Source organism: Gymnoscopelus braueri (assembly GCF_963280865.1).
Source record: "Gymnoscopelus braueri genome assembly, chromosome: 11".
NCBI classification, from domain to species: Eukaryota; Metazoa; Chordata; class Actinopteri; order Myctophiformes; family Myctophidae; genus Gymnoscopelus; species Gymnoscopelus braueri.
In genome coordinates, this window is record NC_137613.1 from 32,129,383 (window position 1) to 32,240,976 (window position 111,594).

A 111,594-nucleotide genomic window follows, 5' to 3' on the forward strand; every position below is an offset into this window, starting at 1 on the left:
TGATACAATAAGCACACACACACACACACACACACACACACACACACACACACACACACACACACACACACGCACGCACACACACACACACGCACGCACACACACACACACACACACTGAAGTGATTCATGTAGCCTATAATTTGTAATAATCAAAATCTACAAAGTAACTAGTAACTAAAGTTGTCAAATAATTGTAGTGGAGTAAAAGTACAGTACTTAAGTAAAGGTACTTCGTTACTTTACACCACTGCAGTGCCACAATCTAAAAATGCTGAAAGTTAGGTCACTTTCAGTCTACACTCTGCAATCGTCGCAGTGCTACTCCAAATTATCCAGCAGGTGGCAGCAAAACCGTAAAAATAAGATGTCTGAGCATTTGTCTGTCCAACTGTTAAAATGCAAGTTGGTTCAGGTTGAGCTGCTGAGCAGGTGCTACATGATTTACAGTTAACCACTTTACCACATATGGTTGAGCGGAGTCCCTAGGGGCTCTAAGCTAGTGTCTTTTCAGTTTTCTGTTATTGTGGAGAAAGCTTTCAAGAAAATGCATAAAGGTCATGCAAAGTGCATTCTCTGCCACAAATAAATAAGCAAGGGCGGACATGCTTTGCTGGCATATTGCAAAACCAACACGGCCAGGAAGAAAGTCTAAGATACTATAATGTCACAGTGCAGGTAGCAGGGGGGACGGGGGACGGGGACTGAGTTTGATTGTTTGACAAATTTGTAGTTATAGCAGAGACAGTATTTGAAATGGAATTATTCTATTTTCAAATGGTTAATTGGAGCTCCTTAAACAAAAATAGCATGTTTTTTCACCTCTCATACCAAATTTCTTGTAGCCTACAACTATAATGCCAATAATTAAATTCAATAATTTAAATTACTATTCTTCTTAATAATAAACAAAATGTTTAAAGTGATATAGGCTACTGTTGTTATAGCAGTGACTGAGACAACAGGCTGAAAAAAAAACCCAAGTGACAGCTGTGTAAGTGAACGCACACAAGTGCGCATGCACGAAAACTGGTCGGGCCCTCATCAAGTCAGCATTCAGCCCTTACTCCGAAATGAGTTTCACACTCCTGATATAAACCCTTTCACCTCTAACCGGTTTGCATGCCTGTTTTTAGCCAAGGTTTCAGGGAAAGGAATTATTTCCGTACATCAACCTGATAGAATAATGGAAATGCTAACCAATTCCTGCAATTACAAGTAAGAAATGTATCAAGAAGTATAGCTACCAATACAGTTATTTTATACAGAGAGAATGATGCAATCTGCTGGCTCCATGTGAGCACAGACATAAATAAAAACAGAGTGCACATTGCCTCTACATAATAAATTAGTTGAACCAGTTGGCAGTGAACTTGTGACCTGTAGTTTCCTTTGACCGTCCCTGTCTATTTTCTCCCAAGGACCAGAGGCGTGCGCACACACGCTCTCACACACACACACACACACGCACACACGCACACACACCCACGTCACAGTTTCCATTCTAAACATAAATAAACCGTCTACTTCTGTGACCATATAACCATACACAGTCAGCTGTAGTGTGTTATGACCACGTGCTCTTGTCCATGGGTAGTGAGGCATCTGTAAGTCACGCTGAGAAAGTGGATCACAGCACAAGAGCACATGCCATTGATTTCCTACCTTTTCGATCATCACATTTTCCTCCGCCTATGGGTGCTTGGACTGACATGCACTAGGACACTTTTGGCACCTTTGGGTGCGTGGACCTAGGTGCAATTACACACCTATACATCAAATCATGCAACACAACATAATTTGCACATACATATGGAGGACCGGAATGGAAATAAGCCGCTGGCTTTTTTTGCATCTATCCTTTTGATAATGGAGTGACAATGTATGTCATTTTACATATATTTTACATATCAATGTAACACCGCCAAGGCTGTCCCACATTACAAAAACAAGCTCATTCACTGACCTATGGCAAAGAAACAGGTTTATAGGTTTATTAGTTTTATTAGGTTTAGACTGTGTACTGTCATGTCATTGCATTTTAAAATGTGTTTATGGTTATTGTTTTATGTGATGACTGATGATGAAAACGCATAATAAACATAACCATAATAAACATAAGCGTAATAGCGTAAACATAAAACAAGGTTTGGAAGCCAAAGTGGAACTCTCCATCCAACAGCCACCTAGCTGGACTTTAACCTACTCTGTGTGCACGTGTGCGTGTGTGTGTGTGTGTGTGTGTGTGTGTGTGTGTGTGTGTGTGTGTGTGTGTGTGTGTGTGTGTGTGTGTGTGTGTGTGTGTGTGTGTATGAGTGTGTACACGTGTTCGTCTGTACGTGGGCTATATTTATGTGCTATATTATGTATACTGTAGTTGCCCTTTCCCCTCCTTTCTGCGTCCACAGTGTACGGTGTTTTCCCAGAGGTTCAAAGAGGAGAGTTTGTCTGGCACATAGACAGAAATATTGATTTGGACCGTCTATCTCTGTGTACATCATGTACCTGCACCCACCAGTGTGTGGTTCATGACGTAGTAGCAACCGTGACAATCTCAAATTATGAACAAAGTTATTCAAAATCAGGCAGCGTCTATATGACGTGTTTAACTTAACGGTTGAGCTGATAGCTACTATGACAGCACGTTCTTGTACAGTGAGTATGTTATGTCTGACCACAGATGATTACACAGAGTAGGCCTAGTATTCTAAATATCTGCAAAGACAAGTTATAGTCTCATTGATTTGAGCAAACACTAGTTTGGTTCAGCATGCATTCCAGTTCAGGGCCAGCCACATTCTATGAGTTCATAGATGATGTGCGTGATTCATGAATGTGTCGGGGCTGGTGCAGATGTCCTACAGAAACAAGCCTTCTTATGATGCGTTACTTTGAGACATTGATGCCACAGGACAGGACCTAATGTGTCCACAGTCAGCACAAAGACTACATTTAAATCAATGTGCCATACGCAGACAGAAAAAAACACATACTGGGCTTGCTAGCTGACTTAAGACTGACTGAGGGTGTGGTATGACAAAATGGCAAGGGAACTAGAAAAATGGGCTCCTCTGAGCATAGGTCTCCGCTAGGCCAGGTAGTAGAAGTCAATCTTAGCCAATCAGCATACGTTCATGATTTGAGGCATTTTGTTCAAAACGGACGACTCCTGCAAACTTTAGATGCCAATCTTAGCCACTCAGGATGGAATATGAAAAATCTGATCCTTCTTGATCATGACTATAGAGATAAAACGTCGTCCTCCTGGTGACGCAATAAAAGGCAGACGTGTAAAAATGCAGGGCAAACGTTTTTCCTTGGCCTCTAGGGAGTGTGCGTGCAAAATCTCACACCAATCGGTCCAGTTTTAGGTAAAAACGTGAATCAGCATGTTATAGCGCCACCATGAGGCCGATTTGAAAGATGTAGGGTGGCATTTCATCCTTGGCCTAGTGGAAATGTGCGTGCAAAGTTTCACGGCAATTGGGCGCATCGTTCATGATTTGAGGAATTTTGTTCAAAACGGGCCCCTCTTGCAAACTTTGGAAGCCAATCTTAGCCAATCAGGATGGAATATGAAAAATCGGAAAGATCCGTCTTAATCACATGATTATAGAGATAATGTGTACCAATTTGCGTGATGTTTGGAACATTTTTGAAGGAGTAATAGCCAAAAATGTGTGTCCAGGGAGCGTACATGCACAGTTTCACACTGATCGGTCCAACGGTGGCGGAGATTAGCTGTCCACAGACGGACGGACAAACACACACACACACACACACACACACACACACACACACACACACACACACACACACACACACACACACACACACACACACACACACACACACACACACACACACACACACACACACACACACTGAGGCCTGAATTGAGAGGGGAAATTGGAGCGTTGCAAAAACACATGTGCAGGATGCAGGATGCTTATATGGTGTTGACACTGCCTCGTCGTCTCCTGTGGCTGCGGTACACCTGCGGAGTGTGTGTGTGTGTGTGTGTGTGTGTGTGTGTGTGTGTGTGTGTGTGTGTGTGTGTGTGTGTGTGTGTGTGTGTGTGTGTGTGGGGGTAATATTTACATTGTCTTCCTTTCTCTCTCATCCATCTACAGTTCTCTTTCCCCGTGGAGAGAACCCTGCACCTCCCTAGAGCTTCTTAGATTTCTGCACTCTGCATCTCGTCACGATAGTCCCTGCATGCGGCCTGGACCTGAGATGACATTACAAACACACCTCGTGATGTGTTTGATACTGTATATCGCTACGGCTCCAGGTGATGTCTCCTCTTTTATCAGTATTGTTCTATCTACTTTTATGACACCAAAGCTTGCCTGATGCTTTCTCATTCAGCTGTGTGGCTTATCACTGTACCTCGCCCCTTCCTGTAGAGAAAATGTCTCCCTGCTGCTGCAGTATACTGACATTTTGGCATTTCTTGACCTTTTCAAGTCACTTCTGGCTCAGTGTTGAACCTTGCTCTTACATCTCGTTAGATGGTAACAGATGAACGTTGTTCTTTTTTTAAATGTCCTCACTGGACCTCCCAGTAGCTCTACCACTTGCCAGCCACATCACATAATATCTTGGCTCCTACATGTTGACTGTACATGTATATTGACTGTATACTGTGTACATTAAGTGAATATTGCATTTATCATGAATTTGTTCCGTATAGATAGATTTTCTATATTATTGTGTACCGGTAGTTATTTTCTCCGCCAGGCCGAAGGCGTGGCCATGACTATGTTTTGCCAAATGTCCGTCCCTCCGTGTGTCCGTGTGTCCGTCCGTCCGTCCGTCTGTGGACGGCTAATCTCCGATCGATGTGAAACTGTGCACCCACACTCCCTGAAATTTTCACATCGGCAAGTTATAGCGCCACCAGGAGGCAGATTTTTGCAAAACACATGGTTTGATATTACTCCAGCAGAGTTTGACCAAAAATAACACAAATCGGTACACACTAGCCATGGTTCACATGACGCTTGTATACAAGCGTCATGGTGCCGAGTCCCCCTGGTCTAAAGTTGTGTTCGATTTTTTCACATTGCCATCTCTCACATAAACATAAACGTTCAGATTTCAAATATAAAGTGCTTACCACCGAGCCACGGATGTTACAAGGCGATGCGGACCGCGATGAGTACCCGTATCTCCCGTATTGTTCAATAAAAAGCATTTTAATCCCATCGCCGGCCATTTTCTCCAAATTGTTTCCGATACTTTCAACCATGCGACACTAATGGTTGGGAGGTGTATTGCACTCTGATACATTACAAAACAAAAAAAAACAAAAAAAGAAAATGGCCGGCGATGGGATTAAAATGCTTTTTATTGAACAATACGGGAGATACGGGTACTCATCGCGGTCCGCATCGCCTTGTAACATCCGTGGCTCGGTGGTAAGCACTTTATATTTGAAATCTGAACGTTTATGTTTATGTGAGAGATGGCAATGTGAAAAAATCGAACACAACTTTAGACCAGGGGGACTCGGCACCATGACTGTCATGGTATGACAGTCATGTTTCAGGGCTAGGTACACACTATCTATATAGTCATGTGATCAAGACAGATCGGTCCGATTTTTCATATTCCATCCTGATTGGCTAAGATTGGCTTCCAAAGTTTGCAAGAGTGGTCCATTTTGAACAAAATGCCTCAAATCATGAACGCAGCATGGGATTGCCGTGAAACTTTGCACGCACATTCCCACTAGGCCAAGGGAGTAATGCCACACTACATCTTTCAAATCAGCCTCATGGTGGCGCTATAACAGTCCGACTCGCGTTTTACCTATAACTGGACCGATCTGCGCAGGTGAGACTTTACACCCAAACTCCCTAGAAGCCAAAGAAAAACCTCTGCCTTGCATTTTCACAGCCTTTTATAGTGCCACCAGGAGGCAGATCTTTGCAAAAAAAAAATTTATATTACTCCTACAGATTTTGTCCAAACATCACGCAAATCGGTACACATTATATCTAGTCATGTGATCAAGTCAAATGTCTCCGATTTTTCACATCCTGATTGGCTAAGATTGGCATCTAAAGTTTGAGAGAGTGGCTCGTTTTGAACAAAATGCCTCAAATCATGAACGCAGTGTCCGATTGCCGTGAAACTTTGCACGCACACAGTTCCTTTTCTTTTCCTTCTCTCTCTCCCTCCATTGTCCCTAATCTTTAATCAGGGAGTCTCTGTGGCTCACGCTGTTGTCTCTGCCTGGGAAAATGCCGGACTAAGTGGCTGTCATCTGCTGAGGCCTATATTCATACTCGACGTAAGACCCTTAAGTAAGCGTAAGGAACGGAGGGGGAGACCAAAAAGGGGAGGGGGGATGGGGGGTTTGTCCGTCGATTATGTCATCCGTCAGGTTGAGCTCTGAGCTCAACCTGACGTATGTTCACTGCTTCCCTCTGGAGGATGAATAGCCTCTTGGCCCTAATCACGCATAAGAAACGTCTCAAACTATGAATGCACTGAATGCACTGACGTAAAGAACGTACCAGTTCCTCACCTCCGACGCACGTCAATCCCCATCTCCGTCTAGTATGTACGCCACTTGAGGCACCGACCTCAAGGACTCGGAGGGGGTGCTGTTGGAGTCCTGTGTGCCAGCCATGGGTCTCCCGGGTGGCTGACACACACAATAGGAGCACCCCCAAATATGGATGTACGCCTTACATAACAGCCCAACAACTTCCTCTGTGTAGGCTTTTGTGAGCAGGCTCTGATGAATAAATCACAGTGCCATCCTAATCATAGGCGAGAGTCGCAACCGGTCATAAAACATAAGCGGCACTTAAGCAGCATCAAAACCGCCACGCCATCAAGACAAGATGGCATTGCAGAAGAGTAGATTCTCCACCTCGTATTATTTCCTCACCCCCATTAGCTGCAGTGTAATCACATGGCATGGCACTGAAAGGTCAGTGGAGGGAGATTTTCTCATCTTTCTACCACGTCATGGTCACAGTGCATGGCAGCATGAAGAGTCACAGAGAGTGCCTGCTCCAGTCCCCCTCAATTCCAGTACTGTTACACGACGACAACGACACCACAATGGCCGCCCTGAGAGTGCCTGCTCCACTCCCCTAAATTCCAGCACTCTCACACGACAGGGACACCACAATGGCTGCCCTGAGAGTGCCTGCTCCACACCCACCAGATGTCTGCTCCTGCCCCAGAAGAATCAGCTAGACCACAGCCTATGCTTGATCTGTATTGCCAACCGAAATATTCTTAGTCTCATAACCAGTTCTAGACCACATAATTGGCACTTTTTGGGGGGTCTTCTGGCAGGACGCCTACTTGTTGCAAAGTAGCCCCAAAATGCTGATACCCACGCGGAGGCCCTCCATCCAAGGCATAGCCAACCCCACCGTTTTGTCCTACTGGACAGCATGGAGACCATTCCACCTCAATACAACCATCCCTTCTCCAGACCTTATTACCCTTTCCGCCAGCATTAGCCACTGTCACCCCAGCTATTTCCATCCGTTCATCCACCATCCACCACCAAGTTAACCTCAGTGGAATACATTTTCACTAAACTCATGTTCACCCCATCCATACGTCAACACCATCAATTTCTGGCTACGACAGCCAATTGATCAATTTCCACCCTCGTATCCATTTCTACTAGCCAACTCCACATTCAACCACTTTTCTCACCCCTGGCTGCGACAGCCAAATGGTTCATTTCTACCCTCGAATCTCTTCCACCGCAGCAACTCCACTTTCAACCCCCCAAAACATTGACACGCTTGCTCCCTTTCGTCCTACAGACATAATCCTAGTCTAGTAGTTGCTCTAATGTTATCTTTTCGGGGGTCACCGTCCACGAAGCTGTGCCGACGATGGAAACGACCTCTTCGCCAAAGACTGCTGGGTCAGCAACCCTCCTGGAACCTACGCCGCTTCCCCTCGTCCATTCTTATTAATTCAAATACCTTCTCAAAGGTATAGTTCTTGACTCGTGAACTCATTGTCTGCCTGTACCTTTAAAAAGTGGTCAATAAAGTATTCAATCAATCAAAGAATGTTAGATCTCACGTTCTTGTCCTTACAACCTGTTCTGTCTCATTGAAGCAGAAATTCCTAAAACCAGAGAGGTTCATCTGCTCAGTGGAGCTGGAGCACATACTGTATCTCTGCCAGGGAGCGTGATAGTATGACTCCATATCTGGGCAAGGCTTCAGCCCGATTCAACTACTTTGTATTGACTTGCATTTGAAATTATTGTTAAATATTTCAAAAAATAGAAAACAAGTAAGGATAGAAAAATGCATGGAGGTAGTTGGCCTCTGGCAGCATGCACAAGACATTTGGTGCTCCCGCGATTTGCTAGATTAGTCACAGACAAACAAACAGGATGGGTAAATGCAGAGAACTAACTTGTACAGTGACAAATACCCCAACAACAACAAGCAAACAAACAGAGGCGAAGACATACTCTCCCTTTTGCCTTCGGCCTGTCAGAGATGAAAATGTTCCTTACTATTCAGTCAGGAGACTATTGTAAATACAATCATCTAATGTTAAAAACACAGTGACTCTTTCTCTATGAATTGAATACCCAGAAGGACCACAATGGAAATAAGCCCTCAGGGCTTTTTGTGTTATCCTTTTAGCACCATTGTATAATCGTACCACTGTTCTATTTGCAAACTGTTTATAAAGTATTCAATCAGAATCAATCAATGACATAATCAGTCTGGGTCAAATGGATGAGGATCACCAGGATCAGTTTATCCTGACCATGGGTCAATTTCCCTCTCCAATGAATCATCACCTTACCGTGGTGGAGAGGTTTGTGTGCCCCAATGAACCTGGGAGCTGTGTTGTCGGGAGCCTAGTGCTCCTGGTAGGGTCTCCCATGGCAAAGTGGTCTCGGGGGAGGGGCCAGACTAAGAATGGTTCACCAAACACTTCATGGACAATTCAAGACGAAGTGATGCGACCCGGCCCGGAGGAAGCCCGGGGCCCTCCTCTGGAGCCAGGCCCGGAGGAAGGGCTCGTCAGCGAGCGCCTGGTGGCCGGGCTAACCACGGAGCCCGGCCGGGCACAGCCCGAAGAAGGAACGTGGGCAGATCTTCGCCGCCACGTGGGCCCACCACCCGCGATCGGAACCAGTGGGGTCGGGTGCACTGTCAGATGGGTGGCAGTGACAGCAGAGGTTCCAGACGGACCAATCAGGGGCAGCAGAGGCTGACTTTTGGGACGTGGAACGTAACTACGCTGGTGGGGAAGGAGCCTGAGCTGGTGCGGGAGGCAGAGCGCTACCGGTTAGACCTGGTGGGGCTTGCCTCCACACATAGCAAGGACTCTGGAACCAAACTCCTGGACAAGGGGTGGACCTTGTTTTATTCTGGAGTTGCTCAGGGTGTGAGGTCTCAGGCGGGTGTGGGGATACTCACAAGCCCCCGGTTGAGTGCCATCACGTTGGGGTTCACCCCGGTGGACAAGAGAGTCGCCTCCCTCCGCCTAAGGGTTGATGGGGGGAAAACTCTGACTGTTGTCTGTGCGTACGCGCCAAACAAGAGTTCAGAGTATTCGGCCTTTTTGGATACCCTGCATGGGGTCCTGCATGGGGCTCCGGTGGGGGATTCCATAGTCTTGCTGGGGGACTTCAACGCACACGTGGGCAATGACGGGGATACTTGGACTGGCGTGATTGGGAGGAACGGTCTCCCTGATCTGAACCTGAGTGGTGGCTTGTTATTGGATTTCTGTGCTAGTCATGGACTGACAATAACAAACACCATGTTCAAACATAAGGATGCTCATAAGTGTACTTGGTACCAGAGTACCCTAGGCCAAAGATCAATGATCGATTTTGTAATCGTATCAGCTGATCTGAGGCCGCATGTTCTGGACACTCGGGTGAAGAGAGGGGCGGAACTGTCAACTGATCACCATCTGGTGGTGAGTTGGTTCAGATGGCGGGGGAAGCCTCTGGACAGACCTGGCAAACCCAAGCGTGTAGTGCGGGTGAACTGGGAACGTTTGGAGGAGACCTCTGTTCGGAAGGAATTTAACTCCCACCTCCGGCGGGACTTCTCTGGCATCCCTGTGGAGGTTGGGGGCATTGAACAGGAATGGGCAATGTTCAAAGCCTCTATTGCTAAAGCTGCGGCTGTGAGCTGTGGTCAGAAGGTCTTAGGTGCCTCAAGGGGCGGTAACCCTCGAACACCCTGGTGGACAGCGGTGGTCAGGGAAGCCGTCCGACTGAAGAAGGAGGCCTATCGGGGTATGATATCCCAGGGGACTCCAGAGGCAGTTGCAAGGTACCGACAGGCCCGAAGGGCGGCAGCCACAGCTGTGACGGAGGCTAAGCAGCGGGTGTGGGAGGAGTTCGGGGAATCCATGGAGAAGGACTTTCGGGCGGCACCAAAGTTGTTCTGGACGACCATACGGCACCTCAGGAGGGGAAAGCGGGGAACCATCCAAGCTGTATACAGCAAGGATGGGGCTCTGCTGACTTCAAGTGAGGAAGTCGTAGGGAGGTGGAAGGAACACTTTGAGGAACTCCTAAACCCAATGACATCAGACCCACCCTCCCTGACAGGAGCAGAGCCTGAGGATGATGGGGGATCGGCGTCAATCTCCCGGAAGGAAGTCACTGAGGTAGTTAAACAACTCCACAGTGGCAAAGCTCCGGGGGTTGATGAGATTCGTCCAGAAATGCTGAAGGCTCTGGGTGTTGAGGGGCTGTCTTGGTTGATACGTCTTTGCAACATCGCGTGGAAGTCTGGGACAGTACCGAGGGAGTGGCAGACTGGGGTGGTGGTCCCACTTTTCAAAAAGGGGGACCAGAGGTTGTGTGCCAATTACAGAGGTATCACATTACTCAGCCTCCCTGGGAAAGTTTATGCCAAGGTACTGGAAAGGAGGGTCCGGCCGATAGTCGAACCTCAGATTCAAGAGGAGCAATGTGGTTTCCGTCCTGGTCGTGGAACAACTGACCAACTCTTTACTCTGGCAGGGATCCTGGAGAGGGCCTGGGAGTATGCATATCCGGTCTACATGTGTTTTGTGGATTTGGAGAAGGCATATGACCGGGTCCCCCGGGAGTTTCTGTGGGAGGTGCTGCGGGAATATGGGGTGAGGGGGACCTTGTTGAGGGCCATCCAATCTCTGTACGCCCAAAGCGAGAGCTGTGTCCGTGTGCTCGGCAGTAAGTCGGATTATTTTCCAGTGGGGGTTGGTCTCAGACAGGGCTGCGCCTTGTCACCTATCCTGTTTGTGATTTTCATGGACAGGATCTCGAGGCGAAGTCGTGGCGGAGAGGGTATACGGTTCGGTGAGCTAAGGGTTGCGTCACTGCTTTTTGCGGATGATGTGGTCCTGATGGCACCATCGGTCCGGGACCTTCAGCTCTCACTGGATCGGTTCGCAGTCGAGTGTGCGTCGGCTGGGATGAAAATCAGCATCTCCAAATCTGAGGCCATGGTTCTCAGCAGGAAACCGGTGGATTGTGCAGTCCGGGTAGGGAATGAGGCTTTGCCCCAGGTGAAGGAGTTTAAGTATCTCGGGGTCTTGTTCACGAGTGAGGGGAGGACGGAGCAGGAGATCAGCCGGAGAATCGGAGCAGCAGGAGCGGTATTGCAGTCGCTGTACCGCACTGTGGTGACGAAAAGAGAGCTGAGCCAGAAGGCAAAGCTCTCGGTCTTCCGAGCAATCTTCGTTCCTACTCTCACCTATGGTCATGAAGTGTGGGTCATGACCGAAAGAATAAGGTCGCGGGTACAAGCGGCCGAAATGAGTTTTCTCAGACGGGTGGCTGGCATCTCCCTTAGAGATAGGGTGAGAAGTTCGGTCACCCGGGAGAGACTCGGAGTAGAGTCGCTGCTCCTTCGCTTGGAAAGGAGCCAGCTTAGGTGGTTCGGGCATCTAGTACGGATGCCTCCCGAGCGTCTCCCTAGGGAGGTCCTCGCTGCACGTCCCACTGGGAGGAGACCCCGGGGCAGACCAAGGACCAGATGGGCGGATTACATCTCCACACTGGCCTGGGAACGCCTCGGGATCCCCCAGGAGGAAGTTGCTAATGTTGCTCAGGAGAGGAAGGTCTGGAGCTCTCTGCTGGAACTGTTGCCCCCGCGACCCGACTCCGGATAAGCGGTTGAAGATGGATGGATGGATGGATGGGTCAATTTCAACAGTGTGCCACATTGACAAGAAGACATGGACTTTGAAGCTGAGCTGAGCGGTCTCAATGTATCCAAATGCCAAACTCTCTCTCTCTCTCTCTCTCCCCCTCCCTTCTTCTTCCTCTCCCTCCCCCCTCTCTCTCTCTCCCCCACCCTCCATCTCCCTTTCCCTCCCTCTCTCCCTCTCTCTTTCTCTTCCCTCACCCCCCCCACACACCATTTTCTATGTGTTTGATTGGGGGTGCATGATGTGTACGTAAAAGTGTGTATGAATGTTTTTATGCCTGTCTGTATGCATACTGTACCTGTGCCTGTATCTCTCTCTCTCTCTCTCTCTCTCTATATATATATATATATATATATATATATATATATATATATATATATATATATATATATATATATATATATATATATATATATATATATATATATATATATATATATATATATATATATATATGTATGTGTGTGTGTGTTTATGTGTGTGTATGAGTCAGACATAACAGAGATAAGCAGTAAGACTGAATCTAGGGCATTGTGTCTGATGTTTTAAACAGGTGCAGGGTCAAGTTACGTTGACAGATGACAGGGAAGGGACTTTCCTTTAACCAGTTATATTGCTGATATGTCTCGATATCCTATCAGTAGGCTAAGTGTTTGATGACTTCAGTGAGGTCACTGAGGACAAAGACAAATTATACAGTACGGGTATGTAAAGTACAGGGTAAGCCAAGAGCCATTGTAAGCCAAGAGCACATTGATGCAATTTGGTGGGTTATGTTCAAACAAAACAATAACAATAATAAACTTTATATCACTGTTCTAAACAAGGTCACAAAGTGAAGTAGCCATAAGATATAGAGTATGTAAAATGGTGTGGTGCATTTTATATAGTGAATTTCTTCAAAGGGCTTTGCAACGTGCATCGACAGCAGAAGAAACCATACAAGGCACCAACATAGTCATCAGGAGCAGTTAGGGGTTACGTGTCTTGCTCAAGGACACTTTGACGCGCAGCCAAGAGGAGCCGGGGATCAAATCGGGAGCCTCATAATTCCAAGATGGACGCTCTACCTCCTGAGACACTGCCGCCCAACGTGAATGTATCATTTCAATGTTCAATCAAACATTCAGTGACCACTTCACCTCCCTGTGATTGACAGTGCAGCGCAGTCATCCAGAAGGCACCCATTCAGAATAGAAATGCTCCATCATGGGATGGTCATGCGGCTTTGCACAGCATTTGTTCATGCTTTCATCTGCCTTCCCTGGTGTGTGTTTATAAACCATGCCATGGAAAAAGTACCCCAGCTGCTTTTACTCTAGTCCAACCAACTTAACTACATAATTAGCCTTATCTACAAGTCTACTTAAGCCCTATCTAAGGCCAATCTACAAGCTACAAGCAACAACACGTGACGCGTAAATGTTAAATTTGCCAACATCACTTAATAAGATTAATACAAAATTCTAAATGATCAGTTTACATGTCAAGTCAGGGGTCAGCAACATGTCCGTACATGGACAAACAAGTCTGTGGCAAGACTTGTCTATGTCCGTGGCACTCTTTTTTTCCTTTAAAAAAAATATATATATATATATATATATATACATATTTTTTGTTATAATGTAAAAACATATTCTAAAATACACAATTGAATCTTAAAAAATGTGTTTGAATAATTTTGGTGACTCATAAAGTGTCAGGATGACATGCTCATTAATATGATGCAGGAGATTTGTGGTATTGTATGTTGTACCCGTACATGATATGATTGCATCATGTGAGGACAACAAGACAACAAGATTCCCTGAAAATGTCAAAACATCCGTTCAATCCTTTGCCTCTTGTCTCTCAAGTTTCCTCATTCCAGTGTTCCATTGGCATTCTATCCTTGACGTTTCCGTGAGAAGCATTTAACATGTAATTATTACGTCTAATACATCAAATCAAATTAAGTGCACATGTAGCTTGTAGGGTGTGTCTTTTTCTATTGTTACATGTGCATGCCTCTCATCAACAGAGAATACCCAAAACCCATACACCTTAATGGAATCCACCTTGCCAAACCAAACCAATGGTTTAGCTGGTAGAACTTGATCTAGCTCTGTCCTCAAGTAACACTGTCTTTTGAAAAGCCAGCAATCTCTATATTAGTCATATGATGTATAATACACACCCACTCACCTTTGCAGCTAAGTGGCCCTTTTGCGATGGAAGCACGATGAGACTCAATTATTATTATCCAAAATAATTAGGATTTTATTTTTTGGTCGTTAAGAGGCTCAGTAGTTAATGCATACATGCTATTGTTTTAAAATGTGCAGCACTTTGGAATAGACCCTATGACACATTAGGAGTCCATTAGTATACATTTGTGTGTTTTTGGTAAGATGATTATTTTGTCCGTGGCAAAAAATGAAATATTAATGAAAATGTCCATCACAAGCTGCCACGGTGATGACCGCTGTGTCAAGTACAAAGACAAACTTGATATTCTATCAAGTTGTCCTAGCAACATATCTATACACAAAAAAATTATATGCATATCCCCTGAACGAATAGTAAAAGATTCCATAAATATAAGGTGGTAGAGTGAAAAGTTACAATTTAGTGGTGTCGTGAACACATTATGTATAGGGGTGCACTGAGCCCAAAAGTTTGAGAACCTCTGGTGTAGACATACATACTGTAGCCTACATACACACCCACAAGCAATGAAGTCGTTTTCAAATTCGATGTGGGAGAAGCTTTCTATGTTGCAGGTTACAACTAGTTGAGTTATGTTGCCTGCAGGTTGGCATTGCCCAGTAACATCTGTATTCATACAACAGGTGCTGCTGTTCTTGTATGTGTGTGTGTGGATTAGACCGTGTATGTGTGTGAGAGAGAAAGATAAACAGAGATAAAGAAAGAAAACAAGAAGGAAAATATAAGAACGAAAGAACGAAAGAAAGAAAGGAAGAAAGAAACGATCAAACAACCAAAGGTTACTGTATCCTGAAAGGATTACATCAATGCACACCAGCTCATCTATATGCCACCTTCTCATTATCCAAACATCATGACAACGCCCCTTTCCCCTCCAGCTGATCCAAATATCGTGACAACACCCCTTTCCCCTCCAGCTGATATTAGTATTGTATTGGCACACACACACACATCACATAATTAAGTAGTTTTCAAAGAATGAGAAGCTTTCTATGCTGCAGGTTACAACGGGCTGAGGAATGTTGATGGTAGAGTTGGCATTGCCAACATAGGTGCGTGAGAGAGTGAGAAAGACAAGAGTGAAAGAAAGAAAGAAACAAACAAACAAACGATGCTTAGCTTGTTCTTGAAAGGAGTGCACCTTGCACACCAGCTCATCTAATGACCTTCTCTGAATCTCATGCAGTTCAGGATAGAATATCCAAACATCTACACAATTCAAAACACATGACAACTCCCCTTCCCCATCCAACTGTTCACATTCACTTGTGTGTGTGTATGTGTGTGTGTGTGTGTGTGTGTGTGTGTGTGTGTGTGTGTGTGTGTGTGTGTGTGTGTGTGTGTGTGTGTGTGTGTGTGTGTGTGTGTGTGTGTGTGCGTGTGCGTGTGTGTGTGTGTGTGCGCGCGTGTTTCCCTCCCTCATGAGTTTCCACCCCACCTGTGGCTATTTCTCTGTTGTCATGACGCACATAAGACTTGACCTACTGGACAGTGTCCGCATTCAGCACATAGCATTCTGCCTTGACACGCTGACACATGATCTGTTTAGCAACAAACACACAAAGTCAGGAGGTTTGGCACTTCAGTGCACACACACTCGCGCGCGAGCGTGCACGAGTACATTGTCGCATAGTATATGTGGCAATATAATTTATAATATGACTTCAGCAAAGGGGCTTAAAGCTGCACTATGTAACTTTTCTCTTCTGCCTCGGATTTGAACCCGGCTCTCCTGCGCAAGTGCTGACATTTTTACCATTGAGCTAATAGAGCCTGCCTGCTTGCTCAGGGGATAATTGAATATGACCTTCAGGTCAAAATTTGTGTCAAACCAGAAACACGATCGTGTCAAATGTCATGAAACAGGAATCTAAATGTCTCAATAGAAGAGCAGGGAGACAAAATACAACCACCCCAATTGTATAAGTTATATTGTATTAACATATTCTACCATACAGATTGGACATAATTACATTTCATTTATTTAAAAAAAGGGGGAAATATTGCAAAAGTAGATTTGCACTCACAAACAACACAGAGGCCAGTGTTTGTTGTGGGTTCATTTTATGATAAAGCTTTGCCCATGTGTATTTATCCTGAAGTGAACTTAGTTTTCCTTCACATTAGACAAATATCATACCCATACTAGACAAACATTACAAATATTACCTCAGCATGACAATCTGCAGGGCATCTGGGTGGCACAGTGGTACAGTAGTGCAACGTTCCCACCACCGTGGAGAGTGGAGACTGGGTTTGATTGCTCCATGGTGCCTCCAGCTTCCAACAAACGCAACTGGCCGTGTTCGTGGTTGGGAAGCCAGCAGGGATTTGTGTTCTTTGTCTCAGCACTAAAAACTCCTACAGGTTGTTCCCTGTTCAGCAAGGATCGGAACTGGGAGGGATAGCATGTTCCTCTGCAGGTGTTACGCCCTCCCTGTGAAACCACTCACTGGCAGGTGAAAACAAAGTTGCTGGTGACTCGATCCATGTTGTCCATAACCTTCCCTGAGCAACAGTTGGGGTTGGCAGTGACAGGGACTGTACACATGAGGTGAATTAGCATAATGATTCAATTGTGGAGAAAAAGGAAAGACATCCTATATAAAAATTGGCTTAAGGGAGGATGGGCCAGTTGGCGGGCGGACGGGCGGACGGACGGGCAGTCGGGCGGACGGGCAGATGGGCGGAGCTCTGACACTACCCTCATGTCACTACGTCATCACACTCATGTCACCATGACTCAGCTATAACCATATAAGGAGTTCCCAATGCAGCTACTCCCAAATATGGAGTGTGTTGTCTAACCTCAATGTGTCGTCATGGCATCAGTCACAGTCACATCAGTCAGCTCCGTATATGGGCACAAAGGGGGCATGCCCATATATGGGCCTATACTGATGACATCAGGGATCTCCATATATGGGCATAAAAGGGACAAGGACTGACAGATACAGAGATCTCCATATATGGGCATATCAGTCGTATCGGCGTAGGTGTGAGGGCCGCATAGCAGCCCGAACCTCTAGAATTAAGAAATAACATTATCTGCCTTAAATTATAGTATCACACCAACTATAAGGAAGCATCCCTGTGGTGCGTTTTCAATGGGTTAGAATAGAATGAGGCTGAACAAGATGGGAGGGGTAAGATGAGCCATGGGAAAGTGTTGGGTTGGATTAGGTTAGGTCTCTCAGGATGACAATTACAGTATGTGGTCTTTGTCTTGTTGAAATCACGTGCACAGGAGTTGGGTTTCTATTCATCGAATGAGGCCAGCTCTGAGTGGTCAGATTTTAGTAGATAACTTCAAGCACCCACTTAGTTTAGATGTTCACCAAACAAAAAACAATGGATGTTCTGGTGCTGGGTGCTGTGCTGGCATCCACCCAAACCCACCCGCAACTCTATTCTTTTACGCCTTCGCCGGTGGACATAATGTTTTTGGATTATACTGTCCGGCCGTCCATCCGTCCCAACCTCGTGAACGTGTGCCAACCTTGTGATCTCAGAAACGCCTCAAGACATTTGGCACAAACATTCACTCGGACTCAAGGATGAACGGATTAGACATGCAGTAGGTGGTCAAGGGTCACAGTCCCTGTGACTTCATTTCCATCCCATTCTCATGAATGCAATATCTCAGGAACGCCTTGAGGAAACGTCATTATATTTGGCACAAATGTCCACTGGGACTCAAGGATGAACTTTTTTGAGGTAGGTGGTCAAAGGTCAAGGCCACTGACCTCACAGAACCAGTTAATTAAACTCCTTCAAAGTCTTCCACTACATTATGCTTTATGAGTCTGGACAGACAGGGATGTCAACTGCAACTGGTTGGCTGAGACAGTGCCGGCTTAATGGAAGGGCTTTAGGTGCCGCAGGACAGGGCACCAATCTTAATAATAATAATATTGAACCTTTGACTCAACTGAGGTTGTGTAATGAATACTGGACATTGTATTGGCTAGTAATAAGGCAGACAGCTGCATACTTTCACTTTCATTTGTGTCGGGAATCTTTTCTGAGAAATTGCCTGATGATCTGCACTTTGGGATGGGCGTTATGGCCCCTAGGCACAGGCCCATCGCATGCACACACACACAAACACAAACACAAACACACACACACACACACACACACACACACACACACACACAAACACACACACACACACACACACACACACACACACACACACGCACACGCACACGCACACGCACACGCACACGCACACGCACACGCACACGCACACGCACACGCACACATGCATACTTTCACTTTCATTTGTGTCGGGAATCTTTTCTGAGAAATGGCCTGACGATCTGCACTTTAGGATGGGCGTTATGGCCCCTAGGCACACGGCCATCGCACGCACGCACGCACGCACGCACGCACGCACGCACGCACGCACGCACGCACGCACGCACACACACATACATACACAATTTCACACCTTTATGTGAAATTGGCAAAGCAACCTTTGGGACATAAGATGTGTATGCACCTTATGCTGGCGTGTGTGTGCAACACACACACACACACACACACACACACACACACACACACACACAAAGACAGACACACACACACACTAGTCTTTCAGTTGTCCATTGTGCCTTTTCACCCTTGGCAGGTTGCCCCCAGGATTTCACTCAGCCAGCCTGTTCTGGGGGCTTGTGGGTGCATGTTTGTCGGCATGGGTGTGTTTTTCCACAACACCAACAAAACTGTCTTGCCCCCTGGCAAAGATTCTCCACCAAAATCAGCATTTATTTGTAATGCAACATACTTAGGATAATTCCTTTAACAGGTCCGTTCATGAAAGTCCTTGCGGTCTTGTTTCCAATGAGGGCCTGTGAGCAATTAGGGGTTAAGAGTCTTGCTCAGGGACAAATTTCATTTCATCGACACATATGCTGGCGGGGAATCGTACCTGGGGCAACCAGGGCCTCTGGCTCCGTAGGCGGGCTCACTAACCACTCAGCTATGGCCGCCCCACCCATCTGTGACAGGTTGTGGGCTTGTAGATCTCTGATTTTCAGTGTGCTACACCGTTGTATAACAAAGTATAAATCAGGCTCTACTAGTGTTAATTTTGTCTAAAACTATGATAACGATGATGTTCGTCGACTACCTTTTTTCACAGACGAAAACGAAATAAAAACTAAAAACTAAGCTATGATGACTAAAGCTAAAACTAACTAATATACTAAAATGTTAGGGAGGGACTAGTGGAGAAGAGATCCAGTAGAACTAAGACAAGTCATTCCCAATTTCAAAGGTAAGCACACAAGTTCGTTATTTTATCAGGTAAGCTGGTGTGTTTACGCTAAACTTGAAATACAATGCAAGCTTAAGATAAAGAACCCAGAGTTGTTTATCTTAGTTTGTGAATCAAGATTGATTGGCATGCTGAATGAGTGTAGTTTAACTGTCCTCAAAGTGAAACTGTCCTCAAAGTGAAACAAATATGTCCTCAAAGTGAAACAAATATGTCCTCAAATTTAAACAACATGTCCTCAAATTTAAACAAATATGTACTAAAAAGAAAAACTCAAATTGAAACTGTCCTGAAATTGAAACTGTCCTGAAATTGAAACTGTCCATAAATTGAAACAAATATGTACTAAAAAGAAGAATGCATGTTGGAGAAAATTTAAAACAATGCATTACACTCAAACTAAACCTGTTACATTTTAGTTGACTAAAAAATATATTTAATCAACTAAAACTAGACTAAAACTAAAACATTTCGGACTAAAATATCACTAAAACGTAAAGAAGGTTTATTCAAAGGACTACGGCTAAAACTAAATCAAAATTTGACGTCAAACTAAACACTGGGCTCTTCTTGACACTATCAGGTCTTTACTGTAACAGATGCATCTGAACTTTTGTACACGTCCATGTACAGACATGACATTGGACAACAGCACGAGCCCCGTTTGGCAAACCTTATCTAATCTACTGTTGACATACATCGATCTGCGTGTGTATGATCACAGCTACACACCACGTGTGTGTGGTCAGATTACTAAATGACACTATTGTATTGGCAGGGTGAGGGTTCAAATATCGGATGTTGAATAAGGTGATGAGGACAGTCCCACTCCAAGAAATTATCTACATTGTTATGGTAGACCATTAATGATCCCACTGGGGAAATTCAGTTTCAGCTTCACCCCGCTGATGGCTGCTCAGATGGTCATGATGCATGGGGGGTTAAGAGATTGCAAATGTGTGAGGGGTGTGTGTTTGTATACAAGTGTGTGTGTGTTTGTATAATTATGCATGTATGTGTATTTCCATATATACGTACATGTGTGAGCATGTGTGTTTGTATATATAGTAAATATTATGGGAAAATTACAAATGTATGTGTGTATCCATAAGCCTCTGGGAATCTGTGGGACCCTCACTGTAACACACAGATGAGTATTCAGACTGCCGATGGTGTACCTCAGGATGTATGTCTACTGTAGGCTTCATGGTATGTGTGCTCAGCTAAAAAGGGAACGTACATTAGCCTCTCACGCTTAGCAAATAAAGAAGTAAATGGCTAAACTTCAGCCACAAAAAAAACATAAAGCATGCACACAGACTCCAGAAACCTGCTTGAAAAGAGTTACTGTTTTCTCTATATCATACACAAGAAACTGACCAATCTTTGCATATTTGACATTTATCTCTATAAAAGGTTTCAAATTTAAAAGTCCTAAAATAGTGACTTTGAAGCATATTGGAGTATCATCACATAGTAGGGTGGCCATTTTCAATTGGAGCCCCATTAGCCCAAACTTGTAAGATTAAATGGGCATGTGTGTGTAAATAGAAAATGCAAGATTTGACTCCACATATTGAGGCAAATCTAGGTGGAGAAGTGAATCAAGGGCATATTAAATTCACATCCCTTTTTAAGTTGGCTCTTCAGCAAGGCAGCAAACCACCCACCTCAAGCAATGGCTAACAGTAGCCTAGGCCTAGAAGATCAGGGAGCAATGTAATAGAATATATAATCAAAATAAGAACAATTTGTAGTAAGGATGTGAAAACAGACATTCAACATCGAATGGGGCTATAAATGGGAAAACAAACGTTTCTGCAGAAGGCCATAATGTTGTCAGACTAAACTTCATTAACAAGACCCCCTTAAATAAACAAACAAACACACACACACGCACGCACGCACGCATGCACGCACGCACGCACGCACGCACACACGCACACACACACACACACACACACACACACACACACACATACACACATACATACATACATACATACATACATACATAAACAAGTAAGACGCGCGAACGCGGGAAGCGAACGCAGCCCTATTTTTTTGTCTTTTTAAAATTGTTATGTTGTGTATTTACGGACTTGTAATCCGTGTTATTTCACCGTGATGGGGAGAGCGTAGAGAGAAAGTCACGTGACTGGCTCCGCCTCGTATTGAAGTTAATGGGGGGGATATGGTTCTCCTATGCACAGAGTTTCGGAGTTCCTAGTCATCTATGCACGGAATTGCCGTTTGTCAATCCGTGCTATTTCACCGTGTTTGGGGGGGCGATCGGGTTGGTTTCATAGTAAGCTCCACTCTGAGATCTGTCAGCAGCCAATGAGAGCGTGAGTCACATGGGGGCGCGGCTGCACACAGGCAGTGCACACAGAGCCACACACAACCCGAACACGGTTTCATAGTAAGCTCCACTTGGGCGGAGGTGCGCTTCGCGCGTCTCCTTCCGCGTTCGCAATAAATACATAAATATGATAAAAGGCCTACGATAACAAAATAATAATAATAATAACAACAACAACAAAAAAGAAGTCTGCCACTATTAATATTGGGTGGACAATAAATTATAAAAGATATTAAATAAAAAATGGGGAGCTCGTGCTGTGATTGGCTAGTATGTTGTCAGACAACAGCAAGGGCTGACAACTATGAGTTGTGGAACATTTATGACATTTAAGAAAAAAATCAACACCAATTTTAACACATGATTATGCATGTTTGTGTAAACTTATATAGATGTAGCCTATTGACTAAAACTTGAAGTCTCATAACAAGCAATCATTGGGGTTCTAGTCAGTCTTTTTGATTGACTGATTGAGTACTTTATTAGAAGTTTGCTGAAAAAAGCACATGAAAGTACAGTTCAATACAAGGTCAGCTGATAGGATTAAAACCCAAGAAAGCCTATGGCTTGTTTCCAGTCTATGGTTCTAGACTACATTTTCTAAATCTCACAGAGAAAATATTATATATAATATTGTATTTATAAGAAATAGGCAACCGACTGTCAAACATAGTTTTATGTATTTATTTATTTTCAGAGTAGATTTATTTATATTACCCCCACCGGGGGTTTCCCGGACAACCATCTAGCCAATCATAGCACCACACACAGTCCATCCAGGCTATGGCATGTACAGTAGTTTTAAATCCAGTGGTGGAAAAAGTACTCAAATTTTTCACTTAAGTAAAAGTATCAATACTGCAATGTAGAAATACTCTGCTACAAGTAAAAGTCCGGAATTAAAAATGTACTTGAATAAAAGTACAAAAGTACTGTTATCAAAATGTACTTAAAGTACCGAAAGTAGAAAGTAGCCTACTCATTATGCAGAATGTCCCATTGCTCAACTTTTCAAATGTATAAATCTTTTGAAAATAGATCTACAAGCTCACAATACGTCTCGACGCATTGTGAGCTTGTAGATCAGCTATTTTCAAATGGCCAAAGTGTGAATAAGGCTGAAGTGGTTAATGTATGTTTTGTAGCCTAATCAAAATAATAAATAAATACAGTAACTAGTAACTAAAGTTTTCAAATAAGTTATTTGAAAATGTAGTCAAACACTTTAGGCAAACATTATACTTTTACTCCACAACAGTTATTTGAAATAACTGTTATGGCATAAAAGTGTTTGCCTCTGAGGTGTAGTGAAGTAGAAGTAAAAGTACTGAAAATTAGAAATACCCCAGTAAAGTAAAAAAAAATACCTCAAAATTAGTACTTGAGTAAATGTACTTAGTTACTTCACACCACTGTTTAATCCCCTGCCTGGTGGGGGTGTGGGCGTGGTGAAGTAGGGGGTGAATGGTTCGTTGAAAAAAGGGGGCGGGGACCACGAGTACTAAATTACTACATCCTCCCCGGCACACACTGGCATCATCATTCAATTCAAATTGATCCTAGACCGTAAAATATCTGTGAAAGTGCAGATCTTCGTATATTTCGTGAATAAGAAAACCTTGAAGTCAAACGTGGTTATTATTAGCCTATTATTATTATTATGGCCAAAGGAGAAGGAGCCGAGCAATATTCTAACACGAGTTTATTGAATAAACCGGCGGAGAGCTCAGATGGCATCAAGCTGGCTGGGAAGGTAAGTTCATTCATTGGTTTCTTACAATAATTATAGTTTGTTGAAGGTGGCTTTATTATAGGCCAAGCAAATCAACAGCAGCTTTAGAGAGGTTGTTTCATAAAATTATGATTTCATCCTGTAAATGTGTGTATGAAAGAACACGTTTATTCATTGTGCGCGACTCACTCGACACGCGACCTCCTTGATAATGCATTCATAAATCGCCACCACCCGCGCCTTTCTTTGTTTAAAGGGAATTAAACATAACCGGCCAATTAATCAGAGCATTCAAAAGCACGCCCGTCCCTGACTGACCTGCCCCTAGCAACTACCCTGTAGTTTGAATTTTATATAGGCTATATTATTATCAGTTAATAAGTATATGACTTGAACTGCAATCAATGTACCTTTTTTGTAGTTTTTTAAAAATATATTTTTGGAAAATATTTTTGGTTTTTGATCATTATGATGTTGGAGAGAGATAGTCAGTCACCAATGCTGCCAATTCTAGGCTTGTCTCTGTCTTGAGGCTGTGTCTGTTATATTATACCTCTATGGCTGTGTCTGAGCAGCTGCAGCAGACAGACAAGTCAGCCACCAGCAGCAAGGCTACGTGTCCTTCAGCCACTAGTGGAGGGTCTCCTATTAATTCATATCACATCTCATTTGAGTTACATGAAACTTGCTTTTTGAGATTTCACTTTAAGTGAAAATGCTCACTGTCTATTCTGGAGTAATCTAATCAGTCCAATGTATTCCAAGCATTTACTATCTAATCTTTAATCTGTTAAAACGTCACCTGAGGAGTGAGGACCCAATTCTAAAAATGTCATCTAAATCCTAACGGTTTTCTGAAAACCCTATGTTGCTATATCAGTGGTTCTCAAACTTTTCCATGTCAACGGACCCCCCCATCTCAAAATATTTTGTAGCAGTGACCCCCAGAAGCAAAGATTTGAGTTAAACTGTTTGCTTTAAAACACATATATTCAAAGATTTGCACACATTTTCTAGATAAAAAAATAAATAGCAGATCTACAAGCTAATAGCGTGTTTGTGACGTGCTATGAGCTTGTATATCTGCCAAGTATAAAATAATGGTTAAAGTGGTTAAAATCTCAAATGACACAGATACTTTCCCAGTTTTAATACCACCCCAATAAGTCATTTCTAATATCAAGAGGATGTGATAAAGCTGCCCACACTGTATATGCATGTGATTTGTTTCTTAATTTCTTTAGTGCCTGTATACAGAAAGCTCCCTGTGTTTTGAAGAGGAGCATCTTAGTTTTGGAAGTGAACATGCAACTAGTGTCCAAAGTGTCCTGATCTACTAGCATTGAAGGAATGTCTTAGGCCTATGTAAGAACGTGTATTTTCAGCTTATCGCATGAAGGAAAGGTGTTGACAAGTCTTAGGTGGCATTCATGACACATGTTCCCACATGGCATGGTCACACCATCTTGACTTGCGGGGGTTGGTTGCATCATGAGTGACACTTGATGCTACATTGAAATTTTGCACGTAGGAGATCCATTTATTTAGGGATTAATTGCAATTTATGGGTTATACTTGTCCAACTGCTCACGACTCACTTTGCACTCCTATTTTAGCTTTAGGTTAAATATGCCTGCTGCTTTGGATAGTCTGTATAGGGGGAATACTATGCATGATTGGGATCAAGTTTATATACAGTACACTTGTAATGTAAAGCCATTTTCACATATAAACTCAGAACAATGTCCATTCTGTTTGTTTCTGTTTGATTCTGTTGTGTTGAATACCATTGACACTTGGTTTGAATCACCAGATTGTGTGGCCATAGGCTCTTGTGTATTGTTTCTGCAATTTGAAACTTTCACTGTAGTGACCAGTTGTCAAGGTCCCCTATCGGTCAGAGCGTTTTTGTCACCTAAACAGAAGTGCAGTGTTTATCAACAAGACATAAGACATAACTCAGGAGGTTCATTCACATGTGTGGTCACAAGGGTGTTTTTATGCTCAGCCAATCTAAGAAAAGGTGGTGTCAAATTATGGCTCTAGCCCACTGTGCCTAGAGTAGGTGTTCATGACCTTCACAAGAATGTCAATATGTGACTAGCGGACAAGGGCATCATACAGTGTACAATACATAGCAGGCTCAGTTATCTAAAGTTTTAATGGTCACATAGCAGCCCCACCTTTCTCTGAGACTTGATTACAGTTGCCAGTCCGTCATTCAACTGCAGCAATCTATTGATGTTCATTCCAGTCGGCATGGGCACAGATTAGACGGCACCAAACACGGGGAGGTCTTTTGATTGGACGGAGTAGAGGGTGTGTTTACATGGCCCTGGACTGGCTGTTGGCCACAGAGCCAGTGGTTGGAGTCCTGGTTTACACTGGCAGGCATCCCTCTAGGTGGTGAGCCAGTTAAAGTAAGAGCCAAGCGGCTGTCATCCTTCCTTCAGAGGTGTGTGTATCCCTGGTGAGAGGGCATCCTCATTCCTCACCCATCCCAGGCTCTCTTGAGGATTTGTTTTTATTTTGTGTGTGTGTTGTAACCTAGGCTTTGCACAAACGGTTCGGAGATTGGCACTGCTGTTGCAAAACGTCTCATCTTAGGGGAGAAATTAGGTTTGCAGTGTTAAACAGGTCACTGATTTCAAAATGCGAAATCATGCGAGGCTGTCTGGTTTGCTACTGTTGGTTTCCCAGTAGTAGCCTCTTGTTTGTGCTGAAAAAAATACACAATGCCTTGTTGCCAACTAGACTACTCAGTCACTGTTTCCAGGGATTTAGGTCATATTGTGCATAAAGAATATCCAAAGAAAAAAGCGGAAGTGGAAATGCTTAAGTGAGAATTAATTGTTTGAAGAAGAGGGGAAGTGGTTTTGAATTCAAACTGAACATGTGAAGCAGGATATCAAACCTGAAACAACCAGGGACAAATAATTAGATAATGTATTGCAATTACAGCTTGTTTTGGATGAGCTTGCAACAGTCAACTGTGCTGATTAAGCTACTCCAAGGATCATTATAGCAAAGTCTAAGCCTTAAAATGCCTCTAAACCGCTAGAAATACTTGGGGCATTTCAAACATTCCATATTAACCTACATTTGGATAAAGCTGCCTTATGACTTCCAAGTCAAGCCCATTTATTAGGCATCTATAGGTTATTATACAAGCTAAGCAGTCACATACAGTATAATGTCTAGCTTTTTAGCTGTGACCTTGCAGTTACTAGTATAAGCCACTCTGTTGGTCGGTTAGCTTGTCTGTCCAAAGTTTTCAACTAGCACAAGTGCAAACCGAGGGCTCATTGCGGCTCATCACAGCTTACGTGCTTGTTCTTTAATACATTTCTGTTTTCTAGTTTCTTCTAGCCCTAGCTTCCAGAAGGCTCACCTGTATGATTCTCATTCATTTATTTTCCATTTTTCATTCTTTCTCAGCAGGAGACGAGGAACAGATTGTCAATCTGCAATAAACTGTGCTATGCCATTGGTGGAGCGCCTTACCAGATCACCGGATGTGCCCTGGGCTTCTTCCTGCAGATCTACCTACTGGATGTGGCTCAGGTGAGTCGGTATACTCCAACCATTTGTGCACTTCTGTAACCATAACTTGCCATGTTAGTTCTTTCATAATGGGAACCAGAATTTTAGATAACAAGGACTTTGCATTTATCACTTGAAAATCTGCAATTTATCGGCGAACGACAAAGGTGTGTAGCAAAATAAAACAAAATAAAACTTTGGTGGCTTTGGCCACCCTTTTGCCCTCAATGGCCCTCAATATGTATGGCATTCGGATAGGCACAAGGCCGGACATGGAACTTTTTGCCTCCCTACACACACACGCACTCTCTGTAGCACCTCTATACAATAAGGCCATTGTCGTTGAAAAAACGATGAGGCAGAACAGGTTCCTTTTTATTGTGTCGCTCATTAACTCCATGACAGGGCTCAACTGTAACACGCAGCAGGCTTACAGGAGCTTATGCTGAAAAAGTCTGCAGGGATAGGAGGGTGGGGGGGGGGTGTTTAGTAGGATGATTTGGTGGGTCTGCCTTTAATGGGCTTTGGCGCTGATCTGGCGGTCAACACTAAGACGCCGTTGTAAGTTGACGGCTTCCCAGGGGTTAGCTTTGTCTGGCCGCTCAGATCGGTGATTAAGAGTCAATTGGGTGACACAGCATGGAGCAGACTGTACAGTGCAGAGGTCTCGCATTCATCGCTGCACAGGCTTTCACTGGGTCTGTTCATCACAGTAGGCAGAGGACATGCAGAACACAAGCAGCAGAGACTGCTGAGTCTCTAGTTACAGAGTGTGCAAATTGGATATTGAATATATGCGTACATTCTGAATGTTACCAAAATACAGAATTATAAATGGGCCTAATATTAAGGCATGATTTGATTTATCAGACGTCATAAAAGAAAAACATGCTACATGTTTATCAGAGAAATGTCAAGGATATAAAACACCACACATCCAACACCAACATGGCTTTGAGCTCTCCCAGATATAGGTTGTGGAAGGCATGCAAGCATGAGTTGTCGGTCAGTAATTATTTTTAAATGAGATGTCAGGAGTGGCTAGATGTTTTATATAGCAACAGGTTTGACTGGTTTCGTTTCAGGAATTTTCCTATACAGGAAGTTGGGTGTACCTCCATGCAGTTATGACGATCTATTACTCGGAGAGAACGCATCAGAAGAATAACTTAAATTCCTAAACCACTGACATTACAATCGGACACTATTTAAGGAGTGCCAGTCAATAAATGTAAATGAAAATAAGCAGACAAGTGGTAAATGGATAACATATATATTGCACTTTATCTAATCTTTCCGACTACTCAAATGCGCTTTACAATGTTCAGATTCACCCATTCACGTGACAAATGCACACACACACACACAGGGAAAAAGATCATTTTCACTAAAATACAATGTTCTTTCCATCTTCTGCTATCACAGTTGGAACCCTTCTATGCTTCCATTATCCTGTTCGTGGGCCGAGCGTGGGATGCAATAACAGATCCCACAGTGGGCTTCCTGGTCTCCCGCACCCCATGGACGCGGTTCGGACGCATGCTGCCCTGGTAGGTACACAACAAACCCCAACTGGGTGCCCTATTACAGGGGTTTGGAAACTTGTGTCACGGACCCCCAAATAGCTTCAAGTGAATATGCTTTGGTTTAAATGAATTTTTTTAAATTGGGATATACTCACTGTATATGTTAGTCATACATTTTTGTATTGTAGTAATTTCTATTGAATTAAGGTGCAATGTATCCATTACTCATTTAGCTGGGGAACCCCGTCAAGGACCCATGGGGATCCCCAGACCCTGCTTTGAAAGGGTTTCATTGATGGGAAGGTAAAATTGTATCTAAACATAGTGAGGAGATGCTCATTATTCACTCTTCCCTCTGTAAATCCCTGAGGGGACTGCATATGGTTGAGCTTGGTGAGTCAGAGCTCATATGGGGTGTTCTCAGCTGATGTGCCAGTGTCCACTGAATGTGTGGGGGTGGGGTCTCGTGCCGTGACTGCATTTGAAATTCCAACGTCAGCCCCTGATGGGTTACTATAGTTCATACTGATGCTTTCATTGTCATACCACTTCCTCATTGCCCACACATCCATAATACCCTACCTCACTCTTTATCTTCCTCACTCAACCACTTTCTCTCTCTCTCTCACACACACACACACACACACACACCATAAAGACTTTACTGCAGCTCTGCAAACCATAAAATATCCTAATGAAAATATGCTTTCCGTACGCTGGTCCAAGATTTAACACTAAAACCTGAATGTGAAGAAAATCCCTTTACAATTGGCTAGTTGTGCGTCTTAACTTTTTAATATAGAAAACATGCATGAGTGGTTGGAGGTCTTGCACATTCCCACAGCATGGCCTCTTGACGTGGTGTTGATAAATATAACCCCAGCCTGCTAGAAGGTCTAGTTTTCACAGCAAGCATACACACCACTTTTCTGCCCTTCGTTTTTTGAGAAAGAATATTTTGCAAAGGAGTGTGACTTTTTCTCTGTATATGGGAAGACGCCGTTTTAAATAGACTAAATATATGAAAAAGATAACCCTCATTGTTCGGCCTGGATAATTACTGAATGCATAATGGTTAGGTTTAAATGGACTAAATACATGAAAAGGATAACCCTCATTGTTTGGTCTGGATAATTACTGAATGCATAATTGTTAGGTTTTATCTTATTTGACCTTTTTCTTTTTTAAACTTAGTCAGTTCAGTTTGAGCCCTTTCTACAAAATCCATTGTTTCAGGGTTACATTGCCTGGAGCGATGTCCCTTTCTTTTCCTGCAACTGTGTAGTGATTGTGTCTCTGTGGTGGAGAGAGAGTGGGGTGATTATATATAACGCTGCCACAGCCATTTCAGGCCACTGCTAGTGACCTTAGTGGGATGGCATGTCGCCATGTCTGTGCCTGTCAGTACTGACTATGGATTTATCCTTTGGACTGTAGTGGCATGCATATTCTATATCCCTGAGTCCTGAATCGTCAAACATGTTCGCTAAACTTCTCTTGGTCCATGTTTAGGGTGTCAATGACCCTCTATGTGAGAACGGTTAGGCACAGGGTGGGAGTGAGGGCTGTTGATTATGTAAGTGGCTAGTAGTGTTCCCTATACACTGAAGCCTTTAGAAGCTGCTTGATCTAATTGGAAATCTGAGGTAGGAAAGCTAGAGGGACAGGGAAAGGGGCAGTTGAAGAATGTTCTGGGGAAAGTAAAACTCTAGGCCTATATCTATGCTTTTCTATACTATCTACTATGTTTGTTTGCGTTGATGTTGGTTACAGATGCCAAGCCCCCCAAATTGAGATAAGGTATCTGCTGTTAAGTAATCGGTTACCAGGAGAGCAGGTCCTCCAAAGATCAAAATGTTCAGTGGAGGCATCCGTTTACTCGCAGGGGGTGTGACAGCCTTCCTGTTAATATCCCAAGACACTTGTGGAATGTTCCCTTCAGAGTCACCTTGATTGGGGTGCAGAGGGACCCGACCCAGGTCCCAGCAGGTCGGCTTCTGCCACAATCTGTTGTCTGTTTGTGTTGTCTCCCCGGGGGGGGCATTTAGCACACACTGGATTATTAATGCAGGTCACACGGGAACGCAAGATCTTCCCGTGAAGTCATTGTGTTCATTTGCACATAAATACCCACGCTTTTGCTCCCTTTTAGACCTGTTGTATGAAGTACTATAGGCCATTTTTAATTACAGGACTTGCAGGTTTTGTCAAATAAATAATAATTAATATGATGCATGTTACGCATAACTGCGTCTGCAACAAGTAGCAACGTGGGAGAGTGTTAAGTAGAAGAGATGTCATCACTATCTTAAGACCACATCAAGATATGAAAGTGGGTCTTGCAGACAAAATTTCTTGAATACAATCTGGCTGTTTTTCTTTAGAAAGAGAGTAGGAGTTGGTGGAGGAGGAAATGATGAGAGAGCCAGCGGTGAGTTCAGTCCCTTCGTGGATTTGATCAGTCCCACTGGAGAAACGAACAGATGACATTTCCCGTATGTTGAGAATTGCATGTGAGTTTGTGCTGTTGACGTTTATGTTGAGAAATGCATGCGTGTTTGAGCTCAGAGCTGCGCCTTGGGCAGGGAGGAGTAGGATAGAATGCAGTTAGGAGTTTCTCTGTCTTCCCAAGCTGTGTGTGGTGGGCGGACGGGGGGAGGGGTGATGAGACCGCTCGGGTTGGCTTATCATTGGTCCAACCCACAACACACCACCTGGCTCAGCCAATGGTGTTGCAGCTTTCAGCAGCAAGGGCCCTTGTAGACTTAATAGAATGTGTGAGGAATCCAAGAGGTTACTACAGTTCAAGTAGTGAGAGGGAGCAAGTGAATGAAATGTACTATTGCAGTCGATTTTACCGGCATAGACTGAAATGATGGGTTGCAGGTTTCCTGTTGGTAGTTTTTGGCTAGAATTAGGCAGTTTTTGCATGTAAATGCCTATAAAATGTGTTTAACATAGTTTAATATGATTTCTTAAACAAATATTTTGATGAAATGGCCAAATACCCACCCTTTTCTATTCACCATGCATCAAGACTATTTATCCAATTAATTTTTTTTTATTTTTTTTATTATTTTCTCTCTGTCTGAACTGTAATATAATATACAGCCATTACCACAAAAGGTGACCTGGCTATAGCAATTTTCCAAATTGATTATGTGTGCTCACATGTCTATATACATACACAGTGCAACTAGGTCAACGCCAATCTGGGAACCCATCGGCAAAATAATAATAATAATTTAAAAAAATAATATATATATATATATATATATATATATATATATATATATATATATATATATATATATATATATATATATATATATATATATATATATATATATATATATATAGTGTCGTGGAACTCTGAATCTGTCTTGAGAGATTAGGTCAACGCAGACATGAGACAAACTGTCTGTGACGTTATCAGAATTGGCCCATAAAATAGATAATCAGTGTTTAATTACACCATTTAATTCCTCTAACACTCATAATCTCATATTTGAACTGGCTGTCACTTGAGGGGTTTACTGACTAGGAGAAAATTAAACCAAACTCCTTGTCAGCACTGCTATTTTAGAACAGAAATGTGATGCTAGGAATGACATTATGGTGTCTGACACTGGTTATATAGTCTAAAGCATAACGTCCCAAGTCCCATAATGCACTTGGCCTAGCAGCCTGCTTTAGATCGTCTGGAGCAGATGGCAATTTGTTCCAATTTAGGACGGGATCATAATTTTTATGAAATGTGGATACAGGAACTAAGCTGCCTGTATCAAATATAAATGATCTCTAGATCCATTTCACAACATGATGTTATATGCTCTTAATCCCTATATACTTCTTTGACTGGTGTCCCCCAGGGTTTTATAATAGGCCCTCTCCTTTTTTCCTTCTACACAAAATGTATTTGCACATGGTGGCACAGAGAGGAATAATTTTAGCTACTGGTCACCGCTCTCTTGATAAGGGTTGGCTTTGAAGCTCTTACCCCCAGGGCACTCCCTCACCTGCGTCAGTTTCACATGCATTACGGAGCTTTGACTCAGACCATGCCTCCCATTGTACTCACTCGAACCTGTAATCTTACTCACAGGTGAAAGTAAAGTATACATCTAAAGGCTGCCAAAAATAGATATCGTAGCTCAGCTTGTTGATTAGCTATTTTCAGCACATGGCACTGTCGTATGATGAAGTTCAAGGCTTTATGATTGGTTGATTTAATCCACATTAACCCTGGCGTCTCCATTTTAGGCACATCTTCAAAAATGGTCAAATTCTTTCAATCAACCTTTTTTATTTTATTGTTATACAATTTTTCAAAAAATGTAAAAGCGCTGCATGGTTTTAATGATGGTTTTCTGAAAGTATCCTAAAGCTCAAATTTGCAGATGTGCTGAACATTCCCCCCATTAAATTTTTTCCCGTATGCAACTGGTATTAGAATGTGGTCTAAAGGGATGGGATACTTGGGAGAATCAGGAAAACCAATATTTTATTGGTAAAATCATGCAGCACAGCCAAGATTGTCTGTTCTACCATGTAGAGTGTTACCCACGCACTGGTCTGGCTATCCTTGTTTATTATTAGTACATTATTCATAACATACCAGAGCCATGACTGTTCATCTACGTCATGAGGGATCAAGGTACAGTGTCCCGTGTCTTTATTTCCTTATCTGAACAGGATATGATTAGGCCTCTCACAATTATGACATCATCGCCTAATCGCAATTATTTGAGATAATCGCAATTATTTTTGCATAATCGTCATAATCGTTTCCATGTTGAAAAATGTTCATACATTTTCAAAAGTTTTCCAAAAATAGCATCAATGGCAATACAACGCGTCAATTCATGACGCATTGTAAACTTTTATGTCAGCTGTTTCTGCAAATGTTTTATTTAATTTTTTGAAAGTATAAAATAATTAAATGTGTCTGTAATTATTTTGTATATTTCAGTTATTTGTCATATCTGCCCTGTGCAACTTTTGATTACAAAGCCTAAAAGGCAAACAGAAATTACGTTTTTATTCATATGTTCAATGCCAAAAACACGATTAAATCGCTAATCGCAATCAATCGTCAACTTAAATTTGTGATTGCGACAGCCCTAGACATGATACTGTATGTAATGGCAATTTTGTCATATCCTCTTGACAAATGGGTTATAACCCATGCAACTTCTGTTTGAGGAATTGCACTGTACTTCCCGCATGTGTGGTACCAATTACACACCCAGTGACCCACATGCATGCTTTCATCTGATTGGCTCGTACAGCTCAGGCCACAGGAAGAGTCTTTGTAAGGAAGGAAGTGACTGCTGTGATTTTAGTTAAAGTAGGTGGAGAGAGAGTGATGAAATGATTAGAACGGTAGAACAGCATGCTCTGACTCATATCAACATTGTGTATCCTTTTGAGTTCTTACTACATACAGTACACTGAACTTAACTGCCTCTCCTCAACCAATTTAAGGCGTAGCATCTAGCCATCAATCACGTATTACCTCAGGGAAGAAAGCTAAGTGATATGCTTATAGGCAAGTTCTTGCTTGGCACGATTACACTTTGGTAATCCTTAACTACCGGCAAAACAGGTTTTAAAGTCATACTTATACACAAATTAATGTGAAGCAGATTCTGCCAATGAATAAAATTACAAAACTCAGTCCCCAGTCAAATCAACACAAAGTTGACTTTTATTATCAAAAAGCACTACAAATATTACTAAGTGTAACTTTGAGACATGTTTCTCCTCCATGCAATGTAAGTCAATGGGCGCATACAGATATCTAATATCTCACAAATATTTGGTTTTAGATCATGGCAAGGTATCTACAAAACTCCAATCTCTACCAAAATGTAATTGTGCTTTAAGGTGAAAGACCAGGATGTCTTCATGTGATCCTGACACTAAGGCACACCAACTTCAACCTCAATCTAACACATAATCATGCATGTTTGTAACATTTCCAAGAATAATGTTTGTATCCCCTTTTCTCTCTTACCAATTATAACAACAACAACATGACATAACTGTGCCACTACAAGCTGGTTCACTCAAGTGTGGCATGGCTGCAGTGAGCATTGCAGAGTTGAGGCCATTTGGCTCAAAGTGAATGACGGAGAGGAACACAAGAGTTAATTACGGGGACAACATCATTATGTAATGATGATCGGCCTCTCTCTTCACACAGTGTGGTCACTGTGTGCTGGCATTACGCGCTTGAGTAGCGTCACGTTCTTGATCACTCACTGCGTTGTTGTGTCTCTTATAGGATTGTGCTGTCCACGCCACTCGCTGTGCTGACATATTTCCTCATATGGTATGTTCCCCCTTTTGAGAACGGCAAGGTCATCTGGTACCTGGTGTTCTACTGCCTCTTCCAGACCCTACAAACTGTGAGTAAGACACACACACACACACACACACACACACACACACACACACACACACACACACACACACACACACACACACACACACACACACACACACACACACACACACACACACACACACACACACACACACACACACACACACTCCACCTCACACACAAACACCCTTGCGTGCATGCAGTTACACCTTCACTTATCCTGTGCAAAATCAATGTTGACTCATGTTGCACACTGTTGACTCTGCAGGAGTCAAAAAGCTAATTTTCAAATCTTTTAATTTTTTTTATCTCAATCTTCTCCTTTGTTCTCCAGTGCTTCCATGTGCCTTACTCCGCCCTCACCATGTTCATCAGCTCAGATCAGAAGGAGAGGGACTCGGCCACTGCTTACAGTAAGTGTGATGATGAAACTAACCCACAACACAGGAAACCTTTCCGCACGGGTAAAGCGATAAAGGATGTCCAAACGTCAAATGGCGATTGTTTAAAGTTCGAAGTAACTTCCTGTCATGTGTCGTGTGAGGTCACTGTATGAATCACATCCACCAGCATAACCCCCCCCCCTTTTTTCCTTCCTTCTCTCTCCTCGCATCAGGGATGACTGTGGAGGTTCTGGGCACTGTGATTGGTACAGCCGTCCAGGGGCAGATAGTGGGCATGGCCAATGCACCGTGTCTCCCTGTACCTGGTGATGTCATGGAAGAATTTGACAACAATTCTACCTCCCTGCTCCCCGTCAATACTACCCACTCTCCCATCTCCCTGGAACACACGGTACACACACGCACGCACACACGCACTTCATCCAAATATAAACCAAATCCAAATTCCACTGGTGACTCACTTGTGTTTCTAGTAATCATGAAACATGAGAATGACACCAGCACACGGTGATGAAAGGGGCAGCCATAGCTGAGTACTGTAGGTAGAGAGAGGCCATTTAGTAATCAAAAGGTCGCCGGTTTCCCCCACAGCCTGCCCAGTCTATGTGTCATCTCCACAGTGTCCTTGAGCAAGACACTTAACCCCTAAATGCTCCCTGGGTGCTGTATTAAAGGCACTTCCCCACTGCTCCTAATTGTTAGGATGGTTTAAATGCAGAGGACACATTTCACATAAAAGGAGGCTAAAGTCTATAAAGTAGGTGTCTAATGTATAAACGATCAATTAACTCTGGACTCTGACCTTGCTTCTCCTTGTAGAAAATTGCCTACATGATCTCCTCGGGTGCCATCTGTGCCATCTACGTTCTGTGTGCCATCATTCTCTTCTTCGGAGTGAGAGAGAAAAAAGGTAAGACACTCATCCCTTAACTTACACTTTAGTCTAGAAGCATAGCAGCTTCACAGTCAAAATAAAGTCCCATAACGAGCGAAGGGACTTCGAGACAAACAGGCCTCATTTGTTCATCATAGGATGACTGTATTGCACCTGCATACAATGTGAAATTTACTGAATGCCTTCAGGGATAGATTATAAGTATATATGAATGAGTGAAAGAAAACACAATGCATTGCGACACAGTGTGAGCTTTGTAGATCTGCTATTCTTAAAGATTTTTAAAAGAAACTGAAACATTTTGAAAAAGAAATTCATATAATTGATCATTTTCCTTTTTCTCTTTCCTTCCCTCTCCTCCCAGAATCCCAGAGTCGTCCCCGGTCAGAGCCCATGGGTTTCTTCCAGGGAATAAGGATGGTGATGGGACATGGACCGTATGCCAAACTGGTTATGGGCTTCCTCTTCACATCATTAGCTTTCATGGTGAGCGCACGCACACACACACACACACACACACACACACACACACACACACACACACACACACACACACACACACAGAGGTAACTGATGCATTCATTCTTACTGTTTGATAGCACAGCTTCACTGCGACCACACTCAAAACAAAGTAATATTGGTCCACTTTCACAAGTTCAGGGTTAAATGAGCACTGAGGATTTTACAGTGTATGTCTTTCGCTGGCCGTACCTGGTCCTTTGGGCCTCTACTCAAAAGAGTTTCATATAGCTTCGTGAGGCTCTGTTGATATGGAAACGGCTGCTGAGTATGTGTGTGTATATGTAAAGTATGTTTGTTTTTATGGTTTATGGGCTAAGCCACTTCTCGTGTAAAATGTTTGGAGCGTATTGACAGTTTCTGCTCTCTCAGCCGCAGCATGTTTGGCGCCTGCAAGTTGAGATGTGTGTGTGTGTGTGTGTGTGTGTTGTACAATTTACTGAACACATCTTTGTGCTTCTTCTATACAGCTCCTAGAGGGGAACTTCGCCCTGTTCTGCAGCTATACACTAGGCTTCAGAAATGACTTCCAGAACATTCTACTGTGCATCATGGTGAGCACACACACTCACACACAGTCTCTCTCTCTCTCTCTCTCTCTCTCACACACACACACACACACACACACCAATGACATTTTCAGTGCAGACAAAATGGATAAGTGCGCGGTTTCCCACAGTACTGACCAAGTCTGTGTCAGCATACAGTATGTAACCTTCATCGACCCGAGGAAAAACAGAAGCATTATCTTTGCGTACACAAAGGAAAACATAAATTCTCTCAGGCCAGTCACTGCCCAGTGAGAGCCAGTGGCTCCTGGCTACTGTGATGTGTGACCACTCTGACTGGCAGGTCTAAATGCCAGCCCATTCCCACCGACACCAGAGACACAGCAGAGCTGTTGTGCTGCTCAGCTGTGGGAATTAGCATTTTACATTCTCTGTCCTTTTGTTCTATTTGATATACTTTCATTGTCCCTCTTTTTATATGTGGACAAGTAGGGGGGAGAGAAGGCCTTAATATCAAAAGATCAATCGATCTTAAGCGTTCAGGTTCCTGGAAGGTATTAAGTTCAATTAACGGTCAGCTGCGAGCTACCAAACTGAACTTTACAGGGTGAGAAACTGTCTTCGGGTCAGCGAGGTTGAACAGATTTGAAGCACTGATCCTTTACTTTATGGAAAGGATTACACAGCCAAAGAGGGTGACTTTTCAGACATGGAAGTTTTAATTTATTTAATGATTTGACTGTTTTTTCCTTTTCCTGAGATCTCTCGATCTCATGCCAGTGACGCTAATCCACATCTTAAACGTTAAAGAGAGACATCAAGCTGACTTCTGAACAGCCCTCATGGTGTTTATTGTTATGTATACCATGGGAAAAGTCTGATTAAACCAGAGGCACGGTAGGCGTTGTTTTTCCAGCACATTAGATAATCGCAAGATACTGTAACTCAATAGGTAGTCCACAGGAACTGCAGCGGGTGGATAAATACCAGGCCTCAGGAACGGCACAGGGTGTACACCCTGTGACAATGAAACATTGTCCAAGGGGCGGTAAGGGAGCTCATCAGATGCAAACAAACAAAAGGACCATGTGTTTCTGTTTGTTGCTTTGAGGCACTTTGGGAAGACGACGTTCCACGGCACAACGTTCCAGGGCACAACGTTCCAGGGAACGTTGCTAGCCAGGGGGTGACCTTTTCTTGGGGCTTGCTGAATTGTGTGTGACTGTCGGAAGATTAGTGAGGTGTTTGCTTTAACATTGTGCACGTCGTGAGCTTGTGGATCGGCTATTTCAGTGAAGAAAGTTGGCGTTGTAGAGGGAAAAAAGTGGCCAACTATGGACCCCCTGGGGGACCCTGGTCAACGAAGTATATAAGGTTAAGTGGTTAATTTCCCTAGAATATGCTGTGAGCTGTGTTTTTTTAATAATGCTCATCTCAGAGATATTGATTAGGCAAAAAATGTAAACGGCACAATTACATTTATAATACTTTGTCTAGAAGGTCCGTCCAAAAAAGTCCTTGCGGTCTTGTTTCCATTGGGGTCCTTGGTATTCAATTCATAGATACTGTAGGTTTCACCATAAGAGGGGTTGATTTTCAGAGGAGAAGCCTGGCAAGGTTGCTGATGGTAATGACAACGATGGTAATTATTCAAAAGCGCAAGAAATGTAACGGATACTCTTATCTAGTGTGAAATCAGTCTAAATGGCATGAACCCTTGTCAACAAACAACATAGTACTGTAAGTAGACTGCAAAGGAAACAATTTAGTGCTTCAGAGAAACTAGAATACTAGGTAAACGACAAACCTAGCATCTGTCTAAACAACATGCTAAATAAATGGCATACAACATAACCTTCTTAGCATTTGTGCTAAGGCAAAAACAAATCTAAACTAGAAAAAGTGCTCCTCGGAGCACAGGTCTCCGCCAGGTCAGGTAGGTTATTGTGGGCCAACAATGTTCGGAATTCGCCAATCAGGGTGGAATATGAAAAATCGGACAGAACCATCTTGATCACTTGACTATAGAGATAATGGGTACCGATTTGCATGATGATTGTAGGAGTAATACAAAAAAGAAAAGTGTTGAAAAAATCAGCCTCCTGGTGGCGCTATAATAGGGCAATGTTAAAGGGTGGCATTTGTTCTTCAACATAGTGCGAATGTGCGTGCAAAGTGTCACCTCAATCGTTCATGATTTGTGGCATTTTGTTCAAAGCAGGCCACGTCGGCAAACTTTAGATGTCAATGTTAGCCAATCAGGATGAAATATGAAAAATCAAACAGTTCCATCTTGATCACGTGACTATAGAGATCATGTGTACCGATTTGTGTGAAATTTGGATAAAATCTGAAGGCTTAATATCCAAAAATGTGTTGTACATAAGTGGGCCTCCTGGTGGCGCTATAAAAGGCAAATGTGAAAAATGCAGGGCAGATGTTTTTCCTTGGCCTCTAGGGAGTGTGCTTGCAAAGTTTCATGCAGATCGGTACAGTTAGTTAAAAACACAAATCAGCCTTTTATAGCGCCACCATGAGGCTGATTGGAAAAATGTCAAGTGCCATTTGTTCCTCGGCGTAGTGGGAATGTGTTTGTGAAATTTCACAGAAATCGCAAGCTGCGTTCATGATTTGAGGCATTTTGTTCAAAACGGACCAATCCTGCAAATTTTGGAAGCCAACCTTAGCCAATGAGGATGGAATATGGGAAATCGGACAGATCCGTGTTGATCACATGACTAAAGAGATATTGTGTACCGATTTGCATGACGTTTGGATTAAATCTGTAGGAGTAATATTAAAAAAATTGGTTTTGCACAAATCGGCCTCCAGGTGGCGCTATAACAGGCCCATGTGAAAAAGTTGAGGCAGAGGTTCTGAATTGGCATCCAGGGAGTGTGTGTGCACAGTTTGGCAGCGACCGGGCCAACGGTGCCGGAGATTAGCAAGGACACACACACACACACACACACACGGACACGGACACACACACGGACACACACACGGACATACTCTCTCGCCATGCCTTTCGGCCTGGCGGAGACAATAACGTATGAGAACACGTAAACAACATATCTGCAGCATTTACTATATGCTCCACAGTTCACCGTGAAATGTGGAAAGCTAGTGTGGCACCAGAGGACTGTTATCATTAGCTGGGCCATCAGGGGGGTCAAAGGGCACCTGACTCCTAACTAAGGTCATTGAGAGGATGATCTCTGTGGAACTTTGCATTGTATTGAACCAGGATTTGTTTTGGGAAGGGCTATACACCTCTATATTGTCTGCCGTCTGTTCTGTTGTGATTGGCCCTTGAGAGGTCACATATTCTTCATTCCATCAACACAATTAGAAGTAATTTTTGGAAGTGTTAAGCCCCAAATGACAGCTAATCCCTTTGAGGGATACTTGTGTTATTGCTTTTCTTGACTTGGTTGGTTGCATAATTCCTGTATTTATTGGTGCTATACGGCTTTTCGTTCAAATTTTCATTGTTGGTAGACGTATGAAATAAAACATTGTATAACAATGTTTTTTGATTGATTGGATTGTACGTAATGGGTCCCGAGTCCTGTTGCTCCTGTGACACCTGAATTTCCCTCCGTGATTTTTTTTTTTGTAGTATCTTACCATATAACAATAACCTGGAGCATTGCGTTCACTTGCAAAAAAATAAAACCTTCCGTGAAACCCTTGCCACAGCCACTAAGTGCTGTTCTGTCACTGTCTTTGCCAACAAGATGGTTGGATAACCAGTTAAACAATTATATATTTTTATTTCCCCTCCAGCTCTCGGCTACCCTGACCATCCCCTTCTGGCAGTGGTTCCTGACTCGGTTTGGGAAGAAGACAGCTGTTTATATTGGAACTACGGTAAGGCTGCAGTGATGTTATTACCCCGCCAGACCACTCGGTGTGTGTTAACATAGTACTGAAACTTGGTTTCAATGACTGACATGTTTCTCTCTCTCTCTCTCCCTCTAGTCTGTTATCCCCTTCATGATTCTGGTGGTGTGTGTTAAGAGCAACTTGTACGTCACGTACCTCGTCTCCTTTGCTGCTGGAGTGAGCGTGGCCGCAGCCTTCCTGTTGCCATGGTCAGTGACACACACGCATGCACACACACTGACGCCACTTGTTCAAGCTCTAGATTTGGTTATGGTGTTACTGGTCTTACTGATCGCGTCTCTCTGTACTTGTAGGTCGATGCTTCCCGATGTGGTCGATGACTTCAAGGTGGCCAACCCTGACTCCACCGGCCATGAGGCCATCTTCTACTCATTCTACGTCTTCTTTACCAAATTTGCATCTGGAGTTTCGTTGGGCGTTTCTACACTGAGCTTAGAGTAAGTCGGGCCGAAACCTTGTAACTCCATATGTCCATATTTTATGTTTTTTTCATAAATTAATGCCCTATTTCATACTTCGTATGACAGTGTTGCGCAAAAATGGCAGATCTACAAGCTCAATGTGTTGCATCACATTGTGAGCTTGTAGATCTGCAATTTTGGCCACTTTTGTGACTTATTTTTACTTTTTGCTACTTTTCACGATTACGCACGCACGCACAGTCACCCAAAATCTACTCCATTAATCCTTCAAAACAAGTCGGGAGGTCTTGTCATTAACCAACTGAAGTCTGACACTCGGCACTAAGCCAAATCCCACTTCAAAGTTGTTAATTTACCCATTCATCTCATTGAGTACAGTAAAGTAATAGGATAGTGTGTGTGCATCACATGTTTAGAGTTACTGTGTAGAATGATGGCCTTTTGATCTGTCATGTGATGGTCTGCTATCAGGACAGGAGACTCCTGTTGTACACTATTTTTGGATAATGTTTTGATCATTTTCATTCAACCCCTCCTCTGGATGCTTTGTTAAAATTATGATGATGTAATATAATTTCCCCCCCAATTTATAGCTTGTGTATTAACAGGTTTCCTATCATATCTGTAGTTTTGCAGGCTACATTACTCGAGGCTGTTCACAACCAGAGGCGGTCGATATAACCCTAAAAGTGCTTGTCTCTGCCGCGCCCATCGTCCTCATTCTGATTGGCTTGGGTATATTCTACTCTTATCCAATTGATGAGGAAAGGAGGCAAGGCAACCGCAAACTGCTCCAGGAACTGCGGTAAGGCTAATGTCAATGTCTGCTTGATTTGTTATATGTATTTGCCCGCCAGTGTCGCCTATTAAAAAAAGAAAGTTTAATTAAAAAATGTTTAAAAGAAAATTGGCATATGCAACCAAGTGTGAATGAGGCTTTACAGTTTGTTGCTTCTTGCATGTGTTTACTTGTCTGTTTAGAGGAACCCAGAGTAAAGAAACGTTTGTGTTCTTGCAGGGACAGCGAAGCAGATTCTGAAACGGACTCGACAGAGCTGGCCAACATGGCCTAGAACCTTTTAGTAAACCCATGGACCAATCGGGTGACTCACTGCCATTTGCACTGGGCGGGACCAATGGACATGGGCCTGTCGAATCGTAGTGACACTGCCTTGTCCAATTACATTGCTGCTCCTAAATGTCTTCAAATCTTTCTTTAATGACGCAATGTCATGGCAAAGGCCTGGCCATCGCCTTCCTGGAATAAGTATCTGACCCTCTTCAACTGTGACAAGGTCTAACGCCACCGTATCTACGTTTATTGCCAATTAGGCCAACTTTCAAAAAACATGTTTTTGTACATTGAACTTGTACTAGTTGGTAGTTCTACAAATGTTTTTGAAATTGGCCTTTTTTTTATGTTTTGTTAAAGTTGCACAAGATCTTGAAATGTGATGCATGGATGCATTTTGTGGGCACTGCCAACGTTGGTTCTATTTAGAACTCATGAGTTTCTATCCCAATAGACATATATATATATATACACACCATATCACAAGTAATGTTGGAAATTCACAACCTTGAGCACTGCACTAAAAGAACTTTATACTCCATGAGATGTATTAGGGCCTACATGAGAAACTTGAACAATGGTAATGATGCCTTAATTTCATTACATATATTTTCTTTCTTTTTTTTTCTTTTTGTTTTACAAATTTCACAAATTCTGATGCATTTTGATAGACATGTTTTAAAGTCTATTGAAGTATTTCTATCCAATTTCTAAAGTGTTTGTTATATTTGGCATTTGTATCATTGTGGACCATCTGATACTCAAAATGGCCTTCTAATGTTGGTTAAATGGAACCAAGCTACAAACTTATTTTGGCTGGTCCAGCATCGAAATGTTTTACAATTCCGTTCCCCTTCTCTAGAACAAGCTCAAACTATTACTTTGTACTTTTGTTTTCCAATTTGTGCGCACATCCAGTTTACTGTAACCAACTGGCCTGTCCCTGTCCCCATCCTACTGACTTTGCTCAAAAGAGATGGTAAACTATCTGGTCTTTAAATAAGTGGTTGCACTGTAGAAGCTGTGCTCACTAGTTTTAATTTCCCTAACATTGTATTGAAACCACTAAGATAGGACAGCAGTTAGTTTGCACAGTCAAGTAGTTGACAAAATGACACAACAATAACATTTACATTTATTTATAACACAGCTACTGAAGACCAGACACGGATTACTGTCTTTTATATTGACTTTATTGAACGAATCCATAAGTGCAACTGGTACTATTCTAGAGATATTATTTAAGTATTTATTAGTGTCGATTTTAGTGTTTTTGAGTTCACGTTTGCAGGATGGCCACGTTTTCCACAGTATTTAACCTGTTCAAGGCATCCAAGTTTATTCCGAATGAGCAAGTTTTGAATGAAGTAGGGGGGAGAGATAACGTGATATATGTATTAATGTGAGGAGCCTTAGAGAAAACGTTTTAAATGGTCAAATTCATGAGCCTTTTAAATGCATGTCCTTGATCGAAGCTAGCCCCACCCTCCCCCCCTCCATCTGCATTATTAAAAAAAAGGGAAGCACATAATTTTGGAGAAGAAAAAAAACCCAGGATGTTTGGGATGTGAATTTTGTATTGTCTCATGCGTTTTGTATGTGTGTGTCAACGTTTCAAAATCAATGTACAGTTAAAGGAATGGCTAATTACTTTATAATCCTCTGAATTCATCATTCAGGGAAAAAAAGAGGGTTTCATATCTTGGATATGGAACATGTGCAGTCATATGTTATACATACTGTTACATCTTCAACATATGTTGATGCTGACGACCGGGTTATCGGGAAAAGTTTTTTTGATGTCATCTATTTGCCTCTTTTCCTCAATGTTTATTTCCCTCCTGAGGGCGCTTTGGCCCTTAGTAGACATGTGCCATCTACATGCCATCCTCTGAGAGCACAGTGACATTTCTACCCACTAAAGCCTAATTCATTATTTGTCGTATTTAAGTACGATTTATATTTAGTCGCATGGTGACGTCGCACGTCAAAAATATCCAAGCCCAACGTGTCGCATCCGCGACACATAATGAGCGTGTATATCACGCGATGCCGTTGTGTGACGAAGCATAAATTAGGCATGAAGGTAACCTTTGCCGAAAAAGAACATATCTTTCCTGCTAATAAACATGCAAATTATAAATTAGGCTCCCTCTGTAAGAATGGTGCCATTTTTAATATCTCGGTCGTTATTGTTTTAAGAAACTGTTGGACAACTTCCCTCCCGTCTCTTGAGGCTGTGGCCAAAATGTGTGAGCTTTAATCAATCTGTGAAAAGCGCACAAGTCTTGTGTATACATGCCTCCTGTGCATAATGTAAATATTGTACAGTGTGTAAATATCTTTGATATTTGTGGCAGCAAGTGAAATGAACTTCTGTTCGTTAATGTACTGTAGTTATTTAAGAAAAAAAGATGTTTGAAATTAAATATGGAAAGAAATGTTAAGATATTGTTAATAAATACTGATTCATAATAATGTGAGTTGTCAGAATTCATTAATTTAAGTTTGTCATACCTTGTATATATTATATATAGACTGTATGGAATTCCGATGCCCATAAATGAAAATGGCATATTCAAAGTACTTTCATGTGCATATTTGGCCAATGTTTTTATATTTTGAAACACATGAACTAAAACATATTACTCTTATGTGATAGACAAGTAGAGGGTATTTCTATTTTATTTTGAAAGCACAAAGCAGACGCAATAATAATAATAATTAATACGGTATAACGTATAACTGCAATAAGAATAAAACGTATAATAAAAGTTTTATGTATGAACTGTTATGTGCTATAGATACATGGCAGTGCAGACTGAATGAATGGGTAGAGCAAGAGAAACGCTGTAACGGTGTAAAGTAACTAAGTACATTTACTCAAGTACTGTACTTAAGAACAATTTTGAGGTACTTTAACTTTACTGGAGTATTTCCAATTTTCTGTACTTTTACTTATACTCCAGTACATTTCAGAGGCAAATTTACTCCATTACAATTATTTGAAAACTTTAGTTACTTAGTAGATTTTTATTATCACAAAACATACATTAACTGATTAATTGAATACATAGGACCCCAATGGAAACAAGACCGCAAGGACTTTTTAGACCAAGTGTTTGACTGTACTTGTGATGTTTTGCATTTCTGTCTATAAACATATTCAATCAATCAACCACTTTGGCCATTTGAAATACTGAAGTACTTTTTCCACCACTGGCTTTATACAGGGTTAGGGCACGGCCACACCGCACAAATGCGTGGATTCATGGTCTTGCGATGTTTTGACCATGAATCCACACATTTGCATTGACAAAGCATTGGCAGATTCCGCCCCAGAGGTAAAATAAAAGTGCGGTGTGACCGTGCCCTTAGTTAGCGAAAGGTTAATAAACAACCTGTTTTTCAATATCAATAAGATAGCTGAGTGGTTAGTGAGCCCGCCTGGGCAGCCAGAGGCCGTTGTCACAGGTTTGTTTCCAGGCCAGGCCAGCAATGTATCGATGTGTGTCCATGAGTAAGACTCTTAAACCCTGATTGCTCCCAGAGTGCCATAGAATGGCTGCTCACTGCTCCTAGTAGTTATAGGATGGGTAAATGCAGAGGACAAATTTCACGTACATATACAGTGACAAAAAACACTCCCAGTGGTACAACATTTTTTATTAAATTATTAAGATCAGCTGATATTGGACTACAGGAGGTCACAATGAGAGTGTGCCCCATGCACTGTACATCAACAGCATTGCAGTGGAGAGGGTCAGTAATTTGTACAACATGAATGTTGCTAAAGATTCTTCTTTGTCAATGACTTAACTGTTTTTGTTGTAGATTTGACACTGCTGTTGATTAAGCGTCACAGAAAGCTGAGTCAGTTGATAAAGTGACACGTTTAACAGTTAGTGATATCAGGATTATCTTGGATGAGGTTAAGAGACAGCATTTGCATTTTAAACACTGGTAAATCAAATCCATGACCTGTGGAAATGGTCTTTCAGAATCATCTTTATTGTCACATCACAGGTTTACAGAAGTAACCCTGTGAAGTCTTTGATTGTACCCGTGCCCCAAAACAATAGGCCAAAGAAATGAATAGCTGCCCTAATAATAGGGCAAATTGTCCCATTACCTTCGTGCTAAAACATCTTCTTATAAGGTCTCACCATACTTTGGATCTTATCAGTTTGCATATCAGTCAAAGACGCACTGCTCACAACACTGTATGTATTTGAACACCTGACCTTGATCAACTTCACAATCTCGATGTGGGTTTGTTGATTTAGCAGTGCTAATACCATCCAACCCTATCTGCTGGTAGGCAAACTGATGCCACTTTGGTTTAATCCCTGGCTCATGATTTATTCCTGAACTGTAGGTTAAATTTAATAGAGCTATTTCCTATGGTCTATGTCCAGTTCGTATTCTCAAAATGTAACTTCTTTAAATACTAGGGCCTATAGGGTCTTCAACAGGGGGTCCCCAGAGTTAGTACAGGGGGGCCGCCAAATCTTTGTTTCTAAATATTTAGTTTTTTTTTACATTAACCACTTCAACCCCATAACATCCCTATTCTGAGAGGAACATTAGCCCGGAAATAGCAGATCTACAAGCTCACATGAGCTTGTAGATTGGTTATTTTCAACAAAGAGGTTTGGTGTCAAAGGAAAAATGAGCAAACCAAGTACAGAGCCAAAGGTCAAGTTGACTTAATATTGAGGGTTTAAGTGGTTAAATGTCTGAAATAAACCAAAACAAAACATTGATGTACCCAACACTGATGATAGTCAACAAAGCTATCTATGAAATCTATGAAAACGTTTCATCTGCAACACACTTGAATACAATGTAGTGCGTCCCTGCTTCATATCTCTTTCTCTGCTTTGGGGTCCTTGGCCTGAAAAACGTAGAAAAGGATACAGGATAGGTGGGCACTAGGGACACCTGGGCACCTCGATGTAAAATTGGCTATTTTGGCCAAAATGTTAAAAATACAATATTTGAAAAATGGTCTAAAGTAATGTAAAAGTATGCATGGTGTGAACATGCACGGTACATCATTATCAGACTTAATTGTATCCTTCAACTTCTTGTTAATGACCTAAAATGACTGGATATACAGGTTGTGTAGCAATTTGGAGCAATCGTAGAAATATTAGACCTTAATTGTCGAATGTTTAAGCACATTCTAATCATGTATACTTTACTTAAAACATTTGTAACATTTTGGACACATTTGCCAATTTTACATGGAGGTGCCCAGATGTCCCTTCTACTATGGCTACAGGATAGGTGGGCACAATAACTGGCACAATAACCAAAGGCACAATAACTGCATTGCAGTACAGTAGTGTACGTCTGCCATCTAGTGGCGCAGGCGCGGAGTAGCAGCCTCAGCCTCTGAACTCGACTGCTTTGGCCTGGGTGCAGCAGCGCCTGTCTCAGTCAGTCGATCACAGAGCCAAAGCGCTGATGCAACACTGATGACAGGTTGTGTGAGAAATTCATCTTTACGGTGAGTTAGCAGGTGAATGGTGTTTCATGGCCAACATATATGACCTAGCTTACTGAATGACAGATATCGACGCTACGCTTAACAGCTTTACTAATGCTTACACAATACACATGGCTAAGTGTGCTAGCTTGTTCATTCAGTAGTTTCAACGTGTCGGCTAAGCCAAGGTAGCATGCATGTGGACAGTTGGTGAAGCCTATCATCATTTATACTCCCTGGTACGACGGGAGTCGCTTGCTGACAAGTTGTCTTTTAGCTTGTTGTAGTTCTGTTCGTGTCGGCAAGCGACACCGCCGTACGACAGAGTGTAAAATAAGCGTTAACAACTGATGGGGTCCATAGCGTTAGAAGTAGTTTTAACGCGATGTTATTTTCGAGCCGTTGCCTGCACACCGGTAGCGCAGCCTCTCGTCTCCACTCAAAATAAAAAATACACTTTCGCTACTCACCAAAACAAAGACGGTTTTAAGATGTTGAAAGCCTACTTTCCTTAGTGGTTCCCACTAAGGAAAGTAGGCTTTCAACATCTTAAAACCGTAGAGTTCGGAGCCCCCCCACCTCACGTCTAAAATGCACCTTTTGGACAGAAAAGAAAACATTTCACTGGATGGAAAAACGTTTTAGTTACTCCACTGCGCCCTCTACAGATCTGGTCCATGGATTTTTTTCTATTGACAAGATCTGTAGAGGGCGCAGTGGAGGAACTAAAAAATTGGACCAACGCTATGGACCAGAGCTAAGGATCATGTACCATTATGTTTCATGGGAAGGGCTATTGCAATAACCGCGATATTGCAATAATACCGCAATAACCGCAGCCAGGGGATGGTAAAAGCCAACCCTGAACCGCCACAGCCGCTACATATGTTTTTTTTTGTTTCAGTTTTTGTTTACCATTAGACTTAATGCCATTTATCACAGAGCAGTATCATTTCATTTAGGTACCACAAGGGGAGGTAAACGCATTTTCCCCATAGAAAGGCGGTGTCATTTACTGCCGAAATGTTGTACTTATAGAGTTTTTGTTGATATTTATTATTGTGTTATTATTATGCTATGTTGATGAATTGAATACATAGGATCACAATAGAAACAAGTCGTGGGACAAGGACGTTTTTGTGTTCTCTTTTTAGCCTAAATGTCTGCTGTTTACATTTCTGACTAATAAAGTATCCAGTCAATCAATTAAGGGTCAGAAATCTATTGAACACACAGATCCATTCCAGATACAAATAGTATGCAGGCTATGATGATAATGCTTGACGATTTCATCTGTGTTTAGCTATTTAGGATAATCAAGAGTCATGGCAGAGCTAAGTCCAGAGGAGAAGTTCGACCTCATAACAAGGAACCTACAGGTGAGACACAAATACACATGAAAATATGCAAACATTCTGGATGACAAACTCTTTGGGAGTAAGTGGATCAGGTGGATGGCAAGACACTGGCATGTTCTATAACAGTGGTTATTCTCAACCTTTTCAGGCCGCGACCCCCCAAAATTATTATATATTTGAACTGGGGGGGTCTGGGGACCCCCACCCTGACCCCCACCCTGACAAGCACTTGGAATTGTAGGAGTTAAGGCGTTACAGTTTGTTTGGCTCGGTTCCACAGATAAAAATTGTGAAAAGACTCAAAAGAGCAGATAACTTGTAGATCGGCTATTTTCACAATCTTTGCCTCTTTCTTATAATATTTGACAATTTTGCAATTTTTGAGGTCTTAAACGTCCTTAAATTATCACTTCACTGTCATCTGGTGACCCCCCCCCCCCCCAAAAAAAAAATCATATGGGGACCCCCTGGGGGTCCAGACCCACAGGTTGAGAACCACTGTTCTATAACACTTAAGTGATGGATTTGGTTGTGTGTTTGTTTTACAGGAGTTCCTTGGTGAGGACAAAATTAAGCAGGTTCTCCAGGAACGAGAACTCAAGGTCTACTGGGGAACAGCCACTACAGGCAAACCCCATATCGCTTATTTTGTGCCAATGTCCAAGATCGCAGATTTCCTCAAGGCAGGGTGTGAGGTGGGTAGACCTTTTTAAGCCTGATTGATATTTTGGTATGTGACACAGTCAATGAATTAAGCATTGCTTGATCTTGATCTGTCCTTATTGTGGTTTGGACGTTTTGAAGCAACTCACTGTGTTTTCATCAATGTCTTCTTTTTTTGCAGGTGACTATCTTGTTTGCAGACCTGCATGCCTTCCTGGACAACATGAAGGCTCCCTGGGAGCTGCTGGAGCTCCGGGTGCAGTACTATGAACAAATTATTAAAGCCATGCTGGAGAGCATCGGGGTGCCGCTTGATAAACTGAAGTTTGTCAAGGGAACAGACTTCCAGCTCAGCCGGTAAGCTCCTCCATGTCTAAGCTGGCTCACTTTGCCGACAGGCTGTGAGTCTTTAATGGTCTAGAGAAGAACACATATTCATGGTTTTCATTCAAGTGCCCACAACACTCATCGTCCCTAGCACCTCTAAGAGACATTCTGGAGGAAAACATGAAAATAAAAACGGTGTTGTCTATCTCTTCTCTATCAGAGAGTACACGCTGGACGTGTACCGTTTGTCCTCTATGGTCACTGAGCATGATGCGAAGAAGGCTGGAGCTGAGGTTGTCAAACAGGTGGACCATCCTTTGCTGAGTGGTCTGCTGTACCCTGGACTTCAGGTAAAGGCCCTTTTTACATATGAAAATAAATGTCAGTTTCAAACGATGCAACTGGCAAGTCACAACACACTACTAAATAAATGATAGATTTAAAAGCAATGGTTGTTCTGTCTTCATACACTGCCGTTAACCCATTTAGACCTGGAACCCCATTACGTAACTATACCTTTCAAGCCGGGAACCCCTTTTGGGGTTCTTGTTGCTATGTATAATATATAGCAACATCATTAAAAAAAAAATGGAATCAATATTTGAAGTTTTTCAGAAAACTTAGGTCAGGATTTAGAAGCCGTTTTTAAAATCGGCCTCAGGTCTAAATGGGTTTAGCTCATCGAGTCAAATTACACTGTCACTGATACGTGCAAATGCAGTGATTCCCAAACCCTGGTCCGCTGAGGACCTCTGTAATGCACAGAACCCACCAGACGAGCAAGAGTAAGTGCACAGACGCTGCTCTAAGGTGTCAGTTATGTGAAGGCTGATAATGACAACTTTTCACATTGGTTACTTTCTGCGAGCGACAAATGAGCTCTTGAAAGGCTGAAGAGAACAGACCTGCGCCAAACCTGCACACGCCAAACAGCACGTGTGCGGATGTGTATCTGGTGGGTTCGGGACATAACTGTTATTTTCTCTCCGACTGTACCAGGTAATTGCATTCCACCTGTTGGGGTTATTCGGGTCATTCAGTGGATGTGTGCGTTGTCTTTCTCCTCAGGCTCTTGATGAGGAGTACCTGAAGGTGGATGCTCAGTTTGGAGGAGTTGACCAGAGGAAGATTTTCACCCTGGCAGAGAAGGTTTCTCACTACTTTCTTACTCTCTTTGACATGTTTGGCCTGCCTTTTGCAGCAGAATTACTCATTGATCTCATGTTAAGCCAGCTGTTTACATCGACGCTGTCGGGCAGAAACCTTGTATCTCCTCCATATAATTCCCTATTTCATCGCACAACAGCTCTGCGCTAAAGTAGCGAAAATAGCCGATCAACAAGTACACAATGCGTTGCAAACTTGCACCGCACAATGTGTTATAAATATTGACCGGATAATATGTATTAAGTGACTAATTAATAACTACATTGGATCCATTGAAACGCAGCTTATTTTTTCCATTTCCTGAAATGGATGTGAAGGTTTTGGACTTACAAGGTTTCCACCTGACAGCGACGATATGCAGGTGTGAGGTGCTAACATGTGGTGTTATTTGTCATTTATGTGCAGTACTTGCCCTCCCTGGGCTATGCCAAGCGCGCTCATCTGATGAATCCCATGGTGCCAGGGCTGACAGGAGCCAAAATGAGCTCATCAGAAGAAGTAAGGACAATTCATATTTGCTGGAAGTTCTCAAACAATGAATAAAGATGAAAATATATGTTTCTTATCCCTTGGCTAATCATCTCCTTCACTATCCGTCTGCTACTGATGGCTGCAGGAGTCAAAGATTGACCTCCTGGACAAGAAGGAGGATGTGAAGAAGAAGCTTAAGAAGGCTTTCTGTGAGCCTGGCAACATCGAGAACAATGGAGTGCTGTCCTTCGTCAAACACGTCCTCTTCCCACTCTGCGGAGGTAGAGGACCAGCCCCTCTGTTCTCTTCAGTATTCTCCCTCTCCTGTTTGTCTGTTTTCTACTCTTTGATAGAATGTGAAACAAATATATCATTGACCTTCTGCTCCGTTTCAGATTTTTGTGTCAAAAGAGACGCCAAGTGGGGCGGAGACAAAGTCTACACTGTGTTTGAGGAGGTGGAGCAGGACTTTGCAGCAGAGGTACACTATAGCCCTCATGGATTTGAGTTGTTGAATGCCACCTCATTGTTCCAACCTTTGTCAACTTCCTGTTTGTAACCGTTCCCCTGGGTAACAGCATAAACTATCTGAACAAGCTGTTAACTATCTAACTAGCTAGCCTATAAAAATGTTCATTAACACTTTTTTGTTTATTGTTTTAAATATGCTTTTGGTCTACACCATCCCAGTGGTGTAAACAATTGCCAGGATGTTGACAAGAGTTCTCACACATCTTCTAGCAACAATAGGCTGTTTAATCAGACTGTACTTGAATGTTTTTTGCAAAATTCTCCTTCACATGTCGCATTATGCTGTTACCACTGACATTTTAGTCAATCCACCCGGGCGACTTGAAGGCCTCAGTGGAGGTTGCACTCAACAAACTTATGGACCCAATCAGGAAGAAGTTTGAGTCACCTGAGCTCCGCCAACTGACCAACACAGCCTACCCCGACCCCTCAAAGAAAAGTCAGTATATCACTCCAACACCTAACTTCTCTCTTCATTCATTCAAACCCAAATGCTCTACACTGTAGTCTACAGTATGTCCTTCCTGGCTGAACATGATGGCTGATATTCCCTTCATGCAGCCTGACTGACTGTCCTGAAAAGGATTTCTTGCTACTGTAGCATGCCGGCTAACACATACATATTCACCACCAAATGTTGCTTTTGTTTGATGTTCAGAGACAGCAGCAGGGAAAGGTGCTAAAGCAGCAGGAGGAGGAGGAGGAGATGATGAGCTTGTGCCCTCTCGGCTGGACATCAGAGTGGGCAAGATCATCAGTGTGGAGAAGGTAAGGATTTCAACATAGTACATAGCATAATGGTGGGTCTTTTGCCACCACCGTTGGGCAATATTTAAGTCAGTTGGCAGAAACGCACACAAAAAAGTGTTTTATAACAATTTGCACTGTTTCTGGTTTCAAAACTCTTGGATAACCTCTAGGTTAAAATATGTGTTGGCTCAATAGTTTATTCTCTCACCTGAATGGCAGTGCCACTAGGACTGGGGTGATTATTTATGAATATTGAAGGATCGATAAATCATTAATACAACTCGTAACTGTTGACATACATGGCACAAAAACTGAGCCATGTATGTCAACAGTTACGAGTGAAAACCAGGATTAGAGTGTTTGGAGAACTCGTTTGTTAATAGTTATGTATTCACTAAGTTATTTTACTTATCGATTTCACAGTTGTATCGATGAATTGCTAAGTGGTCCCCACCTTTATGCTTGATCTACATAATGTCCCTCATGCCATTTTCTCATGGATTTTCTCTGCTCACCGTGTTGCAGCATCCCGATGCTGATTCACTGTACCTGGAGAAAATTGACGTGGGAGAGGCAGAGCCGAGGACTGTAGTCAGCGGGCTGGTGGCCTTCATTTCCCAGGAGGAACTGCAGGACAGAATGGTGCTTCTGCTTTGCAATCTGAAACCTCAGAAAATGCGAGGCATTGAGTCTCAAGCCATGCTGCTATGTTCCACAGTGTAAGTGGATTTCCTATTAACCCATTATTAAGACCTGAGGCCGATTCTAAAAATGTTGTTTAAATCCTAACGGTTTCCTGAAAAAACGTATGTTGTGGTGCTCCAACTTTTTCATGTCAAAGACCCCCAAAATTATATGTATTTGGCCGTGGACACCCCCATCCCAAAATATTTTGTTCCAGGGACCCCAGAAGCAAAGATTTGAGTTAAACTGTTCGCTTTAAATTCTTTCAAGATTCTTTCAAAAATAGCTTGTGCCGTGCTATGAGCTTGTATATCTGCTATTTTTGAATAGCCAAAGTATAAAATATGGTTAACTCATTCAGTGCCAAACTTGTTTCTGGCTTTATCACCCCTGTGCCAAGGCCAAAAATACATTGTAAAAAAAAAGTGCTTAGGAGCCGAGATACAGCCTTTTTCAGTAAGAAGTTAAACAAGAAGTGAATGGAGCAGCAAATCTTCAAATCATCATATCTTGGGTTCTGAACATTTTTTTTCCAAAAAATTAAAATAAAATAATAATAATATATATTTTTTTTTTTGTTATGATGTCGGCGACGTCATTGGCACTCTGGGCTTATGAAAGACGTGACGTCGGCGACGTCAATGGCACTGAATGAGTTAAAGTGGTTAAAACTATATTAACACATTTTGCTGGGGACCCCCTGGTACCCCCCAACTTTGAGAACCAATGCACTCCCGGTTTTAATGGGTTAAACATAAACATAAACACACACACATATGCTCATCCTTGGAACAATATTTTTTTTCTTCTCTCCTTTCCGGTTGGCTGGCCTGTAGTGAAGGGGAGCCCAGGAGAGTGGAACCGCTTGACCCACCAGAGGGTTCATCGCCAGGAGAACAGGTCTTTATAGAAGGATACGAGGCAGGGAAACCAGATGAGAAGCTCAACCCAAAGAAGAAGGTTTGGGAGAAACTACAGGTGAGAATCAGTGAAAGCATCCAAAACATTATTTTCAAAATCTACCACAACAGTAGTTAATACACTTTTGCTTAAAGGTAGTGGATGTTGAGCTGTCTGATCCATTTTTGTTCTAGCTTGCAGTTGGTTCTGTTAGTTAACTATACTGTTAGTGTGGTTATATATATATGTGTGTGTGTGTGTGTGTGTGTGTGTGTGTGTGTGTGTGTGTGTGTGTGTGTGTGTGTGTGTGTGTGTGTGTGTGTGTGTGTGTGTGTGTGTGTGTGTGTGTGTGTGTGTGTGTGTATATAAAATACATATATTTGGCATACTGTAGTAATATGATGGATAGTAGGTTTATACTTAAAGGTAGGGTAAGTGATATTCTGGGGTATTTTGTTTGTTTTGTTAAAGTACTATATTCTGATAGTAATCATTGCTACAGAGCGTTTGTTCGGTCACAGGGGTCTTTCCAGCTCTTTAGTAAACAGAATATATAGTACATTTTCAGGTAGGTGACAAAATGTAAGCCAATCAGGAGAGAGCACTGAAAATGCATTTTCTGTTTAATAAAGAGCTGCAGAGACATGGGAGACTCCTTTTACTGAACAAACACTCTATCAATGAGTACTATCAGAATATAGAGCTATTTAACACTTATTTTAACCAAAGTAAATCACTTACCCTACCTTTAACAATATGCTATTTTATTACCTTATATAGTATTATACTGTATATAGAATAGATAATTAGATGTTTGTTTTCCTTCTCTCCCTAGGTGGACCTAAAGGTATCAGAGGAGTGTGTTGCCCAGTGGAAGGAATATAATTTAATGACCAAACTTGGACAGATCACATGTAAAACATTGAAAGGAGGCAACATCAGTTAGATTGCACACTGCTTACACTCATAAAGCTGCTCATTGCCATGTCACTATGGTAAACAAAACAAAAAAACTCCCAACCATAATCCCTTCTTGTTTTGAGAACCAGATTGCTAAAATAATTGGACTTTGAATCAATCTAACAATACTGTCTGTGGTACTCAGACAATGGTTTCATTGGCGAGTTTTAGACATTAAATGTATATAAAAAAATCAATATTTCTTGTATTATATTGTAATGACCATATATTGTAATTTTTTGCATTGTGAAATGTTTGGCACTTCCAGGCCACCATAGAAATGGTTCATCAGGGTTCAACATTGCATCATCTGTAATATTAAATAAACAATGGTTCTTCAGCGGTGGTCTCTTCATGTTGTAGTTTAGTAATGAATGGCTCAAGCTGCTCTCAGAGCCCCTTTTATGCCAGGTGAGTACAGGTGATGGCCCAGACCCCCACTCCTGGTACCCCATGAAGACAAAGGCATACATTTGCATCACTATATAGGCGAGGGTCGCTCTGCTGAATGGATACGGTGGTGATTAGCTGCCTGCCCGCGTGAATGGACGAGGAGGCGGGCTAATGGTCCAACGGCCACTATTCTGTTTGGATATTTTTCACTGCCTGTTTTTCAGTCAGTCTTTCACTTCATTTTCTAGGGGAGGCGAGACTCTACGGTGGGTACGCCACTGATAGTGTCACAATCACTTTTAACCACTTAGCTTTGGCTATTCAAAAATAGCAGATCTACAAGCTCATAGTGCGGCAGAGTCCCAAGACTCGAGACCCAAAAGAGTCTTGAGTCAAGACCCCGGCTCCCGGGGAGACATCACATTTCTTCTTGAGTCAAGACCCAAAAGAGAAATTTGATGTCTCCCCGGGAGCCGGGGTCTTGACTCAAGACCCAAAAGAGAAATTTGATGTCTCCCCGGAATCATACGAGTAAGTAAAACGTATAATAAGCAAGAAAGGAAACACGGCCGCAATAAATGGATCCAGGGAGAAAGCGTGGCAAAGTATTGCAGACAAATTAAATGCACAAGTCGTCCAAAAATATAAACAATTTCTATACAAGTCCATAAATATATAATTCAGTTAGGCTTAACGCTTAAACATGAGGAGTGTATAGTGAATATTGGAATTATCGAATACTGATCTACAATGCGATTATTATATTATAATATATATATTATATTATATGCACCATGCATCCAACCAATATGTCTGAGTCTGTGCTCAGGAATGTGTAAAAAAAAAAATCTCCATGAATTCAAGGCTTCATGGAGTGTGTAATTGATAGAATATACACATTTTTTGGGTGAACTATTCTTTCAAGTGTCTTGTACAGGGACACTTTGTCACATTGCTGAGGCCTGAGATTCGAACCTGGGAGGTATGACTTGCCAGTCAGGCTCTCTAACCATTCAGCTATGGCCACATCCTCAGCAGAGATTCTAAGCAGTTCTACTCTGTAACAGTAAAAGGGTTTCAGGGGAAACCAGCAAAATGAGGAATAATAATAAAAGACAGTCTTGCTAATAAAGCGTCATGTCTCATTTTTTACAATGTATTTGATATTACCTTTATATTATCTAATAAATTATGCATTTCATCCTCTATATATTGTCCAGCAACCTTTATGATAAGGTTCCTGTGCTTGGATTCGAGCCTATGATCTGGTGGTCTGAAGTCAAGAGCTCTTCCGACTGAGCTAAAACTGAGGGACATTGGAGTAGCTTAACAAAAACAAGGCACACTTTCAACTCCCACCCTCGCCAGGGTCAAAAACTTTATATTTGAAATCCGAACGTTTATGTAGATGAATGAGCAGGTCAAAAATGGAGAAAGTGCAAACACCAGGTTGAAGTTCATCCTAGGGTGACCACCCGTCCCGAAATTCGCGGGACAGTCCCGAAATTGGACCCTCTGTCCCGCGTCCCGCACAAGCAGGGCAATGTCCCGAAAATCAAAGTTATGGGAAAAAAAAAAAAAAAAAAAAATTATTTTATAAAAAAAAAAAAAAGTTCATTAAATTTTGAAGTTAACTTGCAATACCCTCTTATATCTAATCCTAACCCTAAAACCAAAGTAAAGAAACCAAAAACTGGAAAAAAAACGAACCCAATCCGCCCAGAACCGCGAAAAAAACGAACCCAAACCGCCCAGAACCGCAAAAAAAAATCGCGCGCGCGCTTCGCGCGCGCGCGGGAGTGGTCCGTTAAGGTGAAGTTTAACTCTGAGTCTGTTGGGATTATTGAAAACAGGAGAAGACTACAATAGTTACAAAGTTTGATACTACTATCCACAACAGTTAGTATGAGGTGGGGGGGGGAAGCCACAGTAAAGAGGAGAGTTCCTTCAGAAGTGGAACACACAATAATTGAAACCATGAAGACCTAAAAAGACAGGGGGAGGAAAGGGAGTGAAATGTCCATCTCTTCACACAGAACACTTAGCTATACCAACTCTTCTCTGACAGTGCATTTCTCTCATGGCAGAATGTTGCCTTGTCAATTCTATCAGGAGTAATGCATGGAGTCTCAGTGTGAAGTCAGCTGAGGTCGGCAAAGCATGCTTGACAAGGGAGACAGCAAAGCTGTCACAATATATTGAAACACCTGGGGTGTTAATATTGGAGCAGATTTAATTTCTTAAAAAATAAACGAATATCATATATTTTTTAGTTTGCTGCTATTGCTTCATTCAGTTGGTGATTTTAAGTCTATGGCTATTCATGGTAATACATTCAGATTAAACAGTGTTTTCACAGCTGACTATCCCCTATAGTTATTAGATTATTTTATTACAGTTGACAATGAATGAAAACCCATTTGCTGTCAGTTAGTGCAGCTGATTCGGACTTTGTGCCAGCATGGCCACGTAAAACACAGACCCCAACACGCTCAAATACCTTCCATGACGGTCATGACAGATCCAGACTGCAATAGAAAAAAGTCAATGCAGGCAGGGCTTTATAAACGGCACTGACAACATAATTATTCATTGCATATTTTTATTGTGTATATACATTACGTAAATAAATTACTGATAGCATTATTTCTATGTTGGTGGGGAAATGTAAGGTTTGTGCGTGATGAATCTAAAACTTGCCTTACATTTATAGGAAGGGGGAAAACAACAATTGACTATTATGAATTATGAATTCCACTTAATAAACTTACAATATCACTGGTGTTCACCGTTCAATTAGGCTACGGGGTTGGGAAAAGCCATCTAAAAGTTAAAATGCAATCAAAAATCCATAACTCAAGTTGCACAAAGAGGTGTCTTTTCACGTCTCTACCCACTGCTGAGCACACAATACAACAACGCCCAAACGCCGTGCATACACCGTCTATACGACGTCCGAGTCAGACGTGTGTCAACGTCGTTTCAATGTATTTTTGGCAAAACAGCTGCTGACTGAGGTCTGACTCGGACGTCGTATGGACGGCGTATGCACGGCGTATGGGCGTTGTATTGTGTGTGCCCAGTGGGTAAAGAGATATCTGTTGAAAAGACACGTCTTTTACAACGTCGATACGACGTCTTCGCAAAACGCTGATAGGATGGATTACTGACAATGAATTACGAAATGGTAGAATCCCCCCCACCCCCTCTAAATTCAATAAATCTAAGATATGATTGCTATTAACTACCTGTGACATCATCAGCAGAGATTCTAAGGCAGTTGACATAGATAGGTCTCATGCCATAGAAGCATGGAACATGCAAGTGAGAACGAATAGTTAACCTTGTAGAATTTAAATGGACAGTGAAGATGTGAAAATGTGCCAAACAGTGGTCTTGAACCCAAACCTGACAAGTATTGTGCCACAGAAGCATGGAAGGTAAAAGTGAGAACAAAATACTTAAAGGACGACTTCACCCATATTCAACCTACCTTCATATAATTGGTCCTCCTCACTAATGCTCATGATATGGTACAATTTTGTTCTACTCTGTGTCTCAGAAGAGGGCTGTGGACAGTTCAGAAACCCACCTACCAGTGACATCATCGTTAGGCAGAGTTTTTATTTTATTTGTTATTAACGTGAGAACAATGGCTTCTATTATAGCATGCTAACTCTCCAGGAATAGAAAGCCTGATTAAGATGGACGGACAAGGGCTAAAACATAGTCTACGGCCATGGCCTGGCAGAGACAATAAAGCTTACATTTTAATTGGGTGTGTGGGGGCGGTAAGGGACCTGAATATTGGATAGGAGGCACAGGCCCAAAAAAAGTTGAGGAACACTGCTCTACACCAAATCTCTTTGCAGAAAATTGCAAGTCGCATTGTGATGTGTTGTGAGCTTGTAGATCTGTTTTTGCCAATGTTAATGTTAATGTTCGCTCCCAGAATAGGACGCTAGGGTTCATGTGGTAAAACAATAGCAACTAGAGGGCCATTTGTGGAACATCTGTGAAGAACAAGTGCAAATAATTGACACGTTTAATACACTTTGATTTTATTTATAGAAGTAATAACTGTACATAATTCTTAAGTCATAATCATCAAAAGGTATACTTTTTCACAACTCTCTGAAGAGCCTCAAAATAACTCACTAATACATTTGCTGGGTAAGGGCAGTTTGTGCAAATAGTGACAGGCAAGATTCTCTACCAAACAGGCTTTTAGCAAAAATTACAAATGCAAAGAGAGGATGATGGTTTCACTTAATTGAGAAAAACATGACCTCTCATTAAGTGTATTCCAGTGTATCAATCATGTAGGGCTAATCTTTACATCCCCCAAGAGCGGTTTCCAGATGAAAATAATTTGTCATTGGAAGCCTTTCTCAAATATTCTATATTTGTTATGGAAAGGTGATAGACAATGCTAACAGTAGAAACAACCAAACATAAATAAATAGGGTCCCGTTAGTGTGGTCTTAGCAGAAATATTTCAGATGTGTTGGATTGACCTATTATATCCAAAAAACAGATTGTGCAAATCGTGTGTAGATGCTGCTAATGAATGTTTCTAAAGATTTCTTTTTTTTATTGAAATGCTGTGTCTAAAGCTTTAAACAGTTTATCTACTGTTGCTTTACAAAAGTGCTTTTCTTCTTTACCGTTGACTAAAATGTGCAGCATCCCTTTTTCTCAAGCACTGTCCTGGATAGTCTGGATCCCTCTATCCAGACTCTCGGAAGCAAGATTTACATTTTGCATCATTGTTTTGTAGTTTGATCCATAAGCAAAGAATGATAATACCAGTCAGTCTGAATGTCTTCTCATTTGATGAGGATGCTTGTGGTGGATACAACTGTGAGCCTTTCATGACGAAAATGGTGTGAATCCATATGAGAATCAGCTATGCGTTACAACAAAGAAAATACGTTGAAAATAACCTTATTAGACGATAGGCTCTGTTCAGAAATGTTCAAACACTCTGGAGCTGGAGTGACCACTACCAAATTCAGCCACCTGGAGGAGCTCTTTCCCAAGCCAAAACATAATACAGCCAACCAAGATACACCATTTCATCCTGAGGGCCCTAGTTGGAGAAGAAAGACACTCTATAGTTTAGAAAAATACTCCAGAATAAAGCTATCATAAGAAACTGGGACCAACACATTCTTTGCATAAATATGTAGGAAGGCCATTATAGGCTAAGGCTTTTAGAGAAAACTTTGCACACAAGAAAACTCAGTTGAGTTAAATGTCACTCAATGTTTAGACTCCTTGTCCCCTACTTTTATTTCTCATTCACGTGCTTGTACTGTAGTCCTTTGCGTTGTTCATCCGGCATGAGTACACTTTCTTTAGTTGACACAAAGTTGTTTTTCAAAAAAGCGTTTCAATTGTGTCTGGTGTCACTGTTGTAGCTGGAGACAAAGACAAGAAAATGTCATAAGTCAAGGTATTAATAGAATACAGTTACATTAAGGGCTATAAAGGGTTTTCAGTTCTCTGGCCTAATTCAGCTGGTAAGCCATGATCATGAGCTTTACATTAAGGCAGCTTGAAGCACATGCTGGAAAATTTTACTGAAACAAGAAGTTTGCAAGCAAGCAGTGGGTGGTGTTTGGGTTTGTGTGTAGCTTTCTCTTGTTATTAATCAGAGCATGTTCTCTCTATATAGGGCTTAACTGCTTAGCTGCTCAGAATCACCGTAATGCTGGTATTTGCATTCTGTCTTTTCATGACAAGAGTGAGGCATCATTGCTATTGATCTATCGTATTGCACTGAATCAGCTGTAATTGTTGGAGACATGCCAATAGGCTACATCAAATGTCAAACATACTGTACTAATTAACTATATATAAATACCATATGTAAACAATAGTTTCAACAGACCATGATACTGACATCATACTGACCAATGTGACCATGATACTGACTTGATACTGACATGATACGAACCATGATACTGACATGATACTGACATGATACTAACTATGATACTGACATGATACTGACATGATACTGACATGATACTGCCACGATACTGACATGATACTGACCATAATACTGAAATGATACTGTATGATACTGATGCGTTGTGATGTGATGTGACTCGTGAGCTTGTAGACTCTTAGTATAATAGTATATTTGAAATAGCTTTTGGAGTAAAAAGTGCAATATTTGTCTTTGAAATGTAGTGGAGTGAAAGTATTCAGAAATACAAATACTTGAGTAAAGTGAAGATACTCAAAATATGTACTTAAGTACAGTACTCAAATAAATGTACTTTGTTACTGTCCACCACTGGTGTCTGTATATTAAGACTATTGCATAACAAACTATAAAATGGTGCCATTTTATAACTTGGTTTATAAACACAATAACACAAATCGACCATAAAGTTTGTTACAAAGTGTGTGCTTACTTGTTGTCTCTAGCTCGTTTGGTGTCGTCAGAGGTTGTACTGTCCCCACTGCCCCATTAACCTCCATACCCAGCTCTGTCTTTGGATAACAAACAGGAAGTTTGTGTGAAGGACTGGTACTTCCATGGAGTGGTTTCTTAGCTACAGGTGGTGGCACTTTATCAGATTTCACCCCATCACTGGATAAATGGGAGGCCTTTGATTGGTCTGAAACCAGCATGAGTTCAGCAGCCAAACTTTGTTTGAGACTTGCCTGAGCTTCAGGGGAGGAAGCAGCAGGTGTTTCTATGACAACCTTTTTTGTGCTCCTGGAGAAGATAAAGCTGGCGGTAGAGGCAGGGGACTTGTACACATCGCCCCCTTCAGGTGACTTGGGATAAGGAAACCCTGATTCACAGGCACTGCTGTTGAAGGAAGGTCTCAGGCCCATTCGTGATGGAAGGCCATCTCTTGAAGACATAGCTGCAGTTTTCATACGGATGGCCTCCTGTAAGCGCATGGAAGGGGCGTTCAGTGTCACAGAAGATGTTTTCCCTGCTGGAGATGCAGATTTTTGCGACAGAGATTTGCGGATGGGCTTCTGCGGAGTGCCTTGTGACCCCGGTGTGGATACTGGACAATTCTCTTGAGTTGTGGGTACTCCTTCAGTCTCCTCTGCATTCACCTGATCTTCGGCCATGACTGATCTGAGACGAACCATCTGAAGCAAGGAAGGGGTGACAAGGGGTATATTTGCATCTTCCTTGGGAGTAGGTGTAGTTTTGTGTCGTGACAGGAGCTCTTTACTCCTGCTTTCTCGGTTTGCTAGACTGGGCTGCCTCCTGAAACTGATGCTAGATATGGTATGGTTCTCAGCAGGTAGAGTGTGTGTTAGAGCAACACTGACCGGAGGTGGAAGTGAGACACTGACAGGGGGCTCGGGGGGCATTTGAACTTCAGTTTGCAGTGGGGGCGGTGGGGGAACACTGGTGGGTGGAGCTAGAGGAGAATTTGATAGTGGTGCTGTAGTCGGTGAAGGTGGGGTCTCCGACGGTGCAGGTAAAACATCATCCGACTGAGAAGAATCTGTCATTACTGGTCCGTATGAAGTCTGCACACCCACAGTTTCAACTGTGGAACCTTGTGTAACAGCATCTTCTGTTATATCTTCCACAACAGTCTGAGCCACGATGGAGGGAAAATCTGTGCTGTCTGCACTTACAGATTTCCCAGTTTCTTTAGCATCTTCCATTGTCACGCCAGCTTCTTCTGGAGCCACAGGGGACCTGTGTGGAACATCCATCTCAGCAACGCAGCTGTCCACAACATCTGGCAGACTGTCTGCCAAGGGAGGGGGTGGTGGAGGGAAGTCCAACTCGTCCACCCCATCAAACACGGAGTCCCCTTCTAAAGGCGGCGGCGGAGGTGGCCAGGAAGACTCCAGAATGTGAGTCTCCTCCTCTTGCACCCCTTCTAATTCCTCAGGTGGAGGGGTGGATACCGATGAGGGAGGTGTCTTTCTGGTGGGAGGAGGGGTGGGTTGGTAGGCGGGAGGAGGGGAAGGTGGAGGAGAGACCTTTTTAACTTTGGGACTATCTACGGAAAGCGTATGCATGGCTGTATCGGGTGTGGGTGGTTCTGATGTGACCTCACTCCCGTTCATCTCAAGCTCACTTTTATCAGCTAACCCCTTAACCTCTGCCTGCGTTGAAGATGTGTCATTCTCAGCGGGTGAATGGACTTCTATTGTGACGCTGTCAAACTTTGTGTGTTGCTGTCCCTCTACTGACGTCCCTGACACTGATTCCTCCCTAAGGCTTACAGACACAGGTTTTTTCATAACTGGAGGGGGCTCTTTCTTTGACCTTGTCTGTCCACTCTCTGCGTCCTTGTCCAGTGGCCTTTGACTCGGCTGCTCCTGCGTCTGCACTTCGATACTTGCTTCCTTCTTTTCTGCAACAGACAGACTTTCTTGCTCTGTACCTAGACTTATCATACTCTCCACCTCCAGTGCGACACCTTCTGTAACTGTTGCTAACACTTTCTCAGGTTTGTCTTGAAATACGCTTTCTTTGCTTTCTGGCAATGTGGGTTCCTCTAAGGTTGTTTGATTTTCATCCAAACCTTGTGGCTCTCCGCTAGCTCCAGTCTGAGCTACTGTCTTTTTAACTGCACTGTCATTCAACTGCAGTGGTTTCTGTAGCTGGGTCTGTCTAGGACAAGGTCCACAGAGAAGCTCAAAGGTACGTCTGCTGTGAGCCCAGGTTTCTGGTGGGGGAGGGCAGGGTGCTTTGACCTTGGGAGGTGGTGGAATATTGAACAGCTCTCTGACAGCTGTGGCTGCAGGTGAAGCAGAATTTACTGACGGGGTCTTTTCAATTTCAGAAACAGAAGGTTGCTGAGGTGGACCAGGGTTATTGGCCAGGACCTCTGGGTTGAGAGGCTCAGAAGTAGAAGATGACAAAGAGGTTAGAGAGGATGATGCAGATGCTGCCGAGGATGACGCTCTGGAACCAGATCTCTCCGGTTTCACAGGTTTCTTCTTCTTTTTTTCTGGGGAGGTGGGGGAGATCCCTTTGGGAGAGAGGGTTGGCGTGCCACTCTGACTGGAGTAGCCGCTGGAGGGGGACATGGTCCTGTCAAATTTCCCTTCCTCTGATGGAGTTTTCTGTGGAGAAGAACTACTGGATTCTGGGTGAAGCTCCGGACCTCCAGTCCCACCAGAGGTGACCTGTGTGGGGATGAGAGGACTGGAGGAGGCTGAACATGCGGGAGTATTACTGATATCCACAGTAACCATGCTAGCCTCATCCTTTGCTAAACTACGATTTGTGGCTGCTTTCTCCTCTCCAGATACAGAGTCACTGAGATCTTTAACAACCACCAGACTGCTGGAGTCCGTCCTTATCTTATTATGATGCAGAGAGTTGGTTCTCCGCGGAGGTGCTGGGGGTAACTTGGTCTTCATAACAGACAGACTACGGGTGAAGGACTGACTGTTTCTAACACTCTCCTGATCACTATTGCTCATATCCCCAGCAGTGACTGATCCTGAATCAGAGCCAGGGGCCCTACTGGAATTTGCACTCATAATGCTGGGGCTCCTGGAACGAGTATGATCCTGGTGCCCAGCAGGCTGCTTTGGCTGGCTTCCCTGCCCAGCGAGGTCCACTGTCTGTTGGCTACCAACGTCTGCTCTTCGATTAGAGGAGGTAACGGAGGGGTTGGACGTAATGGTCTCGGAAGAATGCGATGGACTCCAGTTAGAGCCTGAAGCTTTAGTGGGCATTGTTGCGGAGTTGAGGGAATGCTCGTCATGGGAGCCATCTCCCTCGGATCTCCTTGAGGATGCAGAGCTGGCTGACGAGCCCACAGATGCTAGGCTGCTTTTGCTCACAGTGCGGACACTGCCTCCATGGTAGCCATTGCTTCCACGGGTACGGCTGCTTCGGTCAATCTGGATGACGTCAACAGAGGCTGGCAGGACAGCGTTGGGGATGATCTTAGACAAGTAGGTGGCCTGAGGGGAGATGGACATCACTGGACCCTAGAACAGGGGTCAAGAAATCGTAATCAATAAAGGGTAATATTCACATTTATAATTTATACACATGCCAGACTGTTATAAAAGACAACCACATTTATAACCTAAAGACACTGTCCACAATCCTTTTCTGACCTGTGGCTCCTGAAGGTAGCCAAACAGAGTGTGGGAAGAGGAAGTGGTCATGCCAGGCACAGCTAAAGACTTGGGCCTCTGGTTGGAGGCGGCGTACAGTGGGAATCCCTGGCACTCGTCATGGTACACTGCATGTAGATGGTGCCTGAGCAGCTGATCCTCTTTGGAAGTCTGCTCAGGGTACAAGAAAAATATCATGCATAAAGTACATACTGAAAGGGAGAGATACACCTCACAAAAATATCTTCCATATTAGAAAACATGCAATACTTGGTTACTTAGTTTACTATTACTTATAAAATAGCTTAATATTATAGTTATTCAGTTTATGAATACATATCTGCAGTACAAGTTCATTCATTCATTTTTTTGAGAACCTCACCTCAAGGTCTGTGAGGTGCACTCTCGCCCCTTCCTGATTGGCAAACGAAGACTCTCCATCAATAGTCGGGATGATTACAAGCCCTGATTGGCTATCACTGTTCTGTCCAGTACCATTGGGAAGCCGTGTAGGAGCAAGCTGCTGGAATGTGGAGTTCCTCTGCAGAGCTGGAAGGAGAATGAATGCCTTTGTTTAAAGATTATTTTAAGGCATATCTGTAATGCAACACAGGTTCCAGGAACTGGATTAAATCTCAGGATGTTGCAATTTTGAGGTCAGTGCTGTAACTGAATGAGTCGGAATGAATCAATGCTGGTGAGTTTTCTCATTTGGTTCCATAGATGTAACAATGAGTTTCAAAATGTGTGCAAGTAAAGTCACATTTTTACACAGTACGTTTTTTACAAGGCACTCTTTTGTGGTGGTGCAGAAACATGAATCCAAAAGAGAAGCAGAAAACAAATAGCCTGGTAAACCATCCCGGTCACGTGAATTCACATATCATGTGTCTTCTGCAGACCGGTCTGTCCCCAAGCGCTGGGTGGGCGTTTTGCAGAAACCAAAAAGTGGAAGAGCCAATCAGCGTCTGCACTCAGGGGCCTGTGATTGACAGACGCTGATTGGCTGATTTCCACTTTTTGGTTTCTGCCAGTAAATCATCTACAATCATTATTACATTAGAAAATTAGAAATGGAACAGTTCAAAACTGATGTGTACTGGTATCATTGAAAAGTATGTCTACATTACTTTGCAAACATTTCAGGGCCATTCCAAAAGTATTTCATTTAACATATCCATGTTTGACGATGGAACCGAATGTGGAAAGATTTCTCTATAATAACATGCTTATACACATCATATCCTGTGCTAAAGTTGGTTTGGTGGACATACCGAGCTCTTTCTGGACCTGCTGGGGTATTCCCATGATGGTGGTCCTTCTACTCCTCTTTTTACTCTTATCTATCATCTTCACTGGATTCAGAGGCTTGAATGTGGAAGCTGGGAAAGAAATGAAATAACAATTTATCTATTACATTCAGAGGAGGGAGAAGGACTGAAGACTAGAGAAGTTGAAGCTAATGGGAGCAAATGACAAAATATGTGATGTTGCAGGCAACTGGCATTTCTCAGATTTCAAAGGGGATGCTGGAAATGTGGACCAGAATATTTATTTTACTGCATTAACAGTGCACATGATCACACACACACACGCACACACGCACGCACACACGCACGCACGCACGCACGCACGCACAGCATGCCTTACCCCCAGCCCCAGCTGTGACATGCCAGGCAGTCAGTGGCAGTGTTGGTTTTGGATGCTCATAGACATTCCAGTATATAAAATAAGCAACAGCTGTGTGTGTGTGTGTGTGTGTGTGTGTGTGTGTGTGTTTGGGCCCACGCATGAGCGTGTGTGCATATTTATTATTTAGTTGCTCTGGCTTTGATTCCGCATCATATAACCACAAAGGCACCATGCTGCTGGGAGTGAGACGTGAATGCCAGGTACGTGCCTCTGTCTCATAAAGATCAAACTGTTGCATGCGATGTAGTCTATGATTAGCACCCTATTACCATAGGGTGAATGGGACGTGAATGCTTCCTTTTCATCTGTCTCTATGCACACAGCTGCATCTCACCTTGGCGGGTGAGCACAGGCCTGGCAGACACCGCTGACATAGTGGAGGTTGCTGTGGTAACAGAATTCCCGTCGGTGATTCCGGACGGAGAGTCACCTCTGTCTCCGGAGCCGGCCTGCTCAGGCTGGAGAGTGTCTGCAGACTGCAGGGGACACATGAACACACACACACACACACACACACACACACACACACACACACACACACACACACACACACACACACACACACACACACACACACACACACACACACACACACACACACACACACACACACATCAGTATTTAATTGGGCTGTGTTTTGTTTGTTGGGTTAGTGTAAAACTGAGATGTCACTCACCAAGCTGTATTGTACTTACAGTAATGCTTGTGTCATCTGGAAAGTTGACACCATTCTTGTGCTCTGTGTGAGAAAAAAAAAGAGAAACTAAATGAACATTGTCCCTCTGCTTAAATTGTAATATTATCTATCTATCTATCTGTCTGTCTATCTAATTATCTACTTATCATATCCATCTATTGTATCTATCACATCTATCTATCGTGTTCATCATATCATATATAGCTATTGTATCTATCATCATATCTATCTATGCATCCATCCATCCCTCCCTCCATCAGCATGTATGTGTGTGTGTGGCACCTTGTAGCTGTTGTATCTTCAGCCCCTCCTGGGCCTCAGTGTGCAGGTCTTCCAGGTACTGTGGTCTGCTGCCCTCAATGAACACATTCTCCTGGTAGTGCTGCGAGGCCGTGTAGTGGACTGCCAGCCTCTTCTGCTCCTCATGACCTTTGGGTCCCGCTGCACAGAGGAAGGAGGACAAATAAATGGGGACAAATGAGTGGAAAGCTTTAATACCATACTCAGTTTCAATGAGGCTACTGTATATCTTTTGCCATGTGGCATGTTTGTGTGTGCATTGATGCACCATTGATGTATCACACACTTCCAATCCCTGCAGCCGTGATGGACAGACATCCTAACCTGGATAAAACGGGTGAACCGGGGCTATGGGCTAATCCTCAGACGTATTCCTCTTCCTAGACAATCCCTGGGGGATTAAGTAATCCTGTGGCATGGGAACCCTCGCTTCAAAATAGTTTAACTCCCTGGCAATAGGCAATCAATCACACTAAAGAGTGAAGGAGAAATATACAATTAGTCATGATCTTGTATTAGTTGGGCAGCATCAAAGTATTACAGGCAACGCTACTATGTTACCAGTATGTCCCATTTTCACTTATTAATTCTCATCTCATTTAGTAGCAACACTGACCTAGATACAAGGAAGGCCTTTTTTCCCAAGGGTTTGCTGAATTTTAAACAAGGGGACAGTGAATGAGAGAGAGTTCGTGAAAAGTAAAATCTTGCAGGACTATTTTTTCACACTCTCAGACTTAAATTAAATCAACCCTCAAGGCTGAATTAATTTCTACACCATTCTTATATATCCTACACAGACCTTTCTGTGTTAGGAGTACAGATCTCCGCAGATAAAGTCTAATGTAACGGCTCTCCGTTAGAGGTCATGACCCACGGATAAACACTTATGTAGAGTGTCCGTTAGGTCCTCTCTGTGTCTCCTCCTGTTTCATTGGCTAAGTACTGTAAGGGTCTGTGTCCGTCAAGGTGTCCTCTTTCCCTCCTTTGTCACCGTCAACACTTGGCTCTCAGTCTCACCTGGTTAGGTAATACTGTGCATGTGTGTGTGTACGTGTGTGTGTGTGTGTGTGTGTGTGTGTGTGTGTGTGTGTGTGTGTGTGTGTGTGTGTGTGTGTGTGTGTGTGTGTGTGTGTGTGTGTGTGTGTGTGTGTGTGTGTAACAACACACAGTTGAGTGTGTAGCCAGTCATGTTCACAGACACAAAGCCCCCTGCTGTGTGTGGCTGTGGGAAATCTGTGCGTCTTACGTAAACCAACGGGAGACATTGTAGAGACAGGTGAGAGGACAAGTTTCACGGTTTTCATTGAAACATGGTCCCAGCACAGTATCACGTATCACTCACGCGTAAACGTAAACGGCAGTTTCGTAACAACCGCTTGTAATTGGAACAGGGAGGGACTGGAAGTAGCACTCAATGCCAAAGACCCCCCAACACACGCACCCTTTTTCTAATAGGTTTAACGGTTTTGGAGTTTAGGGTACGGCGACAGGATTACTCTCTGAAACGTTAATGCAGCCCCCTCATCTCATTAGAGAGGGCTTCCCAGTCTACGCTTGACATTATTAGAAAAGTACCCGCTGTGAGTGTATATGTGCGTGTCAGAGAAGGATGAAGACAATCATTGGTCATTGGTCAAAAATCACATCTTTGATTGATTCCAACTTTGTCAAATCACTGTGCAAATAAAAGTTCAAACAACCCACTCGACTAAACTATTACAAGTTGTAAGTGTCTTGCAGTGTCATCAACCGTGTACCACAAACCTTTTGGGTTTTGGAACATTTTCTATCATCTATTAAACACAACTCAAATCAGGATCTCAATTCCACACCTATGCAAGAATCAGGCAGCTGCTATAGAGAAAAGCTCATACCATATACAGTACCTATACCTCTAATACTTTCGACAACATCCATGTGAGTCACTCACTCTGTCACTCACCCCTCTTCTTGAAGACTGAGAGCAGAGTGTGGAGGCTCTGCCTCAGGTAAGCCACCATTTCCTACTCCAGAACCATGGCAGACAGACACTAATTATTATATGTAACGACAAGCCTCAAAAAGGTTAGATGTTGTAGATTCGTTATCAGTCAGTCGTCTGTCTTGTCCAAGATAAAGATACTCAAGGAGTGAAATAGTCCTTTAGTTACAGTGTCCAAAGCTTCTGCAAAGTGACTGAGTGAGACTGGAGGAAAGCTTGTGCACAATAAGATCTGCTTCCAGCCAAGCAGCCTATCCCAGCTGCTTTATCCCCTTGTCTGCTACCCTCGTCCACCCCCTCTCTCTCTCTCTCTTTTCTCTCCTCTATCGGAACTCCCCTTCTATTGTCAGATAAGGACAACCCCCCCCCCCACACACACACGCACACAAACACAGTCCTGAACGGCTGTCAAAGTTTTGGCTTTTTTCTGGGGGCTTCAAAGCCCAACCTCGCACACAGACGAGCATGCACACGTTTGCACATATCCTAATACGCACGCACACACACACACACACACACACACACACACACCATTTTCTAACTGATGGCTCATCTTGGTGCAGAATCTTGTCCACTGATTCTCTGAGAATGGTATGAAAGAGAGTGTATGAAAAAGTATTCACTGATTAACTTTAAACATGCTAAGAGTCTAAAAGCCCTACTAGCTTAGGAGGTATATTATATATTCACTTAAGGAAAGCAAAGCTAAATAAATAAATATCATAATAAAAACAAGCTAGTGCCTTTTGTGGCCTAAGGGTGGAGCTAGAGGAGAGGCCAATACGTTGCCTGTAAATCAGTAAAGGGTCATCCTCTGGGATCATGAATGTGCACAGCAAATTTCATGTATACTTTTGAGATGTGTTGCTTAAGGACCACAGCAGATGGATGGATGGATTGACTGACGTACTGTACAGTGTCATTCTTTAACCCATTAAGACCTGAGGCGATTCAAAAAAATCCTAACAGTTTTTTGGAAAAAAATCCAAAAAATATTTTTTCAAGATTTTTCAAAAATAGCAGATCTACAAGCTCGTAGCGCGGCACTCGGTGCCGCGCTATGAGCTTGTATATCTGCTATTTTTGAATAGCCAAAGAAATCTAAAGTGACACAGATGCGTTCCAGGTATTAATGGCCTTGCCTCTAGCGGGGCTACAAACAAAATCAAAACAAGGTCTCCGGTATGACATGCCCCTAACTGATTTAAAATGCCAGCATGTCTTCCTCTGCATCGTTTCCCCCATCCCCATCCCTCTACTCTTTATTTTGACATGACAGACGTCAGCATCACTCTGACTCACTGTCCCATGAGCCACCCATGACCCAGGGGTAACAGTGACCCATGGATGTTGTTGGTGTCCCAAAATTAAACAAAGACAGAATTGTATTACACTTTCACCGATGCTCTCTCTGTATCTCCCTCTTTCTCGACCATCTCTGTTAGTCCTGTCATCTCTTTGTCTCCCTTGCCCCTTGGTTTAAAAACACGGTGGTCTTCTTATAAATAGCTAAAGTAGGCCGAGTTCACTCAGCTCACGGTGACATCTCTCCTGGTGATAATGTTTGAGTGTTATCATGTGCCTAGTTACAGTATGTTTCCTGGCAAACTGCACGCAGTACTAAAGCATAAACATAGTTTTCATACCAAACAAACGAACAGCGCAACGTTTGAGGATAATTTAATCATAGCCATGATTTTCCCTTGTTTATTATTTTTTTTGTAAACACCACGACGGGGGCACAGCTGCCTCACATAACTGGGACCAGCTGGAGCGATGCAGTTTTAAAACAATTACCTTCATCCAAAACCCCCACCATCCCCACTCACGCTGCCTCACCCCAGGGCTCTGGCATTGCCTAAAGAGCCTGGGCGAGCAATGTGCGGGTGGGAGGTTAAGCTTGGGTATTGTAAGGTGAAAGGTAGAAGAAAAGCTGCTACTCCCACCCCACTGTCTTGGGTCAGACTGCCCAGTGCAGGGCACTGGCAAGGGGTCAGTCTCCAGGTGAGTCGGGTGGATCAGGCCAGGGCTTGGGGAGAGCAGCTATAGACCTGCGAGCCGTGCCAGACAGTTAGCGCTGCCATGGTCTTAACCTGTCTCCCTCGCTTTACCTTGGACTACTTCATTCTGGGACCTGTTTTCTCTTTCAAGTGTCAACATTTCTGTTTGTCAAATTGTTAGTACATTGGCATTCAAAAACTCTAAAGCCCAAAAAACATTTCAACTCATTAACTCTCAAACCATATGAGTTTGAATAATATACATGTCTGGGATGTATGTTATATTAAGTGGATAATAAACCAGCTTTGTTTTTCAATGAAGTGACCAAACACTCCCTTTCTCCTGAGCAAATCCCTTTACGCACTCAGGCCATATGAAGTGCTCCAGCAGCACAGACCTTTCTCTGCTGCCAATTTATGGGGTCTCTGGCCCAGCTTCTATAGCCCCCCTGCTGTTAACCAAGACCCCTCATATCAATATTCATTAAGTCTAAAGAAGTGCCATCTGGCCATGAGGGAGAGGGCAGAGGGCTGACATGCCTTCGAATCAACACATGCAATACTTCTGTGTAAGGAAAATAACTCAAAACGTAACCATTGAGAAGCGGAATATGCTAATTTAAAGCTAAAATGAATTTCTATAATGTCACCTGTTCACATTTCCAATCACCAGTAGCAATGTAGAAAACCACTAATATTCTGTGGCCTTTGTAATTGTTCCACACCGAAATCACAAACTTAAGTGTTGCAACTTCCTAAATCATTTTAGAGTCGTTTTGGAGTTTTAGAGAAATGTCATAAATCCTATGTGTGCCCCACAGGGGCAGGTCAAACCTGCCTAATAGAATGTATTCAGAATTCAGGGAGGCAATAAAACATGCTCGTTAACATGTCAAAGGTCAACACAACTTCCACCTTATTTGTCACAGACACAAGAAGTACACTGATTCGACATGAGGCTACGACACTTAATGAAACTAATCGATTTAATTGATTATAAAAATAATCAATAATCAATAATTTAATAGAATAATCTATTAATAATGCTTTAATAGTATAAAATAATGCTTAAGTGGTAATCAGTTTGCTGATATATATATAAACAAATGTAATACCAAAAAAATTGCTTCTTGATTATTCAATTCAATTAATCAAAAAAGTAATCGATAGAATAATCCCTAAGAAAATAATTGGCAGTTGCAGGCAGCCCTACATTAGAAGTTCACTGATATGACATGCCACCATCTCTTATTAACCTATTAATCTACTATTATATGAGGTTTGTTTTTGAACCAAAATGTTAAGTCACACAAACTCTGCCATCTGTGGCTCTCATCTCCTCCATGTTTTGAAGCACAGAACAAAGAAACATGTAATGTATTTCTGACTACACAGAATTTGAAAGTGTGTTCCTTCCTGATGAGTTGACAATGTGATTTCACAATGTGAACCACCCATGTACCTTCGTGCTCCACTAGAGAGTGCTGCAATATCATCTCTCACTCGGGTTAGCTTGTAACAGCATACTGTATATGAGACCGCAGGAACCAGGGAGTCATTTGATTGCACTGTTGATCCATGGTCCATTGGCTAATGGTAGAATTGCAGGACACAGCTGGAGTCTGTATGACTCCCATTGGACTGACCAGGGCCCACACCCTGACATTAACACACACACACTTAGTGGAAAATTTGAAAATGCGAGCGCATGGCGCAGATTAGCTCATCTCGTGTCCTGAAGTCACCCTCTCATTTCACTGCACAGAGAGGGGAGGAGAGAGGGAGACAGGGGAGAGATAGAGACAGAGGCTAAAAAGTGAGAGTTGTTCTCCTGCCCTTCCCATAACCTCAACATCAGTATCAGGTGAGAATGGAGACCACTGGGCCATGGCAAGTTACACAGTTTCCACTGCACGCCTGGTTGGCCATGAGGACTGCTACTGTGTGTGTGCACATGCGCGCTTCAACACACATGAATGCTGTGTGTTCAAAACAAAGGGACTAGCATGCAGTATGATACAGATCGATATCAAGGAAGAAGGACAAGGAGAGAGACAGAGACAAATAGGAAAAAGAGGTAGAGAGAGACAGACACATCGACAGGAGCAGGGTCAGAACTGGAGGACGGTGGAAATTATTGATGATTTATTATTCTAGGAAGCCGGTGTCTAAGGGACACCTGTCCCTTAGCTCCAATACAGAGAGAGAGAGAGAGAGAGAGAGAGAGAGAGAGAGAGAGAGAGAGAGAGAGAGAGAGAGAGAGAGTGAAGGAAACCAGGCTTCTTCTGCTGAGGGACAGATCAATAAGTGCCCTCACGTCCCCAGATTGTCTTACACACACTGACTTCACCCAGTCTGGGATGCAGAAAGAGAGAGAGAGAGACAGACAGACAGACAGAGAAAAACAAAGACAAAGTAAAACGGAAGGAGAGATAGGAAGTCGGAATTTATTTGTAAACAAATAAAAAAGTAATAAAAATCACATGTAAACCCGCTCAAGCATAGGAAAACACATCACAATGTATCCAGTGTTGCACCTAATACATAACAGCTGAGTCATTGCTGACTAGCTTCATTAGACATCGATTTCTTTAAAAGACAATAAGTCCTGTTTCATGCCAAGCCCAAGGGAAAAACAGCAGACACTTCTCTGAATCTGTGCCATCTGATATACAGGTCCACATGTTTGTCACTGCACTGGGTGGGACATGGATCGGAGCAGGTGAGTGTTGTGTGTTCCCGTATAGCCAAGGATACCATCTCTTAAGTGGTGACAGTCATGGCTTTGTCAAGTGGAAGCAGTGTTTGGCCTCGGGCGTTTGTTATTGCTCCATAACCACAGCAGTGTGGCAATGCAACAAAAGATGCTTGTTCTCCACACGGACGTATGACTTACTAGTCGTCCATTAGCTTTAGATCTTTGTTCTTGTCGTTTCCAGATAATTAGATAAGCTCATATTGGTTTGTATCAAAGCTCACTCTCTCTCTCTGTTTGTCCTCTCTGTCCTCCTCCTTCACTCCTAATCGCCCCGATCTCTCTCTCTCATTGATATGCAGCCCGAAGAAATCAGAAATGCAGGTGGTTCATGGGAGTTGACTGTTACTGTACTTGGTGATTTATGTCCTTGCTGTGGCCCTGTATGCTCTTCCCCCGCACACAGCTCTCCTTCCTCCTGTCAACCTAGTCAGTTTTCTTCCCCTGTCCTCGCCTCTGCGTCGTTCCCTGTTTTACATTATTTGTGTGGTTTTGTATTGAGCATTGAGTTCATCGACGACTGCGCTCATATTTCACTCAGCTTCATATTTCAACATGAGCAGGGTCCAGGGTAATACCATATGGTACACTATCATTAAATATTCTACTGGACCGGTCCATGAAGGATGGGGTGGAGCAGGAAATCGAGTGGTCACCTGGGAATTGGAAGGTTCCTGGTTTGAGTCCGTCTCCTCCCAGCATCACGTCTAATATCAAGGCCAAACCGATCGGTTCTGAGAATGGTTAATAATACTTTGCTAACTGTGTTTAGCATACAACCATGGTTAGCCAACCGTGATGGTGGGCTGGGATGAAGTAGGTATTCAATGATGGGTTTTACAAACTTGTTGTGGTTGTTTTACATTCATAACATCCCTGTCACAACAGCTACAAATGCAATTGTGAACAGTTTTCAATTGTTACAATAATGTCTGAATCTGCGTTATGTACAGAAAATGCTCACGTTGCTCGATGCCTGTATCGACAGCCACATCTAGGAGCAACTCAACGGAATGAAGCGAAATGATACAGCTTACAAAGCCATTGTGAAGTCGTTTTTGTCCCTTGTAGGAATAGGGATAAGAATTCAGTATAGTCAATAATCTATGCATGTAAAAAAATATATATGTATGTCTTTGAGCAAGACACTGCTGCCAATAGGATGGGTTGAACGGTATGTGCAAATGCACTTGACCAGCAATGAATCTTTCCGTTCCCTCCCCCAACGTACAGATACTCTCTCTGGTTAATACTATACCACTCACTGTTAAACAGGTGAGCTCGTAACTCAGAACCACCAGCACCCATAGAATACAAATGAAGGGAATGCAATGAGCTAAATAATGGTTCCTGTGTGTGTGGGTGTGTGTGAGTGTGTGTGTGTGTGTGGGGGGGGGGCTAATTTATTGGTCACATTTAAACTCTGTAGCAGTGTTCTGCCAGTATCATTACCTGCATCTAGAGAGAGAGAGAGAGAGAGAGAGAGAGAGAGAGAGAGAGAGAGAGAGAGAGAGAGAGAGAGAGAGAGAGAGAGAGAGAGACAGAGACAGAGACAGAGAGAGACAGAGATGGAGACAGAGACAGAGACAGAGACAGAGACAGAGACAGAGACAGAGACAGAGACAGAGAAAGAGAAAGAGAAAGAGAAAGAGAGTGAACTAGAAAAAGTGCTCCTCGGAGCACAGGTCTCCGCCAGGTCAGGTACGTTATTGTGGCCTCCTGGTGGCGCTATAATAGGCCAATGTGAAAAGGGTGCCATTTGTTCAAGGGCTTTTCACTGCAATCGGACGCATTCATGATTTGAGGCATTTTGTTCCAAAAATATGTTTGCAAAATTAGACCTGCTGGTGGCGCTATAACAGGCCAATGTGAAAAGGGTGGCATTTCTTCGTCGGCCTAATAGAAATGTGCGTGTGAAATTTCACGGAAATCGCAAGCTGCGTTCATGATTTGAGGCATTTTGTTCAAAACAGAACAATCCTGCAAACTTTGGAAGCCAATCTTAGGCAATCAGGATGGAATATGGGAAATCGGATAAATCCGTGTTGATCACATGACTATAGAGATACTGTGTACCGATGTGTGTGATGTTTGGACAAAATCTGTAGGAGTAGTATCAATAAATGTGTTTTGCACATATCGGCCTCCTGGTGGCGCTATAACAGGCCAATCTGAAACATTTGGGCCAGAGGTTCTGAGTTGGCATCCAGGGAGTGTGCGTGCACAGTTTCACAGCGGCCGAGCCAACGGTGCCAGAGATTAGCTGCTAACGGACGGACAGGACGGACACACGGACGGACGGACGGACGGACGGACGGACGGACGGACGGACGGACGGACGGACGGACGGACGGACGGACGGACGGACAGGGGGTAAAACATACTCTCTCGCCATGCCTTTCGGCCTGGCGGAGACAATAAGGGATGGTGGGCAAGAAAAAGAGAGGCTTAGGTGGAAAATGAACACAAGCAACAGAAGGTGAAAGCTCGGTGAAAACGACTGTTGAAGTGGTGAATCATCACTCACGGTTGTCAACCGGGATAAACGTTAGTTTCCAGCATGACTCCATCCATGTACAGTAATACATCTCTAACTCACTGTCTGTCTACTTTTATGGAGCCGTTATTTAAGGGTCTTATATTCTGGACTAACCTTGACTGCTCAGGGTGCTTCCACGACAGAGAGATCAGCGTTAAGAGTGTTAATTTAACGTGAGAGTGTAAAAACTATTTGAAGCCGAGCCACTGCCGCCCCACATTAACCCATTGAGACCCGAGGCCGATACTATAAATGTCTTATAAACCAGTAGATAAAAAAAAAAAAAAAAAAAAATAGCACGCAGATACTTTCCCGGTTTTAATGGGATAAGTAAAAATAGTAGGCTTTAGTTTCTGTGCTGTGTTTAAGGATCTATTTCTCTCTCTGTTTCTCTCGCATCCTCTCTCTTTTGGATAAGAGGAGTTGGTTGTCTGGGTGGGAAAGCCTTGTGCTGCTTTGTCATTCCAGCTTAAAGGCTGTCATAGCGAAAGCTCTGCAAACCGAATAACAGCGGAGGAGCAGAGACACGACACAGACATGGTTGATCCAGCGTGCTGCTGCGTTCATATGCATAGTCTCAAAACAAGCCAATAAATCTATTCATTGCTAGCTGGTGTGTGTGGGAGTGAGTCAAGGAGTCCCTTGGGTGACCCTTGAAAATTATAGGGGGGACCAGACCAGCCTCAAGCAGTCTTAGAAAGAGACAGAGACAGAGAGAGAGGGAGGGAGAAAGAGAGAAAGAAATAAAAAGAGAGAATGAGAGAGAAAACAGATCATATAGTTGTAAAGCATGTACTGTACATAGGCATTATGCGCAGACACTACAGACATGCCTAACAGAACAGGAAGTGGGACGTACACTGCAAAACCCTGATAGTTCATTTAACTCGGAGAGAGTAAAAATATACCTTCACGGGTCCATTTGTACCCTCTCAGAGTTCAATTAACACTCAAGATTTAGCAGCGTAGAACCCTAATATATGCCAAATGACCACATTCTATTTTAAGCTCGTCCACGTCTCTGACGGAGAAGCGGCTCGTTTATCATGATTGATGAGGTAATGACAGACCTCTCAGTCTTCAGGAAGGTATAAACTACTGTAAGCACTGAGCCATCTCAGGGCAGGACCCGACAGGCCTGTCTGTCGCCCTCAGGTCTGAATCCGATGCAACTACCCTCTTTATCTCTGGGTGTGTGGACATTCCCAAGTCTGTCCGTTCCAGTCAGGGTTAGTCTCCCAGTCTGAACTGGACACAACTATACAGACAAGACCGTTAAAGAGATGTTAACTAATGCCTGATTTATACTTGGTGGCGTGCCATGTTGCGCGCCAAAAACAGCAGATCTACAAGCTCACAACGGATCCGCACTGTGACACGCTGTGAACTTGTAGATCTGCTATTTTTTCAGTGTGCAAAGCCCACATGCAACTAAAAATCAGGAACAAGATTGACCTCATGCTGACCCCACCCAACAATAGTGGCGTTTCAAGTTCATGGCCTTTGTGACTGTTGTGGGTTTTTATTTCTCTCTTGGATGGTCATGTGAGATTAGAGTTGACAGACGACTTACAGACGATTGACCGAAGAGATAATGATTTACAGTTACAATTTAGGCATTTAGCAATTAGTCCTTATAGAGAGAGACTCTCGAATGTGCAAGGTTGGGGAAAGTGCCATGAGGGTAAGTGGTCATGACACACAACAGTAACTTCTAGCTCCCAGATTCATTCATTATCCAACATGCCTCGCACCTAAGCTACATGGACAGTGAAAGACAGTGTATTAATGTATGACTGAGACTATGTTATCTTGGTCGATCCAACTGATGAAGACTAACATGCATCTGGCCTGGCTTGTAGCTACTGTACAGCATAAAACCAGGGACTCACACTAAGATACAGATGGGGGGAATGGGGTGTTCGGGTGGCACAGGGGTAAAGTTCCTGCCCACCACCAGAGGCGTCAATTGGGTATAGCAGGGTATTGCAGCTGCCATACCCTGGCTACAGGGGGAAAAAAAAAAAAAAAAAAAAAAAAAAAAAAAATATATATATATATATATATATATATATATATATATATATATCTTTTTTTTTAATAAAAATAAATCCATGAATGTCTCTGTCTATCTGCGTTGATTATTCTGTTATTAAATTTCAGTAAAATAACTACCAATGCAAAATTATTGCTTTCACAGGGTATTTCATTCTTCACAACTGCTTGTATCTCCCCTATTCTCCCCTATCTTGTCAAATGGTATATTCCCAGGCCCAGCCTGGGAATCCCAGGTTCAACACAGGTGCAATGCATTATTGTTAATTAGCAAGCAGCAGAGGCGCGTTTTTTCAATAGCAGACAGGCTGTTTTATTTACTTGTGAACAGTGAATTTGAAACAGTATGCCCTTGCCCTATGTTGTTATTTAACATTTCTAACGCTATTGTATATTTGTCTCATTCTCTTGCATTGTTGGCATGGTATGTGGAAATAGAGGGGCTGAGACTGCATGCATTTGAAAAGGCTCATGTTGTCACACAATACATATCTGATGTATGGCTGAAGCATTGCATTTAATTTCCTTGTGATTATGGTCTGAATAGAACTTGTTACAACCATGTTACAGTAAGTGTGATGTAGTAGCCTGTGATGCAGGTGTAAGACCATTGTGTTATAGGTATAATGTATAGTTTCCTATGCATTTTGGGAGTGTTTTAGCAGGGTTGACCCCCAAGCCGTGCGGCCGAAAAAGGCCCCCCCCAAAAAGGGGCCCCCATTTTTTGGGGGGCCCCCCAAAAAAGGGTCCGCGCGCCCCAGATAGTTAACCCTGCCATACCCTAGCTTTTACTGAACTGACGCCACTGCCCACCACCCCGGAGACTAGGGGTTTGAATCCTCCACAGTGCATACAGCTTGGCCAGGTGCTCCTAGGAACACAATTCGCAGGAAAGAAGCCATTCAAGGTAGAGCGATCGCCGTTGCTGCACTAGCGACTCCTACTAGCTTGGAAGAATAGCGTGTTCCACTGCATGTGTTGTTATTATACCTTCCTGGTGAAACTCCCCACTTTTGGGTGAAAAGAAGTGGCCAGTGACATTACGTGTACCGGAGGAGACATGTGCTTGCCTGCAACCCTCCATAAGGCCACCAGCGGGGGTCATCAACGACAAGGGACTACAATACATGGGGTTTGGGGAATTGACAGAATTACTAAATTGGGAGACAAAGAGGAAGAAGATTAAAAAGAAAGATGCTGGGATTTTAAGACAGAAAATGTATTCTGAGGTTTAGCACGAGTGCATTCTCCTCAGCTTCTGGATGGCGCGTGATCAAAATGTCACCGTCTGGTTGGGATCACCAGTGAGATAGAATGTCTTCCTTTGACCTTCAGATAAACCAAAATGTCATCAATTCTAAGAGCTCAGCCCTTGCCGACTTTTCCATTTCAAGACAGTGACATGTCAGATCACAACAATCAACCCCTTTGTTCCTCTCTGTACGCGTGTGCACCCACTCAGAGGCTATGGATTCATCTCATGTGATTCAGTTAACACATTGAATGCCAATCGCGTAGATCTACGCGAACCTATTTAAAGCCGCAGCGTGCCAGTCGCGTAGATCTACGCGAACCGCCGATTCCCATGTTAATCGCCCAAGGTGCACTTTCCGAATTTTTTTGATCCATTTCCGTTTCCGGTTTTCGGTCGGAAACGGAATTATTCGGGTTCCGGTTTTTTCGATCGTATCCGCTTCCTGTCTGGGATCCTGTTTAAAACTCGATTTTCTCGGTTTGTTGTTTTTCTCCTCGCTGATCACTGTTTAGCGTGTATCGGCTGTAGCTTCAAGATGGCGGCTCGCATTTGGAAACTGTTTTCGCTGGACGTTTCTCACGGATCCGCTGTGTGTTTAGAACCAAATGAACGCGCACTTTTAACTTATTTAGCGAGGTCTGTGGCGACATGATAAAAACAAAAAAACAACAATAAAACGCTGGCACTGGTGAGTACATTATGAGATTAAACTCTGGCATGGAATGTGTTAAGAGTAGCTCTCCGCGCTCCGAAAAACATAGGCAAAATGTTGTATTTATGAATGGAAAGTACTGTATTATATGCCTTTGTCCCTGTCAACCTAAAAAATGTTAGAATGTAATAACGGTGGTTGTGGAGGTACTTACTACACATGTGTGTGAGTGTGGGCCAGTGGGGTGGCGGTGGTTCAGGACGTAGTGCCATCCCAGATCCATACAGGTTGCGATGCACCACTTTAAATCAGTAGTTCTCAAACGTAAACGATTTTTCAAAAATGGTCAAAAATAGCAGATGTACAAGCTGCACAGCGCGGCACAAAGTGACGCGCCGAGAGCTTGTATATCTGCTATTTTTTGAATAGCCAGCGCTAAAATCGGAAATGACACAGATACCGACACATTTTCCCACAAAAGGGGTGCCTTGGTTAATGTGGTTAAAATGTTGAGAATCACTGTACACTGTACAGTACTAATGTCTTGAATGTTGAGCTGTGAGGAACAAGGAGGCAGATTCACAGCAGTAACTCTGAGCATGTGTCATCAGAATCACACTACACACATTAGGTTTGAATAGACAATGTCTGTATGACACACGCACGCACGCACGCACGCACGCACGCACACTGTCTATGTCCTGCTCAATTTCTTAAAATGCATACTGTAGTATACATATTAGGTTAGTTGTTTTATTTTTGTATTTTATATGTACTTGTTGCACATTTCTGTGATTGTCTTAATTGTCCCTTGCTCTGTTGTTTTTATACTGCGTCTCACTTGTGAGGTCTCGAACCTCAGCGTGACTCTCCTCCTGGTTAAATAAAGATGACATCGTACATACAAATTAAGTTAGACCATCAGCAATTTATGTCAGTGTGTGCGCGCATGTGACTGAAAGAGACCGAGAGAAAGTTCAAACGTGGTGCACGCTGCCCCACTGACACCAGGTCTACAATGTTTTTTTATCAGTATCTCATTCTGCCACTCTCCTTCGGTGAAATCCTGTTATGCACAGCCAATCAACTAAGCTCCCACTTGGTAAACAAGACAGCTCCCTTTTGACTCAACCTGTTTCAAAAGGGAGTAAATCAGAGTGAAAAGACAGCAACAAGCAACATGCTGCCAACAGCTGGGGCATACAAAGAGTGAGGCTGGTGCAGGCCCCGCTACCAACCATCTGCTTGGCATGAGTAGCCAGCTAGCCAGCGTGACCTTTTAGCCTCCCTGAATCCTCCCTGAATCGTCCATGGGTCCCATGATGCCGCTAATATGGCATAACAAATGTCGTAAGGTTCACCATGGTGTCAAAACAGACAGGAGATTACACTAGGTGACTGTGTGGTCTCCTGACTATGGATATTATAGCAAATGAGAGTGACGACAATTATGGCAGTGTTCTGAAACTGATTTATCTCAGCATTTACGTCAACTGTAAGGCCTCGATAGTGAACACTTCAGTTTATGCCTAACTCAATTATTGTTTTAATCTTAGATTGGATTTCGTTTTCATCTCCATTAACTGTAGAACACGTTTAGCCAAGAGCATCACAAGTTTCCTATTAGGGAGTGGAGTGGACACAAAACTGTACAATTGGAATCTAACAGAGGCTAAAATATTGGCAAGTTTGTAAAAGACCATTGTCACATATATTTCATCTAGTCAGTAAACAGTTACTGGCTAGCTGTTTCCATTTGTTTCCATTAGCATGGCTACAAAATGCTAACAAGCTTCATGGACATTTCTCAGTAACCGTAGTGCCAATTTAAAAACGTTTTGGTGATTTGACAAGAACTTTGATATGTGCAATATCAAAAACAAAGATTCAAAAAAGAACAAAACTATACCTTTAAAGGTAAACTCTGGACCATAACTAAACGATCAGTGTGTGTGTGTGTGTGTGTGTGTGTGTGTGTGTGTGTGTGTGTGTGTGTGTGTGTGTGTGTGTGTGTGTGTGTGTGTGTGTGTGTGTATTTCTGTGCATCTTTATGCGTATCTAGAAGACTGTTTTACTGTGCGGTGGACTCTAATGCTTTAACTCAATTTAAGCCCTAATGCAGGAAGCCACTGGCAGCACCATTAGCACACAATCCAAACACTGACTTCTTTATACCAGAGACAGCGAGTCTGGTCTGATTCATTGTACTGTAGGTACCAGAGATAAACAGAAGCATGGCTTAGCCTATATAGCCTATATGTGATTGAGGGCATCACAGCCCATAACTAGTTAATTTCAAGGCGAAATATTTCATCCTTATGAAGTCAAAGATTGACTTAAGAGAGCTCATCAGACATTTGGGAATTCTTAAGATCAATTTATACTCCATTGCACGATAGTCTAAATTAGGCATGATTCAAAACATGTTTATATGAAAAAGTTGCCCACATGGGACTAGCTATAGTTATTTAGAAGGAATGAGACCTCAGCGAACGGGAATGCTCTGGAGATCTCATTCAGTATATTAAAAAAAAAGAAATCATGCTGCATTTAGAACAAGAAAATGACCACGAACCACAATTGTACACTACCATAGAATTTTCTTTTCACATGGAAACCCTGAACAACAAGGCCCTGCTTCTGCAAAGAGAAGGGGTTGCGTTTAATGCAGCATTCTCCCTTCATCTCTCAGAATAAGAATGCTAGGTTATATGGGTGAGAAAACGCATGGTGACATAAAAAAGAAACAGACAAGCTTGAGGTCCTGAGAACAAGGTGTCGCAGGCAGGCAGGCAGGAAAGAAGCTAAGTGATGAATGACAGGGCTTTTCATGGCTCCCCCAACACACCCGGTGCTCTGTACTTATTCTACATAACAGAGGAGAAACTGAGCAGAATATAGAAATGGCTGGAGGGACAGGGAAGCAACGTAGGAGAGCTGCACCACGAAGATGGAAAGGAGCTGGAGAGCTCGGATGAAAGATGTGCCACTCATGCATCCATTCTGTTTGTTGTTATTCCTTGTGATAGGAGACACATTTTGAATACGTTCGAAGGCAGAGAAAAGTTGGAGAAAGTGGAGGGGGGGGGGGGGGGGGACTAGGGACTTCAGTACAAGCTGTATAGAAAGTGAAAGATGGAAGAAATAGTTACATAACTCTACATACTTAAGTTGACAGGGGTCCACCAGGACTTTATAGGTTCGCTAGCATTTCCCTCTACACCAAATCTCTTCAACGAAAATAGCCGATCTACAAGCTTAATTTACATTGTGAGATTGTAAATCGACTATTTTCGCCAAATGTTCGCCCCCCCCAGAATAGGGATGCATAGGGCTCAAGTGGAAATACGATAGTATACTGTATAGTATAGGCTATATTTACTGTATATGCCCTACTTCCTCTGTGTGCAAGGAAAGGAGAGGAACCAAATGAAAAGTCATTAACAGAACATAAAAAGATGCAGGGCATGAAGGCGGAGTGATGGCGAAAGAGGCAGAGCAGGGGCCGAGCGAAAGGACACGTTATCCTCTCTTTATCCTCTCGGCGGGGAGGCATGGACAGAGGCAAATGTTAAATGGTATCTTCAAAGGAGGCACTGGGAGAGCGTATTAGCTGTGGTTACAGTAATCAAAACGGGGCTTAGGCAGGATAATGGAATATGGAATAACACCCCGCAGGGAAACAGACTTTAAAGGGCTCAGAATCCAACCTAATTAGTGAGACAATATATAGTGTACTGTATAGTTAGGCCTACATATTTCTCTCCACCACAATTTATATGGTTATTGTTTTCCGTTTATTCACCTCCTTTCCATTCTCCCTCTCTCTCTCTCTTAGGACTACAACGATTGATCATTTTCTTAGCAATTATTCTATCAATTACTTAATTGATAGATATAATCGGAAGCAATTTTTTTAAATAAACAAATCGCTACATAAAAAATCGGATTCTTTATAATCGACTAAAATCGATTAGTCTGATTAACCACTTGAGCTCTATTAATTCGGCATACAACAATGTTGCACCGAAATACTGGAAAATAAACAGTTCATTTTTATAATTAACTCGATTAGTTTGATTAACTTGCACTGTCTCTCTTCTGTCATTTATCTTTTCTCATTCATATCAGTTATTTTCAGCCGTCGGTCACAGTTACAGTACAATCGCCATCTCCGTCCATCTGTCACCTCTCTGAAATGGTCAACAGGGCGGTCCATGTGGTACTGAACAGGTCAACATGCAAATATCTCTCCTCTGGAAGAGATATTTTGAACTAACCGTCTCCATATAAAATTGTATCGGGTGTGGTGGTGGTGTGTAGAGGAAGAGGGGAAAGGAAACGATAACAAAGGAAAGTAGTTTTTTATGAGAGCACATACAGGGAAGCTGTCTTTTTGTACGGCAACCCGGAAGTTACCTCCGCCATGGGTTCCCGACAGCCAATCCCTGCATTGTGTTTTGGTTAAAGAAAAGAAAAGAAGCTCTGTAGCAAACCAACAAAGGCTTATATGATATTCACGTTTTTCTCAACACGATACTATCCACAGATCAAAGCACTTTTTAAAATACATACTGTGCACCCAATTAATATCAGTAAAAGAAAAGGGTTAGTGTTGAGATATTAATATTGCCTATAGAAAACATGTATGGCAAATCTGACTATTTGGCCCTGTACAAATAGACCTTTGCTACAGGAATAAGTGAGGAGGGCTGTCTTCTTGACGACATGCGCATGCTACTGATGATTCCTACCTGTCCATGTGATCAAAGCGGGGGATATATCTTATTTTCCCTGCAGTGAGGACAGTTATGAGCAGGTAATATGAAACATCTGGCTCAGCCATCTGCTGTGTGGCATGACTTCACAAAACCTCAGAAGGCCTCTATACAGGAATGAAAGAATGACTCTGTGTGTGCGTGTGCGTGTGTGTTGGTGTGAATCTGTGACCACATGCATATGAAGTAAAGTGAGTTCAGGGTGAGCTAATCTTGCCCACTGTATAAACCACTGTGTTGATGCTCACTCACAGCAGTGAGTGAATGTGTGTCTTTGTGGTTGCGGAGTTCAGCGGGCAGCCCCGCTACATTGTGTCATACTGTATATAATATACACTGCATCTGTGCAGAAGAACCACCGCCAGGTCGTGGAGAGAGTGGTGGAAAGTAACTCATTACATTTACTCAAGTACTGTACTTAAGTACAATTTTGAGGTACTTTTACTTTACTTGAGTATTTCCAATTTTCACTACTCCCCTACATCTCAGAGGCAAATATTGCACTTTTACTCCACTGCAATTATTTGAAAACTTAATTATTATTATTACAAAAAATACATAACGACTTCAGCCCTATCTAAACTTTGCCAATAGCCAATCTACAAGCTCACAACACTCGTTGCGTTGTGATCTTGTAGATCTGCTATTTTCAAAATATTTTAATACATTTTATACATATGAAACGGGACATTCTGCATAATGAGCACTTTTACTTTTGGTACTTTAAGTATATTTTGATGCCATTACTTTTGTACTTTTACTCAATGTATTGATAACCTGACTTTTACCTACTTTACTACGGAGTATTTCCATATTGCAGTATTGATACTTTTACTTAAGTAAAACGTTTTTTTTACTTTTTCCACCACCGGTCGTGGATAAAACGGAAAATCTGCTGGTGTGCACTGAACACAGTATGCGAGCAATTTCACCTCTGCATGCACCAGAAAATCTCCTCCTCCTGTCTTGAGGATAAATCACTCAACGATGCAACGGCATCAGTTAACAAATTGAAATCAGTCCCTCTTGGGCACGCTCTCAGGTGTGGAACAGGCCCTCGCCGAAGGGACCGACCTGGCACATTATATATGTAGTGAACAGACTGTCAGCGAGAACAGGGAATTAGCCTATTGTTTCGTTTTCACAATGCAACGTATAGTGAGTTTTATGTTGACACCAGCAAAGAAATATTTCAGAGTAGCGATCACATCGGCCAGATGGTGGATATACTGTACAGTATACAGACTTCTACAGCGTGTTTCATTATTCTGTTACAGGATACTGTAGTGTAATTACTTTATATGGTGCTGCTTAGGCACAGATTAACAAAAAGCTTTACTGTTCTTCTAAAGCAGTGATTCTCAACCTTCTTTCTCAGCTAATCTCCTTGACCTTGCGTTCCTCCCAGCTCTGCCCTGTATCAAAGACATTTGGAGAGATATGCAGTACAGTGCACCTGCAGATAGCCTTCCACCTTCAGTACACTGTCTACTCTAGATCAGTGATAATCGCCCTTTTTAATTTCAAGGAACCCCACTTTCATATGCATTACAGCACGGACCCCCATTTGATTTTTATGTCTGGGACCTAGGGCATTCACAGAATAGTCGAATATTCGAATATTCGAATATCAAACCGACTATTCGACTATCAAACCACTATTCAAAAAAAAAAAAAAAAGCATTTTCTTTTTTTTTCTTTTTTGATTTTCTTTTTTTTAGTGGCTTTTCTAGAGCAGACACGCAGCTGTGAGCTCTGGTGTGACGTCAACTCGCATTCCTTGAGTCGAGTCATCAATGTAATTAAAAAAAAAAAAAAAAAAAAAAAACCTTTTTACATTTTTTTTATTTTTTTATTTTTTATAATCAAACCGAATAATCGACTATTCGAATACTTTTGGGTCGAATAATTCGAATACCATAAATCACTATTCGTTAATGCCCTACCCCGATCTACGCTGTAAAATCATCAGTGTTAATTTAACATATCCGTAAGGGTCCATTTGGGGTCCATTTGGTTCCTACCTTACTAACTATCCGGGGACGGGGACCCTCTCAAGGGCCCCTGGGGGCCAACGGACTCCATGTTAAGACGTACGGCTCTAAATGAAGGCAACGTGGTCACAAATCAAAGTATAGCAGCAGTGCCACTCTCTCCACACAAACACACAAAGCGTGTGCCACTTTCAAATCTATTCACACTTATCTCAATCTTTTCTCCCCCTCCATGCTTTTTCCACAGTCACCATCAAACACACACACACACACACACACACACACACTTTCATTGTATTTCTCTACCCTTCCCACACACACTCTAATTGTTACTTTATAAAGTTTTAGAGCATAGTGTAGTTACAATCGCCTAAAGTGAACACAAAGGTCAGCACATTCTGTGAAAGCCTGAAAGTGACTGTGTGTGTGTGTGTGTGTGTGTGTGTGTGTGTGTGTGTGTGTGTGTGTGTGTGTGTGTGTGTGTGTGTGTGGTGTGTGTGTGTCTGTGCGGGCACGTGTGTGTACTTGTATTACTTCTCCCATGGGGACAAGAATGTCCTCTGAAGAGTAAAAACAGACAATATTTTGTTGTGTAACTACAATCACCTGAACTGAACACAAACACACAGAGATCAGCACATTCTGTGAAAGTCGGAAAGTGTGTGTGTGTGTGTGTGTGTGTGTGTGTGTGTGTGTGTGTGTGTGTGTGTGTGTGTGTGTGTGTGTGTGTGTGTGTGTGTGCGTGCGTGCGTGTGTGTGTGTTGGGGGAGTATGGGTGAGGGTGACCATGCGTAAGGCGACAGGCTGGAATGTAGGAATGCATTCACACCCCTAGTTTCTGAATAAACTGGCCTGGCCTTGAATGAAGCAGTGAATACAGGAGAGATCCTCTTGTCTTCATTTAATGAAGACAAGAGGATCTCTCTCTCTCTCTCTCTCTCTCTCTCTCTCACACACACACACACACACACACACACACACACACACACACACACACACACACACACACACACACAGGACATCGACATTTTAGGACGTCAATTTTATAAATGCTTTTTTAACCCTTACCTTATAAAGCCTGAGTTGTACTTAGTTGTGTGCTGGTGTGTTGCTCCGAAAATAGCCAATCTACAAGCTCAAAATGTGGCGCAGTGATGTGAGCTTGTAGATCTGCTATTTCAACATGCAACACCGGCAAGCAACTAAGTACAACTCAAGCAGTAACTATAACCTAAAGAATGTATAACCATCCATAAAACCAGTGGTTCTTAACCTGTGGGTCGGGACCCTCAGGGGGGTCCCCACATGATTTTGGGGGGGTACCCAGATGACAGTAAAGTAACAATATTTGTAATACCTAAAAATGAAAAAAAAGACCATTACTGCATCAAAAGTAATCAAAAACTACTAAAGAAAACTAGTCAAACCTTGGCCAAATGATATAAGAAAGAGGCAAACATTGTGAAAAATGTTCACAATATTTATCTGTGGAGCCGAGTCAACTCCTACAATTCCAAGTGCTTGTCAGGGTGGGGGTCCCCGTTCAAATGTGATTATTTTGGGGGGGTCACGGCCTGAAAAGGTTGAGAACCACAGCATAAAACAACCATTTCTCTTGTGAGGTCCAGGAAACTCATGCTCACAATGTCTATTTCTCTATACTGGTGGGAACATGTGGCAATCTCACACGCACGCACGCACGCGCGCACACACAGGGTGTGTTCCTGAACTCATATGAACAAAGTGATGTTCCGATAAGGGACTTTTCTCCACTGGCCGGTCTGGTTTCACTCTGTGTAGCTGAATGCTCGTGCTGCATAACTCCATTTCATTAACAGAACAACGGTTCACTGAGGTCACCCGTTCCCATGGACACCATTAGCATCATCCACCACTGGATGAGAAATTCCATCACTGACGAAGCCAATATTGCAATAAAATACAGTTCACATTTCAAAATGTAAAAGAAATGATCAAAATGATACTTTGACTAGCTAAAATACATGAAATCTAAAATAAAAAAATACCCTGTGGGTATTTTTTTTTTTCAGATTTTTTTTTGTGGGCCAATTCTTCTTTCTTTCTTTCTTTTATAAAATGTATAAAATGTGAAGAAAAATAATTTGCAGCTTGGGGGACTTGCTTTACATGTCATGACTGCTTTACTGCAAAATAAGTGGATACTGGAAAGGGTTCATGTACACACACACACACACACACACACACACAAGTATAAAACAATAGTACCTTGTGAGAATCGACACAATCTTAAACAATCAATGAACAATGTCCCCATGGCAGTGGGAAGGTACAGACATTGTGAAAAACAAATCTCAGTGCCAGAGTCTTTCTGTCTCAGCGTGACTATGTGTCCAACCTGTTTGTCTACTGTCGTTTAGCTCCTGTTACCATCAACACAGACCGAGATCAACAATGGATGCGCTTAGCACTGTTTTCCATCTGCAGGTATAGACACTCTTACGCAATCATAGAACGACGCATAAACATACATACACACACTGTTGAGCTGTAGTGAACCATATGATTGGCCAATGGATACATTATCTGACTTGGCTATTGTTCCAAATTGCATACACACACACACACACACACACACACACACACACACACACACACACACACACACACACACACACACACACACACACACACACACACACACACACACACACACACACACACACACACACACGTTGTGAGAACTAACTTCTGTTGCAAGAACCTCTGTCAGCAGAAGGAACGACTCACCGGAACAACCACAAAGACAACACTTTTGAAGACTCACTATCTCACTCACACACCACACCACACACAAACCACTTTCTGCATACTTGTGCAATAAGAAGGAAGCTTTGGAGCTGACTAAGGTAGAGTCAGCATGGGAATATTGTCCTCCTGAATTCAGATTAGGGTTGAACACGCACACACGCGCACACACACACACACACACACACACACACACACACACACACACACACACACACACACACACACACACACACACACACACACACATTGCTATCCATGTGCACTTTCTTGTGCATTGTAAAACCTAACCCCTATCCATAAATATAACCCCTAAATGCCTAATCCTAACGCTGAACAAAAACCTGCACATTTTCTTTTCACTTTTCTCATTTACATTTCACATTTACTTTTAACTTCGCACATTGTTTTCTTTTAACCAATTTTGGAGGGGCATTTTAAACCCTAACCATAAATATAACCCCTACGTAAATGCCTAAACCCTGAACAAAATCTGTACATTTTGCTAATGTAATCTTAGATCTAAACATCTTTCTTTGCCTTGGAAATGAAAACATGTCCCCATACAGTAATCCACGTTTGTCTGCTTTTACTATCCTTGAGAGGACATTTGGTCTCCACATGGATAGACACACACACACACACACACACACACACACACACACACACACACACACACACACACACACACACACACACACACACACACACACAATAAAAAACTGGCGTACACAAGGAAATTCCCCTACAAGCGGTACGTCCTGTAGAATCTCTTCAAAGTAAAGTAGTCCAAACCCAAAATAAACACCCCTTCCCTCCACAGTGAATCCTCTAAATAAACATCCCAGCCGTGCCGTGTCAGATCTACCTCCACAAACCTATCAACACATCCACTCTCTGCTGCTGTCTGTCACTCAGAGCAGCCAAAACACCCGCAGCTACAGACAGACGGAGCAGCTCATATCCTGCCGTTCCCTCCAGCCATCCCCTCCTGCCTCTCCCATCACCTCGTACCTGCTTTCAGCTTGTCTGGCCGGCCGAACAGCCAGAAGAAGCCTACGGTTTTGGGGCTGGGGGTGGCCGGGTGGTGGTCAGCGGCGCTGGACGGGCGGCGTGAAGAGTCCTTCTTCTTCTCCTCCACCCGTACCACCTTCTTCTTGTGGACGCTGTTCCCCATGATGTCAGGGGGTGTGGGGGGTAGTGATAGTCCGTTCGCCCCCCCTTTAGTGGGGGTCCACCGTCCCGGGGATCAAGAGGTGCCCATACATCACATCTGGATGGTTTCGTTGCTTTTAGTGCTTCCTGGGTTTTTCGCCACACTCATCAGCGATGAACGTGCACACTAGAACCGTCTCACACACATACACACACACACACAGAGTCGATAAGGAGCAAACCCTAGCAGATCTCACGCCTCAGCTGCCTACTCATTCTTGCTGAATCAGGAACCCTGGTTTGTGTGCACACACACACACACACACACACACACACACACGCGCGCGCGCGCGCATCCCGATGGAGAGTAACATCTAAAGACCCACTGACATCATTCGAATATGAGTGACTGTCAAAATGCACACACACACACTCTCTGTTTGTTCCTGGTCCCAGCCCTGTACATCCAGCCACTGAAGCGAAGGCAGAGTCCACACTGAGAAACTCACTATACTATGCATGTGTGTGTGTGTGAGTGTGTTATTGAGCATGTGTGTGAGTGCCCCTCCCACTCTCTCCTCCTCTGGTTGCTGTATATACTGTAGCTGAGCGAGCGCACACACACATACATACACACGCACACACACACACACACACACACACACACACACACACACACACACACACACACACACACACACACACACACACACACACACACACACACACACACACACACACACACACACACACACACACACACACACACACACACACACACACACACACACACACACACACACACACACTCCATCATTGTTATTATCATCATCATCATTTAGGTCATCAGATATTTCCCATTCTCTCTCACTCTCTCTTTCTTATTTAGTGACTCACACTGGATTTCTGCTGCATGATCGTGTTGTGAAGACAACACGGCATTAATCAGTTGTCTTCATGACAGCATTATAAACACAGGTCACAGGTGACAGGTCCTGTCAACACAATGAGATATAGGAGCAGACACCTACTGCCATATTCATACATTCTCTCTCACTCACACGCACACACACACACACACACACACCCCCACACCCCCCCCCACACACACACACACACACACACACACACACACACACACACACACACACACACACACACACACGAACACACACACATTTAGAAGTTGTAGTAGTGAGTACATATGCACAAACATATGCACCCACCCAATCCACACCACCCCCCCCCCCCCCCGGCCCCACACACACATCCCCATTACCCACCCCCACATCAAAACAACAACGAAGAGTCAGACAGACAGACAGACAGACATTGTTTGCTGTATGCCCTAAAGGAAATACTGAGGTCGATTCAGGCATTGTTGCAATGTAACGCACAGAGAAGATGAAGGAATTCCAGCCAGTGCTGCGGTGGTTCTACAAACAGCACAGTGATGGAACCAGGAAGCGCTCAGGGCAACGTTCACAGCGAGCGTTTCCCTGTTGTCTGCTCAGAGAGCGTGTGCACTGTCATGCCACACTCACCTACACGGCATGAGGTGGAAAATGACATACAGTACATTGTTTTTGTCAGCCTTTCATACCTTTCAGCCACTTGCAACCTGGCGTTCTGTATATTTGGGCATGTCATTCTAGATGAAAGTTTTAAAAAAAAATCAAAAACAATCAATAATAGCCGATTTAGCTCACAACACGTAGCATCACTCAAGACTATGATAGTAGAAGGTAGGGTCAGTCCACGGGCCAGTCAGACACCACTGACGCGCATGGGAGTTAAAACTGGATCCGGAAGTACTGAATGGTGAAATACACTGGTGTCAATGAGAGGTGGCTGGACCAGCGTGTGAAAAACACTATTTCTGAACGATTGCGTCCTTTGTCAGTCAATCGGTTCAGGATTATAAAAGAAGACATATCATAGCTTGTTTTCTAATCACTTGTTTTTTGATGTGCACACTGTATCATTTTATTGAGGCATCTAAACAGCGCCATGTATCGTTTCTGTCTCGGCTGTATCGTGAGATTAGGCAGTCAATGGACAGTCTCGCGATACTTTGGCACGTTCAGAAACATACTTTGTGCTCTTTAGATAACTCAATAAAAGTATACAGTGTACACACCGAAAAGCAACACAGCAGAAAACAGTGTGTGATATGTCTTCTTTTATTTTCCTGGACCGAGTATTTTATAAAGGTCTCAAAGGTTAAGAAATAGTGTTTGTTCATACGCTGGTCCACCTGGCTCTCATTGACTCCAATGTATTCCACGGCTGCCTCCAGTTTGCCTCCCAGTGCGATGAATCTACCGTCTGGAATCGCTGGACAGCGAAAATGACGTAGTTGACCGTACCTTCTTTTTAATTACTTTGGCATCACTACGTGTTATGAGCTTTAAGTTCGGCTGTTTTTTTGCAAAGTATAAAATAGGGCTCAAGTGGTTTCAAGTGCATTCCTTCCCCCTTGCGCTTTCATTACTTCATGCATACTTAATGAAGAAATGTATCTATTAGCATTAGATTAGTGCCAGAGCCATGTCATCCACACTCCACACAGTGACGCCTGTGACTAATCGGGGTCTGTCCCACACTGATGATGTCATGACCTCTACTGTCGATCAGTGGCAGGGCGACCCCACTCCCGTAGCCTGTGAATTAAAACGAGGTCAAGCTGGAGAGATTCTTTAAGGGTGCAGAGAGAGAGAGAGAGAGAGAGAGAGAGAGAGAGAGAGAGAGAGAGAGAGAGAGAGAGAGAGAGAGAGAGAGAGAGAGAGAGAGAGAGAGAGGAGGGAGGGATAAACGGAGGAAGGAGAAGAGACATAATTGAAAACATCATATTATGATGTATGTGTATGGAGTGACAGAGTGACGTAAAAGGATGGGGGATGTGAAGAAAATAGCAGAGGGTTCAGTGATAGACACAGCAGGTGGTCCCACCGAGCTACGCTAGATATAAAGATATTATGACATTATCACGTCACCGCCAGCGACATCATGATCACTCTGATGATGGTGAACACCCAACACTGCTGCTGCTGCTGCAGAGATGAAACAACAGAACAGACAGATTTACTGACAGAAAGAGAGAGTCAGGGCAGGCAGGGGGAGGGAGAGAGGATTTATGACCTCTCGTTTTTCCAAGACGAGAATCGATCTGTAATTTAAAGAGGAGAGTGTGTGTGTGTACGAGCAAACAGCGAGCTCACATGTGTGGTGTGGTCTGTCTGTCTGTTGGTGTGTATGACAGTCAGACAGACAGACAGACAGTCCATTGAAAACGTAAATGGGTGCTCATGAAAACGCTCTCAGATGCCGTCCATTAAGCAGCTCCATCTCAACCACACCCATTGCTTCTAGAGGACTCAGGGCATGCAATCACATCCATTACACAGCTACTGTAGGAGAATCAGACCGCTATGAGGTTGTGTTTATTGTGTGTGTATCGTGTGTATCGTGTGTATCGTGTGTGTGTGTGTGTGTGTGTGTGTGTGTGTGTGTGTGTGTGTGTGTGTGTGTGTGTGTGTGTGTGTGTGTGTGTGTGTGTGTGCATTGTTTATTTGTGTGCATGTGCATGTCATCAAGCCAAGGTATCGTTTTTCAGGAAATAATTATTACAGGCTGCCAGGCTGTGCCAGCAGCCTGGCAGGTATCTTGAATAAGGAGGTGGTGAGTCCAATTTGAACATGTACTGTATATGTTCTGTGAGCATGCAATGCATGTATGTATGTATGTATGTATGTATGTATGTATGTATGTATGTATGTATGTATGTATGTATGTATGTATGTATGTATGTGTGCACATACATGCCTAAAGCCGCTGAATAAAGGAATGTGGTTGTCAGGAATTCTACTGTACCTGTTTGCTTACAGTAGTCTCTCTCTCTCTGTGTGTGTGTGTGTGTGTGTGTGTGTGTGTGTGTGTGTGTGTGTGTGTGTGTGTGTGTGTGTGTGTGTGTGTGTGTGTGTGTGTGTGTGTGTGTGTGTGTGTGTGTGTGTGTGTGTGTGTGTGTGTGTGTGTGTGTGTGTGTGTGTGTGTGTGTGTGTGTATGTGGGTGGGTGTGTGTGCAAGCATAGGTGTTCTAGGGCTAGCAAAAGCCTTCAGGCCTCATGTACAAGAGCCTGAACCAGATTCTTTCAAAATGTCCTGTCACATATGTGATTTCAATTCATGAAATGTGTCACAGTAATTTTTCTTCCAGCCTGGCTACAAATTTCACACTTGGATCTTAATCCTAAATGCAGTGAAATCTCTTCAAAACTACATCCATGTTCCAAACTCTGCCAACAACTGCCCAGCACTGACCTCTTGTGGCAAGTCAGTGCCACGACAGAGCAAACATGACTAGCTCATCTATCGCCACTTATTTTAGGGAAACAATGAATCATGGTACTGTAGGTGCAATGATGTCAACTTTGCTAGATCACCACAGATGAATGGGGTAGAAATGGAAATGTGTGTTTGTGCAGTATATCGTCACCTTCTTCAAATAATGGCCTAAACCCTAAAATAATGCCTAAATCAGCTTTTCATGACAGTGGCCACCTCTGGTAAAATCGCCTATATCCTTATTGAAAAGATTGTGCTGTTCCCACAATCCCACCCCAGTAGTATAATGGATATGTCAAGAGTGTGACCTAGGCCATTTTATGTTGCCTAAGTCAAAGACAATGTGACTTGGGGCCAATTTCTTTTCCTCCTAAGTCACATTGTCTTGTGACTTAGGCCAAAAACTCTGGAGTAAGTTAGTTACTGGAGTAAAGTCATTTAATCCTCTTATGTTACATAATTGACAGACTGCGTTATTTGTATGTCATATATTGTTCTAAACGTTTTGTGTGAAATTATTAAGAAATATCATAAAGTCTGTTTTGGTTCCGTTTTTTCTGTTTCCTGAAAAACTTGAAGACATGACAAACATTACAGTAGGACATTATTTTTAAAAGATTGCAGTCCACATCCATGTCTGTCCAGAATTATAAAATGTATGTAATGAAGATTTGATGATGGACGTGATATGTATGTTTTGGTGAAATGTAAGTTACACTATATTGTTACACTATATTGACATGTATGAAACGCATTTTGTGACTGTGAAGTCACTTAAATTTTCACAACCAAATTCTAATCCCTTAATCCTTAAATCCAAGTGGATGCTTGTGCCAATGAAATGAAATTCCCTCCAGGTGTTCCAGAGATATCGGGTTCATGAGATTAGGACGGACGTGAAGTCACAGCGACCTTGGCCTTTGGCCACCAAATTCGCAAAAAGTACATCCATGTGTGGATGTTTGTGCCAAACTTGACAGAATTCCCTCAAGGCATTCCTGAGATATCACGTTCGTTCACGAGAATGGGACGGACAGTCAGACAGACATACAGCATGTACAGATGGATGGAAGACATGGACGTTCACGGCTGTTGCTGGCGGATCGGCCTAAAAACTGCCCAAAGGTCTTAGACTGTAAGTAACTCAGCTTATCCTCCACAGCTGTATCAGATAAACAATACTCAACAGGTGTATCTATTACTTTTGGTTGCATAAATAATAGCAACCCCCCCCCCCCACTCTCTCTCTCTCTCTCTCTCTCTCTCTCTCTCTCTCTCAAATCACCAGTGTGTTGTATCACTGTAGTGTACAGTCACCCACTCCCTCAGTCCCACACTGATGTCTCCCAGCTGCCCTTGCCTCCACATCAAACACACTTCCATCTCATAAAACAAACCATTAGCTTTCATTCCATAAACAGTACCGCTGGAAAAGAAACACCCGTGTTTGGAACACTGATGACAGTGGTTTTAATTTGCCCTGCCCATTTATAGTACGCTTGTGCTTTGTGTGTGTGTGTGTGTGTGTGTGTGTGTGTGTGTGTGTGTGTGTGTGTGTGTGTGTGTGTGTGTGTGTGTGTGTATGTATGTTTGCGCAAGAGTGTGTAATATGATTGTACTGTATGTGAATGTGTTTATCTATTAAAATCTATAAACCCTATGTACTTCATTGACCGTGGTTTTTCAGGGGTCTGTATTTGGCCCCCTCCTTTTTTTCCCTCTACACCAAATCGTTGTCTTCAACGTGCTGTGAGCTTGTAGATCTGCTATTCTCACCAAATGTTTGCCTATTATGACATGCCCAGAATAGGGATGCTAGTTCATTGGTTAGGTTAACCAAGCTAACTTTGGAGCTACAATCCCCCAGCTTTTCTAGACTCTTGAGGGTGGGGTCAATAGGCTCAGGCTGACATGAACACAGAACTAGCTGGGGTCAAGACCTCATGCTATCATCTTCCATTCTGTGTTCTATCCCCCCCCATCATCCCCTTGGCGTGCAATGTCACCGCGGGAAAAAGTGACAATGGCGAGATGAAACGAAAGAGTAGAGTTTCGCTTTGTGACATCACGACGGAACCATCGTTATTACCTCACTCTCTCGTGTCGCCCGCAGCAACCGACCGGCGCACGCACCTCACAATGGCCCGTTGCCCGGGTGACGTTTACCCCACAGTGCAGCTCAGGTCTGGAGTGATGAATGGAGCGTTTCCAGGTATTTGCTTACACAGGTGAAATTACCTGCGCCCATCTAAAGGCGCTCACGGGGAGACAATGTGTGTGGCGAGCATTAAACATTCACATCCCCTCCCTTCTCCTCCGACACACGCCTCTCTCTCCGCTCACGTCCCTTCATCCTGTCAGACTGGATGGGAGCTGTGGCCTGTAATAGAGCGACAGCGCTGTGTAAATATAGAGCCAATTACTAAGGAGTGAACGCGCTGTTTACTCTTCCCGTTACTCTGCGAGGTCTGTAATCTGCGCGCAGGGTGGTGAACCCACACGAGCGTTTCTGACACAGAATGAGGTTCTGTGTCTGTGTGCCTGACATGGTGAATTGCACGCTACAAGCACACGCAGCAATGAATGCGCACAAAGGCAGGCACACATACACGGAATCCCAGGGATTGTGTTGAATGACCTCACCGCTGAAACAGCCAGTAGAACTGAAGATGGGCTGTAACTGGACAAAGCAGGTAGTGGCAGAGGCTCTGTGTGTGTGTGTGTGTGTGCGTGTTTGTGTGTGTGTGTGTGTAGGTGATGTAATGAGTGCCAGTGCTGGGTCGGCGCCGTCCTAAGCCCTAGCAGTGTGTTGCACCACACAAACACAGAGATACCCTCTGACATGGGGAAACTCTGAGCCATGCACACACGCACGCACACACGCACACACACACACACGCACGCACGCACGCACGCACGCACGCACGCACGCACGCGTGTGTAGGCTTAAACCATACACTGATTACATAATAAGCAATTAAGATAAACACACCCACAATGGTACTGAATAGAGGCAATTAAGTGAACTGCAAACCAAATGGAAAACAGTAATATGCCGTAATGACTAGGCAAAGAGATGGGAGAGACCAAGAAAGAGGCAAAAATAGAGGTGTGTGTGTTTCTCCTTCCATGAGTAGGTAGTTCATAGTTTGCTTGTGTGTTTGCACCCACACGTGTGTGTGTGTGTGTGTGTGTGTGTGTGTGTGTGTGTGTGTGTGTGTGTGTGTGTGTGTGTGTGTGTGTGTGTGTGTGTGTGTGTGTAGAGTCGTTGCTCTAATTAAAAAAGCATTGAGAGAGCGTTCCCTAAGAGTCCTCTCAAAGCTGAATGAGGCTTTGTGATTCACTGTAATCTCCTCTCTCTATCGCATAACTCTAGCCCCATTCTGGCAACCAGACACACACACACACACACACACACACACACACACACACACACACACACACACACACACACACACACACACACACACACACACACACACACACACACACACACACACACACACACACACACACACACACACACACACACAGAGGTCTGATACTCTGCTCCCAGGAATCCAGCACATCAAAGAACGGTTTTTTTTTTTCATAGAAGAGGAATCTCTATAACTTACAGAGGGCACTTCGCTGCTGGACGGCCCTAGCTTTGGCTCTCGGAGCTATGGAGCTTAGCCAGTCTCCAGGAATGACAGCGCCAATGTAAATCTACGCAAGAAAAGTTATTACAATGCACAAAAACTAAAGCACCATGTACATAAACCCTTAGCTGAATGCCGCAGTGCAGTCACCAAGCAGTAACAGTCAGACCCAAGCAAATGGGAGCCGTATAAAATCTTCAATGTTAATTTTACTCTGAGAGCAAACAAATGAAACCAAATGGATCTGTAACTCTGAGAGTGTACAAAGGGAACCAAATGGACCCGTAAGGGTCCATTTGTACACTCTCTGAGTTATATTGACACTCATGATTTTGCAGTTTGTGTGTGTGTGTGTGTGTGTGGGAAGCGAAAATAACAGGCAGTTATTGCCTGTCTTGGCCTTGTCAGGTCGGGACAGCGAAGTCATCCGACGGGTTTTTAGAAGAATGAACAAAGACTGAGGAAAATAAAGGTTTTGATGTATTGTACCTCTCCTGGTGGGAATTGGCCTTTCTTGCTCTCTCTCATTATCTATCTCTCTCCCTGACAAAGAGCACAGAGGAAACCAGGGGGGAGTTCAGACAAGACGGCCTATTCACACACACACACACAGGTGTGGAAAAACTAAACTAAACGGAACACAACAACTGACTGTGAATAAAAAGGACAAATATTCCCCTCAGATCAACTCACGGCTAATTTTTTAGAAACAATTGGGACGGCCGTGAAGAACAGACCACATGTTCTTGTGGAAAGGAGGTTAAAGTTCACGTGAAAGGTCATGGGTCATATGTCTATAATTGACAGTTGGTTGTCTTCCGTGTATTTTATTTTTAACCTTTGTGTCCGTCCATGTTAAAAACAACAATCAGTGGGAAAAGAGAATAAAAAAAAAGAAAAGAACTGTTTCCCATACATTCCTACATCATCTGATTTGACCACATTCCATGTCTGGGGAATATTAGCTTTATTTCAAGTTAATCTGTGTGGTTTTAAACAGAGTCACTGTCTATTATTTGCAGTCCTCCGTAGACCTTGTGGAAGGCCACAATTCAAGACATAAAAAGGATTATGAAAGAGCTCTTCCACGGGGAACAACTACAAACCACAGCCACAACTACGCACTAATTTATACATGGAAATCGAACAAAAGAGCATGAACTTGAGCTTCCAAGATTTGCTGGACAGAAGACAGACAAAGACATGCATTTGCATGTTCTGTGTGTGTGTGTGCACACACACATACACAGAAAAACACACAGAAAAACACACAGACATAGACACAGACACACACGCACACACGTGCACACACACACACACACACACACACACACACACACATGCACGCGAGAAAACACACACACACACACACACACACACACACACACACACACACACACACACACACACACACACACACACACACACACGCGCGCACACACATGCACGCACACATAGACAGACAAAAGGGAAAGGGAGAAAGGAGGGCAGCTTTAGAGGTGGAAGAAAAGTGGGGATTGTGGGTAAATCTCTGTGCCACCAACCAAGCAAATGCATCAGTAAACTCAAGAGGGGGATTAGACCATTCAGACACAAAGATGTCCACACGATGACAAAATTCATCTGACCTCTGACTTCTATGAAAATCCAACTGTAAATAACACGCAAATTCCTGCAATATCATGCCATCATAAACAAAACAAAAATGATCATCTATCCTGCTAAACATGCAAAGTAAGACGACTAACCGCATTGCTCAAGCTAGTTACCGTATCTGTTTACCCTAACTTGACCTTAATAGAGGAAACTCATCCTACATTCATGAGGAATTGGTGAACACTACTCCTATAACCATGGAGAGAAAGCCCAAACTGTCTGATATTTGGATGATACCATGATGTTGATCAAGTGACAATGAGACCTTACTATATCTATTAGCGAGAGAAGAGAGATAGAGAGATAGAGAGAGAGAGCGCGAGCGCGATAGGGAGAAATGGAAAGAAATCACCAATACTCATGATTGCATCATGAAAATATTTACACAATCTTAAATGATATTCTAGAGATGGTTTATGTCGATCTTACTGTAGGTGTAAGGTGATGTCCCAAACTCACCTTTCCCAAGGTCGTGGTGGTTGTGATATCCCAGTTTAACATCCGTCACTCCTATCCCAGAGCCGTTCAGCCCGTTGCCGACATTCTTCTTCTTCCGGCTGCCCTTTAACCAGCTGAAGGCCTGCCCCAGGGAGCCAGCCTGCTTCCTCGGCCCACGCTGGGCCTTCCCCTCCCGGGCCAAGATCTCAGAGATGTCCCTGGGTACCAGGTCACCCGCGGAGCTCCTCCGGGACATCCTGGGAGACCCTGGGAGTTGAGGGGTGGTGGTGGTGGTTGGGGGTGGCTTGTTCCCCTGGCTTGTTGCTTTTGGTGGGTCACGGGGGGTCTGTATACCCCCCCACCCTTACTCCTCTCGGGTATTGGGAAGTGGGATCCCCTATGTCCCCTTCTCTCGCTTGATTCAAACTGTTTCTCTGTCCGTCACCACCTGGGACAACATTAAGATCAGCAAGGTCAGGGAACGAGGGACGGAGGGGGGCTGGGAAAAAAGAAAAAATAGGAATTGTGGTTATTAAAAGTATGTCATTAATGTATAAGTTAATATACAGTGTCTGAATAAAACAACACTTCAAGGGAAGATAGGCATTGCAATTATAATGGGGAGGATTCAGTCATTGCTACAGCTGAGGCAGACGAGACGAGAGGAGGGAAAAAAAGGAAAAAGGGTGAAGAATGAAGCCAGGACCTGCGATGGCTGACTGAGCTTCAGTCTGCTGTTACAACACTGTATCAAACAACGTTCCCACATTCCCACACTGTCCTACTAAAAGTTCTCTCCCTCGCACACCCCCACCTTCCTGCTTTCTATTCTTTCATTTGTGTGTGTGTGTGTGTGTGTGTGTGTGTGTGTGTGTGTGTGTGTGTGTGTGTGTGTGTGTGTGTGTGTAGCTAGGAAGTCCTAGATAGGACAGTACAGCCAGTACAGAGTACAGTGTCTCTGTGTGTGTGTGTGTGTGTGTGTGTGTGTGTGTGTGTGTGTGTGTGTGTGTGTATGTATGTGTGTGTGTGTGTGTGTGTGTGTGTGTGTGTGTGTGTGTGTGTGTGTGTTACACATGTGGTTCACATCAGCAGAAACATGTGTAACAGTGAGTGAGTGAGTGAGTGAGTGAGTGTGTGAGTGAGTGAGTGAGTGAGTGAGTGAGTGAGTGAGTGAGTGAGTGAGCGTCGGTGTGTGTGTGTGTGTGTGTGTGTGTGTGTGTGTGTGTGTGTGTGTGTGTGTGTGTGTGTGTGTGTGTGTGTGTGTGTGTGTGTGTGTGTGTGTGTGTGTGTGTGTGTGTGTGTGTGTGTGTGTGTGAACGAATGAGAACTGTTAAAGACATATACTCTAGATATAAATATAGATACACTGGGAAAACAGGCCAGTCATTGCTGCTAGTGCTTCTCTTCACTTTAAGAAGATGAAATCCATTTCCAGATTGTGGAAAAGGGAGGCACACACAAGCATGCACACTCAGACCCATACTACATGCACACAAGCATGCACTCTCACAGACACACACACTACATGCACAAAAAAACACACACAACGACACAGACAGAAACACAAGTCTCTACCCGTTTACAATCCCCATAACAACAAAACCTTTCTATTTCAAAAACACAATGTACAACTTACTTGGGTGGACTCGCCTCGTCCGCTCCTCAGGTCCTCACGCTTTTTCTCTCTTTCTCTTACTCCCTCTGCGCTGAGTGTGTGTGTGTGTGTGTGTGTTTAGCAGTGTGAATGAAGCTCCATGCGCTCTAGGCAGACAGTCCCCTCCCTTCGTGGGTCAGGCTCTCCTCCCACCTCTCACAGTATACTGTCAGTGGTTGGCGAGCTGCTCCACTAGCCTGCCCTCATGCAGCAAACACCTGAGCTCCTGCATTAGCCTCAGAGCCAATTCTAATTGTTAAAGCACACTCATCATTGCTAGCTCCTTAACCATTAAGCTCAGCAGACACGCATCCTTTCTGTCTGTCTGTCTGTCTGTCTGTCCGTCCGCCCGTCCAGCCTTTGTCTACTTTGCTCTAGTCTTCTTTTAGGGGATCAGGTGCATCCCTATGTCCCTGTGGATGGGAACTCCAGGGTCTGGAAGCATCACAGCTGCTTGGAGAAACAAACAAACGCACACAACTCAGACCGGAAATAACAAAACCACAACAATAATACATTACGGCATTATCCAGACAAGATAGGAATTTTTCCGCTTTAATGGTAGAAGACAAAGTACAGCCTGGCTTGGAGATGTGAACAGATAAGCACTAGGGCTGACGGCTGAGCTGTCTCGTCTGCTTCTAAAGGGAGTGTCTCTTACCCTGTCACTGTGCAGCAGAACGGAAACTCTATACTACTCGCGTTAAGTGTGACAGACAGACACGTACGAATATGCACGCACGCGCGCGCACACACACACACACACACACACACACACACACACACACACACACACACACACACACACACACACACACACACACACACACACACACACACACACACACACACACACACACACACACACACACACACACACACACACACACACACACACACACACACACACACACACACACACACAGGTAAAGTGAGTAACAAGGGCCCCATTACCTTTAGGGCTTGACCAGTAATACCACAACCCCCTTCAACAGAAAAGGCCATCCACTGGTGCTTGAAGTGTGGAACTCATTGCTGCGTCTTACATTTCACTGTGGTGGGAATTATCTGGGGACCTTACATCATCATCGCGTGGGGAAGACTCTTGTTGGAAGGGGGGTGTGGCATGTATGTGTGTGTGTGTGTGTGTGTGTGTGTGTGTGTGTGTGTGCGCATGTCCAGGGACTGGCTCATCTGGTTTGAATGCAGAATGGACTCTCCAGAGTGAGGGCTGGATGGAGGGAGGTCGGAAGCGAAAGGAGGAGTACAGGAGGAGGGGAAGACGTCCTCAGGGAGTGAATGGGGACACACCTGTGAACACAGCTTACAATACCCCACACAGTGAAAAATCTGTCACTCTCTCTCTCACTCCTCTGTATATATATATACTGTATATGCAGTGGTGGAAAAAGTACTACTTTTTTTTACTTAAGTAAAAGTAGCAATACTGCAATGTATTGCTACAAGTAAAAGTCTGGTAATCAAAAAGTATAAAAATAATAGCTTCAAAATATATAAAAAACAAGTTTGCCGTGTATACAAATTATTTTGGAAGTAGCAGATCTACAAGCTCTACAAGATCTACAAGATCTACAAGCTCACAACCCGTTGCGACGTGTTGTGAGCTTGTAGATCAGCTATTTTCAAATACCCAAAGTTTAAATACGGCTGAAGAGGTTAATGTATGTTTTGTAATAATAATTCAAATCTACAAAGTAACTAGTAACTAAAGTTTTCAAATAATTGCAGTGGAGTAAAAGTACAACATTTGAGATGTAGTGGAGTAGAAGTAAAAGTTATGTAAAAAAATACCTCAAAATTGTACTTAAATACAGTACTTGAGTACATATACTTACTGTAGTTACTTTCCACCGTGTATATGCAAATATATTTAGTGATCAATATATACAGTATTATAGTACTTCCAGGGTATGAAATGTAACGTAAAATACGCAGTTTTTTGTATAGTGTAGCATGTGAAATATACATTTTCTACAGCATGGAATATTTTAACCAAGAGCCATTACTCGACTGACGTTTTACACAAACAATCTAAGCTTGCTCCTAGAGGGGCTATAACAGATTACGCAATATTTTATTTCAACAAGCATTTTTTCTCCACACCCATATCGATATCAAGACCAAAATCAGCAGTGCAAACAAAGCGCTGTCCTAGCAATACATTACATCAGCGGTTCGCAAAGTTGGGTCTGGGACCCACAGAGGCTCCTGGAGGACATTTGATGGGACAAATTAGGAACAGTTAAATCACACTAATATATGACTCATCAGACGCTTCACTTTTATCATCCACTCAAACCTTTTCCAAGGTGGGTCCAGGCTCTGATGTGTACTTATCTGGGAGTCCTTGAAATGAACATTTTTAATAAACCCTGGAATTACATAACTGTTAAGGGGGTCTGTCTCCATTTAGCTGCTCTGTCAAGGCCAGCTAATTACTGTACCTCTGTTGGGATTCATGGGTTATTTCTTGCACAGGACCTCTGGTTATTGCTGCCCAGTGTAAAAATGGAGAGGCAGGCTAAATAAAGATTCCGGATTTCACTGTGTGCCATTCATTCCTTAGCTGCACCTACGTAGTCGTATATAGCTTAAAAGGGCAGACTTTACAAAAACATACACAGAAATATGCTGGTATTTGGATCCAAGGGGTCTTAGAACATATGGATGGGATATGCTGTGATGAATGAGTGGCCTCTGAAAGTGCATTCCTCCATACATTATATATGTCAGGGAGTCTGTAGCCATTTTACGGTCCTGACATTATGAAGGAATTTGAGGAGATATGCAGGGACTTAAAGTGCATGCATTAAAGCTGCAATCCATAACTTCCATGTCCTACCCCGATTCGGAACCTGGATCTCCCACTTGAGCGACCAACGTTCTATACCGCTCTGGCAATAATTTAGCCCTGCTTGGTCAGGGGAGATATTACACTATGAGCTTCAGGCTTTACTAGCCGTCAGTTCAAAGAGGAGATTGTGTGTACAATCTTGTACCTGTATTTAGGCCTGGTGCTGGTGGATAACAAGGCAGGAAGAGAATTAAAAACATCCACAAACTGGGTTGAAGCTCCCAAAAGAAATGGCAAAGTTTCACCCATGTCGTCTTCATGAGGAAAAATGAATGAAGACCGACATGGTCGAAACGTTGCACTTGTAATACGTTTTAAATGATCTTTGATTCCTGCCTTGTTCTTCAGGACCTGGCCTAAATAACCTGGCCTTTAGTGATGTGCGGGTCGGGTTTTTTCATGACCCGCCCCACCCCGCCCCGCCACGGAACCCAACCCGCCTCAACCCGCCCCGCGAACCCATATATAAAGCTATGGCTCAACCCGCCCCGCGACCCGCGGTGGGAAAAAAAAGATTATCATCATCATAATAGCTCAGATTTATATAGCGCTCTTTTAAGTACCCAAAGTCGCTTTAAATGTCTACAGTAGCACAACATTGTCATGGGCTAAATAAACAAGCATGTTGTTCAAAATAGTTTTTTTTTTTGTTTTTTTGCGTGTGAGAGCGGCTGACCCGCTCACCCGCAGCCTGCCTCTGAAATCCTGACTCGACCACCCGCACCGCGGGTTGACCCGCGGGTTACGGGTCGGCCCGCTCATCACTACTGGCCTTTATATTCTCTTGAACTACTTGTCAAACAGTAGGTGTCCGGACCCAACACCAGGGTCTACGTTTCTCAATGGAGGAGCAGGCAGGGAGACCACCGTCAACCACTGCAGATGTGTTCTATCAACGTGCTCTACCATACAGACTGAACCCATTAAGACCTGAGGCCAAATCTACAAATGCCCTCTAAAATCACTAGTTCTCACACTTTCAAGATTTTTCAAATCTTGAAATCTTGAGCTTGTATATTGCAAAAAAAACATTTTATTCATTAAATTAAGTTCCGGATTGCAGCTTTAAGTAGACTTTACAGTACATTGTGAGCTTTGCTGTACATTACAGAGAATTATGAGGGTCTAATCTGAAAGAGGAGACAGCAGGGTGTCTTGGCGGTTGGGAGGGAGTTGAGGATGACTAATATAAACTGTAAATATTGTGTCAGAAGTCTGCGGGCGTGCTGCGGTCCCTCGAACGCCCTTCATATAAAAGCATCAAAAGTTAATGTTTCAATCAACTTGCTTGGGATCACTTGGCCTGTAGTACTTTTTGGGTGTACTTAACGACGTCTTTGGGTGTGATGAAGTTAGTTGTCATTCTTTGTGTGTGTTTTGTGTGTATGTGAGAGAGGGAGAGAGAGAGAGAGAGAGAGGGGGGGAGGGAGAGGGGGGGAGGGAGGGAGAGGGGGAGGGAGAGAGGGTGTCCTGGGGAGTAGGGAGAGGTTAGAATGAGTCATAGTTTAGTTCACTCATGCTGCACAGATTTAAATGTTTAAACGTTTCCATGACGATTTGACACAAAACAGTTCTGGCCCTGCAGAGTGCGTGAGTGTGTGCATGCACATGCACTTGTGTGTGTGTGTGTGTGTGTGTGTGTGTGTGTGTGTGTGTGTGTGTGTGTGTGTGTGTGTGTGCCATAAAAGGTACAAAATCATTAACCACAAGAACACTATGAGTCTACTGGGGGAATGTATCACCAATCCCCCCCTCCTATCTCGGTGGTTTACCCAGTTAAATTAACGCTGAGGATTTTGCAGTGTAGATTGAGGTCCCAGAGATTGTATCCAATGGGGGTCGACTCCATAGCCTAATGTATATCAAACTGGGGGTCCTTCAAATGAAAATGGTTGAGAATCACTGCCCTATATACTGAACCCTCCGTAACCACTGTCACTGCGTAGTCTGCGTAGCCAGACAATCAGTAATCTGCTCCTACTGAATGATACACGGTGACTAGTTAAATTCAATAATGGCCTAAATCTGGGTGGTAATAATTAGGGAAATTAAAAAAAATAATAGCTTCACAGAACCAATGCAAAGAATCTAGGGCGGTGCTTCATATTCCGAAGGTTTGAGGAATGGGTTTCAAAGCAGTGGCTGTAGGTTTGTTAGCGCTGGTTTTCTAAGCTGTTCTAGCTCATATGTTGAATTGATATTCTTTGTGGTTAGAGTGTCCGCTCTGAGATTGGGAGGTCGGGGTTCAATCCCCAGCTGAGTCATACCAAAAGACTATAAAATGGTACCCAATATGCCTCCCTGCTTGGCACTCAGCATCAAGGGGTGTATTGGGGTTAAGTCTCAGCAACATAACTACCGTCCTGTCCAGGGGGTGTACTTGTAGCCTACATCATGGCCAGGGGGATGTACTTGAATATCAAGCCGCCTTACACAGAAACAGGAGATATGGTGGCGTAACTGCATTGGGAACTCCTATTATGGTTATGGCTGAGCTGAGTCATAGGGACATGAGCGTGACGCTGTGGTCCGCCGCCCGCTGCCTGCTGGCCGGTCCTCCCGTAAGCCAGGAGGATATTTTCTCTGGCTTGAGAGACTAGTTACTGCACTAATACAGCCATGTTTAAAGAACTTTTTACTGAAAGCAGAAACCACAACCTCCAGAAAACAGCATGCAAACAGTACAGTGTACCTGCTGGCGATTGAAATAACAACAATACAAGGAGAATGTCCTCCTGAGTGTTCATTTGGACCAGTGAGGCTCCATCTTTACGCTTTCAGAGTTAAATTAACACTCAGGATTTGCTCCCCAAGCTGCCTGCAAGTGCATTGCTATTTGCCATCCCACTCAGGTGTGTGGATGACCTTCTGGCAAACACCTAACATTCCATTCTACTCTGTGCCGTTCCAGGCCAGGTTACCATGGACACCCACTGCAAGAAACACTTTTCAAGGTACTTTTCACTCACTGATAGGGCTGTCACAATCATGAGATTTTACTGGACGGTTAATTGCCATTCAAATTTAACTGTGTTTTTGGCATTGAACATTGGAACATACAGTATCAAAATGACATGTATAGTATGTTTGCCTTTTAGGCTTTCTAAACAAAAACTGCACAGGGCAGAGAGATATGACAAATAACTTAAATATACAAAGAAATGACTGAAACTTTAGGCTAATCAAAATAAGATATTACGGCCAAAACTAAATGTAATAATCGTATACTTTAAAACTATTCTGACGATTATGCAAAATAATTGTGATCATCCCAAATAATTGCGATCGGGTAACCAGTGAGTGACCTTCCTAAATGTTTAGTTTTTGACCAGCTAATATCAGACATAAAGCCCTATGGGAACAGTCACTGGGTCAAAACGTTATAAGTGCTGCCATTCCAACGCTGTTAAAACAATACTGACATTTTCAGGGGGAAGTCGAGATGCATGAGGCAGCACAACAACCACATGGTTCAAATCATAGCAATGACATGATGCATTGTCAAAGAGTGTCTGTGTGTGTGTGTGTGTGTGTGTGTGTGTCTGTGTCTGTGTCTGTGTCTGCGTGTGCGTGTGCGTGTGTGCGCGCACGCGCGCACATATCA

General features: G+C 43.2%; 3 protein-coding genes across 4 annotated transcripts; 2 read left to right on the forward strand and 1 right to left on the reverse strand.

Annotated features, from left to right (window-relative positions):
* The first annotated feature begins 23,580 nt into the window (after window positions 1-23,580).
* On the forward strand, window positions 23,581-45,433 carry mfsd2ab (MFSD2 lysolipid transporter A, lysophospholipid b). Its single transcript, XM_080443109.1, has 14 exons — window positions 23,581-23,786; window positions 27,204-27,329; window positions 28,734-28,858; window positions 35,124-35,247; window positions 35,560-35,638; window positions 35,842-36,020; window positions 36,449-36,539; window positions 36,889-37,010; window positions 37,514-37,597; window positions 41,342-41,425; window positions 41,537-41,649; window positions 41,755-41,898; window positions 42,512-42,688; window positions 42,902-45,433. The coding sequence occupies exons 1-14, from the start codon at window positions 23,694-23,696 to the stop codon at window positions 42,954-42,956; spliced, it is 1,596 nt and encodes a 531-aa protein (XP_080299235.1). The 5' UTR covers window positions 23,581-23,693; the 3' UTR covers window positions 42,957-45,433.
* A 2,958-nt stretch (window positions 45,434-48,391) lies between these two features.
* Window positions 48,392-56,600, forward strand: yars1 (tyrosyl-tRNA synthetase 1). The gene is made up of 14 exons (XM_080443108.1): window positions 48,392-48,470; window positions 49,753-49,828; window positions 50,356-50,502; window positions 50,652-50,827; window positions 51,018-51,147; window positions 51,866-51,946; window positions 52,370-52,462; window positions 52,581-52,716; window positions 52,831-52,916; window positions 53,270-53,405; window positions 53,625-53,734; window positions 54,242-54,435; window positions 55,237-55,378; window positions 56,136-56,600. Exons 2-14 carry the CDS (start codon window positions 49,775-49,777, stop codon window positions 56,244-56,246), a joined length of 1,596 nt encoding a protein of 531 aa, XP_080299234.1. The 5' UTR covers window positions 48,392-48,470; window positions 49,753-49,774; the 3' UTR covers window positions 56,247-56,600.
* Window positions 56,601-60,703: 4,103 nt separating this feature from the next.
* nhsl3 (NHS like 3) lies at window positions 60,704-105,465 on the reverse strand. 2 transcript variants are annotated; one of them, XM_080443101.1, is made up of 10 exons: window positions 105,098-105,465; window positions 103,483-103,960; window positions 69,411-69,569; window positions 69,127-69,170; window positions 68,766-68,907; window positions 68,014-68,121; window positions 67,122-67,288; window positions 66,740-66,910; window positions 63,082-66,607; window positions 60,704-62,076 (listed from the first exon to the last, which is right to left on the reverse strand). In XM_080443101.1, exons 2-10 carry the CDS (start codon window positions 103,715-103,717, stop codon window positions 62,036-62,038), a joined length of 4,593 nt encoding a protein of 1,530 aa, XP_080299227.1. In that variant the 5' UTR covers window positions 103,718-103,960; window positions 105,098-105,465; the 3' UTR covers window positions 60,704-62,035. The 2 variants fall into 2 exon arrangements, with proteins under 2 accessions (XP_080299227.1, XP_080299228.1); XM_080443102.1 differs by lacking the exons at window positions 103,483-103,960; window positions 105,098-105,465 and adding an exon at window positions 93,242-93,869.
* Between the last annotated feature and the right edge of the window lie 6,129 nt (window positions 105,466-111,594).

Coding starts and splice junctions, on each gene's coding strand:
- mfsd2ab (XM_080443109.1), top strand. CDS start 23,694: ATGGCCAAAGGAGAAGGAGCCGAGCAATATTCTAACACGAGTTTATTG. Junction 37,598..41,341: donor ACATTCTACTGTGCATCATG/GTGAGCACACAC, acceptor TTTCCCCTCCAG/CTCTCGGCTACCCTGACCAT. Junction 41,650..41,754: donor GCAGCCTTCCTGTTGCCATG/GTCAGTGACACA, acceptor CTGTACTTGTAG/GTCGATGCTTCCCGATGTGG.
- yars1 (XM_080443108.1), top strand. CDS start 49,775: ATGGCAGAGCTAAGTCCAGAGGAGAAGTTCGACCTCATAACAAGGAAC. Junction 51,148..51,865: donor TGCTGTACCCTGGACTTCAG/GTAAAGGCCCTT, acceptor CTTTCTCCTCAG/GCTCTTGATGAGGAGTACCT. Junction 55,379..56,135: donor AGGTTTGGGAGAAACTACAG/GTGAGAATCAGT, acceptor TTCTCTCCCTAG/GTGGACCTAAAGGTATCAGA.
- nhsl3 (XM_080443101.1), bottom strand. CDS start 103,717: ATGTCCCGGAGGAGCTCCGCGGGTGACCTGGTACCCAGGGACATCTCT. Junction 67,289..68,013: donor GCAGGTCCAGAAAGAGCTCG/GTATGTCCACCA, acceptor TTCTCCTTCCAG/CTCTGCAGAGGAACTCCACA. Junction 66,911..67,121: donor TGCACCTCACAGACCTTGAG/GTGAGGTTCTCA, acceptor TACCCTGAGCAG/ACTTCCAAAGAGGATCAGCT.